Source organism: Agelaius tricolor, unplaced genomic scaffold (assembly GCF_023055355.1).
Source record: "Agelaius tricolor isolate 1412-34295 unplaced genomic scaffold, bAgeTri1.0.p SCAF_15, whole genome shotgun sequence".
Taxonomy (NCBI): domain Eukaryota; kingdom Metazoa; phylum Chordata; class Aves; order Passeriformes; family Icteridae; genus Agelaius; species Agelaius tricolor.
This window is the reverse complement of record NW_027269275.1, coordinates 19,712,997-19,817,797: the sequence shown is the minus strand read 5'-3', so window position 1 is coordinate 19,817,797 and position 104,801 is coordinate 19,712,997. Positions and strand designations below refer to the sequence as shown.

The 104,801-nt window shown below is 48.6% G+C and overlaps 3 protein-coding genes, 2 long non-coding RNA genes and 1 other non-coding gene across 7 annotated transcripts; 5 read left to right on the top strand and 1 right to left on the bottom strand.

The window, feature by feature from the left end:
• Window positions 1–8,561: 8,561 nt before the first annotated feature.
• Window positions 8,562–60,134, top strand: ZCCHC14 (zinc finger CCHC-type containing 14). The gene is made up of 13 exons (XM_071440808.1): window positions 8,562–9,537; window positions 22,396–22,519; window positions 44,065–44,138; window positions 47,416–47,487; window positions 47,692–47,801; window positions 49,766–49,860; window positions 49,949–50,003; window positions 50,488–50,764; window positions 52,015–52,106; window positions 53,064–53,191; window positions 53,486–53,626; window positions 53,696–55,162; window positions 56,075–60,134. The coding sequence occupies exons 1-13, from the start codon at window positions 8,974–8,976 to the stop codon at window positions 56,128–56,130; spliced, it is 3,255 nt and encodes a 1,084-aa protein (XP_071296909.1). The 5' UTR covers window positions 8,562–8,973; the 3' UTR covers window positions 56,131–60,134.
• Window positions 60,135–60,276: 142 nt separating this feature from the next.
• On the bottom strand, window positions 60,277–68,766 carry MAP1LC3B (microtubule associated protein 1 light chain 3 beta). The gene is made up of 4 exons (XM_071440809.1): window positions 68,609–68,766; window positions 66,073–66,128; window positions 63,667–63,773; window positions 60,277–61,793 (listed from the first exon to the last, which is right to left on the bottom strand). Exons 1-4 carry the CDS (start codon window positions 68,646–68,648, stop codon window positions 61,619–61,621), a joined length of 378 nt encoding a protein of 125 aa, XP_071296910.1. The 5' UTR covers window positions 68,649–68,766; the 3' UTR covers window positions 60,277–61,618.
• Window positions 68,767–75,680: 6,914 nt separating this feature from the next.
• Window positions 75,681–76,948, top strand: LOC139596153 (uncharacterized). Its single transcript, XR_011681261.1, has 2 exons — window positions 75,681–75,955; window positions 76,549–76,948. It is a non-coding gene; the product is annotated as an uncharacterized lncRNA (long non-coding RNA).
• Window positions 76,949–77,226: 278 nt separating this feature from the next.
• On the top strand, window positions 77,227–77,299 carry TRNAM-CAU (transfer RNA methionine (anticodon CAU)). Its single transcript has one exon. It is a non-coding gene; the product is annotated as a tRNA-Met (tRNA).
• A 364-nt stretch (window positions 77,300–77,663) lies between these two features.
• On the top strand, window positions 77,664–102,739 carry FBXO31 (F-box protein 31). 2 transcript variants are annotated; one of them, XM_071440806.1, is made up of 10 exons: window positions 77,664–78,111; window positions 85,896–85,967; window positions 87,739–87,825; window positions 91,274–91,350; window positions 92,714–92,881; window positions 93,520–93,594; window positions 94,924–95,033; window positions 95,704–95,857; window positions 96,397–96,758; window positions 98,015–102,739. In XM_071440806.1, exons 1-10 carry the CDS (start codon window positions 77,733–77,735, stop codon window positions 98,235–98,237), a joined length of 1,707 nt encoding a protein of 568 aa, XP_071296907.1. In that variant the 5' UTR covers window positions 77,664–77,732; the 3' UTR covers window positions 98,238–102,739. The 2 variants fall into 2 exon arrangements, with proteins under 2 accessions (XP_071296907.1, XP_071296908.1); XM_071440807.1 differs by lacking the exon at window positions 87,739–87,825.
• LOC139596480 (uncharacterized) lies at window positions 78,129–82,572 on the top strand. Its single transcript, XR_011681330.1, has 2 exons — window positions 78,129–81,642; window positions 82,072–82,572. It is a non-coding gene; the product is annotated as an uncharacterized lncRNA (long non-coding RNA).
• Window positions 102,740–104,801: the final 2,062 nt, after the last annotated feature.

Genomic DNA, 104,801 nt, shown 5'->3' with positions numbered 1-104,801 from the left:
ACGGCTTCAAAATGAGAGAGATCAGGGTTAGATGGGATTCCTAAGGGAAGGAATTCCTCCCTGTGAGGGTGCTGAGGTCCTGGCACAGGTGCCCAGAGCAGCTGGGGCTGCCCCTGGATCCCTGGCAGTGCCCAAGGCCGGGTTGGAGCAGCCTGGGATAGTGGAAGCTGTCCCTGCCATGGCAGGGATGAGAATGGGATGAATTTTCAAGGTCCTTTCCAACCCAAACCACTCCATGATTCAATGATTGGCTGCAGTGGGCAGGAGGTTCCAGTGGCATTTCCCTTGGGAAAAGGCTGCCAAAACCCAACAAAAGCTAAAGAAGAAAGCAACCTGCCCAGAGCCTGGCAAATGTGCCACTGGTGACACCGAGAGTTTGACACTCCCATGGCCACCTGTGCATCCTTTGTCTCACAACAGAGAGCACAAACCAGGCTGTGATGTGCCAGACCAGAAAAAACACAGGCCCAGAACTCCCCAGTGTCCCCTGAGGGTTACCTGAGCCCCTCAGGTGAATTTTACCTGTGAGTTTAAGGCACGGTGGAACACAGACCCCTGGAAGTGAAAGCCAGTCCCGAAATTCAGCAGGTCCCTTCTCAAATCCCTTCAAAACCCTTTTTACTTTTAGAATCCCAGTTTCCACAGCAACAAGACACACAGCTCTCTGCGGAGTTTAGGGCTATAAATAACCCCAAGATCTATAGTTGTGATATTAGCTATGAGGGCTTTAAAAAAAAAAAAAAAAAAATGCATGTGGTAATGAAGGGAAAGGCTCAGCGCTGAAAGGAAACAAATTTAATGAGGAAAAGATGGTTCCTAACTCGGTTTAGAGAGCAGCTTTGAACAAAGGAAAGCTGCTCCTGGTAAGATCCTGCCTTTTCTGAGAGTCAGATTGATTTCAGTCAGATTTTTGGGAGTGGTGCTTTACAGTCTCCCTTTTACCTGTGTTGAAACGCTGCGCTGTTTTCAAAAAAAGAAGGGAAAAAAGGAAATTTGGTGTTGTTTTCCCAGCCCTGCTCGCTGTGGGGAGGCAATCAGAAGGTAACACTGAGCTGGGCTTTAGCACAGCCCGACCCCTGGCTGCCACAGCAGCCACTCCACCCCTCTTTGGGAAAAGGATGTCTCCATGTGCTAACTTTGAACACATCTTTTAATCCTAATTGCTGCTCTGATCCGGGAGGGAAGCTGCTATTCCTCGGGATGCAGTCAGAGGGCAGGAATTCGGTCTGCTGGCCCCAGAGAAGCGCTGGCCTTCCCCCCTGACATCAGCGTGCAAACAAAGGCACAGTCCCACGAGGCAAGATAAATATTGGCCCCGTTGGAAGCAAAAGAGGAAATTAAATAACCATCACATGGCATAAAAAGCAGCTCATCAGGGGAGGGGGGACTGGTGGCTCGGAGCTGGCAGAACAGATTTGTATACAGTAGTGAGGAGGAGGAGATGAGGAAGGAGAAGAAAGGAAACACAAATCAAAGAGTTATTTGGAGTTTCCTCTCTCACAAACAGAAGGTCCATGTTATTCAAACAGATGCACTGCATGTCACCAGTTTGCTGGTGTTTGTTATTTTAAGGATGGTCTCAGGAAGAAAATAAATTCCACGCCGAGGCTCCTTTATACCCATTTTAGGCAGTCTGTGGAGAGGAGCCCAAAGAGTGGGGTTGTGGAGATTCCTCCAGGCTGAGCTGCTGGTACATCCTCTGCTCTCTCTCTCCAGGAGGGAATTTTAGTGAATTGAGTGCTGGGAAGGAATCCCACAGCAGCTCCACCTTGGGGCAGGCTGGGGCAGGAACCCACCAGCAGCACTGTGGGGCTGCACTGCTGCTGCTCCTTGCCAGGGGAAGGGAAAGGTGGCTGGTACAAGATGGACAGGCAAAACCCAGCAAAACATGGCACTGCTGCTGCTCCTTGCCAGGGGACACAAAATCTGGGAGGGAAAAGGTGGCTGGGACAAGGCAAAACCCAGCAAAACATGGAAAATGGGAAGTTCTTCTCTGGCCAGACATTCCCTACACAGTCCTGACTGGAGACACCTCTGCCTTGGGCTGGGGGGACAGAGGACTCTGCAGCAAAAGGAGAATAGTTCATTGAAATGTGATCCCTTCAAGTCCAGCTGGGATGTGAGCATCCATTGGGATCCTCTCAGGCCTCTGTGGATGGTGATCTGCTGTGGTGCCTCTCCAAAGGAATTGGTTTTGCAACCCAGGATACAGCAGGGAGGAGAACAATGTTCTGAGCCACACCAAAATCAGGATTTGTTTCTCCTGAAGGTGTTGGTTTGTCCATGGGGAGAAAAGTGAGATATAAACCACACTATTCTGGCCCCCAGCAAGTGGTCTGGTGGAGATCTGCTGCTGATGTGACACAGACACAATGAGACAGCTTGGTGGCTTTTTCTAACATTGCCACACTCAGAGCTGTAGGATTTTTTGGTGGGAAAGAACCAGGACAAATATTATCCATATACAGGGGAAAAAAAATTAAAATAAAATTAAATGCCCAACTGCAATTTCTGAGCTCAGAGTGCAAACATTTAATTCAGCACCTCCTGCCCTGGTGACATTTCTGGATGGATTATGTTTTCTAAAAGGTTTTCAAGCCTCTCTCCTCCTCTGGATAAAAGCAAAGCAAGAGGAGACATGAAAAACCTTTCCCTTCAGAGAACACATCAGGCACAGGACACGCTGTGGGACTGAGGGAACATTTCTGTCCCTGTGATTAACTGATCACCACGCAGGACACCTCAGAAGCTTTGTTATTAAAGACACAAAAGATTGGAATCAGTAAGAAATAGTAAAAGGAAAAGAAAACATGAGGCATTGCAGAGGGAGCAGGCACCAGGCCCATTCTCTGAGGGCTCAGTCCTGCTCCCACTGAAATCAAAAGGAGTTTCAGAGTTGGCTGCAGTGGGAACAGGAACAGTCCTTAAGGCACTAATTAGTACAGCTGCCTGAATAATGCATAATGAACAGTTCATTCAGCTAATTTCATCTCTTTTTCTATTCATGACTTGCCTGTGAACCAATCCCAATTTTCTCATTCTGGTTGTCATTCAGGAGCTATTTGTGGGTTTCTTCAGGAAATCATCCCCAGTGTGTGATTCCAGCGTGCATCCCAACGTGTAAATATTGGGAATTTGCACAGAAGGGTTCAAGTGTGGGACCTGCAGGTGGCACAGGTGATCTCAGCTCTCCCAAGGTGGGCTGGGACAGCTGGGGCTGCTCTGTCTGGAGGGGAGAAGGATCCAGGGAGACCTCAGAGCCCCCTCCAGGGCCTAAAGGGGCTCCAGGAGGGACTTTGGACAGGGACATGGGATGGGGGAATGGCTCCCGCTGCCAGGGGGCAGGGATGGATGGATATGGGAAGGAATTGTTCCCTGTGAGGGTGGGCAGGCCCTGGCACAGGTGCCCAGAGCAGCTGTGGCTGCCCCTGGATCCCTGGCAGTGCCCAAGGCCAGGCTGGAGCACCCTGGGATAGTGGAAGCTGTCCCTGCCCTGGAATGGATTTTAAGGTCCTTTCCAACCCAAACCATTGTTTCATTTCTACCCAAGCGGATTTTCTGTAACCAACCACAGCAAGAATTTCAAATGTTGCAAAGAAACACTGAACTTCACACCCACATTCAGCACATACTTGGGCACTTTCCCTTTCTTCCTCATCCTTTCTCCTCCAGCACTTTAAAAGGATCTAGCTGGTTATTGGAGTACTGACCCAAGGCAGGGAGAGAAGGGATAGGATGTGAAAACACCCCAAGGAATGTCACTGGAATAATCAAGTAAATACTTCCAGATTTTTTCCTTTCCAGCTCTGAAGTGTTTTGGCCTTAGCAAGGACTAAATTAACATTGTGTAATGGACAAGGGCTGGAATCAGCCTGTGGATCACAGAGGACAACTCTGGGCTGTGCCCATCCCTAATTTGGTAAAGTCACCCAAAAGGTGAGTTTGGTGGGGTAAGATTTAAGTGAGGGAATATTCCAAACGGGAATGCAAAGGAAATTGCTGCCTGTGATGGGGCAGGGCTGGGGCACCCCTGTCCTTGCAGGCAGGAGGGGCAGGCACAGGGAACCCAGGGAAACCCAGGAGTGCTTCTTGGGCAGCAGATCCCCAGACAGATGAGGAGCAAGGGAAGGGAGCTGGGCAGAGGATTTGGCAGCCAGGCTCTGTGGATTTCCACTCTGAAGGAAATCCCACAGGGATTTTGCTCTGGAGGAAGTCCCCCAGGGAACCACACAAAGCCAGAAGGGCATCCTGGCTTCTGGGACCAGGGAGGGACGTGCCAGCACTGCTGGAAGGGACACAGGGGACACGCGGGGCAAGGGATGCTCAGGGATGCTCACGCTTTGAATTTTGAAAGGTGGCAGATAAAGCAGAGCGTGATTGAGGGGGATCTTCTCTGAGGGAGAGGTGAGCCTCTCTTTTATGCCTCCAGCTGGGAAAAAACCCCTGGAAAATCCGTATTTCCAGGCAGCTGTGTGCGTGCCGGAGCCATCGGCAGAGGGCAGTGACACTCGCAGGCACAGCTCAGCCCCGGCAGCCTTCAACCCATCCCCTGTCACAGCAAGGACACCTTCCCCACCCCGCCCAAAGCAAACCCGGCTCAATCCTTCAAAATCAGACTCCAAGGGATGCTGCAGACCCGACAGCTGGCCGCTTTTTGGTTTGGGTTTTTTTTGGGTTTTTTTTCCCCTCCTCTTCCCAAAGCCCACGTGATATTTTTCTCCGCGCTTCAAAGCTGGGGTTTGTTTGTTTTTTCAAGCCCGAGAGCTCCAATTCCAGCATCTGCGTGAAAGCCGACAGGAAATAACCCGTGGGCTCAGAAGTAGTTGAGAGAACATGCAAGGGCAATATTTATCTTCCCCTTCCGTGGGTCGGAGCGCACACACGCAAGGCTCCCGCTCCTGCCTCTCACCGCATCCCGCCTGGAAAGGACGGGGAGGAGCCGCAGGATTTTGGGGCGGCTTGGGAGAGCTGCCAGGGCAGAACGGCCACGAGGAGCGAGGTTTGGAACAAAACAGCCAGGGGAGAGGGGATCGGCATTTCCCGATGATCAGCGTCGGGAAATTTGGGAGAGGTGTGATAGGATGAGGAGTGTCTCCAAAGGAGGCGGCAGCTCTGGGGTGAAAGGCACAGAGATCCCACCTTGAAATATAAAATAAAACATAAAACCTTTGTCAGGTTTTCTGTTCATCCATGCACAGAGTGGGCTTTCAGATTGGATCTTCCTGGGAAGGCAATTCAGTCCCAAAAAGAGGGAAAGCTGTTTTGGCACCTGAGGAAAGGCTGCCCGTCCCAGCTGACTCATACCCCACACAGCAGTGGGTCCATCTCGGGCTTTGAGACTCATCTGGGTGGAAGGTTTGGGATTTCCAGGCTGAATTTCTGGCAGAAGTGCTAAGATTTAAGCCACATTTAGGAGGTTTAAAATGTCAAACCTGTCATTAAATGGGCAGAGGATTTTGCAAGTGTTGAACAGCCTCCAAAAGTCTCCAAAATGTGATGGGGGAAAGCTCTGAGAAGGTCCCTGTGGAGGAGCTCTGTGGGCTGGGAGCACTGGGCACTTGATGGATCTGGGTAACTCAACTGGTCTGTTATCCAGCAGCCTCCCAAATAAATCTCCTCCTTTTCTATGGTAGAGATTCTCATTCCCATTGTCTCTGTGGATGGACACAGAAGTGAATAATCTCCTTTCACACTGGACTCAGCCACCTGCCTCACATTGAATTATTTCAGTTAGTTTTTATAGGCTTTTGGACATTCTGTGTTTCATGGAGTCAAACTCACAGGAAGGAATAATGTGTGATAATTAGGATATGATAAATCCATCCTGTGATAAAGGATTTGGCTACAATGGCTCTGAGGTGGTGCTTGGAGGGAAAGAAGTACTTAAGCCAAGTCCAAGTTTAACAGGATTGAGGAAATCCAAACAGGAGAATTCAGATCTTAAAACAGCAGGGAAAACTGAGATGTTGAAGGGCTGGGCCCTCTCTCAGTCCTCAGCTGACTGCAACATCCAACAACAGCCTCTGCGTGCTCTGAGAACACAAAAAGAAGAAAATTAGTTACTGCTTACTGATCACTCCAGCAAGGAATCTTCCCCAGCTGTGCCAAGCATGCACAAAGAGAATTTTCAGGGAGAGCAGGCAGGGAATGGGATGATCTGGGGATGAAATGAGGAGCCAGTTTGGTTTCCTGTGCTCACAGGAGAGCAGGGCAGCACAGGCACCCCAGAACGCCCTTCACTCCCAACCCACTGCCTGGACAAGTGGTAACTCCAGCTCTTACTCAGTTGATTTATCTCCCTCAAAGCAGTTCCTGGTTCTTCCCCTGGACAGCCAGGAATTCTTGGTGACAGAATTATGTCACGCCCCTTTTGGTTTGCCTAGGCTTCACCCAAAGCCACTTCTAATCAGAGAAAAGGTTCCCAGTTTATCTATTACACATCAGGTTAGGCTTTTTTTTTTGCTGTCTGGCATCAAAGACAAAAGTTTTCTGTCTGTAAACAACACAATCACTCTTTTGCAACAAAATTCTCATTAAAACATTTATTTAGACTCAGTCTTAGATGTGGTTCCCAAGCAGAAAGTTTCAACCTTCTTCACCTTGCTACAGAAACCTGACTTTGAGCACAGTGTGGTGTTTTCAGGATGGATTAGTGGATAGAGAAGGTGCTTTCAGGATGGATAAAAACATCGATATAAGCAGAAAGGCCACCAAAGAGCTCATCATGCCCATGCCAACGGCCTGGCCCGGGGTAGAACTCCAGGCAGACCTTTCCTGAGGGAGTGAGAGCACTTCCTGTGTTTTCCACACATCCCTTCCTCCCACGGACAATGCCGGGCACGGCAGGAAAAGGAAGCACATATGGTGTGCACTCCATGAGGGATCTCTGCAAGGAAAGGACACAGAGAGGCTCTGGGGCTGTCAAGGACCCTCTCACAGCAGGAGCCTGCAACAGAAGCAGGGCTGTGTCTCTTTACAATGTTTGACATTATGCAGCCCCTGCCAGTGTTCCCTGCCTGCTGACTCCCGCATTTCACTGGGGCTCCAATAAAGGCGGTCGATGGCCCGCGATATTCCACAGGGAAATAAAAAAGGGTAAACTACCAGTGTTTGGAGTGCTTGTGGTGCAGCAGCTCATCTTAGCAAGGTGCATAATGAGATTTTCCAATAAACCATCACCCAGAGGAACCAGACTTTTTCTTGTCTGTGATACCAGCACAAGTGGTCACACAGCTCATGTGAGAGCCCACATTTGGGCATCTGCACATCCCATAAAGATCAACTCGAGACAAAATGCAGTTTTTCCTTTAAAAGGATCAATGTTGGGTCTTTTGTTTATCTGTAGTGCAGCAACGTTCCACTTGTGAAAACAAAACCCACGGTCCATCTTCCAAGATTACCATCACATGAAAACCAAGCCTGGATTCATTCGCTGCCTGCCTGGGGCTGCATTTAAAAATGTTATTCCTGGCTTGTCCCACTTGAAGATCTTCACCCATGTCATTTATCCAGCTGATGCACAGTCTGGCTAGTGGGCTACCACAGCCAAACAGCCGAGTCCCATGGAAAAACACCACGAAAAACAGAAATTGTGTCCGCCCAATGCCGTCCGTGCAAACCTGCAGCCACAACCCTGGTAGAAAACGTGCATTGCTACGTTTCTGTCAGCTAGAATCACGGTTTAGAATGGAGAATGGGAACGTGGGGGCCAAAAAAACGATCCTTTTGAGAGGTCTTTGGTGTCTCTTTTGTTTCCACACTGTATTTAAAGACAATCTGGAGTCAGGTGCCAAACTGGCTGCGGGTCGGGCTGGTGGCGGCTCAGGCAAGCGCCGCTGCCAAAAGCTTGATCGGGGTTTTGGCATCACCAGGCAGTGGCAGCAGCTCCGGCTGCATCCCCGGGGCTCTTTGTCAGCCTAAAAACAACCCTGAGGAAGGAGAGCATCGCAGCCATTCCCACTCCTGCTCCAGGGGTTCCTCGTGGTTGGAATGAGGCGCTCGGACAGAAAAGGCAGGGAAATCTGCCCACATTGTGAGCAGCAAACAGCACGGGCAGCACTCGGGGACGGGGGGCAGACTCAAAAAGCGCCGGCCATGAAGGACACAATGAAGGAAGGAAGGTGCAAACACGATTTGGGCTGTCAGGCTGCACGCCGAGGCTCCTCTCCAGCCTGCGGGGAGGACAGGAGGCCCAGGCCCAAACCCTTTAGCTCTGCGGGGTCAGCGGGAGCAGGGCGAGGCACAGCTGCGCCCGGAGCGGGGTCAGCGCCCCTCAGAGCCCCCCGGGGCAGCGCCGGCCGCAGCCGCAGCCCCTCCGCACCCACGGGCGGCCACACACAAAAGGCACTTCTTCCCGCCCCTCTCCTATTTAAGGACTCCTCCACCAATCAGCGATGGGGGCGGGGCTAAACTGGGAGGATTGACAAGCCCCCGAGACCCCGCTCCGGAGAGCGCGAAAGGGGGCGGGGAGAAGCGGCCGCAGCCAATCGGCACGGGCGAGCTGGCGGCTCGGCCAATCAGCGTTGCGGGGGGCGTGTCCCGCCGCGGGGTCAGGCCGGGAGCGAAGGCGCCCGTCGCTCCCTGTTCCTCCCGCTCCGCTCGCGGCCGAGCCTCCTCACCGCGGGATCCCTCCGCCTGCGCGCAGCGGCCGGCGGGGTGTGCGCGCCGCTCCGTGCCCCTCCGCCCGGGAGGGATTATTTCCCGCGGTCGCGGCGGCGGGGCGGCCCCGGCGGGGCCGGGGGATGGAGGCACCGGGCGCCCGCCGGAGGGACGGAGGAGCCGCCCCGTGAGGGAGGAACGGGAGCGCAGCGGCCTCCTCGGGGCCGCCGGCGGGCGGGGACCCCGCGGCCAGGCCGCGCCTCAGCGCTCGGGCCTGCGCCGCCCTCAGCGGGGCCCGGCCCGGCCCTGCCCGCCCGGGGCTGCCCCAGGCCGGGTGTGCGAGCCCCGGCCGGGGCGTGCTCGGCGCGGGGCACCATGGTGGAGAAGCGGTGCCCGCGGCTGCAGCGGGACGGCGTGTACCGCTGGTTCTCCGAGCTGCCCTCCCCGCAGCGCGTGGAGTTCCTGTGCGGCCTCCTGGACCTGTGCATCCCGCTGGAGCTGCGCTTCCTGGGCGCCTGCCTGGAGGACCTGGCCCGCAAGGATTATCACTCCCTGCGCGACTCCGAGATCAAGGCCAACAACCCCGCCGACCTGGGCAGCCTCACCAACCTGACGGACGAGGTGGTGCGCAGCAAACTCCTGGTGTCCCTCGCCCTGCTGGGCTCTGCCCACCGCGAGGCCGCCGGGGTCCTGTTCCGCACCCTCACCCACATCGACTCGGTCATCAACAACTACGGGCTGCAGCTCAACGAGGGCCGCACGGGGGATGAGTTCCTGTTGCTCTTCACCATGGCATCCAACCACCCGGCGTTCAGCTTCCACCAGAAGCAGGTGCTGAGGCAGGAGCTCACCCAGATCCAGAGTCTCATGGCCAGCACCAGCAAGAATCCCAGCACCTCTACCCTCAACACCATGGCAACCTATCCTGGCTGCCATAAGGTGGGTATCCTGCTTTTTGCGCGCTGGAATGGCACCGGGCTGTGCCTCCGGCTCTCATTTTAAACCGTGCTGTAGCACAGTGCTAAATGGCAGCTACAGAGGCATTGGTTGATGGTGGGGATGGTCAGCTGAGGGCACGGGGAGAGGATGGATGGAGTTTTTACGAGCTTGTGACATTTAAATGAGAAGGGGTTGACGAGCAGATCACCAGCAGCAATATAAGCCCTCCGTGATTGCTTCTCAGAGCATCTGCTGGGGGAACAGTCCTGCCAGCTGCGTGGAAAACCGGTGATTTAGGAAGGGGAATAAAAGCATCTCTAGATAAAAGCATCTGTTTGAAAGTTCCCCCTGGAAAAAGTTGGAAAGGAGGAGTAGCTGTCCAGTGTCCAAAGCAGCTTGGTGAGACTGGGTTTTGTTTAGACGGATGTGATGGCAAACGTTTGGAGTTGCTGGTGTTAAGCTCAAAGAAACGTTGTCGTTTTCTGTCACTCTGCATCCCTCGGGTATTGATCCTGGTGTCGGGGTTCACCGTCATTAACTTGCTGTTCTTTCATTCAGTTGCCAGCAGTTAGGCCAGACAGGAGCGTTTTAGGATGTGCTGTAAGTCATTAGATATGTGACTGCTTAATTGCTCTCAGCCCGCTACAAATGAGGGAGTCAAAGTGTCTGTGCCTGATTTTAACCCGCTTGAAAGTTCAACCTAAGCCCCAGCTTAGAGGGTGCTTGTGAGAAGTTAACAGGCTGCAGCCTTTGAGGGCGAGTGGATGATGTGTTACCCTGCTCTTGGGAAAGGTGAGGAATACCTAAAAGCTGTGAAAACCCCTGGATTGGAGTAATATCCTAAATAAAGCTGTTTCTCAGGGCTCAGTGGAGATTTCACTAAGTTGAGTGTTGAATTCCAGACTGAGACAGAAATCTGTGCACAGTCTTCCCCTGAATAGAAATTCCCTTCCAATTTCATGTTTCTTTAAACACCTCTGCTTTGTAAAATTGAGATGTGTTCAGCTTCATATTTTTCTTCTTCTTCCCCTTCCTATCTTGTTCCTGATCCCCTGTAGTAAGGGGGAAAGGAACAAGGCATGGGAGAGCCTCTTCATTCAGCTGAGACCTTGTGGATAAAATATAGCTGGAAAGAATATTTCACACAGGATGTAGAAGGATATAATTCAAACCAGAAAAAAGCTTCTTTTCAGGTACTTCACTACTTCCAGCTTTCCTTATTCAAATGATGCAGCGACCCTGGGTTGGAAAGGAAACACTGTAAATCATATCCAAGATAAGACAAGCAAAAAACCAAGATAAAATCAGGCAGGCAGGAAGGTTTTTGAGAGTCTTCTTTCTGAGCTGCAGGATTTATGGAGCTGAGGAACTCCAGCACTATTTATGTCAATCTAAGATGGACGGAGAATCCATCCTGCCATTTTTCCTGCCAGGAATAAGGCAGCCAGGATCGTTTGGTTTTCCTTTTCTTCTGAGCTCACTGAAGGGTTGTCTCTTTGAAAAGCACATTTTTATAGATTCTGTGTTGAAGAATCTTGGTTGCTAAGTACAGAGTAGTGAGAGGGAACACAAAGGTGACTTTGCCTTCACAGTCTCTGAATGTGCATTTTGTTTGAAGCGATGCAGATTTCCTTAAGATTATTTTTTGTTGTTGTTCTTAGCTGGGTAATTCTTTTACTTTTAGAGTAAGCAGTTGGCTTAAACCAGGAGTTGGATGAAGCAAGTGGAAAAAACAATCTCTCTCTCCATTCAGCCCTGTTTAAATATCCACAAATAAATTCCAGCAGGGAGTCCTTGAGGTGTTACCAAGCGATGTTGTGACAATCCTTGTGCTGTAACATCACCTCGATAAAAACAATGTGGCTGTGCAGAGAAACTGAGTACCCTGGGCTGCTCTTCCTCCTTGGAATTGGAGGAGAATTCCCTCCCTGGTGCCAGCACTTTCTCCTGGCTCCTGTTGCTTTACTCCAGGGTTAGCCATGCTGAGCTGGTGCTGGAGTGTTCAGTGGGGGAGTTCTGCTCCTCTCTGAGCTCATCCTTAACTGGAGAACCACACCTCACCATCTGAGGTCCTGAAAAACTTGAGGAAGCTGGGATGGTGTGGATGTGAGGTGGGTTGCAAAGAGGGAGTGTTTGTGAACTGGCTGAGTTCTCCTCAGCTTCCCCCTTGGGAGAGTGGGGATTGGGTGTAACTCTTGTGTAACTGTACCTGCCCTGCTGCTACAATTTCTGATTTATGGTTATCTTGTTTAGTCAGGGAGATGCAACAGAAATCTGAGCAGTGTTCTTTGTTCTCCTTGCAGAACCCAATGGGAATGTGCTGCTTCTGCCTAGCCAGCCCTATTAAAATATGCCCCAGCCTGATATTAGTTATAACTTTTTCCAGAGGGTTGGACCTTGCATTCCTTTTTCCATCTCCTCTTTCACATTTAACAGTGAAATACCTCAAAATCAAATTGTGCTTAACAGTGAAGAGACTGAACAGTTGATACAAGTTTACTGTAAATATTTCATGATTCCTCTGGTAGCTTTGCGGGAGGTGAACACAGCTGAAGATGGTCACTGATGCAAAAACTGCTTTTTGCTCTTTCCTTTTACTGCCTGCAGGTGCTGACTATAAGGAGGCTTAAAACAGCTGCCCATGTATTTTTTGTGCTTTTTCTTGTCTTATCTGAACCTTAACTTTGCAGGAAAAGGTGGCTGTGGCTGGCTTTAAGTAGGTCAGTAATTATTAGATTGATGGTTTCTACCTGATGGTATAAAATGAACATTTTATGAGCAGGAGGGAAAATGCTACCCTCTCTACATTGCCTTGGACTCACTGAGGATGGAATCATGGAATATCCTGAGTCCAGCTCTTGGTGCTGCCCAGGGCATCCCAGCAAATCCCTCCTGGCTCTGCACAGCTCCTGCCAGGAGGGGACAGGGAACAGGGACAGGAGCAGAGGGAACGGCCTCAGGCTGGGCCAGGGCAGGCTCAGGTCGGACATCAGCAGGAATTTCCCCATGGAAAGGGGGGTCAGGGATTGGAGCTGCCCAGGGAGGGTTGCAGTGCCCATCCCTGCAGGTGTCCCAGCAATTCCTGAGGTGCTCTGGGCTGGGGGCCAATCTGGGAATTGGTCACAGGTTGGACTTGATCACCTTGGGGGTCTTTTCCAAGCTCAGTGATTTTGTGATTCTCTGCTGGAGTGCATAGCAGATGCAAACACAAATCTGAACTTGAATTCTGTGATCTGCATGGATGCTGGACATGTTAATATGAATCTCTGCATGGACTTTTCCTCTCAAGAACTCCACTGTCAGTACCTCTAAGGACAGAACTTCAGAGCTAGGGAGGTCATTCATGAATCTGTCACTCTGTTTCCTGGAGTTCTTTCATCTCCTCATTGAGATGGTGCTGTAAAACCAGGGAAATAAGAGAATGCTTTGGGTGCTCAGCACCTGCTCTGCTGGGACAAGAGCTCTCAGTGCAGCCAGGGTGATGAGCTGTAGGTTTAGATCAGATCTTAGGAAGGAATTCCTGGCTCTGAGGGTGGGCAGGCCCTGGCACAGGTGCCCAGAGCAGCCGTGGCTGCCCCTGGATCCCTGCCAGTGCCCAAGGCCAGGCTGGACAGGGCTTGGAGCAACCATGGCAGAGGCTGGAATGAGATGAGCTTTAAGGTCCCTTCCCACCCAACCCATTCCCTGGTTTTGTGATGATGATTCTGATCTGGTTGTGGCTTCAGCTGCAGAGCCAGGCTCAGAAATAGCCACCCTGAGTGCAGTTTGTTTGCAGCTGAAGAGAAATAAAGGGCAGTGACCCCAGAGTTATGTGCTTGTTTCAGGCTGGTATCTTGTGAATGGGAAGGAGGGTTCAGCTTCCAAATACTGCACCAATGGCTATTTCAAGTTTATAGCATAAGGGACTATTTTTCACTCATGCTAATTCCATAGGCTCCTCTAAAACTTCCAAAGAGCACAAGGCTGTGTATGGGGAGCTATGGAGTTGCTCTGAGGGATCCATTTCAAACACTTTCACCTGTCTGCACTGTTGGCTTCAGGAGCATGAATGGACATAACTCCATTGAGAAATATTCTGATATTTTTATTTCACCAATGGAGCGATGAGTTATAAAAAACCATCACTTGCTGGGTTGGAGCTGAGTTGTCAAGCCCTCACAGAGACAGCAGTGCAGCTATTAAGTGATCTATGTCAGCTGCCTTTATGGCTGCTTTTTGAGCTTTGTAGGAATAGAATAAATAATGCCCAAGTTAATTTTTAGCCTCTTTGAGGGTATTTCATGGATTCAGCAGATGACCATGTTGAGAGCAGTTGCTGGCTGGGGTTTGAGTGTTTACTCCCTGCTATCAGGAGTTGCTATCTCAGGATGATCTCACTTTCCAAACCACATCAATCCACCCTCAGGAGCTGTAGGGACAGGTCTTGTAGCTTCCAGCTGGTGACATTGCCAAGCCCTGCATGTCTTTTGCATATCCTTTGAGAATTTTTGGGTACTCCAGGCAACGTGGATTGCACACAGCTCTTGATATTCCACTCTAGAAATGTGAGGCTTCCCCTTCTGGCTCTTTTTTTACTCATGGTTTCATTTGAAATGTGATTAAATAGTTCAGTCTTAAACCTGCAATATCTTCAGAAATGAGCTTTATATATAAAGGAATCCTTGGGCAGTAACAAAGCCAGTTAGCACCAAATTCACTTTGCCTAATCATATGATACATGATGAACTTGAATTTAGGAACCTAGAGGCGTTTGCCTGGGAGATGCACTATGCACCCAAACATCAGGAACAGAGCAGCCAAAAAAATGTGTGTTGAGCTAATAATGATGATGTTTTTTCCATGAACTGTTTTCCCATTTATTTTTGCACAGGCTGAATGAAGTTTTTGTTTTAAGAGTGCATTCCACTTCACTTTTTAAATTGACTCTTTTTTCTACCAATTACCTCAGAACTGTTATTTGTCAGTGAAGCAACACTGAAGTGGGCCTCATTCTTGTGGGATAAAGATAAAGGTGTTGGATGTTCTGGAGTGCACCAGATCCAAAGTGTTGTAATGGAATCAGTGCCTGAGCTGGAGGAGATCCTGCAGCAGATCCTGAGTGGAGAGGCAGAGGCAGCAGAAGTTAACCACACCTCACAGGCATTCCAGGGCTGGCTTCAAAGGTGCTGAACAGCAGCCTTGTTTGGCAGTGTTTAACCATTTGGTTTAGTGGCTTTGTAAATGTTTGAGTTGCTAAAAAGGAGGTGCTGTCCCCTTCAGTGACAGTGGGCACAGCCCTGCCCCTTCCTGGCAGGGCAGAGCTCGGCTGCTCCTGGCATCTTTCACATTCAAATACTGCACTCTCCATTGACTTGCTCTGGAGTGCTTTTTATCCCTAAGAAAAGCAAATATAGTTCCAAGAGCATAGATAAGATTTCTTAGAGCCAACAGAATTTTATTATAGAAATGTTGGATCTCATTTGTCTGTGGAAACAAGAGCCACTGTCATACTTCCACTTGAATTTGCCTTCACTCTTGGAGCCAGTTGAATTGAAGCTGTTTCTTCCTGAGGTTTTGAAGTGGGTATTAACTCAAGCAAAAGGATGTTGGTATGGCTCAGATCTGTGTTGCTTTGAATGAGCAAACTTTTAATTCCTTGCTCTTGCCTCATGCTGAACCAAATTTTTTCCATTGATTCCATTGGGATAATTATCCAATAATCAGCATTGGGAGGGATAAACCTTTTAACAGGTGTTCAGGCCATAAAGAGTTTCAGGGGTTTTGTGAATAGCTGAAGTGATCCAGAAATAATCAGATCAGTTACTTAAGAGCAAGGTCTTAATTACAGACCTGCCAAGTCCTGATGATAAATAGTGAAAGTGGACACTTTTCATGTGCATTATGAATTATTCTCCAATGCTGCCTTCTTTTATCAGCATAAGAGCAAGAAAGGAGGACATTGAGAGGCTGGAGGGTGTCCAGGGAAGGGAATGGAGCTGGGAAGGGGCTGGAGCCCAGGAGAGGCTGAGGGAGCTGGGCAGGGGCTCAGCCTGGAGCCAAGGAGGCTCAGGGGGCCCTTGTGGCTCTGCCCAGCTCCTGCCAGGAGGGGACAGGCTCTGCTCCCAGGGAGCAGGGACAGGAGGAGAGGGAACAGCCTCAAGCTGCTCCTGGGGAGGTTTAGCCTGGATATTAGGAGAAATTGCTTCATTGAAAGGGTGTTCAGGCACTGGAATGGGCTGCCCAGGGAAGTGCTGGAATCACCATTCGAGGAAGTGCTGAAAAACCCTGTGCATGTGGCACTGGGGATATGGTTTGGTGGTGATCATGGCTGGACTTGGTGTCTCAGAGTCCTTTCCAGCCTGAATGACTCTGTGCTTCCATGATTCCGTGGAGTTTTATTACACTCAAGCCATTACTTCAGTGAATATTGAGGAGGGGAAGGAGGGGGAAGCAGAATTCAGGGGATTTGTGACCTGTCAGATGATTTCTTTGTGAGTTGTTGCAAGAGAGACAGGGCTGGTTGGCTTTAGGTGGCATCAGGTGAAGAAACAGGATCAGGTTTGTGCATTAGTGCTGGGGTGTAGAGCAGCAGTGTCTGTTCCAAGGTCTGCTTAGGAGCAGGGATTTGTTCTGATTTTGAGGTGGTTTGGATGATTGGTTTGTAAAATTCAGATTGGATGAGTCCAGTAGCTCTCTGGGAGATTTCTGTTCCTATCATTAACAGTGTTGCCCATTCTTTAAGCAAAGGGCTTTTAGTGGAAATGAGTCTATAAAATCCAGCCCAGACTTATTTTGGTCCATCTGTTCTGCTGAATTCACGAGCAGCCTCGGAGCAGGTGTGGGATTGTCCTGTGGTGTTTAAGTACCACATGCCTCATTTCATTGCAGAGATCTCCCAGGACAAAACCATCTGATCAATTATCCATTATCCCCTTTCCCTGGGAATTGCCTCTTCACCCTTTGTGTTCCTCCTCTAGGAGAAAAGGTGGATTTTGGAGCTGCTGAAACATGGAGGCACCTGGCTCTTACAGCTTATTTGGACTGTTGGTACCACTTGAATTTTAACACAAACCAAACACTTCCAGCTGCATCCACATCCCAGCCCAACAAAGCAGCTAAATATGTGTAAATTCAAGTGGTGAGCACTTCCCTGGGTATGTGGAGAGTGGGGGGTGTTTGTGAGGCCTTCTTAACCATCCTCATGGAAGAGCCTGAATCTTCCAAAGGAGAAGGTTGGAATTTCCTTCTTCTGGTGGGAGAGCACTCAGGAGTTTGGAAATGTGAGTAAATGCAGGAGTGCTGCCTGGGGCTGTGGTTTCACAAGACTGCCTTGTTACTACCCAGAGGAAGGTGTTGGCTCAGCCTTGCCCCTTCTGGGCTCGTCTCAGTGCATTTGGAATTCCACATCCCTGCATTAGTTGCCCTCATCTCCCACTTGGATTTAGCCTGGTGAGCACTCATGTGGTGTCAGCCTGACAGCTGAGTGTCAGCAATGCATTTTTATTGAGATTACTTCAAACCCCGAGTTTGTGCCTTTGGTGGGGATCAGCCTGAGCCTGCAGGGGCTCTGTCCTTGCCATCAAACCTCTCCTGGAGCATTGCTGCCAACAGGATTGCACCATGTTAAAGGCCTTGGTGTTAACCTCAAATAAGCTGCTGTTAATACTCAGTAATATGAACCTGGCAGGACAGGAGCTGAGTGGTTTTTACCCCCTGGAGTCACTGTTCCAGTTCCTGGACTCACTCACACATGTTACCTGCTGCTGGAGGGCAGTTTATGGCTATAAAACTTTTGTTTTTAAAGAGAATTCAAAAGCCAGTATGGACAGAAGCATTTCTCTGTGGGACTCTCAGTTTATCACTGGCCATTGTTGGGAACATGGGAAAGTTTTCCTGTGTGATCAGTGGGAGAATGTTTGTGTGGCTTGGAGCTCCAGGACCTCACTTAACTCACTCATTGCTCCTTCATATTCTTTGCTTTTCCTGTGTAATACATGACCTAAATTTCTTACCTAACCAGGTATAGAAATCCATATTTTGTTCCCTCAGATCCTGTATCATTGTTCCATGTGTCCATGGTGCTTTGGGTAGTGGCTCTGTTGATTTTTTTTATATATATATTTTTGGCTCTGCTTCAAACTAAGTCAGCAAATACTTTGCTATTAAACCATGTATTTTCTGTGCTCTGTTTATTTTTCAAAGGAACAGATAATTGCTGTTTTGGTAAAACTCTGACCACATTAAGTTTGACTCCTATCAGTCCTGTTATTTTTATGAAAGGCTTTGCTGTATTCAGTGTTAGCAAAGCCAACAGTTACCCAGCTTCCCAGATTTCCCCTTTTCCACACTGCCTGGGACAGAGCCACTTCAGGCAGAGCAGCACCACCTGTGGGAAGCACCTGGCTTTATTTTCCTGTGTAATTTTAATGGATTGAGAGCTTCTAGAGCTGCTTTTGCTGTCCCAGGAAGATCTGAACCTGTTAAAACCTCTCTGGTGCTGGGAAGGAAATCACAGAATTAACAAGGCTGGAAAAGACCTTGGAGATCATCAAGGCCAACCTATCACTGCACTCTGGGGGAAAAAAGGCTGGGTTTGGATGATGACAGGTGAAAATGGGAAAAATGGGACAATGGCAAAATCCTAGCAAGGAATTCTGCTCCCTTGGCACATTTGTCATCAATCTCTGTGTCACAGCAATTGTTTCTCTTCCTGGTCAGTCCTGGGGGTTGAGGACTCCAGGGCAGCTTTGAGTGATCCTTCTGAATCATCTGTGTTGGGAAGGATCCACTTTTCAGTAGCTGATACCAATTTTGATCCTGTCATCATTCAATGGGGAGTGAGGCAGAGAAGTCCCTCTGAGCCTCACTCACTAAGCAGGGATCAATTTTCTTTGTTCTTTTCTATTCTGCCTTTAACTCGAAATGCAGGAAACAGCAGGGTTTGCATCTGGAAAATCAGAAATCCATCTGTGAGCCAGATGCTTTGCTGTGGAGGGAGCACATCAAAGGGTCCCAGGATGATCCAGGTTAGGAGAGACCTTAAAGCTCATCTCAGTCCAAGCCCCAGCCCTGGGCAGGAGCACCTTCCTCTAGACCAGTGTGCTCCACTCAAACATGCAACATTAGAGTGCAGGGAAAAATAGTTTTAAGGATCTTTTCTGCAGCCACTTTCAGCTTTTAGAGGTGTTGAAGGAGCCTTCAGGCCACTGTGGTGTGGAAGGAATTGCTGAACAGTTCAGGAATTGCTGAAGCTGTGGAGAGGTGCATCAGAGGGTTTTCCTTCTCCCTGGAAATGCTGGGCTAAAATCAGGCAGGATATTTAACTCTGGGCTTGCTGCTAGTTCTGATTGCTCTTTATGGACTGTTTCTGCTGATGTTCTCAAGTCATTTCTGTAGAAAAATCCAGTCTTTTATTCAAAGGTCTAATGCTGTTTTTTTCTTAGACATTGAATGATTCATGGGGTTTTTTCCTGCATTTATAAAATGCCACCCCTGTGGTTTGTTATGATGTATGGCCTGAACATTCCTGGTTCCTGTGATGCCAGCTTATCCATCTTCACTGTGGCCTGTTAGTGCCTCAGAAAACAAGCCTTGAACAGTTCTGGAGCTGCAGATGTTTATTTCTAAATGGCATCTTGGCTTTCTCAGAGATGTTACAGCTCCTAAAAGGTCCAAAGCAATTTGCTCCCTGCTTTTCCAAACCCTTATTTCCCTGGAATGCCTCGTTCTTTATTCCAAATCCAGTTTGTCCTGAGTAGCTGTGTGTGCTGAGCCTAAACCAGGGATTTCAGGAGCATTCAGATGTGGAGAACTCTCCTTCCTGAATTTACTTGATGTTGAATTTCTGCAGCTGAATTTGGACAGGTCCTTCCTGTAAAGCTTTTCCCAGTGTTTCTCCCAACCCTCCCAGGACAATATCTCCTGCAGCTCTGAGCTGATGGGTTATTGTTCCTCTTGTTTGGCTTGGCCTCAAGTTGGGGAAAAAAAAAAAAAGGAAAGAAGGAGAAAAAAAAATGCTGTTACTATTTTGGAACTTTGATTTGCAAACCACTTTTCATTATTTCACTTTCCCTAAACAAATCCAAACCGTTGCAGTATCGTGATGTTTAAGTCAGTGGAAAAAATGATTTCAGGATTTGGAATGGGAGCTTTAAGCAGTGGGATTCAGTGGTTCTAACACCATTCAGCTCCCTAACAAAGTGCTCCATTTGGAACTAATCAGAGCTTTGTGATTTTTCTAGGCCAATTTGGAACCGCTTTGATGTGAGATGGGATCAGATAGTATGAGCTCAGGCAGACAAGACATATGGGCTAAATTAATCCTCAGCAAGTCTAGGAAAATTAAATCTTTATGGAAAAAAAATGGAGGTTATGTATAAACAAAATGCAAATTATAAGCTGCACGCGATGCTTGTTGTAAGGAGAGTGGAGAGGAGGGAATACAAGATAAGAGGCAATAAATTGTAACAAACTGCTTGTTCAGAGCTTTTCTGGAGCTGTGTGCCTGCTCTTCCCCAGCTTCAATCATTCTGAGTGTTTATATTTCTGATTCTTCCCAGTATTTGGAACCTGGTTGTCCAGGATAACACAGCCCTGCCTGAGCTCCTTGCCCAGGCTGCTCCTCTGGGCTGTCCCTGTGCCAGGAGAATGGGGTTCAGCCCTCTGGAACTTCCTCCCAGCAGCCCTGGGCTGGAGGGGGAGTTTCATGAGCTCCAGGAGAGAGAGGCTGTGTGAGATAAGCTCAGCTAAGGACTGACTTTGGCAAAGGAAATTTAAACTCTTCCCCACCCTCCTGCCAAGCTGGGAGTTTAATGGTTGCTCTAAGGGAAAGCTTGGTGGTAAGTTTTGTTAGTGGTGGGAAGCTGTGCTGAAGAAACAGTGTATAATTAGATAAATAGAACATTTTTGCAATTATATATATAAAATAAACTTTATTTTTTTGTCAAGAAGTGCTGAAAAGGAAAGCAGCTCCCTGTAACCCTCTTTTCCTGACACTCATCTGCCATCCTGGATTGATTTCTTTACACATAGAAGCTTTTTTTATGGATGTCAAGTATACAGAGCCTTTCACTTGTTCTACTGCCTTAAAGTGTGTATAAATCTATAAATGTCAGTCTTAAAATGGAGCTTACAATAGGTAATTGTATGGAGTGGGGCTGTGCTATTTCTGACTTGCATTGTGTGTGCTGACTGACGGCAGCATGGAACAGGAGGCTGTGCAAAGTATTGTTTTTGCAAAATTGTCCCAGCTCAGGGCACTGTGTCAAGTTAGCAGGGTCTGAGGGAGTCTTTTCCCTTCCAGGGACCTGGAGCTGCTGGTTTTGAGTTACCCTGAGTGAAGGAGAACTCATTTTGTTATGGCAAGATGCACATTTTCTCCTGTGATTTGTGCCAGGCTAAAAATCCATGTGGAATTCTAATTACAGCTCTACCTACCAGCAGCTCAGGTTGATTCCAGATGTAACAATTGAATTTCAAGTCACACAGTTCCTCTGAGTAGGTACTGGGAGTGTTTTTGTTGGTCTGAACTCCCTCTTTAAAGCATCTTTTCCTCTTCAAGGTTCTTAAAGCCTTTTTTTGTTTTGATGCTTCAACCTTCTGCTTGGGCATTGCTAGTGTAGGAGTTTCCATTGAAATATGATCATGACAGCTTTTTCAATGGCAAAGACAAGAAAATCAGGGTTTTGCTGAGAATTTTTCATTGCAATTTATTGTGGAAGTGCCTTGAGTCTCATCTCTGGAGAAGTAATGGAGCCCCATGGAGCCACTTGTGCTCCCCTGGCCTCAGGATGGGAAAGAGTGGCAAGAGTGAAACAGAGGGAACTCCTGGCTTAGGATAAAGATAATTTAATAGGAAAAGCTGAAGCCTCACATGCAAGCCAAGCAAAGGAATCAATTCCCTATGGATGGGCAGGGTTTGGCCATCCCAGGGAACCACACAGGTCATGGTGACTGGGGAAGAATATTGGGGTCACTGAACATCCCCTGCTTCCTCCTTCCCCCAGCTTTCCCCCATCCTGAGCGTGATGCCACAGGCCCTGGGAGCAGCTGAGCTCAGCTGGCTGCCCATGCCCCGTCCCGAACCCCGGTGTCCCCGTCCCAAACCCTTGTGTCCCCGTCCCAAACCCTTGTGTCCCGTCCCAAACCCTTGTGTCCCGTCCCAGACCCTTGTGTCCCGTCCCAGACCCTTGTGTCCCGTCCCAGACCCTTGTGTCCCGTCCCAGACCCTTGTGTCCCGTCCCAGACCCTTGTGTCCCGTCCCAAACCCTTGTTTCCTGTCCCAAACCCTTGTGTCCCCGTCCCAAACCCTGGTGTCCCCCCAGCCTCTGTGCTGGTGGGGTAGAATGAGGACCCAAAAAGGCCTCATCTGTGTCAGCCCTGCTCAGCAGTGACCAAAACATCCCTGAGTTCTCCACAGCTTCCAGCACAAATCCAAACCAGCCTCACAGCAGCTACTGTGAAGAAAATTAACTCTACCCCACCCAAAACCAGCACAGGGTCATAATAGAAAAGTGACATTTTCCAAGAGCCCTTTTTTTCCTCAGTTTTCTTGTGGAAAAGTTAAAATCTGTGGTGTGCAGAGGTTAAAGGTCTTGCAGTCCCTCTGCCATTGACTGCTGGCTGACTATTGTTTAAAAAAGAATTATGCTGTAAGTAGCTTTTTAGATTAGCCAAGATAATCTCAGTGTGTGAATAGCTGCTGACTGAAAGCACTTCCCTGAACTGTTACTTGGGGAATATCAGGAGTAACACCCTCAGTTCTGAGAGGAACCAACTTCTCCTGAGTGCCTTCCCAGGGGATCCCTCACTCCAGAGAAGCTGTGATGTTTGTGTCTTCCCTCTGCTTATTTTAATGGAGTTTTGTTCTTTTCCTTCCAGGTGGCTCCAAGGTCGGAGACCCCCATCAACAGTGTCAGTAACAGTTTGGAAAATGTGCTCCACACATCCACACATTCCATGGAGGAATCACTACCCAAGAGGCCTTCAGGGAAACACTCCAAAGGTGTGTCCTTCTCCTTGTGCTGCTGCCTCAGATCCTTGCTGCTGCTCAGCTTCATTTTCAGTGGGGTTGGGGGCTGGAATTTTGCTGCTTTACTTCACACTTGGGCAAAGTCACACAGGAGTTTGTAGGCAGTGTGAGGGTCAGGGAGGAATGGCCAGTGAGAGAGGAGTATCCTGATTTTTCCATTAGGAAATAAACAAGAAGGTTTTTGAGAAACCTCCTTCTGAAATACCAGCTTTGCTTTCAAGAAATATTCTCCAAGAGCAGTGGGTATCTTGGACATTGCACCTCTCAGCAGCTTATTTCTTGGATAAAGCAAGAAAGATTTCTTCCTTTATCAAAGGGAAAAGGCATTTAAACAGTTTGATTGCCACTTCCACCTTTCTCTTGCTTTCCCAAGTGGGAACTGAGTGAAGAGAAGTGGAAGATAGGTGCAAGATCTCTCTCCTATCTCTGTTCCAAAATAAATCTGGTTTTTCTAATTAGCTGACCTGGCTAAAAACTGGCCTTAGCAAATCAGGGTTAATTATTCCATTTCCACACTCCAGGCTCTCTCTGCAAGTATGAAAATGTCCAGGCTAAAATGTGACTAACAGTATTTTTATGTAATGCATTTTAAAGATCACTGGTAATGAGGAAAGTCTTTGAACTGGGAGCTGCTCTTTGTGCAGAACAGCTTTTGTGAGCCCTGTAGGGCAGAATTAATCAGGGGAAATATCTGCCCTCATATGTTGCCTTCCAATTTCATTAAAAATATTGTCAGGCACCATCTAAATTTTTTAATTTGGAATTTGTTTTTTTTTTCTTCCACTGGCTTCCTACAGAACTTTGCAAATCCAGTTTGATACCACAGAAATTCCAGAATTTCAAAGCACATCTTCACTCAGAGGATCTGATACAGCTCAGGCAGGGTTAAATGTCCCAGGAAATGTTGACTTGCCTCCACCAGCCCTCCTTTTCAGTGACACACTCCCCTGTAATCCCAGAAGTGGAAGGAGCAGTCATTTTTTACAGCCCAGTCATGCTGGAAGGAACCATTTCTCCAGCTGTAAAAACCATCAGGGTAGAAGAAAACGCAGCACTAAGCAGAAGCATGGCTGGGTTTGTGGCTTTCATCTGATTAAAAATAGGACAGGGTTCAACACTGTTTTCATTTGTACTCAGTGATTGCTATTCCAGTACCATATATGCTAAGATTAGTCATGGTACGCTGTGAAAATTAATTAGGTTTTGCTCTGATCTGTTTTTCTCTTATAGAATACCTGCCTCGTGTTCAGTTTAATTTACAGACTGCCTCAGTGAGGGTTGGGAAAAGGGGGTGTGGAACAAATGCTGATATTCTGCTTTCTGCTTCACCAGCAGTGTTGAATTCTCCTTGATGTCTTGGGGTTCTGTTTCTTCAGCTTGGAGTGCAATTTGGGATTATTTGCCACCTGAATCCACTGTTCCTGACTTGCATTCCTCATTTTCATAGCAAACACAGCTCTTAATTTGGCAGGACCCAGCAATTTTTTAACCTGGAGCACATAAAATTGTCATGAAAGCACGGGATGCTTGATTTCCATGTTGTTATTTTGTAGTGAGCCTGGTTTCAGGCAGCTTGACAGGCCAGGATTTCTCCCCAGAAGTAATGAGCTGCCCAAGGTCATCATTCCTCTCCTGGCAAAGCCCTGGAGCTGGAAGTGTCTCAGTTAAAAAGGCTGGAGCTGAAACATGAGAAAGAAAAGAAAAATGAGAAAGGTGCAGTATTTGTTGTGCTTAGCTGGATTAGAGACAGTTTGTATTAACCCAGGCAATGTTTTAATCCCGATTTGGAGACATGTCAGTAATTTAATTTACTCTCCACAGCTGAACAGTGGCTGGGGTTGTAGTAGCTTGGACCTGGAAGCTCTCAGTGACTGTGTTTTCCTTAATCCACCACTTTTGGCATCAAATGTTGCAGTTCCTACAAGGGAGGGAGGCAGGGAGGGAGAGAGGAGCATTCTGCTGGATCTCTCAGGGCAGTGTGTGTGCTGCTGCATGTGGGAGCTGCAGTGTTTGTGCAGAGACTTGTCAGGTACCTGGGAGTCATTTCACCAGACCTGTGCTGCCTCAGGAAATGAATTTGTCCCAGGAGTGTCAGCCTGAGAAGTGCCCCAACCTTGGCTTTTACCTCAGAGGCCCAGCTCGCCGTGGGAGCACTGTCAGGCATTCAGTCATAAACTGTGGAATGGTTTGGATTGGAAAGTGTGACCATGGTCACAGGGGTTTTCAGGATGGAGAAGAAACGAGAATGTTGACTCCATGATCAGTAGGCTTGATTTATTATTTTATTATATATGTTACATTAAGACTATACTAAAAAGCAATAGAAAGGAAAAGGTTTCTTCAGCAGCTAGCTAAGCTATAATAGAAAAGAATGAAGAGCAAAGATCTGTGTCTCAGCCAGAGAGCAAGAGCCAGCTCTGCCATGAGTGCTCAGGAAATCCAAACATCCACAGGAGACCAATCCCAGGTCTGCCTGTTGCATTCCACAGCAGCAGATAACACCATTGGTTACTTTTGGTTGCTGAAACTGCAGCTTCTCACAAGGGAAAATCCTAAGAAAGGATTTTTCATGAAAGATGTCTGTGACAGGAAAGGACCTTAAAGATTGTCAAATTCTGTGGGCAGGGACACCTTCCACTAGCCCAGGTGCTGGATCTGTGCTGCAATACTCAAGTTATTGAGAGTGGTGAGCAGAAAACTCTTTGTTTTTTTATCAAAATTCCTCAAATTTTTTTCCTGCTGTTTCTCTAGGCTAAACCCCTTTGTCCCTGTGTATATATCTGTGGTAAAATGGGATAAAGCAGGTGGACATTGCTTCCAAGTGGAAGTTGTGGCACTGGGAAGTTCTGTGCCTGCTGACAGAAAGGTTTTGGTGATCTGTGCTCTATCTGGGCTTCTCTTTTATAAAATAAAGTTTAAAAATTTGCCTTGTGCAAGTTGAGAAAAAAAAAATACAGGTGGGTTCTGACAGAAGGATGTGGAGCCCTTGTGAAATCCAGCAAGAGTAACATGCTCTGGGAATTGTGCTTTTTATTCCTATTTTGAATAGGAATTTTGTGCTTTTTATTCCTATTTTGTGCTTTTTATTCCTATTTTGAACAGCTGTTCAAAGCTGTTTCCACAGAGGGGCAGTTGTTTTAACTGGAGGTGCCTTTAGGAATTGGGGGCTTTCCCTGTTCCCAGGCTCTGCTGTTGTGCTGGAAGCTGCAGTCAGGCTGTTCTCAGGTATTGAGGCACTGACAGATCTCACTGGTCAGAGATAAACACAGAGATTCTTGGGTTACATACAATTAAAATTCCAAGAGAGATGTGTTGCTTTCTGTCCCTCTTCCCACTGTTCCTAGAATGCAGTCAGGTTTTAATAATGGTTTTAACACCATTTGAACAAAAGAAATTAAAATAAAGGTTGAGCATTTTTTATCTCCTAAGCCTTTCCCAGTAGAAAGTGGTTAAAAAAAGTCACGAGTTAAAATTGCTTTTCACTGTTTTGTTTTGCTGGCAATCCTCTGCTGGTAGCAAAGGGAAATTCAAGAATTCCATTTTTATTCCAAAGTTCAGGAGGAGCTGTGTGACCCTTGGGAAGCCCTGTGCACAGAGCTAATTTTTAACAAGCCTATGGATGTAGGGTTGGGGTAATTCCCAAAAGAGAGGAGTTATTGGTTATCACAGCTGACTGAAAAAAATCAGCTTATTTTTGTTCAAAAAAGCAGTAGGAATTTTCCATGCTCCAGAGATGTTGTTAATTACTCTTTTGCTGTCAGGTTCCAAGGATTTGGCCATTAGGTGGAGAGCAGTGGAGGCAAGTCCTGCTCTCTGCATGTGACATATTTTAGCAATGTATTAAACATGCTCAGTGACCACAGCATATTTTCCAAAAGCACAGAGGAATTAAATGCATTAGACCAGATGTTGAAATGCAGAACAAAGGCAGCTTTATTATAAAGACAACATAAGTTACAAACATCCCAGGAAGAGACTGTGCAGGCTTCATGCTGCCACTGCTCTCAGTAAAATCAGTAAAAATCTCAGTGAATCAATAGAATCCTGATTTGTCACAGCCTCTGGGTGAAGTGTCCTGCACTGGAGGTTTAGAACTTGCTCATCCCTGTTCATCTTGCAGGTGGCCCTTGCCATGTCCCTCCCCAGAGCAGCCTGGACAGTGATTTCCTCAAGTGAACAAGTCTCATTTTCTGCAAAGTGACAGGAACTCTTCCTATTCTTGTGTTTCCTGTCTATTTTTCTTGCCTTTTCTCTGTTGCCACACAAAACCCTCCAAATTGTCTCCACGCCAGCCTGATTTCAAATGAGGCAACTGTTGAAATCTGATCCTTCTAGAGTGAAGCTGAATCATAATTCTTGCAACACAGGATCTAAGGATAGGCACAAACTGCTTCTGGAGAGTGAGGAGGAAAGCTTTGAGATGGAAAATGGGGGCAGGAGCCTTTATTCTACAATCTCTTCTCCATTTAGCTCTGCTGAGCACAGGAAAGCCAATTGCTTAATTGAAGGGATCTCTGAGTCCACACACAAGGGCCTGAAAGCCTTGGGCAAACACATGGAGCAGCACACGGATAAAAGTCCATGGGCAGGAAGGAAAACAAGCTCTGAATGCATCTCAGGGATATATTGATTGAGTTTTCAGTCAATATTGGGATGTAAATCTGTCCCTGCCTGCAGAATGCTGCTGAGCCCAGGTGGGATCCCTTGGAGGTGCCTGTGGTGGCTGTCACATGCAGGGCTGGGATCTGAATTATTTCATGACAATAGGCAGCAGCAATGGGTGATGTCAGCCTCCCAGAACTTCTCACCACTATTTTTGCTGCTCTGTTTTCCTTGGCAAAATGTGTTTGTACGGTCTTGCACCTTTTTTTTATTCTCCCACTTCCTTGACTCATTCTTTTTCCATAAGAAACCAGGCTGCAGGAGCTCTCCCAGTTTAATGGTGACCAACAGCCTTTTCCTCTTGAAATGTTTGACACCAGCCTGCTGAAGGCAGGCAGAAAATACAGGGGGAGGGAAAAAAAAAAGCTCTGAAATCTATTTTGTTAAGGTCCAGACTTTAGACTGCCTTGTTCTGCATCAGTTGTGGAGCTGGATTATTCTATTTTTAAGTAACTGCATCATCTCCAACAATATTGGGTCAACTACTGGTAGGGTAGGGCTTAAAGAAATATTTAGGCTATGATAATCCTTCAGGAAAAATCTCCCTCTCCCTCCTGTATATAATTTTTCAGCTGTTTGTGTATGTCCTTGTTCAGTTTCCCTCTGAAGGGAGAGCTCTGCTTCTAAACTTGAGCAATGTAGGTTGAGATCACACAGCAGGCAGTGCATTCCTGACCTTCTGTCTCTGCCACACGAGTTGTTTGAGGAATATCAAGTATTGAGAGTGAATTCTAGAAGTCAAACCCAAGGATTAGCGTGCTCCAAAAAAACATGTTTGGCTCTTGCATATTTTCCCCTGTGGTGATACAGGATTATTGTATGTTAAGGAATTTTTTGGTGATGCATCAATCACGTTGCTCAATGTGCAGTTGAGAGTTCAGTTCAGGAGTTTTGATTTTGCAATAAAGACAATACTCAAGTTTAGGGTTTTACAAACCATCAGAAATGTATTTCAGCTCATGTTTTTATTGATGGTTCAGTTGTCCTCTGCTTACAGAAGGCCATTTTATGTCCCCAAGGCCAGGGTGAGTGGTTGTTGTAGAGCTGGGAGTGGAGTTCCTCGTGCTGGGCTGCACTTGGACTCTGGCAAATTGATGTTGTCAGCTGTTAATAAGTTAACTTTTACCTTCTCCCCAGGTTGGAATCAGCATTTCTTTGTCACCCTCACTGCCTCCTTTTCCCTGTAATGAGCCTTGTCAGGAGAGATCTGGGATTGCTGTGATAGGATGGGGAGGAAGAGGAAGAGGAGGCAGCACAGACACTCTGGCTGGGTGGGGAGGTGCCTCCTGTGCACACCTGGAACTGCTCCTGGCTGGGTTTGGGATCCATGGCCCCATTCCTGCCCCTTGTGCTCCACAGGGAGGAATCCCAGCACCCCCAGAGCTGCAGTGAGGGATGCCCTGGGGCTTTTCCTGGGGCTCTTCTGGGGCCCTGGGGCTTTTCCTGGGGCTCTTCTGGAGCCCTGGGGCTTTTCCTGGGGCTCTTCTGGAGCCCTGGGGCTTTTCCTGGGGCTCTTCTGGAGCCCTGGGGCTTTTCCTGGGGCTCTTCTGGAGCCCTGGGGCTTTTCCTGGGGCTCTTCTGGAGCCCTGTGGGCTCTTCTGGGGCTCTTCTGGAGCCCTGGGGCTCTTCTGGGGCCCTGGGGCTTTTCCTGGGGCTCTTCTGGAGCCCTGGGGGTTTTCCTGGGGCTCCTGTGGGGCTCATCTCACAGAGCATTCTTTAGTTTCCTCTGAGCAGTTTTAGTTGTTTCTACACCATCTGCCTTGATCCCATATTCCCCTGAAATAATGGATATCAAGCATTTAACCTGAGGGCCTTATCCTGAAGCTGCTGAGTGATTCTCTGACTTTGGTCTTGTTTGGACTTCCTGCCTGTTTTTCCTCAGTGAGGAGGTGGAATCACTCTGCTTGGTCCCTGCCTAATTAACTGCTGAGCCTGTTGATTCAATTCATTCCAATTTAACAAAGCTATTTAGAGATTTTATTTACAGTGATGTCTGCATAGAAGAGACTCATTCATGCTTCCTCCAGGAGAAGTGAGAACAGCTGAGGTACAGCCTGGGTCTGTGGGAAATCAGGCTTTGTTTTGTTCCATGATACTCCATAAAATCCCAGAATTTGTGTTGGAGGAGACCTTAAAGCTCCTCTCATTCTACCCCTGCTACCTTCCACTAGCCCAGGTTGCTCAGAGCCCCATCACTCATCTTGATTTTATTTATCTTTGTGTTAAAAATAAAGATTTGTGTGCTGGGCAATATAATTTCCTTATTAACAGTAGGAAATGAGCAGTTTTCTGCTACAATAGGATTTTACAAAGAACACTTAATTTGGAGGAGTCCATTCAGTTTGGCTTCAGTGGGAGCTGGATGATACTTTTGTTTATAATTAATTTAGTCAAGCTACTCAGAAAAATTGAAATTCTAAGAATAGGATGCTGGTAAATCCAGCTGTGCCAAGGATTTCACCTCTGTAATGCAATCCTCAGGCACATTCCTGATCTTGGATAAGGACAGTGTAGTCATCAATATCTACTGTGAGATTATAAGTTCATATTTAATATTATTTGCCTTTTTCCATGGCTCTCTGAGGAGGCCACACACAGGATGTGCATTCCTAGAAGGATTCTCCCATTTCCATGTCTGTGGAGTCCTGGAAGTGCCTTCAGTGGCACAGGAGTTGTTAATGAAGGTGAAATTATTGGTCATTACCTCAGCAGCTCTGGAAGCAGCAGCATGACCTTCTTCCCGTAATGGAAACAACAAAGCAACTCCAGCTTTTCATTAAAATCACATTAAATGGTGAAAAACAGTTTTTCTCACATCTTAATGGTAATGGTTTCATCTGAGGCAGAAAAAAGGTGTTGGGAGAGCTTTTCCTGTGGTGGAACTAATGCTTAAACCTGCATTATTACTGATAATCCTTAATTAAAAGCAGGAGATGAAATTTAAAATTTAAGAAATTACTGAGGGATAACAAATATGTAATTCAAGACTGAGGAAAAAAAAAACCAACAAAAAAAAACCCCAAGAAGGTACATTTTAACTGCTGCTTTTGCCTCCTGGCCAATTGCTGCTGGAAGTGGCTCAGTGGGGCTGGATGGACATTGCTGTGTGTGCTGCCTGCAGATGGAGAGAGGGGTGTGAGAAATGCTCAGAAATGCTCAGCTGTTCCTGGTGCCTCCAGAATGCAGCACCCTGAACATCTGGGCATTTCTGAAATTGCCCATTTTGCTGCCATCTTAAACAGGGCCCTGCAAGAATTTAGGAAAGAATTTAAAAGAAATGGTTTGCTTATCCTATCTAGGCCCACATGAACAAAATGGGATAAAAACTGGCACTTGAGAGAAAAAGCCAGGAGTGATTCACATGTATTCCTAGAAATCCAGCACATCCCTGTCCATTTTACATACTGACACCACTGTACTAATGACTAAATGGCAATTTTCTGCTGCATGTCATGCTCAGGAAGCTCTTACAGCTGGTTAGTTGTTAGCTGGTAAATGTTCCTTCCCTTAACAGTTTATTCCTAAATCCCCTCATTTTCCAAAGCACGTTTTTCATTTCCATCTACCTTTCCATTTCGATGAATTCTTGCCTCCATATCTGAGGGTAATAGGCTTAAAGTACAGTAATTTTCTCAATAGGCAGCTGGAGTTTTTAGAGGTATCTGAATATACAAGTTAAAAATGGTGTCATCTCTCACATAGTTTTGGGTCCAGACCTGCAAATTTCTGGGTATTTAAAATAAATCTGAGGTTTCTTGCTTGCCTTTGATGTCAGCATTAGAATTCTCACTGGGGGCTTTTCTCTGCAGCCATGGGAGGCTGTGATTTTGGAAAGAATCAGACTGCAGCAGGGAAAAGGTATCAAATACTGGAGGACTGGAGAAATGGGTGATGTTGGGAATTGGAAAGAAATGAAATTGGGGCTGTTCAGCCTGCCATGAAGCTGGGCAGGGACTCTTCATCAGGAGCTGCAGTGACAGGACCAGGGCAATGGCTTCAAACCAAAGGAGAGTTGCTTTGGGATGGATATTAGGGAGGAATTGTTGGCTCTGAGGGTGGGCAGGCCCTGGCACAGGTGCCCAGAGCTGCTGTGGCTGCCCCTGGATCCCTGCAGTGTCCAAGGCCAGGCTGGACAGGGCTGGGAGCACCTGGGACAGTGGGAGGTGTCCCTGCATGGCAGGGGTGGCACTGGATGGGCTTTGAGGTCCTTTCCCACCCAAACCATTCCAGGATTCCATGATATGAAAGAACAAATGTGGGAAGAGCCCAAGCAGTGGAATTCTGTCCATTTTTCAGTTATTTTGGGGTTGTTTAAAGGAAGTTGTGTTCTCGTGTTTAATGACAGCTTAATGGAGTTTTGATGAACGGCGTCTGTTGGAAAGTGCCAGAGCAGAGCCTGGTCTGGGACCTGCATGCAGAGATTGCTGGGGAAGGGAAGCAGCTGGAGCTGTTCTTGGACTGATTTTAGGGACTAAAATGAGAATGAAATCTCATTTGTGGGTTGCAGACAGTGGGAACTCAAAGTTTGAGGGGTGCCACTGCCCCAAACCCTATGAACACCCTATGAACTCTCCTTATACTCCCTGGAGCCTTCCATGGAGTTGTGCATCTGATCTGGTCCTTTGTGCCACACAAGTAGAGGAGACAAACAGTCAACTTTTGTCATTGTTTAGGTGCTTTGAATTTTCATTTCTAATTTAATTTTCTTTTGTTCTTTTAAGCTGGGGAGTCGCAGGCTGTAATTATGCAAGACAATGCTTTTGATTAAAGTAAATTTTCTTTCTTGGGTGCACAGAAATGCTAAGCTAAAAGGTTAATGTTTCATTTGCTTTCTGGCTTGTTCTTTTATTTCTCCCTGGAAAAAAGAAGGAGAGGGCTTGCTGTGCTGCATGACTTCCCTGCCTGGAGTGGATGCATTTCATCAGTGGAGGGTGTGGGTGCTATTTTTAACCATCACTCAGAGGGGCAGCCCTGCTAAAATTACATCATTAATATCCCCAGCTGAAAGGAAATGGCAGAAAACACCACAGGGCCTTTGGAGTTTCTCTCCCTATTGTGTTTCCCACTCCTGGGGGTGAATTATTCCAGGTGTATCATTCCAGCAGGGTTGTTTACAGTCAGCTCTTGTGAAGAGGCCCGAGGAAAAGTGCAATAAGTGAATTTGTCTGCAAAGCCAGCAGGTATGAAATAGGTCTCAGTGGCTTGGAGAGCTCCTAGTTTGTGTTCCTCCCTGTTCCTGTTATTAAGGAGTTCAGGGATTTGCTGGATCTCCAACTATTGCAAAAGGAGGTGGGGACCTGGAGCTTTAAACATGAATTTTTGCTAGAAGTGGGGTTTGTTTCATTCATAGTAGGCCCTGCTAAAGGATCTGCTGGTGAGTCTGGAGATTCAGAGCCTCAGGGCTTGGAGATTTTTAGTGGATGGGGTCTGGTGTTTTTTGCATTCTTTTGGCTCAGTTTCTGGGCATTCTCATTGCCCTGGCAGTAAAATCTACTTTGGGCTTTTCCCTCCTGTGTTTGCTTCATAGATGTGTTACAGTTATCCAGTAGTTGTGTGGTGTCTCCAAATCAGTTTAACTGCTAAATTAGAACTTCCTTCTGCCTCTTTGAATCACTGGTCAAACCTTGTCTGGGATCCAGAAAGAAGGAACAATGAATTGTACTGAAGTAGAAAAGGGAACAAGAATGTCAAAGCCTGAGAACAGAGACACAAAAATTGCCACAAAAGGGGAACCTCACAGAAGTGAGTGAGCAGGGATATTTGTTCCTCACTGAGCTGAGCACTTGAATGCATTTGTGGCTCTTGGCAAGACTGTCTGTACTCAAGGATTTTCTATTCCACATGGGTCCCTCAGTCTGGTGTTTTTACATAGCGTGCTAAGAGAGTTTTTTTGGTTGTTAACAAGGCTATAATTCCTTAGAAAATAAAAATTGAAGCTGCTATAAAATGACTTTGTCCTTGCTTCTCCTGCCTGTTATTGCAGCCTTAGTCATGAGTTTCCAGTGCCGAGCCTGGTCTCAAAAAATGCAGCAAACAGCACGTGCTTATTTACAGGAGCATGAAACCCTGCTGGCCTGGAGCAGCCCTTCCAAAGCAGGCAAGCTGCTTCCTTCATCTGCCTTGGAGGCTGAAATGCTGCATTTCTCTGCACTTGGAATCCCTCACCTCCTTTGGGTAGGGGCAGGAATCCCTGGAGCCATCTGATCCCGGGGCTGTGGTGTTTGAGCACCAGATGCCCTTCGAGCCAGGGCACGTTGGCTGAGCAGCTGCAGCCTCCTCCCCTCCCTCTGGGCTCCAGCCATGCCGATATATGGTTACAAACGGCACCCTCAGGCTGCAAAACAAGCACCCCTGTGCTGGGAGAAATGTAGATTTATATATGGAGCACTCAGCTCCTGCCTTGGGCACTCCGAGTTCAAACCCTGCTGGGTAAATCTTGATCAGATGCACTCGGGCTGGGTTCATGTCGGGTGTTTTAATAGAACAACAGAGATTAGGATTAGCTGAGTGGTGTTAAAATCTTGATTCAGTCATGAAGTGAGTAAAATCTTGGGTGATTTTAGGGGGGGAAGGTAATGGGTAGTAACAGCTTTAGCTCAGTGTCCATTTTCCTCCCTCCAGCCAAGGTGGTTTATGGTTAGCTCAAACTGCACCCAAAGGTGCTTTGTATTTCACAGGGTGTTGCTGTGAGACTCCATTTGTCCACTGGTATTTAGGACACTGCTGCACACTTCAAAGCAAGCCCCAGCTCATGTCCCCAGCTGTGGTGACCAGCTGAATGTGTCACTTTTTGCCTGTTCTGGTTTCCTTTCTGAGGCTGGAATCCTCTCTCTGAGCTCAGGGTAAGCAGCTGCCCCATGCAGAACTCAAACTTCAAAGCCTTCAGCTCAGCTGGGTTGGGATATTTGGGATTTAGGGAAGTCTGGATTTCTGGGCTTTGCTACACTTTAGCAAAAAAATGAGAGTTTTCTGTCAGTTTTTCCATGGAAAAGTGACTTTGCATGTGTAATTTTGTAGGTGAATACAACTTTCAGATCAGAATTAATCATGAGGCTCACCTTGGGTTTGAGGGGGCTCAGGGACTTTTATGTGCCAGAGTAAATCCTTTCTGGGGAGAAGCAGGAGATTTCTCTGTGATGAGCAAAGCTCCTCTTAAGAATGAGAAACAAAGCCAACATTTTGTTTAAAAGTGCTCTAAGAATAGTAAATAAAATAAGCACTCCATCAGATAAAACCAGACTAAATATACAACTGCAGCTTGCTTACCCAGAAAGTAAAATTATTTATATCCAAAGTTGAACATTTCTCTTGATTTCAGAGATGTTTTTGTTAGATAAATTCAACACAGGCAGCCTGCTTATTTAAATTTTCTGTACAAGGCTGATGTTAATGGTTACTGGAGCTGCCCTTCACCCCAGGCTCTGGGCTTTGCTCACTTTTGCAGGAATTCTTTTCCATGTTTCTGAGCTAACTGGGAGAAGGAAAATGAGCCACTGAGCAAATGAGGTCCAGAGCTACATGCAGAACTCACACTTGGCACTTGTGTGCAGAGAATTGATCAGCTGCAGGTGGGGTCAGGCAGAAAATGCAGGGTGCAAAGGGGATTCCTGCAGCCCTTTAACAATGCAGCCCACAAGGCACAAAACCTGAGCACAATGTTGAACCTCACTGGGGCTGATCTCTCTGAATTTGTTGTAGAATACCTTTAAACCTTCAGTGTTGTACACATTTACCTAAAATCATGATTTTTTAGGAAATTTTAGGACTGCTGTGGTAGGATGGAAGGGAGAGGAGGCAGCACAGGCACTGCTCTGGATGGGGGAGGGAGAGGAGGGCACACACAGGATGTGCATTCCTGGAAGGATTCTCCCATTTCCATGTCTGTGGAGTCCTGGAAGTGCCTTCAGTGGCACAGGGGTTGTTAATGAAGGTGAAATTATTGGTCATTACCTCAGCAGCTCTGGAAGCAGCAGCATGGCCAGGCCCTGGGGCTTTGCTCACTTTTGCAGGAATTCTTTTCCATGTTTCTGAGCTAACTGGGAGAAGGAAAAGGAGTCACTGAGCAAATGAGGTCCAGAGCTACATGCAGAACTCACACTTCTCATTTATGTGCAAATAGTTGATCAGCTGCAGCTGGGATCAGGCAGTAAATGCAGGGTGCAAAGGGGATTCCTGCAGCCCTTTAACAATGCAGCCCACAAGGCACAATGTTGAACCTCACTGGGCCTGATCTCTCTGAATTTGTTGTAGAATACCTTTAAACCTTCAGTGTTGTACATATTTACCTAAAATCATGCTTTAAAATGCCATGGTATCAAATCCCATTCTTCTGGATTCTTTTTTCCCTGCCTTCTGCCTGATACCCCAAAGAGCTGCATCTATCCTTGGTTAAAGCTGTTGGAATTAAGGAATATATTGCTGGGTTGTCCCTGATCTCAAACTCCTGCAGCCTTTTCTGGCTCTCCACACAATTTTTGCACCATTCCAGATCTCACAGCAGATCCTGGGGGATGTTCTCAGGCCCAGCACCTGCCCTGTGCCATGTGTTGCTGCTCAAATTTAGGAGCTGTTTCACAAATCTGGCCAATCCAGCAGTCCTTTCTGGGTACTTTATTCTGCAAAAGCTTTTTCTGGCCTCAGAAAAGAAAAAAAAACCCCAAAAAAAGACAATTCATCAGGCAGTTGTGTGCTCAGTGGCCATGGCAGGAGGGAGCAGGGATGCAAAATGCTCCTGGCCTCAAGGATTTGGGCAGAAACCCCTTCAAAACAGTGCTTGAAGCCTTGTCTCAGTTCTTTTCAGAGCAGCTGAGTGGCTCTTCAGGGTTTTCCATTTCCCTGTTGCAGAATGGAGTTTTCTCCAGCCTCCAGCAGAGGCACTTTGGGGTTTTGGGAAGCTTTGGAATCCAGGGAAGCTGCACAAGCCATCTTTAGGTTGATTGACTTTTGTGGTTGGCTGAAGTGCTGACAGGATCATTCAGGATTACTCCAAAAATGCATGAATTCAGTTAGAAGTGAGGTATATAGGCTTTTTTTAAAATTTTAAATATCTGTTTTGGAGAAACATAAGAAGGTCACTTAGTTGGCAGCTTAAATCAGCCAAAGTGAGGAAATAGCAGGGACATGAGAGCTCCTGGTTTGGTTGGGGTGAGTGATCCAATCCCAGGCTGTTACTGCTGCTCTGGCCTGCCAAAACTCAGCTCATGGCCTTGCTTTTCACAAAAATCTCTGTAATTATTTCCTGTGGAATATTGCACTTCATAGCCTTGCTCTTCAATTAAAGCAGCATTGATTTGTCACCTGAACTGATGGTGCAGGGAAGTGTTGGTTTGGATCTTAAACATTCTGTACATTGGAAGAATCCTTATTTTTCAGGGAAAAAAAAAAAATTATTTACCACAGGAAAATGCCAGATCTGAGAGCTTTTCCTCTGCTGACAGAAATTTTTCATTATGTCCATAAAACTTTAATTTCCAGGGTTTTCCTGTGGAGGAGCAGCCAGCCAGAAGAATTTCTTGCTAAGGAGTGAAACTGTTCTGTTTGCTTACAAGATTTTCCCAGCTGCACTTTCCTTTTCCATGGAAAAACTGTTGTCCACTTTTAGTTTTAAGGGATAGCAGCAGAAAACTGGATGGGGAATGATGTTTTGAGGCTGAACAGGATCCAAATGAGCCCAACTCAAATTGTATCTTCCTTTTTCTGTAGGACTTCAATAATCTTAATTTTTTGTTTTCAATCTAAACATTCAATTTAGGTATTTAACATTTAAGTATTTAACATTTAAGTATTTAACATTCAATTTAAGTATTATTTACTTGCAGAAAGTATTTGAGATCACTTCATTGTACAAATTAGGCCTCTTCACAGGGTGTTTTCTCCACCCAGAACCACTGCAGGATGTGAAAACAGGTTAATATCTTTCTGGAGAGGTGTGAGATGTCATTAATATAATAACAAAAGGTCATTTTCACAGGACAACTCAATGCAATGAACTGCAGAGAGAATTGCTTAATCTATTTCTACTTTTGACTTTTCTAGAAGTAGCAAAATAAGATGATTTTCAAGAAGAACCATTTGGGTTTTTGCCTGTTTTCCTTCAATATTTGAAATACTTCCCCATGCTGTTGAGTGGAAGCATTTTCCCCTCTGCTATCTCCACAGACAAGCTCGTGGCTTGTCAATTAAGTTAATGATGTTTTAATTGTTTGCTGCACTTCCATGTAAGGGGTGTTTTTTTGGTGTTTTTTTGGTGTTTTTTGGTGTTTTTTAGGGGTTTTTTGGTGGTGTTTTTTGGTGGGGGTTTTTTGGTTGTTTTTTGGTGTTTTTTGGTGGTTTTTTTGGTTTTTGGTGATTTTTTTTTTGGTGGGGTTTTTTTTGGTGTTTTTTGGTGTTTTTTGGTGGTTTTTTTGGGTTTTTTTGGTGGTTTTTTTGGGTTTTTTTGGGGTTTTTTTTTGGTGGTTTTTTGGTGGGGTTTTTGGTGGGGTTTTTTTGGTGGTTTTTGGTGGTTGGTTTTTTTGGTGGTTTTTTGGTGTTTTTGCTGGTTTTTTGCTGGTTTTTGCTGGTTTTTTTGCTGGTTTTTTTTGCTGGTTTTTTGCTGGTTTTTTGCTGGTTTTTTGCTGTTTTTTTGCTGGGTTTTGCTGGTTTTTTGCTGTTTTTTGGTGTTTTTTTGCTGGTTTTTTGCTGGGTTTTGCTGGTTTTTTTGCTGGTTTTTTTTGCTGGTTTTTTGGTGTTTTTTTGCTGGTTTTTTGCTGGTTTTTGGTGGTTTTTGGTGGTTTTTGCCTCGCCAGCAGCAGTTTCTGTCCCTGCAGCCCTCCCACAGCAGAGAGCCCCTGGTGCCCTCCTGCTCTGGACTCTGGCCCGTCAGGTGATGCAGATCAGAGATCTCAGGGGGGTTCATGTGCCATGGAGCACACCAAGGTGTGTTGCTGCTGCCTGGGGAGTAGAGCAGGGTTCAGGCTGAATGGTTTCAGTGCCATCCTCTCCACATACTGAGTGTTCAGAGCCTGCTGGGTTCTGCAGGGTTGGGGCTTTGGGATGCTCCCCCAGGGAATTCTCCCTCTGCAATCACCTCAGGGACAGCTCAGCAGGGCCAGCCTTCAGTGGCAGATCAGATAATTAGGGGATAATATTAGAAGGTCTATTAGAATCTTCTAACACCTATTAGAATATCTGTTAGAAGATCATATTGTCATTCTGTGCTTTGCTAAAGGAGTTTTAGTAACTAAACACAATGGTCTGAGCTCCTGGGACAGTCCCCATCCCTGCAGGTGTCCTGGGGGTCACTGGCTGTGGCACTCTGGGCTGGTGACAAGGTGGGGATCTGTCACAGCTTGGCTTGCATGGCCTTGGAGCCCCTTTCCAACCTCAGGGATCCTGGGATGGCATCAACACCAAGTTCTTGGCACCCTAAAGATGCTGCTCGTGTTTCAATCTCAGTTCTCATCCTACAGATTCAGACCCTAACATTTAATTCTGCAGGTTTTCCTCAGGCCTCCATTATTCCAGTACAAGAATAATTGAAGTTTTAAGAAGTGGGAGAAAGGGAAATCAAATTTAGTGATGAGAAAACTCAGTCCTTGTGTGTTTGTGGAGAAGAGGATCAATGTCTGTGCTGGGAACAAGAGGCTATCCTGGATTTTCATCATAGCCTGGATAAAAAGCTTTAGAAAGATTTAAAAAGTGAAAGCAAGAAGTTTTCTACAAAACAGCCCAAAACCCCCTTCTCTTAAGCTGATGTTTATAAGCAGTCAAAAAACCCAAACAAAAAGCCCACAAACCCCTTTAATTTCTGGTCTTTTGTTGCCATGAATGTGCTTTGCATGGAGCAAATAAATTCTTGTCTCTGTTTTCCTTCCCTCCTGCCTGTGGATGTGGGAATATAAATCCTGGAGGGTTTGTGGGGAGCCTCTGTGGGATTTTGTTCCCAGATTTTGGCATCTGCTGGGCAGCAGCAGTTGGGTAATGCTGCTTTGGAAGCATTTCTTCAGCACCAGGACTGATGATGATGCCTTGTGGAAGTGGTGGTGCTGCATTTCTGCCCACTTCTGTGTCAACAGGGATGTGGAAAGGATTTTATGAGGTCCCTTTTGTTCCACTTTTTCAGCACAAACTCAGTTGCTTGTCATGGTGTTTGATGCCTCTTTCCATGAATGAAAATCTAATAAATCTTCTAGTTCAGAGGCCTCATTTATGATTATGGCCTCCTATAGAGAGGATTTTACCTAGGGTTTTTGTTTGTTTGTTAGTTTTTTGTGGTTTTTGTTTGGTTTTTTGTTTGTTTGTTTTGGGGTTTTGTTTTTGTTTTTTTGGGGTGTTTTTTTTGTTGTTGTGGTTTTTTTACCTAGGATTATTGTTATTATTATTATTATTATTATTATTATTATTATTATTATTATTATTATAAAATAACTTGCAGCCTTTCTGCTGTTTTTGGTCAAGTACCACAAACCAAAATGTTCAGCCCAGTTCAGGAGACTCAGATTTTGCCCCTGGAGAGTGGCACTTCCATGGTACATCCCACCCAAACTGACCCTGCACCCAGGGATTTCATCAAAGGAAATCCTCTAGGTGAAATATTGGATTTTATGGAAAAGGGCTGGGCCACAATCAACACTCCTGATTTATCTTTCATTACTTTTACTTTTTCAGGAGGAGCACAAAATTCTCCATTTGCATTGAGGCACTGATCTGTCTAATCCTTTTACTAGGATGGATCCAGAAGCTATAAAGGGGCAATTATAAAAAGATCAATATCTGATTGATGTGGCTTCTCAAAATGGCTCATCTGCCCTTGCCCACACCCAGTGCAGGTTTTACCCTGACCTTTACCAGCCAGGAATGGCAGATCCTGAAGGGTTGGAATTGGCCTTTTGCTTTGTGTAGCTGCTGACATTTTGGGAGGAGGAGGAGGAGATCCAAACTCCTGCTTTTTTGGAGAGGGAGACCAGAAATGCAGAGGATTTAACACCTGGTGTGAGCAGAGGGAGGGAATTGTGTGTCCCTTCACAGGAGCACTCAAGTGAGCAGATGGGAAACGATCCAATATCAGCCAAAAGGGTGAAAATCCCCGGCTGGAAAACAGAAAACAAGAAATATGAAAATAAGAAATGGGGAAAAAAACCAGGGGAAAAGCCCCCAGGAAATAGGAAAAGTAGGAAAGCAGAGCTGAACCAAATGTGTGCAGGCTCCCTGGCTGTTTGCCCTGGCTGTGGGGCAGCAGAGGAGGTGACGTCCCTGGCTCTGCTTCTGGCTGTGCCTCAGTGCTGGAGGGTTCCTCACTCAGCCTTCCATGCTGGACACCATCAAATGGGCTCCAAAACGACATGGAAAACGCTTCTCTTGTGTTCAGAGAAAGCAGAAAATAACAATAATAATAATAATTTAAAGAAAGCCCTTAAGGGATGATGCCAGAAGGTCCTGGCAGGTGGCACCACAGCCTTGCTGGAGCTTCTCCAAGCCCCTTTGTTTTCCTCTGCCCCTCTCCTGGGGATCTCATCCAGCTGTTCCACTCACCTGCTGGAATTGCCCAGATATTTCTGGATAAATCCCCACAGCAAGAGGCCTCCTGTGCCCCTTTGCCAGTGCAAATATACTCAGGGAATCTCCTGAATTAGAAACTTTTCACTTTTTGTGTCCCCTGGGTTGGCAAGTTGGAGTTTTGCTGGATTCAGCATCCTGAAAAGCCATCAGTATCATGTGTCCTTAATTCTGCACAAAGGGTTTTCTGCTCCTGGACTCATTCATTGGGATACTGAGTAGAGTCAGCTCTTTGAGCTTTTGAGAGTAAAAGAAGTAAATAAAAATCCCTTTTTTTTCCTTCCCTTTGTACTTAGTGGATGGCACCTTTTCTTCTGGAGTTCTGTAGCACTGATTGAATAAAGTGAAGCTTCAGGGTAGGTTTGGGAAGGTTATTTCAATAAAACCAACCAGAAGTTAAACAACACACAGAGTAGGTGAGAGGCCACAGAACACAAACACAACTTGATAAATTAAACAAGATTTCTTCAGGCAGGTGATGTTTTTCATTTTTCATGGTATTTTAGCTAGCTGGGAGAAAATTCCTGGAGCTGTTTGTGTGATATGAGGAATTGCCCAGTTGGTGTTCCCTAAAGCCTGCCCTGCAGGACAGGAGCTGCATTTCCTGCTCTAGAACAGAGCTCATCTTACAAGATCAGTAAATCTGATCTTTGCCTACAGGTCCATTTTTCTAATTGCAATCCTTTCCCATGATAAATTCACTGCAGTGCATTTTATTCACTGGGCAAGCTCAGCCCATGCTTTGAGCAGGAAAAGGTTGTGGCACTGTCAGCACCACGAGATCCAGGGGTGATTTAAGGTTTGTTATTAACCCACAGAGTAAAACAGGAATAGCTTGGGTTTGTGTCTCTGAGTAATCCAATTCTGCTGCAATTGCTGGAGATGAAAAATGAATGTCTGGAAGAGATGGGCTTTGAATCCTTTAGAAATGCCAAATGATAAGAACAGTTGCAGAAAAGTGATGCTGGGTTTGCTATAAACAACAAATGTTGCATAACACAGGCTGTGTTTTTCAAAACCAGATGTTGCAGCAGTTGACACCAGGATTTCTGCAAGTTATTTGCTCATCTTTCAGCTGCTTCACCACATTCCCCTTCTCAATACCCATTTTACACATTCTTTCTCATTATAATCCTGTAGTACTCATAATTCCAATCAATATTCAGTTTATTTTAGCTGTGTTCACAACTCAGGGGGCCCTGAATTCTCTTAAAGAAATGTACTGAGGTAGATTTTTTTTTTTTCAATTAACCTTTTCAAATCTTCATGTTCAAACCTTCATACCACTGAATATTGTGTGGATGGCTCAGCAATGTCTGCTGAGCAGATTTATCCCTGTGGTGCTCAGCATGTGGCACAAAATCATTTCAGAAGCGTGAGAGGAACCCAGTGCAATCTTTTGAAAGGAACAAACCTCTCCAAAAAGCAGAATGTGCAGGAGAAAGCAGTAAGTAATGAATTGACATTATTCCTAAGCCCAGGGATTGATGTAATTGCAATTAGGAGTTACATGGAGGAGGAACAGTTGTGAGTATCAGAAGAGGAATGTTCATTTTCTCCATGTAAAGACAGCCACAAACATCTGTGGAGCTCAATTTGGGGGCTTTCAATATTTTCACTGCAAATAAGACTGAAAGGAGAGATTTTCAAGCAGCCAAGACTCAGGTGGTAACATTTGGAAATGAGCAGGACCTGCAGAGCTGTGTCCAGCCCTGGGATTGCCAGAGCCAGGAATGCTGGAACGAGCCCAGAGGAGCCCTTGGAGCTGCTCCAGGGCTGGGACACCTGGGGGTGAGAGGAGAAGAGAGGAGAAGGCTCCAGGGAGAGCTCAGAGCCCCTAAAGGGGCTCCAGGGAGAGCTCAGAGCTCCTAAAGGGGCTGCAGGAGAGGGACTGGGGACAAGGGATGGGGTACAGGACACAGGGAGTGACTCCCACTGCCAGAGAGTGGGTTTAGGTGGGATTTGGGGCAGGAATTGTTCCCTGGAAGGTGCTGAGGCCCTGGCACAGGTGCCCAGAGCAGCTGTGGCTGCCCCTGGATCCCTGGCAGTGCCCAAGGCCGGGCTGGATGGGGTTTGGAACACCCTGGGACAGTGGGAGGTGTCAGGGTTGGAACTGGGTGGGCTTTAAGGTCCTTTCCAACCCAAAGCATTCTGGGATTCTCTGAGAACACAATAAAAACAATTTAAAAGATCTCAATGAAACCTTCAGGCCACAACTGTTGGGAAACAGAGGGAACTCAGGCTCCAGATGGGCTTTGGGTGGAGCCTCCCTGGGGACAGGGACAGGGGAGGTGACACAAGGCAGGTCCCTGTTGCAGTGGTGCTGCTGTCATTTCACTGCAGTGTTTTGCTGGGCACTCAGGAGGAAGTTCCATGTGATAAACGTTGGTTTGAGTCTTACTGATAACCAAAAGTTAATAATAAATAGTCCTGAAAACAGGTAAACAGCTTGTAAATGGGGATTCTCTGGAAATAAAGTGACAGAATTCTGGGCTCTGCTTGTTAGGACTGCTCAGTCCAAACACTCCATGCACAGCACGTGTCCCTTCAGGCACCTGGCATTTACAGGTGAAATTTTACTGACTCTGGGTTGGGATAATTCTGCTTTTGAAGTTTTAAGCCAATGTAAATTGGCTTTTTCTAAGCAAAATCCATGTGTGGATCCCCATGTGTGCAGTCATAAGGCAGGAAGGATTTATAAGAGAATAGAAAGTTGATGAAATAAAGGCTTTTCATGGTGAATTCCTGCTCTGGGTGTCTTGGGGAGTGGGAGTCTCCCAGAACTCAGCACACCAAGTATCTGATGTGTGAATTGACCTGTCCTGGCATCCATCCTTTCTACACTCAGATCCTGGTTTTACTTACACCTTATTCCAAGGGAATTTTTCTGTGAAGCTGCAGGAAGGGAGGAGTCAGGATGTGAACAGAGCCATGAAACCAAAGTGAACTTGTAAAACCAGGCCCTGAAAACATGGAGAGCTCTTCCTCATGCCAGTTGCCCTGGGAGGGATGGTGTTTGTTCCTTGATGTTATTAAGATAATTCCATGTGTGTTATTACAGAGATGAGTGGGGTGATAAGAGCTTTGCTTGGAGTGGATTATTTGGGTTGAAACTGCTTGGAATGAAGCTCTCCCAAGGTTGGAAAACAGCATCAAGTGGTGGTACCAACATTCCTGAGGGAGGAAGTTGGAACTGGGCACCTGGAGCACCTCCACAGGTCATGGGATGCTCTCAAAACAAGGCCTGGCACTTCCCAAAAGTCATCACTTCTGCCTGTTTTTAGGAACATCCTCCTCATTCTTCTCTCTTTGTTTTTCCATAGTGAGTGTTGAAAAAGTGGAATTAAAGGGGCTGGCACACAAGAAGAATGAAAGAAATGTTGAGTATTCCTTTGAGGTAAGTTTGGGTTTCCTTTCCTATGAAAGAAGGGAGGATAATACTTTAGGAGGAGTTGAGGAAATTTTCAAATTTTATTGTTAGATCCCAAAAATCCTTTGTTGAGAGCAGAGCTCCTTTGGGACTGATAGCTTTTAATCCATGATTTGAAAGTCATAAATGGCTGTGGATGATGCAGAGGTTGGTAGGTGGGGATTGGCAAAAAAAAAACCCAAAAAACATTTTGATGGAGGAAATTTTGGCAGTGTTTATTTAGGGGAAATGTGATGCCACACTTACAGGATATTATCCATATCTATATCCAATGTCCATTCTTCTGCTGGAATGCAGAAGCCAGAGAGAATTTAGGTCTTAATCTGGACAGAGAACAGTGTGGGCTCTGAGGGCACAGCTGCTGGAGAGAGGCAGGGAGGAGGGAGCCTGTGGTGGGATATGGTTCCAAAAGGTTGGAGGGAACAGAAAAGCTTTGGGAACTCCTCAGGGCTCTGAGTGCTGGGTTTCTCTTGGGAGCTCTCAGAGGAACCCATCACACCCAAGATAGCCCAGCTACCCTGAAAGGCATAAAATCAGCAGGATGGCTTCTGAGGCAGTGTTGGAAACAGAAAAAATGTTTAATAAAAGGCAAAATAACAAAGCTCTTACAGAGAAAAACCAAGCCAGGGGCAAGAGGTTCTTGCTCCTGCTAGAACACCCCACAAAAGCAAATATTTCCTTTGTTCTTTTCTACTGAACTACATAGGTGGGACCTCATGGCCTCTGTCCAACTGGACAGCCCCAGGTTTGAGGTGAAGTCCCAAAGGTCCTATGAGGTGTCTTTGGGAGAGAAACTTGTGGGCTTTTTGCCTTTTTAAGCAGACAAAGAACAATTGAGTCACTCCATCAACAGGGGGCACATTCCTACACTTGAGGAAAACTCAGCGGAGCAAGAATTGGGGGAGTTGACTGGAAGTGAATTTTCACCGTGAGCTGAAAGTGTTGGCAAAGGGAATCAAACCCTTCCCAGCAGAGAGGTGTTCACCCAGCAGGAGGGGCAGGGCAGGGGCTGCTGGGTGAGCTGCAGGCAGCCTGGCCTGGGTGGCAGTGGCAGCAGTGCTGTGGCACTGACAGTGGCAGTGGCAGTGCTGTGGCACTGAGACTGGCAGTGGCAGTGCTGTGGCACTGAGAGTGGCAGTGGCAGCAGTGCTGTGGCACTGAGACTGGCAGTGGCAGCAGTCCCAGTGGCACTGACAGTGACAGTGGCAGCAGTGCTGTGGCACTGACAGTGGCAGTGGCAGCAGTGTTGTGGCACTGACAGTGACAGTGGCAGTGGCCGCAGTCCCAGTGGCACAGAGAGTGGCAGTGGCAGCAGTGCTGTGGCACTAAGAGTGGCACTGACAGTGACAGTGGCAGCAGTGCTGTGGCACTGACAGTGGCAGTGGCCGCAGTCCCAGTGGCACAGAGAGTGGCTCAGCCCCCAGGCCAGCAGCAGCAGCAGCTTCCCCCTGCTGCAGCCTGGGTTTGCTCCCATCCCCCTGCAGGGTGAGTTCCTTGTTCCTCCCCTGGAGCAATGGCAGCCATGGGAATGGTGCTGCTGGGCAGCTGACAAACTGGAGTCAGGTATTCCAAAGTTTGGGATGCACAGCCCAGAGAGCAGCTTTGGTTTGTTTGATGAGACAAAGTGGGGGCTGAGAAAAGGGGAACTCAGAAGGAATCAGGTGGGAGAATCCCAATTATCCACAACTTTCACCAAGTTATTCCTTAAAACTCCTCAGCATCTGTTGGGATTTTGGCAGCATTAACCTCTGCAGGGCTGGATTCATGGAGAATGTCCCAAATTTCCTGAATCCCCAATTGTTCCAAATGTCATCAATCACAGACAGGATTTTTCCAAGGGCTTTTCAAGCTCTGTATGAAGCCTGCAGTTGTCTCCACTCCAATTAAGATCTCGTGAAACTTCTTTTCCTATTACAAATTTTTCTATAAATAACAGAAATTACTGTACCCAATGTTTGCCTCAACAGCTTGAACTGAAGGAAGAGCAGAGACTTCAGCTGAGTTGATAAATTGCTGTTTGCTGGGTTAAAAACCCAATTATGGAATGGTTTTGTTCAGTTTAGGAGCTTGGGAATAGCAGGTCAATGGATGGAGCAGTTTAGTGTTTGCAGTGCTATTGTTCCCCCCATTTACAGTTCACGTTATTGTTTTATAAGTATTGAAAATTCAAGTTTAAACAGAAGTCATGACAGTTGTTGAGTTATTACAGAACTAGGAAAAAAGAGAATATTTCCTGTACTTTCTGAAATTCCTTGTGCATTAAAAAAAAAAAAAATTATTTACCACAAACTTAAAAACAAAACAACCCACAAACTTGGTAAAACTGCTCAAGTTTCTGTCTTCTTTTTCCCCCCTTTTTTTTGTGTAACAGCTCTGCTGAGAGGAAATTCCTCCCTTATGTAATATATTTTGAAATCCTCTCCTCTCCCCACTCATTTTGGCAGCTCTTGGATGGCTGGAAAAACTTAGTGTATGTTTGGAGTTGTCATTGAAACGAATGTCATGTGAGAGGCTGCTCTGTGATCCCCAGACTCCCACCCAGCTCCTTCCCTCTGGATCCAGCTGCCTCCCAGATGCTCCAATGGATATTTTGGATCCATAGGGATTCACTCCTCGCCTGTCTCATGCTGATTTTCCTCAAGCCAAGAAATCCTGATTTTTGGCTTGATTAAACTTATCTCCCAAGCAATAAATGCTTCAATATCCAAGGGTGTTGTGGCTTGTTTGTGTGGGAAGAAATACTGAATATTCCCTTTTTTTAGAGCATGGACAAGATGGAGTCTGGAGCAGGAGCTGCAGGTTTCACTGGGAAGGTTTTGCCTGGATTTTTGCTGCCATTCTCAATTTTTCTGGCATATGGAGTTGATTAATTAGCAATAGGCAGCCTTGTGTGGGGGGAGCTGTTCCTGTTGGAAAGCAGATCCTACAAACCAGCTGTTTTCTTTAACAATAATGAGGGGAAAAAATTCCATTACTCCGTGGTTGCTTGCTTAACTCTGGATGTCTGCAGGGTGTAAGGGCTGTGTAAACTCTGAGGGGCTTTTCCAAGCATCCAGAGCAGTTGATAAATGTAAAAACAGCAAGAATTGGGCAGCAATTTTGTCCATGTGCACAAAAAAAATGTGTTTCCTTCTTGATGTCACCCATCAGAACATCTGTGAGGGACAGTTGATACCAATTACTGAATTTTGAGGAACCAAATTCAATTAATTACTAAAGCAAACCCTTCTTGCTCCTCCCCAAGGTCCTGTGGTCCGATTCTTCGGTGACGTTGGTAACCAAATCTTCTGCTGAAGTGACTGAATTCATTTCAAAGGTAAAGACAATAAGAAAAACACTTTGAAAAGGAAAAAAATGTTGTGTCACTCTCTCTAATTTTGTTCAATGATACTTCTCAAAATGTGCCAAGAGAATTCAGATTGAATTTCATAAAATATTTCATTTATAATGGGCAGTGGCTTGAACCTCATAGAAATAACAAAACTTTTCAAGTTTAATTTGTCATATCCTCCCCCTTTAGCTGTCTCAGCTGTATCCAGAAGAAAACTTGGAGAAATTCATTCCCTGCTTAGCTGGTCCAGATTCATTTTACCTGGAAAGGAACCACATGGACCTGGAATCAGACCTGAGGTATGCTGGGATTTTGTGGAGTTTTTATCTTGACACTGGGCTTCTTTCACTGAGAAAAAGAAAAAAAAAAACAAAACAGGAAATAGAAATATTATCTCCATATTCTAAATTACTTCAAAGAAATTAGAGCCTGATCCTAAGCTTTTTTTTCCTGGATGTTCCATTAATTCCAGTGCATAACAATTTTTCAGGAATTCTTTCTTGAGAAATACAGATGGTAATAATATTCTGTATTGAGCTTCCTGGAGAATTGATATTTCCTCATTCCTTGTGAAGAACAAATAGAGGATCACTGGTTTTGCAAAAGTTTGGTTTGGACTCAAAAATAACCAGAATTTTTTAAAACAACCACTCAAAACTCAGGAAAAATAGAAGCCTGAATATTCACCCTTCTGTATTGAGGAATGGGTTGTGGGGATTTTTTTCCCCCTTTCACAGAGTTTTTATTTTCTCAGTCATTTTAGGTTGTCATTTTACTTTAATTTTAAAAAGTTAGGTATGTATTTAGGTATTATTAAATTGTTACATCTTTGGAAGTCTTTAACAGCTAAGAAATTTTTGAAGCCTTATCTTGTACCTCCTCAAATTATCACAAATCATCTGGCCATTATTTAATATAAACCATTATTTTAAATATCATCACCTGTAGCAGATCACATCAGGTTTGTCTTTCTAAATATGATTTTCCTAGGAAAATTGGAGTGACTTAAATTCCTTTCAGCTGCTACTGTCTTTATCTACACAAAACGAAATTATTGTAATATTAATATCATTCTGATCCTAATATGTTATTATTATAAAATCAAATGACACTTTAAAATATTAATTCACTTTATTAGAGCTTCTCCTTTCCACTTTTTTTTTTTTTTTTGCCCTAAACTATGGTGGATGTTGGTTTTCCATAGGCAGCAGCCAGCAGGTGCATGCCTGGATTGTTTTTCATGGCAGGCAGCATTCCCAGTGCCTTGCAGTGCTCCAAGGAGACTTTGGGAGGCTGCAGGGAATGTGTGTGTGCCTGCTGCTTGGGAACAACAGCCTCTGCAAATCTGGGTTAATGGAGCAGCAACTGCCCTGCCAGGCCTCAGCTGCAGCTCTGGAGCAGGGCAGAAGCTGCTCCAAGGTGCTGCTCAGCTGTGAAACTCAGCCCTGAACTCTGGGCTTTCCAGCTGGGAAATGCCTCTGGGTGTGTGAGGTGCAAAGCTTTGGGAAATTGGCTTTTTTTGGTGCAATCCCACAGTGGTTTGGGTTGAAGGGAGCTCAAAGCTCATCCCATCCCACCCCTGCCATGGCAGGGACACCTTCCACTGTCCAGGGTGCCCCAAACCCTGTCGAGCCTGGCTCTGGGCACTGCCAGGGATGCAGGGGCAGCCCCAGCTGCTCTGGGCACCTCTGCCAGGGCCTGCCCACCCTGCCAGGGAAGGATTTCTCCCCCAGTATTTTATCTAAATCCATCCTCTTCCAGCTCAAAGCTGTCCCTCCTTGTCCTGCCCCTCCATCCCTTGTCCCACAGCCCCCTGGAGGAGCTGGAATGCTTTTAAAGGGCTTTTTTCCCTTAGAAGAGGCACAGGGAAAATGTGACAGAAGTTTTGCCCTAAACTGCCAGACTCTGCATCTGCTGTTTATCTCTAAGAGGAGGAAATTCAATAACAGATCCATCTCTATTTTATATTCCTCAGGTTCCTGCATTTGAAAGGCAATTTTCAAGTTTACATTTGAACATTTTCTGCCTTAGAAGTGTTCAGGGTTGCTGAATGAGGGGTCTTTGCTGAAACACTCACCAGAGTGAAAACAACCCGGGGGTAACAGGGTTTGGTATTAAGAATATCCATCAATTTCCAGAATTCAGAATTGCATGGTGGGTTTCAGCTTTTCAATTTCCAATCTGATTTCCAAGTGTGTTGTCCAGAGTGCAATCCTGATGGATTTGGGAGGCTCTAACAGAGCAGGGCCTTTGTTTGCTGCAGGTACCTGGCCCCGTTCCCTTCCCATGTGGTGAAAAATGACCACGTCAGGAAGTTCTTCAGCACTTCATCTCCGTCACAGCAACTTCAGAGCTCAAGTGAGTTGAAATAAAGTTTAAAAATATTATTTTTTTTTGTACTGCATTTCATAAACTGATGCCATTTGTGACTGTTCCTTGTTTCCAGATCCTGGCAACCCCTCCCTGTATAAAGTAGGAACTACGCTGGGAACATCTGGAAGGTGAAATATTTATCCTGTTTATAATTCATTCTCTTAAGGGGCAATTTTCATGTCCTCCAACAAAACCCAGACCACCTTCAAGGAGCCAATATTGTGGCTTCTTTTGCCACTTCCATATGGAAAGATTAAAAATTTCCATGGGATTATATTTGGGCTTCTTTACTTCTTTTTAATAATAAAGGCCGCTCTGTCGAAAGCTTTTTTAAATCACAGAGAGGCAGCAGAATATTTCATATCTGTGATTAGTGAAGGAAATTATTGAAGGAAAATTCTGTTGAAGGTGAAGATCAGCTTCCCCCTTTGCCAGAAGAGCCCTGTTTTACTGAGCTGTGGAGCAGGGCAGGTACAAATCCATACCTTGGCTCCAACGGGGTCGTTTCCCCCAGAATTTCTATGAATTTTTCCCGATTTCTGTGGCCACAGCAGCTGATCTCTGGCTGTCACAGCTCATCCCACTAAACCCAGGCCTGTTCCTGTTTTGCAGACCTATCTGTGGGGTGGCTGGAATTCAGTCTTCCCAGAGCCACGTGCAGCACTCGGCCGCTGCCCCGGCGTCTCTGGCGCACTGCTCGCACTCGGGCAGCGCCGGCTCCTCCTCGCTGGGCTATCGCTCCCAGCTGGAGAGCTCCTCCCCTGCCATGCTGATGTCTTCCAGCCCTCAGACCCCTCAGACACAGGAGCAGAACGGCATCCTGGACTGGCTCAGGAAGCTGCGCTTGCACAAGTATTACCCCGTCTTCAAGCAGCTCACCATGGAGAAGGTAGGGCGGGAAAGGGAGGGAAGCAGCTTTTAATTATCCCCACCTTCTCCAGGCTGGGAACATCTGCACCCAGGATCACACAAGTTTCTGGCACTGCTGGGGAGGTTTTCACTTTCTGAAAGCAGTAATGAATTGATGAAAACCTTCTTGCTGTTCTCACTCTGTGTTGTGTCCAGGGCTGTCCAACAGCTGCTGCTTCTCCCAGGCTTCCTCATGGAAGGCTTGGAGATCCAGCTGGGATGCTGCCTCAGCAGCTCTGCTTGGCTCCCTGGGCATCCTTTTGTGTGCAGGAGATACCTAAATATGTTGATTTCTCTGGAATTCTGCTTCTTGGTTGATTTTTCTCCCAAAATATTTGGTTATCCCTGTTTTAAGAACTAGATTTTCAGAGACATGTGGCATGAATATGAACATGAGTGAATGAGGTTTGTTTCCTGCAGAAATTCCTGTGGAAAAATCATCTCTTATGTCTTTGCATTGCAAGAGTCCCTGATCACACCTTGTGTGCTGGATTTTGTCTCAACGAGGTTTTGGAGCATTTTCCCAGCTCCAGTGGGAGATTCCTTGTCCTCTTTCTTTTGGCCTGGAACGCCCTCCAGTGGAGGGAGGGTTGGGCTGAGCTTTGTGCTGCTTTGGAATATTTTATGGATTTAATTTCAATCTCCTACCAGAGGCTTCTGATTTAATTTTCTTCATTATAAGAAGGGAAATATACTGGGGGTTTTTTTTAATCTTTAATAATGTAGTAAAACTCTGTATTCCAGTCTATTTTTAAAAAAGCAAATATTATTATGCATACTTCATTGCCTTTCATTTTAATTACATCATAATATAAATGTCTGTATCTATCTATATTTTATTATTAAATTTACTATTGGTGTATATTTTTGCTCCACTTTTGTGGTAAATGACACACTGAGAAAACTGGAGTGATTTTCTAAGATCCTTAAATTCACTGATAGCACCAAGTTCTATTTTAATTTAATTCTATTTTAATATGTACATGAGTTATTTCATCTTTATTGTGACTGGTTAATTCAAGCACACACCTAATTAAATTAAATCTGCACGTTTCTTCCTTTCATGCCTGTCCCCCACACTTTCCTTTTACACTATAATTGAAAACTGGAGTAGAGAGTTTCTTTGAATTTAAAAATGGTTTTAAAGTTGGCTTTTGGAATTACTCTTCACTAAAAAAGGGAATAAGAATATTTCAGGATATAAAACTAAACATAGTTTTTCTTTCAAAGTTTCTGAGTCTTACTGAGGAAGATCTGAATAAGTTTGAGTCCCTCACCATGGGAGCAAAGAAGAAGCTCAAGACCCAACTGGAGCTGGAGAAGTAAGTGAGGGCTGGGTGAACTTCTTTTATGGCCAAAAAATGCAAATTTTACTTCCCAGAGCACAAACCTGCCATGATTCCCATGGAGATATGGATGATGATTATCTCCATTACTAAACAATAGTTAGCACTTTGTGGTTTACTGCTGCCTCTTCAGGGTTGTGATAAGGATACCAAATCTTTAAATCTACAAAATACACACATTGTGTTTAGGTTTTTTTAAACTTGTATCACATTTATTGCAAAGATTTTGGGTTTCCCATCCACTTGACATGGGTGGGAGCTGTTGGGTTTGCAGTCCCAGGGGATGCACTCCCAAAGTCAGGCCTGTTTTTTCCTAGCAAGTGACAATTTTTTGGGCTCCAATCCACGTGGATGGAGCACAGCTACTTCAGGAGCTGCCTCAGTGTCCCACAGTGCCCCCAAGCAGCCCTGACAGCCCTTTGGGGACACTGATGCAACAGATTGTCCTGGTTTTTGCATCTCACTGACAGGAAAGTGTTTATTCTGCAGCTGCTGCTGTTCCTTACAAAGCAATTAGAAACCCAAATCTGTGCCCATTTTTCAGAGATCCTTGGCAGCATTTATCAGCAATCTTAGTTTCTCCAGAGTTTGGAAAAGGAAAACTTGGGACTGTGTTTGTTCTCTCTTTGGGTTTGGGATGTGCTGACATAATATGTGACAGAATTTTAGAGTTCAGTCAGGGTTTGGTGATGTTTTACCCTGGACAAATAAGAGCATAGTGTTCTAATCAGATGGCAAATAGTCCAAGCCTAACTGCTGGCTGTCCTGGTCAGCACTGCTGTGATTTCCAAGTGTTTCCATTTGAAATGGGCACAGCAGCAGTGCATTGTTCAATGGGCTTTGTCTGCTTTGGGTTCTTTCAGAAATGGATTTATTTATGGTTGTGTTTTAGCCAGTTTCTGTCTCTTCACGCTTCTCTCCATCACCCTGTAGGGAGAAGTCAGAGAAACGGTGCCTAAACCCCTCCACACCTTCCTCAGTGACCAGCAGTGGGGTGGCCAGGGTTCCCCCCACTTCCCACGTGGGGCCTATCCAGAGTATCCGGGGTAACCACGCTGCAGGTAAGGGAGCAGGGGACCCTGCTGTGCTCGGCTGTGCCTGCTCGAGGGTCAGCTCCTTCCTGGGCTGCTGCTTCCCCAAGCTTTATCTTCCAAAAGCCATTGGCTTCACGGGCAGCAAGCAAAAAGTCTGATTTCAGTGATTATTTGGGGCAGTAAAAAGTGATTTTTCCATGGCTCTGGTGGGAATGGGGCAGCTGCTCTGTTCCACTTGTGATGTATCCCTGTAACTGCTGAGCATGGCCGTGTCCTGCTGAGGTGCTGCCAGTGTCACCTGCGTGTCCCCTGTCCCTGCAGAGCTGCGAGTGGACGTGGATCAGGCAGCCCACCCCCTGCCCAGGGAGGGCAGCTCCTCCGAGTACTCCAGCTCCAGCTCCAGCCCCATGGGGATCCAGGCACGCGAGGAGAGCTCGGACAGCGCCGAGGAGAACGAGAGACGTAAGCAGAGCCCCGCGGCCGCGCCCCCTGCCCCGCCCAGGGCTGTCCTCACCACGCCTCTCTCCCCAGGCCTGGAGCTCCACCTGGACGCCTCGGACAAGGAGAAGCCGGTGATGCTGCTGAACCATTTCCCCTCGAGCTCTGCCAGGCCCACGGCCCAGGTGCTGCCCGTGCAGAACGACGGCGGCTCGGGCCCCGCCGGCCACCACGCGCTGCCCATGCAGATGCTGTCCCCGAGCCCCTCGCACATGGCCCCCATCCGCATGCTCGGCTCCATGCACAAACCGGAGCGCGGCTCCGCCGACATGAAGCTGCTCTCGTCCTCCGTGCACTCCCTCTTGTCTTTGGAGGAAAGGAATAAAGTGTCTCCAGGCTCGAGGGGCAGCATAAAGATGGAGAAGGGCTTTGGGAACGCCGTGGTGGATGTCATGTCCGCGTCCTCTCCGCACCAGCCCCTGCAGGTGCTGTCAGGGGGTGCCGAGAGCAGCTCCCCCACGTCCACCATGAACTTTGGGCCTCGCACCAAAGTCGTCCACGCTTCCGCTCTGGACAGAGTGATCAAACCAGCCCAGCAGCCAGGACTCATAGTGGAGACGAGCACCGCTGCCACGGTGACGTCCAGCACAGTCTTCCATGTGGCTCGTCCGCCCATCAAACTCCTGGTGTCGTCGTCTCTTCCCACCGACTCCACCATGGCCGGACAGACTTCCTGCTCCAGTAATATGCAAATAACGGTGTCCCCTGCAATAATCAACCCCCGGACTGCTCTGTACACAGCCAACACCAAAGTTGCCTTTTCTGCCATGAGCAGCGTGCCCGTGGCGCCCATGCAGGGCAGCTTCTGCGCCAACAGCAACGCGGCCTCCTCCAGCAGCCACCCGTCCCCGTCCTTCACCACCATGGCCAACCTGCCCAGCTGCCCCGCGCCCAGCTCCAGCCCCACGCTCTCCTCCGGCGCCGACAACAACTTCTACAGCAGCAGCAGCAGCAGCAGTAGCAGCAGCAGCGGCGGCGGCTCGTCCGGCAGCGTCCCCGTCCCCAACCAGAACCACCATCACCACCACCACCAGCAGCCGCCGCCGCAGCCCCCCGGCTGCATGGTGTGCAGCTCCTGCGGCTGCAGCGGCAACTGCGGCTCCAGCGGCATGACCGTCAGCTACGCCAACTATTTCCAGCACCCCTTTTCAGGACCTTCCATGTTTACTTTCCCTTTCCTGCCCTTCAACCCCCTGTGTAGCAACGGCTACATCAACACGCAGCAGTACAACAGCAGCACCACGTTCCCCGTGGTGCACACGGCCTACAACAGCGGCCTGGCCCCCGACTCCGTCATGGCCGGCCAGTCCACCTTCGCCGTGCCCCCCATGCAGAACTTTATGGCGGGCACGGCCGGGGTGTACCAGGCACAGGGGATGATGGGCAACGGCAACGGGTCAAGCCACAAAAAAAACGGGAACCTCTCCTGTTACAACTGCGGGGCCAGCGGGCACAGAGCTCAGGACTGCAAACAGCCACCCATGGATTTCAATCGGCAAGGTAAAGGCTGGGGGGACACACAGGGTCCTTTCCTGTGTGTAGAGTTCAGGCTGATGTTTCCAGCAAACCAGCTCATTCCTTTCTTTGGGATTGTTTCCTTTGTGCCAAGTTACGGCCGATGTTTCTTCAAGTGGCTCATGGCTGCGTTTGGGTGATGCTTTGGAACGGTTGGCTCTGGGTTTGGAGTAGGATCCAGTCCAGAGTGTGGCCTTGAGACCTGCCCCTGGGGTCTGATGGTGTCTGGAAATCTCTGGCTTGTAAAAATATTTTGTTATTAAAAGTTGATGGTGTGAGCTATTGCCAAATTTCAGGCAGCCCCATGAGGATGACTCAGACGAGGCCCTCAGCTGTGATCTGTGGGGTTGGCGCTGTTTTTTGGGGAGGGAAGAAACCTCAAGGAAGGGAGGGAGCTGCTGTGGACAGGTTGCAGCAGAACCACTGTTGCTGCCTCTGCATTTTCAGCCAGGTCAGCTTCAGTCATTATTGCAAGTTTCCCTGGAATTTTAGAAACTGAAATCTCTGTTCCTCTTCCCTTCCTCCCAACACAATAACCTAAATGAAGAATTGCTTTTCAAACCCTCCCTGAGAGGGTGGGGAGGCCGTGGCACAGGTGCCCAGAGAAGCTCTGGCTGCCCCTGGATCCCTGGAAGTGTCCAAAGCCAGGCTGGACACTGGGGCTTGGAGCACCCTGGGCCCGTGCAAGGTGTCAGGGTTGGAACTGGATGGACTTTAAGGTCCTTTCTCACCTAGACCATTGTGGGATCCTGTGATTCCATGAAACAAAATTGTGCCAGCCCTAAAATTGCGCTCAAACTCCAGTGATTCACACCATGGGTAGGAGGCAGCAGGTTGGTTTGGGAAGCCCTGGGAGGTGACTGATGTGTAACCCCTGTGTCCCTGTCCCTGTCCCAGGTACGTTCAGGCTGAAGTACGCCCCTCCCTCGGAAAGTCTGGACTCCACAGACTGAGCTTCCCCAGCTGGCCCCACGATGCTGTAAAGCCATGGAGAGCGACGGAGATCGAACTGCAGAACTGAGACGTCCAGTTGCTGTTAAGCTTAATGTATTTTTTAATCCAAAGGTGCTTTACTTTATTAGACTAGGTAGAAAATCTAGCTTAGGGGTGCAGCCAACCCAGTTTTGATTGCCAAATTCAAGCTCTGTTGTTGGAACTCCTGACTCCGCGTCCTCGGACCGATGGATGGACAGGTGGATGGATGGATGGATGGATGGTGGAGCTGGCCAGCTGCAGTTCCTGCTGGAAGTACAACATCCCCTGTACTTTTTTGGCTGGAGAATGTTGCCACAAATGGACTTTTCCAAGGTGAAAGGCCTGACTCCAGGGCAGCTCTGTTCTGAGGTGGAAGGTAGGAGTGGCCAGAAGGACTTTGGCACCCCTGGGCTAGGTAAAATGTCTACTTTTTTTCAAAAGTGATCAGGCACTAATCTCTGGGATTTTTAAGGATTGCACTACAGAAGAATGTAAAACTCTTCAAGCTTTCTGCACTTTTAGCAGACAGTGTCACTCTGAGACCAGTGCAAGAGGCAAAGAAGTTCCAACCTTTACAAATTGGCACCAGCAGGCTTACGGGACTTAATTCCACAATAAAAATCCTAAAAAGTCTCTCTTTTCCCTTCCAAAAGAACACACACGGCAGTTTCAGTTCCTTCTGGAAACAAACTCGTGCTTCATTGTCTCACCTATTACTAGCTAGTGCTGGCTTCCCAGCACTGGAATAAACTTAGTTTCCAAGGGTCCAAGTCCCAGAGACTCCAGAGTCATAAAAGCTTCAAGGATATTTTCCTGTAATACACAAAACCTTTACGTCCTGTTACTGTATATAGGTCTCTTTCACAGAAACCTTATTATTCTGCTTTTGTAAATGAATTTTAAACCATCCTAAAAAAAAAAAAAATCAAACTAAGAACTCTGGCAGCAGAGTTGATAAGCTTTTGCTTTACTTTATATGAAATACCCTTTGGCTCCTACCCCAGGATTCAGGAGTGGTGGGAGTCAAACATGTAAAAGGTAGTAAAAACTTCATTATTATCAAGACTTGGAAGGATTTCTTGTCGGCCTCCTTCGTTGCAGTAGGTTGTAGGTGAGTAGCTTTGGTGTTAACTACTTAGTCCATCATTTGTGGGTGACAAATCTAAATTAGGACTCGAGAGGAAGCCAAACCCATCTCGAACTGCTAATTTGAAACACTTTGGTCCTGTCTGGTTGAAAGAAGATCCTAATCCTCATGGCTCTCCCCGCTGGGAATATGACAGCATTAAATGGGTGAGGCCTCCTCTGTAAAAGTGTCTGACAGAGAGGAATTTGCATCCTGTAATGTGGGAGACACCTTGAAAGTCTGAAGCCTTGTTTACACTCGGAGGTATTCCTGACAGCAGGATGAATCTATAGGATTGGCTTGGGAAGTCCTCTGGGAGCAGGAGGGTTTGGAGCTGCCCCAGGAGCTGGGGCTGTGTGAGGGGGCAGCTCAGCCCTTCTGGGCCCTGCTCATAGGAAAGGGACATTCTGGGCCAGCCCTGTGTCCCTGCCTCTCCCAGGGCAGCCTCAGCCTCCTGGGATCACGAGCATCAGGAGAGCCTCGGGAATGTGGGTGGGCAGAACCAAACTGGGCCCAGGGAGGGATCCAAAACCTCAATTTGCAGAACAAACAAACAAACAAGCAAACAAAAGATACCTTTATTGCTATGCAATAAGAACCCCCTGATTTGTGTATCCCCGGCCCAGCTCCCTGTTGGCTCTGCCTGCGTTTGAGGACGTTCCCTGTGTTCCCATGAACAACCTTCAGACCTACAACACTAAAGGGATGAAAACTGACAATGCAATTTACTTTGCCTTAATGAGCTCAAGACAATGGTAGGAACAGTCTGTCCCACTGCATCATGCCCAAGGAAAACGTGCAGTTCCATGTTTACTATTTGCAGCTTTGAGGGTCTCTCCAGTGGCCTGGAACATGTGCTGAAAGCCAAACTTAGTGTTATTATTATTATTGTTGTTATTATTATTTTTTTCACTTTTTTTAAACAGTATTTTAAAATTGTATTTAAAGAAACTGTATTTCAACACACATGTGAGTGTTCAAAAACCCTCTTGAAACAGCAAAAAACAGCAGCAGCAAAAAAAAAAGTCATTTCTGTACCGGTTGTGTTTTGTTTTACTGCCCAGGGCTGGGCACAGTTGTGTCTGATCTTCCTCACAGAAAAAATCATATCAAAAGGACTGTAAAACTGAATGTCTGTCCAGCAAATTGTTTCATTCCTTTCTCCAGAGCTTTCTTTAGGCTCCTTTCATGTGTGTAGAGTTCAGGCTGATGTTTCCAGCAAACTGTTTCATTCCTTTCTTTGGGATTGTTTCCTTTGTGTCGAGTTATGGCTGATGTTTCTTCAAGTGGCTCATGGAACGGTTGGGTCTGGGTTTGGAGTAGGATCCAATCCAGAAGGACCTGGAGGCAACACGAGTGTCCGAGAGGAAAATCTGGTGAGCCAGCAGCAACCTCAGAGCCTTCCCCAAATCCCAGTGAGCTGGGGCTTCAGACCTGCCAGTGAACACCCTCCACTCTGTACCCAGAACAACCAAAGTTGGTAAGTCCGAACAGAGCACCTTAATTCCATAAAATTATCCTTAATCTCTTCTTCAAAGGCACAAATCCATCTTTTTACCCCTAAAAAGCAAGGCAGCTTGGGTGGGAATTGTAGAGTTCCAGTTGCCCTGCCTGAAGGAAGCAGTTCTTAAACCCTATTTTTGTACATTGAAAGATGGAGATTTCAAAGAATGTTATTTAGCCCTATCTTTGTCCTGCGAGTATAAAAGGAATTAGTTCTTCAGATGGATTTCACTGTGGAATGGGAATGATTTTTCAGTGTAGGAGGGAAGGGAATCCCCAGTGATCTCCCTGCAGGGGCAGGAGAATCAGTGAGGAGCCTTTCCCAGGGGAGGGAGCAGTGGGTGGGGCAGTTCCAGCTGCTTTTTCCATTTGATGATGGAAAGACTCAAAATAGGATGGAATTTCCAGTGAACTCCTCCTCACCCTGCAAATTAAGCATTAATAAATATCCTGGGCTCGACCCTAACAGGGAGTGCAGAGAGGGAGGAGAGGGAACTGAGATCCTGATCAGAGGGTTCCACCTGACTTCTATTGAAAACCACATTTGAACCAATACTAAAGTTTATCAGAACTGGTTTTTATCCAAACCAGCTCTGTCACACTCAGCTTTTTGTGAAAATTTTTCATTAAATCTTCATTAAATCTTGGCAAATTAAGCACCAGACTTCCCAGAGTAAGAGTCCAGCAGCAGGCCTTGGCCATGCCCCCACATCCCAGAGATATCCCGGGATGAGCCAGGCTGGGGCAGAGGCAGAGCAAAGCTCCCCCCTCCATCTGTGGGGCAGCAGAGCTGTGCCAGAGGGACCCTGGGAGTGCTGGACTTGGGCTAGTCTGGAACACCTGGAAATGGGATGAATATGGGCAAATCTGGACAAAAATCCATGTATTGGAGTTTGGGAGAGTAGGAATCACTTTGGCTGGTTGAGGCCCCGCAGCTCTTGTAATAAACCCTTGGAATTACCCATTTGTTCCCTGAAATTTTGTGATGTACACAAGAACTGTGTTGGTACTGAAGCAGAAAGCAAATCCCGTGTGTTTTCAAGTGCAGATTAACAGCTTCTCTTGGACATAACTTTCCATTAGGAATGAAGGAAATTCCTGCTCCATTTGAGCCATTTCTTTTACTTCGATCACTTCTAGTATTACAAATTCTGCATGTAACTTTATAAATATTTTAAATAGTTTTGTAAATATTTAATATTCAGCTAATTTGATTTTGAATTGTAAATGTCAAGTATTCTGGTATTGGGATTTTTATGTTTTATTATACTTTGTTAAAAGTTAAATTGTACATTTTTAGAATGTTTTTATCTGAGTAAATTTAATGTATGGAAAATAAAGAGTTAAACAGAATCCCTTGGCATTGGCTTTCCTTTTAAAGGGATTCAGCTGTGTGGGGGCTTCTCTAGCTTGGCAGTAGCAGAGAATTATTTTTAATTCCTTTAATTAATTATTTTGCTGTGAAAACGCCTAGGAATAACCACACGAGCCGGAATTAAGTTGGGATGTAATCCATCCATATCAGCACTGTATTAATTTTAAAAAAGCAACATTTGTACAGGAATATCAGTCGATCACGTCGTAATTACAAGTACAGTTGTCAGTTATGAGTTAAACGAGTTCTTACACGAACAGAACTAAACAGAGAACAAGCTGCATCGAAAAGTTCACGTCGGAGTAAAAACACAAAGGACAATAAAAAACGGGCAGGGGGCCCCGGGAAGAGGAGATGCATGCAAAGAGCGGAGGAGGTACGAGGTGGAGGAGGCACAACGCGCGCACCCCGCGCAGTGCCAGCGCTGTAGTATTGCTTCTGTCCCCGCCAGAGCCGGTGACACCGGGGACACACGGACACCGCGGGGATCCCGCCACGCCTCGCTGACAGCACTAGAGAAACACAGGTTTGTCCCACGGGAGAGCTCCCCTCTCTCCAGAGAGCACAGCCTGCTCCCTGCCCGGCACACGGGAGCCTCCAGCCGTGCCACGAATCGTTTGTTCGTCAACTCTGGGCAGCCGCTCCCGGCCCTGAGCTGCTCCTCCCGACTGCCAGGCACGGGAAGGGCCGACCTCCGGGCTAGGGGCAGGATCCTATGGATCACTGGAAGCCAGCTCAGATGAACACACAGGGATTGGGAATTCGTAACAGACTGGAGTTTATTTCAGTGTTACCTGTTGGGGTGTGCATTTTACAGTTAGACACTTCCTACATCTACGATAAAGCTGTGGTGTTTGGTATGAGTAATCCAGAAAGCGGCGCCGCCCCTGAGCGTGCGGTGCCCAAAAACCGGAGACACAAAGAGTTGTCCTTCCCCAGCTCACCCCGAGCACTTGCCTTCACTCCCTGCAGCACTGACACGAGTCTGATGGAGCTGCAGAAGAAAAAGCTCCCCTTTGGAACATTAAAATGCATTTGCTCTCATGAGAAACCTTCCCATTTAAAACCAAAAAATTTAAGGAATCGTAGGGAGATTTTCCAGCAAACTCACGGGAAACATTTTAGTTCCTCTCTGGTGCCTGTTTGCTCGTTAAAAGTAAATCGAGTGTCCCTTTCTCTGCAAGTGTCACATGCACAATTGGGCTCCTTTCGTCAGGTCCAGACCTGTAAATGTGCCTGTGTGGAATATTATTAGGGCAGGTTTCAAAGCTGGAGGTGCTCGTCTGTACTGTTTAATAGTCACAAACAAGGCAAGGTGAGATGAGACACCTGCTAAAGCAAGACTATGCTAAGGACTGAGAGCGTAGGTGACATCCGGTTCTTTCCCTGGGGGTGTGTGGGGAAGAGTGGGGGTGATGGCCAAGGGTCAACCCAAATCCTGGGCTAGGCCCAGCGGCGTGTCCTAGGCAGAGGCCGGCGCTCCGAAGGTCTCCTGGGAGGCGTAGACCATGTAGAGGAACCCATCCTCGTCCTTCTCGCTCTCGTACACCTCGGAGATGGGCGTGGAGACGCTCACCATGCTGTGCCCGTTCACCAGCAGGAAGAAGGCCTGGTTGGAGTTCAGCTGCAGGCGCCGCCTGGGCAGGGGTGAGGGGAAAGGGGGGACAAAGGACAGATGGCAACGGACAGTCCTCAGCAGCAAGGTCACAGCAGAGAATCAGGGAGTGGTTTGGGGTGGGAGGATTTCAGTAAAGCTCATCTCATTCTGGCCTCTGTCATGGGCACCTTTCCCTGCCTGTCCCCACCCAGCCCTGTCCCTCAAAACTGGCCTGAATTCCTCTGCTAAATCCAGGCAGGTGCATCCCCTGGCAGAGCCCCCTCTCAGGGGCAAAGCTGCACTCCAGAAGGGCATTGAACGGGAGGGACTGGGAAGAAGCACCCCATAACCAGGGACCTCTGCCTTGCAGCTCACTGGAATGAAAACCCAGAGATCCTTAGGAAGACTGGGAAAGACAGGCAGAGCTTCCTTGCAAAACCTGGGCAACTTTTAAACTCACTTTGTCACCAGCTCTGTAATGGCCTGGCTTTAACCTTGGAGCATCTTGCTCCCTTCTCCTCCTCCCTCCCAGGAGAAGCATGGTGGGAAGGGCAGGGAGCTGCAGGAACTGCTGCAGGAACTGCCTGGCACAGGAAACAGCTGATTTCTGGATTTCCCTTGGATCATTCCAGCTCCGGGGAAATGGGTGTTGCTGCTGAACTGCCTCCTGCAGAGCAGGTCTGCAGAGAGCAGCTCTTCCCACTGGATAAACCAAGTGAGCAACAGCAGCTCACGAGTGTGGAGCTGCCACCAAAGCAAGCAAAGAACAGATCAGAGGAGCTTCCTGCTGCTTCCACTCACTGCTGAGGGGCAGCAGCAGCTGGAAACAAGGATTTATTTAGCTCCCAACCACAGCCCTGGACAGGGACCCTTCCAAAGCCAGGCTAATCACTCCAGAGACAGCAGGCTGAGGGAAGGCAGCAGCTCTCCAAGGTTTGGGAAGGATGGGCTTTGCTGTGCATCACTGGAGCTGGCTGAGGACCAAGTCTGGCCGGTACCAAGTTATTTATTAACAGTAAAGGCAGAAAAAAAAGGTGAGAAAATCCTTCAGCCTGCAGTTAACCTCTTTGCCCAGGGGCTTTCATGTTCCTGAGAAACTCTGGAAGACTTGAGCAACCTGGTTCCTGTCTCCAAAGCCCTCTCTGCCTTTCTTCCTCCTGCAGGAGCTGGGATTTGCCTGTGACAGTTTTTGTTTGGACACCCTGGACAACTCCCACAGCCTATGGCCTCCACAAACCAGCTCCTGCTGCAGCCTGACCAGCACAAAACAAGCTCTGGTTTGCTGCTCACTTCTGGAGAACCCCTCCTTATCACACACTGCTGCTGAGCCAGCAGAGTTGCACTTCTAGCAGAATTTCTGACCACACAACTTCCACTCGGGGCTGTTTCCCTCTGCCTTTCCTGTAAGCTGAGCAAGCAGGGGCAGAAACACCCTGGCCTGAGCTGGTGTTTCCCAGGCCTCAGTGCTGTCACTGAGGGAAACCTCAATTCCCAAAGGATGCCAGGAGCATCCCCAAGCAGCAGCCAGAGCAGAGCTCTGGCTCTGAGCCCAAACTCCCCTTCCCAGTGGGTGGGAAGAGGCAGCCACTCCCGAGGGGGACTCCGTGGCAGAAGAGAGGAGGCATCCCAAAATAGCCAAGGCAGAGGGACCCATGGCAGCCAGGGATTCACAGCCCCACACTCCTCCTACAGCTCTGGGAATGTTATTTCTCTTGGAGGCAGACTACCAGCCCAGCTCTCTTCAGAGTGGGGTTTTTCCAGCAAAGCAAAAGGAAAAGCACCTTCTCCTGATTTGTCCTAGTGCTCATTAGATGGATTTTCCATTTAGACCTCCCAAGTGCATCAGGGGGGGAATTAACAGAGCATCACAGTCTGAGGTTGATGAGTTCACACTGGAATCCCAGCAATACTACCTGATAATTTTGATTAGCTCGCTCATGTTGACATGATCTGGCACCAGGAACTTGGTCTTATCCAAAACTGGAAGCTGCTTCTCCCCCTTGTACCTTTCAATGATCACCTGAGAAGAAGCACAAAAAGCAGAAGATGTGAAAGGCAGGAACAGTGTCCGGTGCCCTCATCTCCCCCCTCCCAGCTCCATTTCCCTTCACCTGTGAATGCAGCATCTCCAGTCTGAAAAGCAGCAATTCATGGTTGGGCTCAACTATCTTAAAGGTTTTTTTCCAACCCAAACAATTCTGTGCTTCCATGAGAATTAATTACCTTCACGTGCTCCTCTGTTCTGTTTGCAAGAGCCACTGCTCAGAGGGGTAACACACAGGGATTTTACAGCACACATCCACAGCTTCAAGGCAATTTTAAGAGAGTTCCTTTGCTGCAGTCATTTAACCCAGCAACAAGGAAATCCAAGGAAAGATCGAGCCCACTTCCCTCTAACACACTGCAGTGGCTGACCAGGGGTTTGTGCTGCTATGCAAGTCTGCCAGATCAAGCAGTTGTCTCTGGAATTTCTCCAGTTTCAGGCCATCTCTTTAAGAACCACCACTCCAGATGACTCTGCTGTTTCATTCACCTCCCATGGTTCCTTCCAATACATGAGAAAAAGCTACTTTGGAAGGGTATGAAACCTCCAATTTCCAAATAAAGGAGAAAATTTCCTCAAGCACGCTCAGGAGGCAGTAACTCTGCCAGGACTGCTGTGTAATAACCACTTAATTCACAGAGAAACTGCAGATTTCCCAATTTAAGGAACACCCTGCCCAGCAACTGAGGGTAGCTCCTGCTTTTGAGAAGTGATCTCAGAACTCGTGTGCTCCTGTTTCCAGGGCCATGTGGGGTTTGTTGATTTCCAGTCACCAGGAGCTACGTGACACCAGTCCCTTGGATCCTCTCCATGCTCACGGGGTCTGGCTGTGTTGATCCTAAAAAGCTGCACAGGTGAAGAGATGCTGATTGAATTCTACCACAGAAAGAGCCTTACATCACTTGAAATAAATGCTGGCTCATTCTGGGTAACAAAGCCCCACTATTTTTAAGCAGTAGATATTTCTAACAGCAGAATGGAGGATGTTGACAGCACAGGAGGGATTTATTATCTGGTGTGACATTGCCACCTTATCTCATCCAGAACTGCTAATGACAATAACGAGGCACTGACTGGCCCAGCAAGACTCCAGGGATCCCAGCAGGGATAGCTGGGAGTTTGCATCACCACATCTCCAGCAAGTTCCTTAGGCACCTCTGAATTTTTGGTTGGAACCTGTCCATGGCTGACTTAAAAGTGAGGGTTTTGCCATAAATCCCTGGCTTTCAATCTGTGGTCACAGAGCTTGGGGACTATGGCTAAGTGGTCTCTGAAAGGTGAGGGGAAAAGCAATATTTGTCAGGAAACAGATTTGCAAGGAAAGCACCTTTTTGGAAAATGAAACCTTCCAAAAAAAGTCAGAAAATCCTGCTGTGAAGTATTCCTTGTTCCCCTGCCCATCTGCACAGGGAAGCAGCAGTGGCAGCTCCAAAGTGAAGGAAGGAGTTTAAAGCCCAAGAAAAGCTGAAAACCTTTCAGTTTCTGTTTCTACAGCAGCTTCTGTCAGTGAGCTTGCTCTGGGAGTGGGGCCAGTTTGCAGCAGTTGGTTCACAGCAGAATTTCCACACACTGGGGTCACCAAATCCCATCACAGAGCCAAAGGCTGAGGGTCCCATTCAGTTCCCTCTGCTGAAGAACTCACCCGTGACAGAACACAATCCATGCCTTTTGCTTGTAGGATACTCTCAGCATTTTAACTTTGAGGATGCAGTAAATAAAATAAAACACAAACTTGGGCAGCATTTGGAGCTGAGCAGCTGAGGAGTGACAGGGTGAGGGGTGATATCCAATGTTCACTGGACAGCCCAGCAGCATTCCTGGAGACCTGAGCACTGGCCCATCCCAGCAGAAAAACATTTCTGTCCTTCCCAGCACAGGCTGATGAGCAAATCCATATCTGCCTCTACACTCCTGTCTACTCTTCTTGGTGAGCCTCTGAAGACTCTTAATTCAGAGGAGAAAACCACAGAGAGAGGAGCTGAGTGCTCAGGAGGATCTCAGAGCTCAGCTGGGGTGTGGTTTTCTTCCAAGTTACAAAACACAAGCGCAAATCTCCGGAAATGCCACTTCCTCCAGCCCCTGTGAGCACCTTGCTGCACCACACCAACCGTGAGAACTGCTGCCTGAGAATGCTCCTGAAATCCAGGCTCAGCCACCCTGAACTGCCAGGTTTTCATGTGGTCTCCTCAGGACAGCTCTTTCACAGCTTTCTAGCTGCTAAAAAGACCATCAGGCTGGAAACTGAAGTAAAAAAAATTAGAAGAACTGGACTTACTGGTATTTTAGTGGGATGCTGATCCCGAATCAGTCGTACATCTTCCACTCTTTGTTCTGCAAGGGATTAAAAAAAAAAAAAAAATCTGTTTAAACGTTCACAGTTAATGCTGTTGTTTCCTTATTTCTCCACCACTGAACAGAAGGACCATGTGTCAGGAAAAGCCAGAAGAGGAAATTCAGGCAAAGCAATTTCCAAATGGGCCACCACTATCAGGAGTACAAGCTCTCCTGTGACAGCTGATCCCCTGCTCCTTAACCCAAGGTGACAAGCGCTGTGTGCACCCGCCTGGCACTCCTAGAAAGTGTTAAAGGAGATCCTTTCCTCCCCACACCCCTCACTTTCTGCCCACTGAGGCACACATTTAACCTCACACAGTTAAGGCCTCAAATTACACCACCCAAATGCAAAACTAAATACCCTGTGCTATTTCTGTCAGGTCCCAGAAGAGGAAATGGTCAACAATTATTTGAGCCCCGGGACTGGCCCAAGCCTGGCAGCATCAGCTTTCCTTGTGTGCTCTCCTGTTACCGAATTCCAGGTTTTATTTTGACTCGGCCTCACCCATTGTTGCAGGAGCTGCTGGACCTACACATTTTGCCACTCTCCGTGCCAGTTTTCAGGATAAAGTTCAGCTCTCCTCAGACAGGAATATTAATAGAACAGCTATCATGAACCTGGCTAAAGTACACGAGGCAGAGTAAACAGCCCGGCTGCTTTCAGGGGCCGCCTCGTCTGTCTGTCCCCTGCCTACTTTCAGATTCAGTGAACTCCGTTTCAAGCCCTCTGTTCTGCAGCAGGACGGGGCTTTCCAGGCTGTTTTCCGGTTCCAAACAGCTCGGAGAGAGATGATTTAGTGTTGCATCACGGCTTGAACACACACCTGCCTGGGGAGAGAAGCACTTAGGCCAGCTCCCCGTTGGAATGCTAATGGCAGGACACTCAGCAATACCATCCCTCCGTCCGTGTTTGTGCCCATGGAGCACATCCTCCTCAGGAGCCCGGCAAGGAATGCAGCTCCCTGAATCACCCTTTGGAGCTGCAGGTGAATCAAGCAGAACTCAGGCAAGGAGCATGCAAAGCCTTCACCTGAAAGCCACCTCACATCCCGAGCCACATTCCCACAGCCCAGCAGGAGAGCTTCAAGGGCAGAGAGCTCCACCTCGTTAAAATACTTTTTAAGATTAACCAAAAACACAAAAGATACGTGGAGAGAGTGAGACCAAGCATCCACCTGGCAAGCACTAACTTTTCAGCTGGAACAGGTTTGTTCACAGCAATGTTATTCAGCAGAACTCCCTGGAGTAGAAGGAACATAAACCGGGCAAATCATGGAGATTATTGTGTGTGGTGTGTTCAAAATCAGGCCCCAGTCAGCCACAGATAAACACTGTTCTCTGACGACAGTAGTTGCAGTGGCAACTGCTTGGCTGCCATCCTAGCTGAACTTAATACCTGCAACAGAGGCTGCTGACAGCCGATGGGGTCAACAACAGTTTTGGAAAGCTCTGAGAAAAGGGGTGGCATAAACACAGACTTTTGTCAGACCCACATCCTCTCCTCTTCCCTGCAGGGAACAGCTCACATTTAGCACGACAGCAAAGGCAAGGGTGGGCACATCACAAAGCTCTCTTAAGCAGCTTGACTCTAACCCAAAGGCAGGAAGAAAGGAAAATCTGGATCAATTACTTCCACCAATTCCATCTCACGTACGGGATTTTATAGTTCATGCAGAAATAGGTTACGCTGCCAGTTCGTGTTACCCTCGCAGCGCTTCAGCCTCCCTCCCTGACACACATGGGCAGATCCCGAGCCCTTTGATTGCTCCGGATCCATCCTGAGCGCACACACAGGAGCGTGCCACGGCTCTATCGAGCCTGCTCCTTCTCCGAAGGCACTAATCTCATTTTCCCAGCCATCATTACACAGCTCTTTTCGATGCCCTGCTAGTTTTCAACAGCCAAACAGAGACAGGAGCCACACGCCCCGGTGCAGTCGCGGCTGCCCGGGTGGAGAATTCCCCTCCCCGCGCCAGGCACCGGCTGCCAGCGGAGCTTTAATGCCGCTGCCACTGGCGCAGAGGCCGCCGGACACTGAGCAGACACCGGAGGGAAGGGCAGGCCCAGCTCCTGGCACACGCACCGAGGATGTTTCCAGGCTCCTGGGAGTTTTGCTGTCGATAATAGATGATGCCATGAAGAGATCTCCCCACCCCAAGCACAGATCTCCTCAGCCGGGCACAGCACAGCTCGCCACACCACAAAACCCCCATGTCCCGAAGCGCCCGGGTAAACAATCCCGGAGCACGGGCCGGGTTTGACTCCGCCGCAGCGCCGAGCAGGCCGGGACACCGGGGCAGCCTCGGGCCCGCTCCGCCCGCTGGTCCCCGCTGTCAGCCGGAGCCGCCCGCGGACCCTCGCTGCTCCCACCGCCCTCGGCCCCCTCCCCTCCCCGCCGCGGCGATCCTCCCGCAGCCCGGCGGCACCGGCAGCTCCGGCGGGCCGCACCCCACCGCGTCCCTCCCCGGGCCGCTCACCGAAGGTGCGGCGCTGCTTGAAGCTCTTCTCCGAGGGCATGGCGGCGTTCGCTCGGCCCGGGCCCGGCGGCGGCTCTGCGCGGCGGCAGCGGACACCTCCGAGTGCCGGCGCCCGCCCCCCGCGCCGCCGCGGCCGCTCGGCCGTCAGCTGACAGCGCGTCAGCCGGGCCCCGCCTCGCCCCGCCGGCATCTTGTGTGTGGCACGGGGCACCGCCGGCATGGCCGCTCCGTGACACACAGACGTGGTGCTGGGGGAATGTCACGGTGCCCTGGCGGTGTTCCCGCTCTGCGACACACGGCCATGGCCGCCTCGGTGCCAGGCCGTGTTCTCCTCAGTGACACAGCCATGGCCGCCTCGGTGCCAGGCAGTGTTGTGTTTACTGACACACGGCCATGGCCGCCTTGGTGCCAGGCCGTGTTCTCCTCAGTGACACAGCCATGGCCACCTTGGTGCCAGGCCGTGTTCTCCTCAGTGACACAGCCATGGCCACCTCAGTGTGAGGCCGTGTTCCTCATTCAGTGACACACAGCCATGGGCACCTCGGTGCCAGGCCATGTTCCTCATTCAGTGACACAGCCATGGCCACCTCAGTGTGAGGCCGTGTTCCTCATTCAGTGACACACAGCCATGGGCACCTCGGTGCCAGGCCATGTTCCTCATTCAGTGACACAGCCATGGCCACCTTTGTACCAGGATGTGTTCTCCTGAGTGACACACAGCCATGGCCACCTTGGTGCCAGGCCGTGTTCCTCATTCAGTGACACACAGCCATGGCCACCTTTGTACCAGGATGTGTTCTCCTGAGTGACACACAGCCATGGCCACCTCGGTGCCAGGCCGTGTTCCCCTACAGCAACAAAAAGAACAATCTCCCCAGGAAAGTGGTGGTTTCCCAAATGTGGGGCACTTTTAAGATTCAGCCATCTTGTCTAGAGGGTGCTTTTGGCAAGAAAGGTTGGGCCAGATGATCCTTGAGGTCCCCTCCAACCTGGTATTCTGTTATTCCATTATTCCATGAACTCGCTGTTGGCCACCTTGGAGTGGCCCACAATGTCCCCTTCAACATGACCGCTTAAACACTTTTCTCCATACAAAAGTGCAATTTCAATGATCTGTCACCAGTTTGCCTTCACATTGACATGGATATGGGTAGAGTTTACAGTGGAAGAACAAAATTTCAGGAGCAGGTGCTCCGATTCTCTTGGAAGCCACCCCCCGGTCTCATGCGGTTTGTGAGGAATTGATTAAATCACAACTTCAGTCACAGATACCACGTTGTGAGTAAAACTGCCCAACTGTTTCCTGCTTAGCAGCTTTCTGACACAAGCTGTTGGCTGGAGCCTTTCAGCTGCATCTCTCTCTCTTTCTCTCCTTTTCTCTCACATACGTTCCTGGCACCGTGGTTTGAATTTAAGGATGATTTTGCATCAATAGGGCACAATCTCGCTGTACAATCCAAGGGACAGGGAGCTGTGACCAGGATTGTCCTTAGGGGTACAGGGAGAAGGACAGCTCTCTAACTATCTTAGAGATTGTCAGTGTTTTTGCATTTTTGGGGTGGAGCAATGCATTGGAGTGAATCTCCACTCACACAAAGGAATGAGAGTTCATGACCTAATTTTGGGATTCAGGGTCACGCAGTTCCGGTGGCCTGTCATTATGAGGCCATTAAAGAGATGACTAACAAGGAAATACAGCCCTGAGGTGTGTGTTTGCTCTGTCCATCACATCACAGCACTATCCAGGGATAGCAGGTGAGACATGCATGACCAGCAGAACACTGATACATCTGCAACTTAAAACACCAATCCCAAATTTCTGTGTCAACAGGATTCTTCTTTATTTAAATGCCTGCCTTTAAAAAAAAAACCAACAATTTCCAGGCTGAGGAAATTCCACCATGCTCTGGGAATTGTGTCTGAGGGCTGAAGGCAGGAGGATGAAACCACATAATGTTATTTTTGGGGTGTACAGGTGCATCCTGGTGTCAGGGCTGACAGTCCCGGGCTCTGTGTGCCGTGTGGTTTGCATCCACAAGCCGACTGTTAGCAGGGCTGCAGCTCGGGCTGAAAGCATCCATATGTTGCTTGGGGAGAGCCACAATCAGAGTATCTGCTGACAGGCTGGGCTATCACATGCTCCTCTCATAAATAATCTGCAGAGACTGTGAGAAGGAAACTTAGATCCACACCGAGACTCGCCTGACCTTTCCCTCCTCAGCTCAGCCCTCGCCCGTGTCTGCGTGTCGACAGCACAGACAGTTGGCGAGTCTGGATTTGAGGAAGGTGTTAAGAGCAGTTGGGATGACAGCATGGACATAGCCTTTGGGATCAGCTCTGCCTCAGCACAGCTCCCCAGCCCTGCTGAGAAAACACTGCTTTGGAAAATGCTTTGGCTTCAGACAGCGCTGGAACAGAGCCCTTCAAAAATGGAGCCACAGAGCGTTTTTATCCTGGCCTTAGAACACTTTATAAAGCATTTAGGCTGAGGAAAAGGAGACTTAACCCAAAGGGTACATTACATTGTCTTCAAATATGCAAAAGGTTTCTGCAGAGCGGGAGGGAATTAGCTCTTCCCTGCTTGCTGTAGGACCAGGATGAGAAATAATGAGCTTACAGCTTGGAAAAGGCCATAGAAATTAGGGACTGGGATAAGGGTAAGAACTGTTGAGCACCAGAAGAAATTCCCTAGGAAAGAAATGGAATAATCACCTTTGGATGTTTTTATTTAACGAAAAATTAGTAAAACATCTGCTCTGAAGAGTTCAGGGAGAATCATTCTGATCTCAGGCAAAAGGATGGGGTAAATAATCCCCTGCAATCCCTGTCAGCCCTAGTTTTGCATGAGGCAAAGGAGATGTGATTTCCCAAATTTGCCAAGCAGGTTAGAGCACAGGCTGGGTTTGGATTCCAGCTCAGATCCTCCTGTCTGCACCTAATAAATACTAATACTTAATAAATACACCAGACTAAATACTAAATTAAAAAAAAAAAAAAAGCACCACAGGTTTTCCCAACTGTTCTTTCTTCCACAAGGTTGGGTTGGTGTTTTTTTGTTAAAAATCCAGTATGAACAGTGACTTCAAACCATGGCTGATATTCACAGCATTTCCCTTGGGAAAAACTCCCACTTTTCCTATTTTTTTCCCACATGAGCTGCCTCACAATGAAACGAGTGTATTTCACATTCAGAATAATAAATCATCCCCTCATTTTTCTGGTACAACAGGACTGAAAAGGCTTTTTTTTTTTTTTTTTTTTCCAAGGAACAGACAAAGCTGCTCCTCTGCAGTGCTGCACCCTTCCTGGAAGACAGTGCTGTGTGTGGGGCTGGGAGCTCAGCAGCTGTCAGCAGTATTAAATTCACCAGGAACACAGAGAGAAAAGCCCCATAAAACAAAAGGAAGGACACTGTGCTGATAATAACTTGCATTTCAACCTGAATTAAAATACCTCCCCTCAGTTCTTTGCTCACAAATTGTTCTTATCGATCCAGCTCAGCTCAAGATTAATGTGGGTTTGGTTTCTTTATAAGTGTGCAGCCATTACCCAGCTGCTATTGGAGATTTTCAGGCAGAATCTGACGGTAGAGAATTGTTTGCAGTGCCTTAAAATAACTCTTCTGGGAAGTTTTCATCTGAAATTTGCCTCAAGATGGTGGCTACCCTTAAGAACAAATTCCCACACTTCAAATTTCACCTTCTGAATTAGGAGAACTCAAGGAAGAAGTGGTGAGAATGTCCAAATATCTGTTTTGGGGGTAGAAAAGTGTAATTTGAGAGAATTGAAGCTAGAGAGGAACCCCACATTTTGCCTGGGTGGGTTTTCTCTGAGGTCAGACAACAGCTGAGCCCATCCCTCAGTGGGAGCTCAACACTGTCTTTTGGAATACCACATGTTCTAGACTATTAGACACACTTTTTTTGGATGGTAAATCCAAGCTAACACACAGATGTGTGCGATGTCATCACAAAAACATCACTTCCATAGAATGTTTGGCTAAAAACTCCCTGTACTTCCCCTGCGAGAAGGATTGCCCAAGACATCATTGCTGGGTACCATAACTGTCGTCAGATCCTGCTGTTCCAGCAAACAGCTCTTGGCTCCAGGACCAGGTTTGAAATGGGAGATGTTGCTTGGTGGAACACGGTGAATCAGTTGGTGTAAGCAGCACTGAGCTGTGTTTGTGTACTGATTTCACTCACAAAATCTATAACACCTTGGCAAGCAGCAGCCACAGCGCGGGAGGCGGAGCAGGGAAACCGTGGAATAACCCGGCGTGGAACAAGGTCTTCCCTGGTTTTTGATACTCCTGGGATTAAAGCAATCTCCCACGTGTTCAAATATTAACTGAGCACTGTCATTGCCTGTGGCTCAGGAAACACTGTCCTTGCTGAAGTTGAGAGGTTCTGTGAGCTGCCTGGGGTTGCACAACCACGGAGCAGCAGCCAGGAATGGCACCCCAACACCTGACCCCTCCAGAGCAGGAGAATGCTTCTGCCAGCTGAGCTGCTCCAGGTGTTGAACAGAACTAAATTGTTCAGGCTGCACTGGAGTCAAAGCTGGAGGGACAAGAAGTGCTTGTGGCAGAAGTGTTGTGATGGCTTGGGTGACTCCAGACGCTCACAGCCTTTAGACTGACTGATTCCTCGTGGAAGCAAGGACAGCACGTTGGAGAAAGATCATACCCTCTTCCATAAGTCATAGAATCATGGGATGTTTGGGGTTGGAAGTGATCTTAAAGGTTTGGCTTGGAAGGGACCTTAAAGCTCATTCTGTGCCACCTGCTGCCATGGGCAGGGACACCTTCCACCATCCCAGGTGGCTCCAAGCCCTGTCCAGAGGGCACTTCCAGGCATGAGGCACTCACAGCTTCTCTGGGAACCCATTCCAGGGTCTCACCACCCTCCCAGGGAAGAATTCCTTCCCAATATCCCATCTATCCCTGCCCTCTGGCAGGGGGGAGCCAGTTAAAGAGAGGGCACGGAGCTCTGCTCTAAAGCAGAAGGAGGTGACCACTTCCTGAGCCATCAGAAGCTTTTCTGCAGTGCTCTGGATTTTCCCTGAAGAGCCCAGCCTGTCCAATGCTGTTTATCCTGCAAATCTGGTGAGATCAATGTCCACAAAGCAAGGAAGTGGGAAATCATAGACCCAGGACAAGAAGAGCTGTTTTCCAGATAAAAATACGCACATGACAAAAACCAAAGCAAAACTCTTCAGCCTTTCTATTTGGGATATTCTTTCTTTGATGTGTCCTCCCTCCAAGGATGGGAGCAGTTTGTTAGGAGGCAGGAGCAGTCTTTGTTTTTTATTACAAAGCAGAAATCTCAGTGTAGGCTCCTGCCAAAAAAACATGCTGCAAATACTCTCTGTGGCAAACAGAGCTTGCAGACAGGGTTTGTTCATCTGTCTCGGCCTGCCTTGCCATACTTTTCTGTCCCTCTTGCCAAATGGAAAATAAATCATTCTCCCCTCGCTGTTCTGGTTATAATTGGCTGGATATGCCATCAGCTGGCTCATCCCTGCTCCGAGCCTGGGAAGGCATAAACACTTCCAGGATTACAGAAAATGAGGACACTAACTTTGGGACCCATCCAAAGCCCTTTAGTGAGCGTGAAGACTAATTGACTACAGCGAGAGCTGCATCAGCTCCTTAATTGCTGAGGGGAAATGAAACAATAACATTTCCCCTTTCCCTCCATCCTTTTCCAAGAGCCCTGTGGTAAGGGCTGCGAGCTGCCTGCCTCAGACAGCAGCACTGGAGAGCTCCAGGCCATTACTCGGGAATGTTTTCCAAGGAAGGTGCTCAGACAGTGCCACAGAGGATGGGAGATGATGATAAGGCACTTTTCCTGTTTTCCCTACTGTCACAAACAAAGCTGCTTGATTCAGATAATGGATTTGGTGAGATAGGGGAGAAAGCAGCAATTTTAGGCTTTGATGACTGAAGTTGAAGGTGATACTCAGTTATAACCACCCTGCTGCTCACCAGGTCTCCACCTTCTGGGCCTCAAGGACCTTGGATGTGCCCAGGCTCAAAATCTATTGTGTGTTGCTCCACAAGAACAGCACTGGAAATTGGAGACAGCAATTGTTTCTCCTCTCTGTTGTGATGAAGGGCTCCTCTCTGTCCTGTTAGAAGGGGAAACGTGGTGACTGGGAGCACTGGGAGCTTTGCCTCAGGCTTTGCTGGGCTCTGGCTGACATCAGGGTGGGATGGAGGTGGGCACTGCCTTCTCCCTTTCCCTTCCTGATCTGCAGGAAATCAGCACGGGGCAATGGAGCTCTGTGGGAATTGGCATGGATTTGTGATGGGCTGTCCATCACAGCCCTTTCCAGTCCTGCCTTCTGCTGGCTTGGACTGGAAAGGGGGTCAGTGGGCCAAGGGAAGGCTGATGGATGAGAAATGTGGCTCAGCACCCACAGAGCCAAGACTGTGGTGTCAGGTTATAGGGGTCAGGTGGGTGAGGGAAAGGAGAGAAGGTTGTAGGGTGATGAGGCAGCAGGAGCATTCAGTGGGAAAGGAGAAAAAAAATGAAGTTCAGATAAAAATATAAAAGCAAAAGAGGGGAAAGCATGTGTGTGCTGTAGACTGCTGTGGTTCTGCTGCAGGCAATGTCACCCAGGACATCTTTTGTTTCATTCACACAAAAATCCTTGCCATCAGTACTTTCCCCTGTCCCCTCCATGAACCCATCACTTCCTAAACAAACAGACGTGACAAGGCCTTCAAAAGCTGTGTCAGAACCTTTAAGTACCAGCTGAGCATAATGGAACGTTTAAAAAGCCACGTGATTCCCTACAGGTGGAAAACAGCTCTGGCCGTATTTCCAAAGCTCTGATGTTTGCTTTACATGACTCACTGCCCATGTGCCTTGGTTTAGATGCTTGGAGCAGATTTTGTAATGTAATCAGAGCTGTGGGCACTCCATTTGTCCATCACTGAGGCCCCAAAGGATTAGCACAGCACTAAAAATGACACCTCATCCTGCCTGTGGGAGAGTCAGGGGGTGGAATGCAGCGGTTCAGCCTGGGGAAAGCTGAGCATTTACTCATCCCAGGGCTAGAGCAATGTTGTTTGTACCATGAGCCAGGCAGCCTGGACTCATCATGTCATCATCCCATAATCCCATATCCAGATCCTTGGGAATCAGGGTGTCCTGACCCTGACAAGAAGAGCTGCCCAAAAGACCCTTGGCAAAATCTGTGGGCAGCTCAAGCATCTCATCTGGTCTGGTGAGACTCAGAAGGATTGTGAGCAGTAGGTCAAGGAGGGTGATGCTCCCTTCTTTGTCTGCTCTCATGAAATCCCACTGGAGCTCTGTGTCCAGCCCTGGAGCCCTCAAGGTAAGGAGGATGTGGAGCTGCTGGAGAGAGTCCAGAGGAGTCAGGGAGATGCTCCAAAAGCTGGGAAAATTCTGCTCTGGAGCCAGGCTGGGAGAGCTGGGAGTGCTCACCTGGAGAGGAGAAGGCTCCAGGGAGAGCTCAGAGCCCCTTCCAGGGCCTAAAGGGGCTCCAGAAGAGCTGGAGAGGGACTGGGCACAAGGGATGGGGGGACAGGAGCCAGGGAATGGCTCCCAGTGCCAGAGGGCAGGGATGGATGGGAGATTGGGAATCAGGAATTGTTCCCTGGCAGGGTGGGAGGTGCCCAGAGCAGCTGTGGCTGCCCCTGGGAGTGTCCAAGGCCAGGTTGGACAGGGCTTGGAGCAACCTGGGACAGTGGACAGTGTCCCTGCCATGGCAGGGGTTGGAATGGGATGATTTTAAGGTCCCTTCCAACCCAAACCATTGTGGGATTCTACAGTGTCCAAAGGTGTGTTCCTCCTTCATCCTCTGCTGGCTCCTTGCTCTGCAGAGCAGCCTCCCTGCAGCGATTCTCGTGGGCGATGCTCTCAGACTTCCTGCATCAATTAAATCTCTGTTTTCCCATCTTCTGCCAGTTTGGGGATTTGTTGCTCGATTGTCATGGCGACTGCATCCGTGGGACCCTCGCTGAGGGTGAGGCCCCTGCATTAGGATTCAGGGCAGCACTTCAGCCAGCATCACTGGGGACCCTCTTGTGCTGAGCACTCTCTGAGAGCAGGGAGCTCATTCCACTGCAGAAATCCCAGCTGAACAGCGTCTCTTCACAGCAAACGAGGCTGCCTCTAATTTTTGTTAATTATATGGAAGCAAGTTGATTTCCTCGTGAGCCTGTTGTCAGCACAGCCCTCACAGTCTATTCCTGGCCAGCAGGATGAGGATGCTTAAGAACCCCAAAGGACTCTGCAGCTGTTTTGCAGAACAACATGGAATAAAAAGGAGCCATTTCCAAAATAAATAAAAAATACAAAAAAAAAAGACATAACCTAAGCTGTTTCTTGCAAAACACTGTGGGAAAGAGGAGCCATTTGCAAAAAATCTGAGGCCTGGCTGGTAGAAACGCAGGGAAAAGACGGAATGGGGGGAAAAAAACAACGAAACGATCAAAACAGGTGCACAAAAGGAGATGTTTGTAAGGAAAGATGTTTTTCAGGCAGCACGCCGAGAATGGCGGTGAAGACGCAAACAGGAGGAAGGGCCCGGGGAGGCGGAGGTGCAGGAATAAATCCCATGCGCACGGGCGTAGAATTCGAGGAGCCTCGTTAGCGCAGTAGGTAGCGCGTCAGTCTCATAATCTGAAGGTCGTGAGTTCGATCCTCACACGGGGCAAAGATGGTTTCCTCCTTTTTTTCCTCCCCTCTCCCTCAGCCAGCCTTTCCCAAGGAAAGGGAGTGTCTGTTTTTTTTCATGGAATTGGAGCAGGAGGCGGGACGGAACGCGGCGAACGCGGCCCCAGCCCCGCACCGGCCCGCAGCGCGCCGGTTACCGGGCACCGGCCCCGCCATGCGCACGGTCCCTCCGCCCGCTGGGGGGCGCGCACGCTGGTTGCGTCGGTTATTGACCAAGCGTCCGCTACCTGCGTGGGGCGTGGCGCGGCTAGATGCGGAGGCGCTGATTGGAGGAGCCGCGCGGTAGGCGCGGCCTAGCGGCGAGTTTAGCGGCGCTGATTGGTGGGACTTGGCGGTGGGTGGGGCCAGCGGTGGGCACGGGCAGCGGCCGGCACGGTGGGGTCCCCCGGAGCCGCGTCAGAGCGGCGGCGGCCATGGCCGTGTGTGCCCGGCTGTGCGGCGTGGGGCCCGCCCGCGGCTGCCGCCGGCGCGGCGCCGCCAGGGAACAACGCCGCGGCAACGCCGACAGCGAGCCCGACACCGATACGGACCCCGAGGAAGCGGGAGGTGGGGGCGTCACGGAGGACGATGAAGCCGCAGAACGCATTGAGGGAGGGCGGCCCCTGCCGCCTTCTGTCGAGGCCGGCCCGGCCGGGCGGGCCCCGCTGTCCTTGCTGGAGCTGCCCCCGGAGCTCCTGGTGCAGATCTTCGGCTCCCTGCCCGGTACCGACCTGCCCAGCCTGGCCCGAGTCTGCACCACCTTCCGCCGCATCCTGAGCACCGACACGATCTGGCGGCGGCGCTGCCGCGAAGGTACCGCCCGCCCGAGGGGCCGCTCGGCCCGGGGCCGAGGGGGGAGCGCGGCTGCGGCTGTGAGGGTGCGGGAGCGCACCGGGGGTGCCAGAGGGGATGATGGGCTGCGGGTCCTGAAGGGCTGGGGCCTGGAGGTGCAGGGCATAAATCAGATTTGGGGTGCGGGCTCTGGGGCCGAGGCTCACAGGGCTCCACGTGTGCGGGGAGGAGGCCTGAGCACATCTCGGGTCCCCTGGGACGCGGGCCCTTGGTGGTGGCGCTTGACTTGAGGTAAAGGGCATCGAGCTGGGGGTGTCCCCCGGAGGAATGGGATGGGAGAGGCCCTGGGAAGGTGATGCCGCCTTGTAGCGTGTCCTTGGGGCATCCCGAGGACTGGGAATGCTCAGCACCCGCACCGGGAAGGAAAGGGGAGACCGTGGGGATCCTGGAGCCACGGGGATCCACCGGGAGCTGGGTCCGGAGAGGCCGGGCCTGGCTAGGGGCATCCTTTGTGGGAGTACAGAGCCTTTGGGGAAGCCCACAGTGTGGAGAGGTTCCAGGTTCGGGTGTGCGTTTTCCAGGAATGCTCTGGTGCCAGGATGCTGTGCTGCAGTACTGTGAAGGCCTGGGAGGTGTTTTTTCCTCTGTGGTTACTGCGGTTCTCTCTCCTTACTCCTCATCCTCTTCCTCCCAGCGCTGTGGCTCTGTGTCCTCTGCTTGTTATTTCAGTCGTGTCCCACCTCCCGAGGTCTGCCTGGCTGTGCTCATCCTCTCTCCAAACGCTGCCATCCTGCCTGGCGCTCCTGCTGCCAGCACATGAAGTCATGTGTATTTTCCTGTTTGCTTTCTGTTTTTAATAGCAGCGAGGGCACGGGGATGAGAGATTTGGGATTGTCAGTGGCTGCCTGCAGTGGGATCTGGTGGAACGCCTGAAACCTTGCAGGAATGAATTTGTGCCTTATCAGCACTATCCAACAATCTTTGGACGGCACAAAGGCTGCACCTGGAAAATGTAAACCAAAGCATTGTTCCATAGTTCAGCATTGTCCCAATAATTTAACACTGGTTTTAGGAGACAGGCTAATGAGATTGTGTTAATTCTTTCCTTATACTTCTCTAGTGACACGGAGATTTGTGTGTTTGATGAATGGTTTGCAAAACTTCACTGATTAATTATTTTAATAGGTTATGATCCTGGCAAAACCTGTATATAGAAATTTATGTCACTTCTAACTCTAGGCTAGGTTGGCTTGTAAAAAAGACCCGCTGAATTAGGTCTGATGGGGATTTACATTTATTTATCAAATTCATGTCTGCTCTGTGGATTTTCTTTCCAATGGATAAAGCTCAGCTGAAATTTAAGGAAATTAAGGAAACAGTGGAATTTTTATGGCTAAAACTAACCTGGACAGGAAGGGAAGGTATCAAGACAACACTTTTGTCTATGGCCCCCTTAGCTAACTGCCAGGTGAGGGGTATATAAACCAAATTTTGATTCTCTTTGCATGTAATTTCTCCAGTTTGCCAACATATCCATCCCAAGCAGTGTCAGAGAGTGCTTTGGTGGCTGCTGCTGTGGCTGAGGAGGATCCTGTACCCAAGGCAGGTGCCCAAGCTCAGCTGAACAGATAAGGGGCAGTCCCTGGCCAAAATCTTCCTACCATGGTGAAGCTGATTCTGAACCTTTTAACCAGCTCTGGTTTTCCAAGAGTTCCTCAGCTGGACTTCTCAGGCTGTTTGTGGTGCTTTGCATGCTCTGCTGAGGTAGGACTGTAACTTTGAAAGGTTGTACACACAAGGATAAAATTGGGCATTATCTTATAGGTAAACATCAGGTGTTGGTAAATAAACACACATTTAAAGGTTAAAATGTTCTGTGCTGTGTTTCTGCACAGCCATACACCGTGTGATAGGTAAGCATAAAATGTAAACAAAAAATGTGATTGTTTTTTGTGATGTTTTCCAAAACCAATTTTTATTCCCATCTGAGCTCAGTGTTTAAGTGTGTGTGTGTTTATGTCTGCCTGAGCCTTGTTGTGAGGCTGCATGTCCTAAAAACAGAACAAGAGCACGTGTGCCTTGCTGGTTTATTCACCCTGAAGCCTCCTGATGATCCTGGAATCACAGAATATCCTGAGCTGGAAAGGATCCACGAGGATCATCCAAACCCAGCACGGTGTTCCAGGAGTGACTGGGAAACTTCATCTTGCTGTCAGCTGCCTGTGCAAAACCACTTCTGTTTTTAGGAGTGCACAGCAGTGCAGAGGCAGGGAAGAATCCTGAAATCATCAGAGCAGAGAGGAGCTTCTCTGGGAGAAGCTGTAGTTGCAGTGCTTTGTTTTGGCTGTTTTTTCCCTCCCCCTTGGACAGGAGCAGCCTGGCTGTGCCCCAAGTTGGATGGAGCCCTCAGTCCTTGCAGTGCTGGTGTCTTGCTCTGCCCTGGGCCAGCCCAGCTGTGGATTAGTCTCAAAACATGCTGTGATTACCCCAAGTGTCCTGAGGACTTGTCTGCCTGAAAGTGGAGTGGCTTTTGCTGCTGTGGGGAACTGGGATGACACTGGCAGAGCTGTTGTCCTTTTATCATTGCAACTGTTTGGGGTAAACAATGTCTCTGGATTGCTTCCTTGGCAAGGGGAGGGTTGCAGTCACTTCCATGTTTTCTATAAATAGGAGATTGCTGATCCCTGCAGCAGGAGCAGAATTAAAGCTGGTGTCACCCTGGCTGGTGGCCTGACCTACCTTGATTACCTTATAGTCCATTTTTAATATTTCATTTCTTTCATCTTTGATCAGAGCAGGGCAGGTGCAGCATGAACCCTGGGAACAGACCAGCAATGCAGAATAACCAGTTCTAGAGCTTGGCAGAAAAGGCTTTTGTTTGTGAAAACAGCCTCCAGCAGCTTCTGGGCCTGCTGGAAAATGTCAGCCAAGGTGCTGGAGTTTGTGACCTTCAGGTTGTGTGGAAAGAAGGGTGGGAAATGAGGAGACTTTTTGGGTGGGGTTCAGCTCTTAAAAGACTCCAAGGCATTCATGCAGGAGTTGGATGCACAATTCTGCCACAACAGGAACCAGTTCTTGCAGAGCTGTGCCCTAGTGCTGGTGGCTTTCATAGGTCACAAGGCTCCAGCCTCCCTTGGTGTGGTGTGAAGACATTGTGTGCTGTGTCAGTCTGTGGCTTTTCTTCATCTCTGATGCCCTTTGCTGGCTTTAAACCCCAGCTTGGCCGTGCTTGGCTGTTCCTCAGTGCTCAGGCAGGTGCTCAGCACTCTCAGGCACCCCTCAGGGAGTCTCAGACTTGGCTGCAGCTGAAGCTGCCCCTCCTGTGCTGCAGGGTTTCCACAAATGGGTGCATTTGTTGCAGATCAAATCTCCTGTTCCCTGATGGTAGCCACGAGCCTTCCCCTGGAAGAAGTGTTTGGGGGAGGACTGAGTGTGTTTAAATCTGATTGCTCAACCTTTGGAAACAAGAAGCCAATTCCAAATTTGTCCAGCTGGTGCTTCAGAGCTGCTAACCTGAGAATCTCCCATTTTTGTGGTATCTGGAATAATCCAGTGAGTTTTTCTCCTCTCTGTTCTATGTCCAGCCTTGTGAGCATGCATTTATCCAGGGATAATTGGAAGATTTGATTAGCCAGCACACAGTGGAAGTTCAGTAATGGTGAAGGGAATCAAGCTCTGCCAGACATCCTCATTTCCACACAGCTTGCAGCAGCTCCCTGGGGTTGCCATGCTGGGAAAGGCAGCAGAAAAGCAGGAATTTGGGCTTTGATGTGAGCACAGGGCTGTTCCCAACCTGGGATGGAAGAGCCTTGGTTGTTTTTAAACTCCACACTGGTCCTGGCAGGGTGGTGAAGGGGACCCAGCTTCTTTTGGGGAGGAGCAGGGGATGTGAGGCCTGGGAGGGCTGGAGCAGGGCAGGGGATAAATGGCACTTGCAGAAGTGTTGGTGCAGCTCATAGCAAATGGAGATTGCTTTTCCAGGTCCTTAAAATCCCGTGCATGTGACCATGGAAACAGCAGCATGTCCCTGTGCTTGGGGAATCAGCACTCCTTCTAAAGCAGCAGCCCTTCCAGCTGGCCACTGGGAATCTGAAAAACCAATTTCCATCTTTGCTTGGGAAGCAGGATTAAATAGCCATTTTCCAAGGGTGTGAATTTGGTGACTATTAACTCCTTAAAATAAAAATACTTTACTCAGTGAGCTATTGCACTGAGATACATTTCCTTAAAATAGATTTAATTGCACTGAAGTGGAATTTTCCAGGAAGCTCGAGCCCTTCATATCTTTCTTGGAAAGGGATTTCTGTTCTCTGTAAAGAAAACCTTACCAGCTTTATTTTTCTCTCATTATCCTGAAGCCCTGCTTGCTGTTTATTTATGTCCCTCTTGCCTTCTGGGTTAAAAGGAGATGGCCTTTCTTGCTTATGGTATTTGGAGGGGGGGTTTTTTAGGCACTGTGAGCCAAAAGATTGATTTTTTTCCCATAAAATGGCCATGCTGGTGTGAGCAGCTGGGTCAGAAGAGCTTCAGTAATGCACTTATGGAGCTCAGCCATCACTGTGGCATTTTCACTGTCTGTAGCTGTTTGCTGACCAAAACAGGATAAGAATTAGTTATAAAATGAGTCTTAAAGCACATAAGGATGAGATTATTTTTTTCTTGATAATACTCTTTTGAATATCTAGTGATAAATAATGTGTAGCATTATAGAAATTCTCAATTTTTGTATTATTTGAAGGAGTTTATTTGAATCTTTTCAGGTGAGATTGGAATTACAAGCACTTTAATAACATCTTGGCTTTGATAAAATTTCACTGCAGCTTGTCAGGGGCCCTTGCATGAAGCTGTGACATCAAATCCTTTCCCAGCCTGTTATTTGGAGGAAACTGGTGGATCTCCCATGGCACTCACTTGAGGGATTTATGGATTAGGGAGAAGGCCTTGGGGAACTGTGGGAAGAGGGAATAATGTCACTCTTGGTGCTATTGGAGATTCCATTTGGGGAGGATCCTCCAGGTGTCTCCTCCCTTTGCTCTCCTCTGGGATTTGCAGTCCAAATCCCTTCCCTGCCTGCAGTGCCCAGGGCTCCTCTCACCTGTCCTGCTGATGCCTTGGGAAGGCTGAGCTGGAACAGAGGCTGGGCAGAGTTACAGAATAAAGCAGGGATTTATTGAAAGGATCTCCTCAATGGATGCACCTTGGGCAGCACAAGAGCCCAGCCAGGGCTGCACCCAAGGTGAACCAAAATGGTCCCAAAATGAACCCAAGATGGACCAAAATGGTCCCAAAATGAACCCAAGATGGACCAAAATGGTCCCAAAATGCACCCAAGATGGACCAAAATGGTCCCAAAATGCACCCAAGATGGACCAAAATGGTCCCAAAATGCACCCAAGATGGACCAAAATGGTCCCAAGATGGACCCAAATGGTCCCAAAATGCACCCAAGATGGACCAAAATGGTCCCAAAATGAACCCAAGATGGACCAAAATGGTCCCAAAATGAACCCAGGATGGACCCAAATGGTCCCAAAATGCATCCAAGATGGACCAAAATGGTCCCAAAATGCACCCAAGATGGACCCAAATGGTCCCAAAATGCACCCAAGATGGACCCAAATGGTCCCAAGATGGACCAAAATGGTCCCAAAATGAACCCAAGATGAACCCAAATGGTCCCAAAATGAACCCAGGATGAACCCAAATGGTCCCAAAATGAACCCAAGATGAACCCAAATGGTCCCAAAATGAACCCAGGATGAACCCAAATGGTCCCAAAATGAACCCAAGATGAACCAAAATGATCCCAAAATGAACCCAAGATGAACCAAAATGATCCCAAAATGAACCCAAGATGAACCAAAATGGTCCCAAAATGAACCCAAGATGGACCCAAATGGTCCCAAAATGCCCGAGCGCTCCCGGGGTCTCTCCCTTGGATCAGTTCTGCTCCATTTGCATCTTGCAGTTCATTGTCCCATTCCAGCTTTAGCCCCTGCAGTCCCATCCTTGTTTTTCTCTCTCCAGCCCACGGGGTTTGTGCTCTTGGGCTGAGATTTGGATCATTTGTCCTTGGTACCCAGCTGGAGCAGGAATTGTTTTGTGTCCCTGCTCTGTGCCCAGAGCTCAGCATCCCCTGATGTGAACCCAGACCCACACACTAAAGCAGCACAGAATCTGAAAATCATAAAAGCCAAAACCTGAGGCATCTCTGGGGCCAGGTGAGTTTTGTTCAGGCACACAAGAGCTGCCTGTTCCCAAGCCCTGCTGTTCCTGCCCTTTTCCAAGGACTTTCCAGTCAGCTGGGGACATTCCACACTGTTCCTGCACCCCTTGGGTGTGTTTCCATCCCTTGGATGTGTTTACCCCTCACTCCCTCACATGCAGAGGGGAGCTGGGAGGCCTGGAGGGCTCTGCCAGGGTGGCTCTGCATTGCCAGGCTCTCCATGGCTCTGCAGCACTCAGCTGGCAGAGCCCCAGCACTGAAAGCTTTGTTTGTGCTGGGCTGTTCCTCCTGCCAGCCCAGCCCTCTCATTGTGCTTCCCCAGCCCACCTTGGGGCTCAGAGCCCTCAGAGCTTCCCCTGCCTTTGCCTGCAGAGGTCAGCAGGGATTCTGCCACTGCCCTTGGCGTTTTTTGGTGAAGGGCAGCGTGTTTGTTGTGCCCTGTGCCCCCCTCACCCTTGCTGCTTAGCCAGGGTGTGCAGGATGTGTATTCCCTGGAGACAGGCTGCCAGTAAACCTTTCTCATCCTTTGCTTGCATTTATAGACAGGAGGAGGCTGAATTAATTCAGGGAAACTCCTGCTTTTCTCATATTTGGAAGCAGAGTTCTCTCCTGCAGCAGGTTTCCAGCATTAGGTGGTGCTTCACAGCCACAGTTGTTGATTCAAGGATGCTCAGCTGAGGATAAAATTTGTATTTAATGGCTTGATGAGGGTCTGCAGAGATAGTTTTGTGTCAAATATCTGGCAGGTGTTTGTGCTGCTGAGGAAAGCTGCTGTTTGATCTGTGCTGTTGATGTCTTTGATGTCTCTGTGCTGAGATCTGTCAGGGTCACTGCAGCAGGGTGGCATTGTCACTGCTGATTTTTTGGGATCTCCCTGCTCTCAATTCCGCCCTCTGCTCTTCTGAGAATTCCTGGCATAGAGACATTAGTACTTGCTTTTTTTTTTTGAAGTTTCTTAGAAGTTTGACGTTGACTTCCTGAAAATGAAAGACCAGAATCTCATTTTCTGCTTCAAAGCTGCTCCCAGATCTCCAACTCCCTTTGTTTTCGGGGGATTCTGGAAGCAATCAAAGGCATCTGAGTGCACAGCAGCCCTGTCTCAATCTGATCTGCTTTCAGTGTAACCATATTTGTACATGCTGGGGCCTGTTTTATGTCTGTGTTTCATTCTTTTTTGAGCCTGTGACCTTTCCTTCAGGATCCTAAGAAGCAGTTTTCCCTGTCGGGTACCTCAGCGAGGGAAGATAATTGCTGCACACAGCGGTGATTTGCTGGGAGCAGGCACACAATCCCAGCTGGAATGGGGATGTCTCCCACATTTCACACTCCTCCTGGCTGAGATGTGAGCAGCTGGCACTCTGCTGGCTGTGTTTGTGCCTTATGGTGTTTTTGTGGCAGGCATTGCTTGTGAGATGTCTTGGATTCTGCAACAAAATCTCATCCGGTTTTTCGAGCAAAAATCAGATTCTTGGTCTGCTTTGGCAACTTCAAGAAAGCACAAATCAGATCTCAGTAGTTGATGTCAAGGCTCCAAACCTTTCTGTGCCAGAGCTGACCCTTTTTTGCTGTGTTGTTGCAGAATATGGAGTGTGTGAGAACCTGAGGAAGCTGGAGATCACAGGAGTGTCCTGTCGAGATGTTTACGCCAAACGTAAGTGACAAATCCATTCCAAATCCTGCTTAACACCAATTCTGAGAGCACAGAAGTGATGAATATTTATTAAACTTTGATGGCAGAAGTTGTTCAGACTGACTTGCAGGGGTTTCATTGGAAAATTGACATGTTTGGAGTTTTATTTAATACCAGGAGTTGGTATTAAATAAATATTTATTTATTCTCTGCCTCCCAGTCCTTTGGTGGGAAAAGAGGATGGAATTGAATTTTTAAATGAAATTTATTGCGGGTTTTTCATCATGTTTTTGCTATTTTCAGATCTTGCTAAGGAATGAACAGGTATTTTTCCTAAGCTTTGAGCTCAGTGAAAGGAAAATGGCTGTAGGAGAGTGGGAAAGGGATGAGCATTCCCTGAAGGAAGAGAGCCTGGCAGGAGCTGTGTGTGTGTTTTGGGAATGGCTGTGGCTGTGGCACCCTTTAGAACCCTGAAGAAGCAATGACCTCAAGCATTGATCTTAAAGCTGGGGAGAACAGGTGGAAGGGCTTGAATCCCATCTTTAATGAACTGTGCTGAGCATCCACAGGAAAATTATTTCATCACCTGGCATCTCTCTTTCCCTATCACACTACACTAGGGGTGGAGCTGCCTCGTTTTCCTGGCTGGGAGGGCTGAGTGATGCTGAGCCAGCACACAAATGTGCCCAAAGGAGTCCCATTAACCCTTGAGACCTCCCTAAATTCCCATTTAATCCCACATCTTGGTGTGGTGACGGCCACACAGCACATACCAGGTCAGATCTCAGCTCTTCATTGCCATTTTTAAGTGGCACAACACCTCTTCATGACCTGTAGTCCTTTTCACTACATACCTTCCATGGTTCAGAGATCCTAAAGTGGTATTTAGTGCTTTTTATGCACATGTTGTGGGTGAAAATGGCCTTACTGGCTCAGGACAGTGGTGACTGTCCAGCCCAGTATCTCCCAGCCTTGGCTGTGGGCAGGGAGGCTGGGGAGAGGACAAGCCTGTGGGATATTTTCCTGAACATTCCCACTGTTTCCAGCTTTCCAGAGTGTAATCAGGTTATTTATTCAATAACCTGCAGCAAATCTGTCTCACACATACATTTCCATGAGTAGTTTTCAAATCCATGGCATCCATTAGCAAAGGGTCACGCCTGATGTGTGAGACCACCCCTGAGATGGCCTTTCCTGCCCTTCTGTGGAAGATCTGTGTTTGTAGGCACCCAGCAATCCCAGGCAGGGATGGTTACCCCAAATGGGAATGCTTGGCAGCTCTTCCTGGCTTTCAGGATGCTCAGATTCTGCATTTTGCCCTGTGCCAGGAACAGTTTTGCTGCTGGTGTCACCCCATTTTCTCTACTGTCCCATAAACCTCTTTAATTGCAGAGGAGTTAATTTGGGATTACTGCATTTTCCATTCCTTGAGTGTGTTTCTGTGAGAAATGCTGGGGGAGAATGGGAACTGAGCTCAAGTGCCTGAAAGCAGAACTAATCCAAAGCCCATGGAGTGACTTGGTCTTCTTGAGGCAGCAGTGCAGAGTTTGAGGAAGGACTTTGGTCCCATTTGGAGTTCTCTGGATGCCATTTGGAAATCATGTCTGTGGGAGCCTGGAGCAGCTCCGTGTGAGCAACCCTGCTCCGCGAGGCTGAGGGTGACAGAAACAACTGGAAGCAAAGTCAGGAGAGAGCCTGGGCTTCCCTGTGTGGCTGGTGCAGATCCATGGAGGTGTTTGCTGGTGCCAGTGGAGCACAGTTGGCTGGCACTCACCCTGCTCTGTCTGTTCAGGTATAAACCCCCGGGTGAAGTCGGGGCGGTTCATGCGAATCCTGCCCGACTACGAGCACATGGAGTACAGAGATGTTTACACCTGCCGTACGTACCCTCTGCTGCTGCTGCTGCTGCTGCTGCTGCTGCATGGACTGTGCCCTGCCTGCCTGCCTCCCTGCCTGCCTGGGCAAAGCACTGGGCTGGCCCTGGCACAGCAGGGACCGTGCCACCAGGGCTGGCTGCAGCGTGGCACAGGAGCGCTGGCGTGGCAGCGACAGCAGGGCAGGCACTGAGCGGTGCTGGGGTTTCTGCAGGGGCTTCTTGGAGCATCTCTCACTCACTCTGCTCATTGAGAGTTGCTCCTTTCTTTGAGGAAGGAGTTCAGATAGCCAGGTGAGGCCTCCTTCTGGACTGGCAAAGAGCTTTGTGGTGATTCACAGTGAAATCCACAGCCCTTTCCAGTGGAAAATGCTGAGTGTTCCCATAGTAATTCCCTCCCTGCACACTCAATCCTTTTAAGCACCATCTCTGTCTCTAGGAAACGTTCTGCTAATGTTTTAAACATTGTGATTTGGCTTCCTCACTTAGGATAACCTTTTTTCCCCTCCTTGTGTTGTGTTGAGGGAGGAATAGTTAAACCCTTGGAGTTCAGTGTTCAGCAGGAATTGAGGGGGAAGGACTGATTAGTTTACATCAATTAAGGAAGCCAGGACTATTTGGTGTTTATTTAGAGGGGGTGTTGAGCTGTGTCTGATGCTCCTTTGGGTCTGCAGAGTTTGGCAGACTCCAGTTCCTAACCCACTGCTGCTTGGGAATGGAGTTTTTCACACACATTAATCAGTGAGTGGATGCTGCACAATTCCCTGTGCTGAGGGAAGCAACTGAGCAGGGGCCATGCAGGGGAGGTGGTGCCTTTAATGTGAGTCAGGACAGAGCAGCAGCAGGGCTACAGCAAGAATTGGGACAAAGTTTGAGGTTTGGCAACCTGGGATGCCTGTTCTGGAGCTGGATGGGATGGAGAAGCAAATCCAAGCTGCAAGATGGATTCCTTTGGAGGCTGGATGTTTCCTCCAAACTTAAATGGCATTTAGTGCTGTTCCCTCAGTTGTTATTTCTTTAGCTGCAGCCCCAAATTTCTGATGTGCCCTTTCTGTCTTGGGGAAAAGCTTGGATGGTTGGAATTGGTGATCTTAAAGGTCTTTTCCAGCCTAAATGATTCTGTGATTCTGAGCCCCTGTGGTTTAGGATGCAATGGCCCATTTCCCCTTTTTTCCCTCCTGTGCTGTCAGGATTTTCCATGGGACTCCTCCCTCGTTCCTGTTCACTCAGGGTCAGCCAGGTGAGCTCAGATCACTTTCCCCAGGGCTTTAAGCTCCCCTGGATTACTCTGAGCTCTTGCCACGAGCAGGTCAGGTGTCACCAACCAAGGGCACTGCTTGCATTGCTCCAGCTCATTTTGCTTCTAGAGACCTTCCTGCATCGAGGAGTCTGGGGGAATTGCAGTGGATTGGGTCAGGACATGCCCCAGGCAGCCTTTTGTCAGTGGGAGCTTGGCATTCCCTGCTTTCCCAAGGCCATTCCCAGCTGGATTTCAAGCCCCTTTCCCATCTGAAGGGTGTGCAGAGCTGCTTGTGGAATGTGGGGAATATCCAGCCTCGGTGAAGGCTGTCCTGGAGCATCCAGTGGATGTGGTTTTGCTCCATTTGGCAGGATGTGGACTCAGAAATTCAGATAGGCAAGAGGCTTCCCCAGGACTGAGCACAGGCAGTGGAAAAGCTTGGAGAAAAACCCCAAGTGCTGTTTTCTTTCGAGGAGCAGGAAGGGAAACAACTGCCAGATCCATCCTGTCTCCTACCAGGAGGAGCCAGAGCTGGAACTCATCAGGTTTTCCCTGCAATTAATATTAGCTGCTGTTTTGCTAGAACTCAGAGACAGCCCAGCCTTGAAAACTGAGCTGTGTTTTGAGACTTGTTTGGGCCTTTGGCCAAGCACCAGCATTTTCCCCAGTAAGTTCTGGAAGTGAATGGCATTTATTTTGCCTCCTGTGTTCAGAACTCAGCTCTGTTTCCTGAAATTGCTGCTAACAGGAGCTGGGCTAGGAGGGACATCCTCATCCCCCTGGGACAGCTTAGTTTTCTGTCCTAAAAAATAATAATACATTAAAAATGGCTGGGTTTTATCAGCTCTGTGGCAGACAGGGTAGAAGGCAGAGTGTGGTGGGTGGAGCAGCTCATGCCATTAATTATCATGTAATTACTGAGCTGGGAATGGGGTTTGCCTGCTTGCCTTAGTGTTGTTTGTGCTGCACTTGGTTCCCTGGGTGAAACCAGGCCAGTCTGAAATTGTTTACTGCCCAGGAAAAAGGCTCCTCCAGGCCAATTGGCAGCAGCTCTAGAAATCCCTCCCTGCCATCCTCAACTCCTGTGGAAGTTCTTGCTTTTGGTGGAATAAAACCACTCCTGTAGCTCTTGCTGTCTGAAGTAATTAATGCAGCAAAGCTGCTGGAGCAGCTGCACTGGAACACAATTCTTCTTTTAAATTAATGCAAACCCAACCCTGTTATTCAAGCCAGTCCTGAGTCCTGGAGGTTACAATGAGTTACTGTGGCCTTCTGAGTTGGCCATGGCCATTGAAATATCAGTGAAATATCTTCATGGAAACAATGTGCATGCTGCTGTTCCTGCCCAGAATGCCAGAGTGTGTAATCCCTTCTTGTGAAGGTTGCTGGTTGTGTGAGGAGACCAGATGGACAAAAGGGAATTAGATGGACAGGAGGAATGGCTGTACAAGGACTGGAGGTGGGTCCCATCTCTAAGCTTTCCTCACCACAGGAGGTTTAAGGTCATTCTGTAAAAGCCCTTTTTTCCTGCTTGCTGAAAATATTCCTCTATTTAGGTGGGATTGGAGGGGCAGCTGGCTCTGAGATGAGAAACAGGGAAGCCTCAACTGCTGGAGTAGATTTTGAGTGGGTTTTGGAAGCAGCTTTTGGGCACTGCTGAGGTTTAGCTGCTTCTGTACAATTTTTAAGGCTGTGACTGATGTGGCCACACCACCAGATTCCCAAGCTGGAGTGATCCAAGTGCTTTGCCCATGCTCCCACTGGCTGTTTCTAAGGATGTTTAACTCTGGAGCCAAGTTTGTCTACACAAGGCAGTGAAATGCTTTCAAAATCCTCCGATTTCCCTGTTCCTTCCTGCCCTTCCCTATTTTCTGTTGCTTTGCAGTGTGAAGCATTGAGTGCATTTTTGGTAACTGGAGGTGGCAGATGCTTTTAATTGTTTTCAGCTCTGGTTATATTGTGTGATTTGCATTAATGGCACTGTGTTGCAAAAATTTTTTGGGAATTCCTGAGGTAGGTGGTTCTGCCCTTCCACGGGGCCAGGAATAAAGAACACAAACGTGTGCGAGCTTGGGGGAGGGCTCAGCTTGCCCCCAGTCACTTTTCCTGAGTGAATGCAGCTGTGGGTGCTGTGTGCAGCCTGGCAGCAGGGATTTCAGTCCCAAAATGCCATTCCTGGGCTGGATGTGCTGATGAGTGTCTCCCTTTCCCCAGTGCTGCACCGCTACCGGCACATCCTGGGACTGTGGCAGCCGGACATCGGGCCCTACGGGGGACTGCTCAACGTGGTGGTGAGTCAGGGCCTCATCCTGGCCCTTTTGGGCCTCAGAGCTGCTTTTTTACACTTTCCACACCTGGCAGCCATTCCCAGACCACTAACAAGTCTGAACAGTCAGCCTCAAGTGGGTGATTTGGACACAGAGGGTGTTCCCTGGTTCTTTGCTGGTTTCTCTGAGGTTAGGCATCAGGAGGAATTGCTTCCCAGGAAAGGTTGTTAAATACAGGAGATGGCTGCTCAAGGAGGAATCCCTATCCCTGGAGTGGCTGTGGCACTCATTGCTGTGGGTGGGGATTGCTCACAGGCTGGACTGGATGGTCTTGGAGCTCTTTTCCAGCCTGAATGGTTCTGGCATTCTCATAATCACCAGAAAATTCTTTTATATTTCAGCTCCACTCCAAACTGCCCCAGGAGCAGGTGAAAACATGATCAGTGTTTGAGGGGAAGGCTTGATTTAGAGTTTGACACTGATATTCCAGTGGCTGGCACAGTAATCTGTTCATTTACTTCATTTTCTTTGCCTGCAGCTGAACCTTTTGCAAAGGGCTTTGTGTGGTTGGCAAACCTTTACCCCAGCCCTAAGACTCGTGCATCAGGTGTGGAGTGACACTGGTGCAAGATCTGTGGAGCCTGGCAGCTCTGGGGCTGCTGGGAGAGCAGTTAATGAACAACATTTGATCTGAACTGTGAGAGCTGAGGCAGGAGTGTGCCTGGAGCCCTCATTCTCTGCACCAGGGTTCACCAGCTGCCAGCTGAGGCAGAACAAATCATGAGGCCTTTGGGGTTTGCAAGATCCTGGTGCATGAACTGGTGTAAGGGGGCATCCAGCTGCATCAGGGCTTCCCCTGTGACCTTATAAAGACTTATTCTCCAAACAGAGAGACCTGAGACAATCCTGCCTATATAGGAGAAACTGCCCTATCCTGAGGGAAAGGATTCTGGTAGGTGTGCAGGAAGGGGGCTGCCCCTTGTGCCTCTCAGTAGAGGAGAGTTGCTTCCTGTGTTCTCTGAGTAATAAAATTAAATAATTCCTCATCCAAAAAGCAGGGGTAGTCATGGGAAGCAGAATATCTGCCAGCAGGAGCTCTCAAACCAATTAGAGCCTGACTTGCTGTGTGGTCTTTCCCTCTGGATGCTGCACTCCAGGCAAGTCATTTGCAGCAATAAAGGTCTGAGCTTTTTCCAGTGGTGCAGGAAGCCTTGTAAAGAAACCCTCCTCACCCTGGGAGTGCATATGGTCTGGGTTAATGGCTGGAAAGCTGTTTGGGAATGCAGCAAACTGTTCTGCAGCTCCTGGGCCACAAGAGGCCTCAGAGAGACTCCTAAGGAATCCTGCCAAGCTGATCCCCTGGGCTGTGTGTCCTGTCCCTCTGCAGGTGGATGGTTTGTTCATCATTGGCTGGATGTACCTGCCCCCTCATGACCCTCACGTGGATGATCCCATGAGATTCAAGCCCCTCTTCAGGATCCACCTCATGGAGAGGAAATGTGCCACGGTGGAGTGCATGTATGGCCACAAGGGACCTCATAATGGCCACATCCAGGTGAGCTGCTCTGCCTCCCTCAGCAGGGTGTGTGCACCTTGGAAATGGATCCATCAGGAAGCTGGGAGAATGTTATTTCAGAGATATGGCTTTCACCACCCTGCTGTGTGTGTGGGCAGCAGCTTTACACTCATTATGTGTCTGACAAGTTGTGTGGGCTGTTCCCTGCTCTGAATCTGTTCCCTGGCAGTGGCCCAGCCAGGCTGTTGGGCTGGGAGCACCAGGATGTGCACAGGCTGGGGAAGGGATGTGTAAGCTGGCCTTGGGCAGCTGCTGAGTGTGCCCAGGCAGACCCAGACCTGTTCTGCATCTCCCTCCACGGTGAGACCTTGAGAAGGGGATGCAGCATCCATTGGATGCTTTGAAAAGCTTCCTGACAGATTTGCTTTATAGGAGGAAGCTGAAATAGGGAAGCAGCTTAAAACTATTATTTTCATTAGAGTGCATTGAGGTTTTATTGCTTTTATTTCTCTGTTCTGTAGCTGCTGCACTGGGTAGCAGTGAATGATTTCTCTGTAGTAGTAAATCCAGTAATGTTTGCTTTGTGAAGTGTTTACTGGGAGCAGTCTTAGCTAATCATCCCAAGCATCTCTAGACAGGTGTGTAACCTGTTCAATTCTCCTCCCTGGTAACTACAGATTGTAAAGAAGGACGAGTTCTCCACCAAGTGCAACCAGACCGATCACCACCGGATGTCAGGGGGCAGGCAGGAGGTGAGTGCTCTGCCAGGGCTCTGCACTGAGCCCCTTTGTGTGTCTGTGTCCTGAGATCTGCCCTCAGCTGCTGCCCTTCTGATTTCTGTGTGATTGGGCAGCTATGAACCCCCAGGCTGGGAGTTTTTGGCTCATTCCCTGTTCCAGGCAGTTTTCTGTGTCAAGGTACTCTTTGAGCCTCAGCCTTCCTCCTGTTTTGGTGGCAGACCTGTCCAGGGAGGGTCAGCAGCCCTTCTTGGCCATCAGCAGCACTCCAGGCACTGATCTCAGTGCCATTGCTGTCTGTGTAATTAAGATCCTTCAAACTCAGTGAGCACCAGCTGCACTTGGATACCTGCTGGTCAGTGAGGCACCTTCCCACTGCTTGCCTTGCTCGAGGGATTAAAAGCTTCATTTGGTTGTTTCTCCTGTGTGTGTCAGCTGTAGCCAGCAAGGCAGATTCCTGACTGAAATAGCTGTGTTTAAATGCAGGTATAAATGGCAGGATGAATACCTGTGCCAGGTACTGCTGTTTGCTTCCAGCTGGTTCCACGTGACAAATCTGATACTTCAGCTGCTTTCTGAGGAATGCTGTAAAATGTCTGTCTGCTAATGGGAAACAGCTGGGTGAAAGGTTTAGTTAAGTGTTTTCTGGTGCTGGAGCAGATGAGAAATGCTTTAATACTTTCAAAGCACCACGTTAAGTGTGCGTGGCTTTATGGAAATTGGAGGATCTGGCTTGGGAAGATAAAGGAGGCAGGTTTGGAATATCACTTGGCAGGCTGCTATCTCAGTGTAAGCTGTTATCACACCAACTCATGGCAGGGTATTAACTTGTCAGAGCTGCAGTTGGGGTACTTCAGGAGATGCTTTCAAAGCACCCTTTGGATTTAGATGCATCAGTATTAAATCAGCAGGATTTAACCTCCTAAACCCTCAGTGCTTTTCAAAAGCTTTTTTCTTTTATGTTGAGCATGTCAGGACAGGGCACAGGAGTCAGCTTGTGGGCACACAAATGAGTACTGTGAGAGAAAGAGTAGATGAGCTGCTTTGCAGTGACAGGCCCTGCTCATGCCTTTATTCTGAGGAGGTTTATGCTTCTACCTGGGATTGATTTGAAGGGGAGCCTGTTTATTGTGTGATCACCATAATCACTCTTTGTTCAGCATATTTCCAAGCCAACACGTGCTTGTTCCCAAATCCAGCCACGTTTCCCTGTCCTTGGCAGAGGATGTGCCCTGTCTGTGGCTCTGCCAGTGAAATGTGCTGTCACAGAGCCACACAGTGAAGCCATCCTGGGGCACATCACTGAAGTGACCTCATCCTCCCCCTTTTCTCCTGGTGCTGCAGGAATTCCGGACGTGGCTGAGGGAGGAGTGGGGTCGGACTCTGGAGGACATTTTCCATGAACACATGCAGGAGCTCATCCTGATGAAGTTCATCTACACCAGCCAATATGAGTAAGGGCTGCTGCAGCTTCACACTCTGCACACTCTGAAGCATTTTTCCCCCAAGATGAGGTTTTCCATGGGCTTTCACAGCCAGAGGAATGTTGTGTCTCTGCAGTGCTTCCCAGCTGTACAGGGAGATGAGGTGGAATGACAGCAGTAGGAATAGGATTCCAAGTTCTACACAATAACTATGCACAGTAAGGTGCTTTTGAGTCATTTAACTCTGTTTAATTTGAAGACAGAGCAAATGCCTGTGATCCCAAGGAGTGTCTGGTTATTATCCATATTAGTCAGTGTGCTCTGTAGTGCAGGATTTAGAGAGTCCCTGAGAAACTGGGGATTTTAACCAGCTCTCCAAGCTTCTATTAGCAGCCACCTCACTGTAGCAGATGTTTAAATATGCTTCACTCTCAGGTTCTCTGGGAATCTCAAGGGCTGAGGAAGTTTCCTTGCTGCAGGAATCTCCTGCTGTGCTCACGAGGATGGTGGGGAGAGCAGCACAGGGAGGGAGGGAGGGAGGAAGTGCTCGCAGAGCTCTAAAGCAAATCCTGAGCTTGCTGCAAACACAGACCCTGCCTGTCTTGACAACATCCCCAAGCTGCTGGAGGAGCAGAATGCCAACACAGTGCTGCTGGGAAGGGTTTTTCCTTGACTTGTGTGATGTTTTTCTCTTGCACAGCAACTGCCTGACGTACCGGCGCATCTACCTCCCCCCCAGCAGCCCCGAGGACCTCATCCAGCCAGGCCTCTTCAAAGGCACCTATGGGAGCCACGGGCTGGAGATTGTCATGCTGAGCTTCCATGGCAAGAAGGCCAAGGGCACTAAGATCACTGTGAGTGCATTTTCCTGTCTCTCAGGTGCTTGTGGAAGTGTTCTCAATGGATGTGCAGGAGAGGTTTCTGTCTGGGAGCTGTTCCCTGCGGAGATTGGTGGCACTGGGTGAATCTCAGCACACACACAGTGACCAGGATCTGCTCTGCAAAATTTCTCTTGGCTCCCCCTTCCTTTCCTCTCCCTTCCAGCTGCTTTCTGTGAGCAGCTGGTAGCAGGTCACTGGAGATCCCCTGTGTGTGTGTGAGGAGCAGGTACCAAATGTTGGCAGCTCTTCACTGAAGTCAGGCAGGGGAGCTCCTTTCCTCCCTGCAGGGAGGGATTCTGCAGCTGCAGCTTTGACTTTCTTTCACCCTTGCAAGTATACAGCTTTTGATTTAAAATTCTGCTTCTGGGAAGGGGGAAAGCAGAGATGGCAAAAAAGATCCAAGCAGGGGGTTTTTTTAATGTGATTGTAGAACAGGGTGAACTATTAACAAGTTCAGGTGGTGGCTCTGTAGCACTGGTGTGTGCAGCTGTGCTGTTCCTTCCTGTCCCTAGGGAGATCCCAACATCCCAGCTGGACAGCAGACTGTGGAGATAGACCTGGCACACCCTCTGCAGCTGCCTGACATCGAGACCCTGCGTGACTTCAGCGAGCTGTCCCGCATTGTGCTGGAGGTGCAGGAGCAGGTCCGGCGGGAGGAGCAGCAGCGGGAGCAGAGGCAGGAGGAGCAGGAGCATTCCCTGCAGGCTGCCTCCCAGCCTGCCAGCCCCCTGGCAGGAGAAGGTGCTGAGGGGGAAGAGACTGCAGCTGGGGCGGAGGGGACGACCCAGGACAAGGCCCCAGCTTCCCAGCCCTTCGTGCTGCCCACGGGAGTGATATCGAGGAATGAGGATTATCCCCGGACCTGCCGAGTCTGGTAACTGCTGCTTTTATGGCTGATTCATTTTTGAAAGGGAAGGGGAAATCTTTGAGGTGTGTCCTGTATTTGTGTGCCTTTTACCTGCCTGTGGATCTCCCAGCCCCTTGGGCTCAGATTTCACAGAATCCTGGAATGGTTTGAGTTGAAAAGGACTTAAAATCCCATTTTTTTTCCAGCCCTGCCAGGGGCAGAGACACCTTCCACTAGACCAGGTTGCTCCAAGCCCTGTCCAATCTGGCCTTGAACATTTCCAGGGATGTGGAGTCCACAATCTCTGGTTCCTGCCTCTGCTACCCAATTTCCCAGGCTTTGGTTTGTTCCCTCTCTCACCACGCTGTCATCTGCCATCCCACTTCCTTGCTAGATTTACTTCAGAAGCTGGCACCTCTCCTGAATTCCACACACCCCCTTTCTTTTTCTTTTGGTGTGTTTTATGTCCCAGAGCTGCTCAGTTCATATATTTAGAACTGTTGAAGCTGCTTCCCATTCCCATGTGTGTCATTCATGTTCCTTGGCTGTGGGAACACAGTGCTCTCCCCCACCTTTCCCTGGCCTCTGGTGCCTTGGGGCGGCCCTGGCAGGTGCTGAGCAGCCCAAGCAGGAGGTGCAGGCATGCAGAGAGCTCTGCTGAATGGGAGCTGGAGTTGGTGAAGCAGCACACTAAATGAAGTGTGGAAAAAGAGCCCAAAAGCTGAGGCTTAGACAGGTGACCTTCAGCCAAACATCTGTGCTCATGGAAAAACCTACCCAGAGCTGGTTAATCCCAGAAGGCTCCTGCTGTCACAGCTCAGTTGTGTTTGGATAAAGCCCTGCTCCACCTGCTGCTTGCTCAGAGCTTTGACTGACCTTTATTCCTCCTCAGGTCCTGGTAGATTTTTCTGCTTTTTAGATTTTTCTCTCCCTTGAATTTCACCTCTCTGCTCACGCTCTCAACATTTGAGAAATATTCAAAAGCCTTAGCTTTCCTGGGAGATTGAGCCTGTGCTGATCCTTGAGTTGCACAAGTTAATCTCAGATGGGTTTGGGGGCTGCACTACTGAAAAACCCATCTTTGGTGTGCAGGTGCTAATTGGGATAACCCAAAGCAGGAACCTGCAAATAGCAATGGGGAGTTCCTTGTCTTACTAGAAAAACCGAGTGTGAATCTCGCTGCTCTGTCACGGTGCCTTCACCAGAGTTTTGTGCTGATTTGTAACTGAACACTGGGTGGTGCTGCCTGTTCTCACACCTGTTTTGTCCTCATCCCCTGGCAGTTTTTATGGGACAGGCCTCATTGCTGGCCACGGCTTCACCAGCCCCGAGAGGACGCCGGGGGTGTTCGTCCTGTTCGACGACGACCGCTTCGGCTTCATCTGGCTGGAGCTGAAATCCTTCAGCCTCTACAGCCGCATCAAGGTCTCCTTCCAGAACGCCCAGGCACCCTCCCAGGAGGCCTTTGATGAGATGCTCAAGAACATTCAGTTCCTGGCTACTTGAGGGGTGTTTGTGGTGCAGGACAGGGCTCGGGGTGGCCAAGGCTGCTGCGCTCCCCAGCCGGGCTGGCCGGGGATCCTCGCTCTCGGTACCTCTGGATAGAAGCATGCACTTTGAATAAAGCCTTTTTACCCCAAATGTACACACATCCCACTTCAGCCATCCCTGAGTGCCCTTTCCTCTGTGCCACTCCACGCTGCTTGCCAGCAGTCCTTGTTTGCCAGGCTGTGCTTTGGAGAGCTGAAGGATCCTGCAGAGGAGGGAACAGACCTTCTTTAGTGCAAAAAAAAGAAATGTTTTGGGACAAAACCAACTTCTGGTCAGAGCTGGACAGAGGAACAGGCAGTGGCAAAGCACATCCTCCTCTCCAGAGCCTTTCTGTGGGTGCAGCATTGCCAGGAGGGGTTGGTGTGATAACTTCATCCTTGCTAATTGCAGTGTGTGGTTTCCCCTGGAGAATTCCCTCAGCCAGGGCAGGATCCCCACTGCAGATGAGTGTGTGCAGCATTGGCCTGGCTTCTGGAGCTTGCTGGATGTGCTGTCCCTGGAGCTGCAGGTCTGCATGAGACCAGAGATGATTTTTTCTCCTTGCAGAAGCTGGTTGTGGGACTGGAGATGGGTCTAAACTGCAAAAGCTCTGATGTGTTCAGACTGCTTTGTACCTGAAAGGTTTTCTCTTGTAGAGTGGCTCTGAAAAGGCACAGGAAGGAGCCAAAAGAAGCCCAGCTGTGAGCTGAGCCCAGGAGGCTCCAGCTGGGCAGCAGAAGGTGCCACTGGTCCTGTGTGACCCCAGGGCTGCCATTCCTGCCCAGGTTTGCCCTTCAGAGTGACAAAGGGTTGTCCTTGTGTGGTTTGTTGTGGCTCCTGGAGTGGTGGGTGCTGCTGCCCCACTCCCAGAGCCCTTTTTCCCTTTCTGATCCCAGGTGGTTTTGTGGCAGATCTGAGCTCCAGTGGGAATTGTGTGCTGCAGGCAGGGGAGCAGGTTCCCTGGAGCTGTGCAGGAAAATCCTGCCCAGTGCTCATCCCCAGGCTGGGAGTGGTGCTGGAAACCACCAGCACTAACTCAGCCCTTTGCTGCAGCTGCCCTCTGGCTGTGATGACAAACTCCAGGTCCCTTCTCTTCTCCCCAGATCAGTGTCTAACAAACCCCTGCTGTTCCATCTCTGCAGTTTTAGGTCTGTGAATGTGTCTGGACCTGCTCTGGGAGGTTTCAGGTCCCTTCTGTGGAGAAGCTTCAGTCCCTGCCTGGTTCCAGTGCCTGTGAGCAGCTTTTATTCTCACTCTCACAAGGGCTTTTTGCTTTTTCTGGCTCTCACGTGTTCCCCCAGCTGTGTGAGAAGCCAGGCCCCAGCAGCAGCTCCTGTCACTCACAGGATTCATTCCTGTCCCTCTGGATAGAGTTCTCCAAAGCTCTGGGAATTTCAAGGTGGTTTAGGGCACTCTTTGCTTTGTTTCCTGCAGCTTTGTGAGGAGTGCCCCAGTGTTGGGGGTGAGGAGCAGTTTCAGGCTGGTGAATAAGCTGGGAAGGGCAGGGTGGTGCTGAGGGGTTTCCTGCAGAGGGAAGAACCTGCTGGGATCCCAGAGAGGGAGGGGCTGCTCTGTGTGCCTTGAATGGGCACAGAGGGGGCCTGGAGCTGGAATGGGGCATCTCAGCCTCGTGCTGCAGCTGCTGAGCTCCGTGCACAGCTCCTGCCTGCTCAGGTTTCTGGGACAGCTGGAGATGTTCAGTGCTGGGTTAATGGCTGGACTCAATCTCAGAGGTCTTTTCCAGCCTAAATGATTCTGTGATTAGGATTTGATTTGGTATCTCAGTGGCTTGTTGATCTTGGAATTTGATCTTGGAATTGCTGGAATTAGGCTGCTGCAGTTCTGCCTGGTGTTCTAGCAGCCCAAAGGGATGGGAGATGTCCCCTTGGGCAGCTGTTCCCATTGTCTGGCCCTAAAACCAGCTCTTCTTCAGCTGCATCTGTAGCTCTGATTGCAGATTCCTCCCCACTTCAATATCCCCACCAAAAAAAAAAAAATCCTAAAGTTTCACACAACTGATTTAATAATTTTTGCCTTTAACTTTTAAATTACAATTAATTTTATTTTAATGGAGATTAAAATCTGGATTGCATTGATTGCCCTGCAAGTACCTGAGGCTTGAGTCCCTCTCCCAGGTACTGACCTGTGTGCAGCCTCTGTCCTTTGTCACCTGGGCAAGGTGTCACCTGTTTGTTGCTGGCACAGGTTGTGCATCTGCTCTTCTGCAGGCTGCCTGTCCCTCCTGAACCTTTCCAGTGGCAGTGCCAAGGGTCTCCTGGTGGCCAAACCTGCTTGGCTGGCTGGAGAGAAGGGCTTGGGTGGAGGCTGAAGGGCTTGGGTGGAGGCTGATGCCCTGTGGGAATTTTCCCAGCTCTGCCTTGCCCCTGTAGTGGCATCTTTTTATTTATAACTCACCTGGCTGGCCTCAAAATGTCAGGATAATTCCTGATTAAAGGGAAAACTGCAGGTACCCCCTGGCTCCATTCTGTCTGGAGCAAAGGAAATAGCAAATTTTGTATTAATATTCCTCTGATGCCTTTTCTCACCTTCTGCTGCTCCAAGCCTGGCAGGCTTTTGTGGCATTTCAGAAGAAAATTCCCTGTGCTTTGGCTGAGGGAAGCATCCAGTGCAGCTGGATTTGGGAATGCTGGGATGCTCCTGTGCCTGTTCCTTTGTGCATGGCTCTGCCACTGCTTCCAGAGCAAGGCAGGATGGAGTCAAAGCTCCCAGCTCTGGAACCTTTGGGGAAGGGGAGACACTCAGGAGCAGCAGTGTGGATCTGCTCCCCCATGGAGGGGGGATGCTCCTGCTTTTCCTGTGCTGCCAGGCCAGGGCTGGGCTGGGTGCAGCCTGTGCCAGCCCTGCACTGCTCTGCACTCCCCTCTGCTTCCCCAAATCCCACTTGTGCAGCCCTTGGGATCTCTGAGAGAGCTGTTGACAGGGATAATGTGTGCTGGGGCCCTGCAGATGGTGAGAAATCTCTGCTGCTGACATCTCCTCGTCCTTGTGGCTCTGCAGGAAATCTTGGGGACAATTGGCTGGATTCCTTCAGCCCAGATGGGTGGAAAGCGCTGGCGAGGATGGAAAACAACTTGTCAGGGGTAGGAATACTCTTGGCAGGAGCCTTTTGGATTAAACAAAGCCTTTGCAGGGAGGTGGCAGAGCCCCAGTGGCCACTGCAAGACCTGGGGGCTGAGTTCTGGCTTGGGGACAAGTGTCTGGTTCATGTGGGATGGGTTCTGCTCCTCCATCCTGCTCCCTGTGTTGTCAGAACACGCAGATTTGGTCAGCTGGAAAACAGGAACATCAGAGCTCCACTTTGTTTGCCTTGTTCTGCCTGGTTTGAGGGCTGTGAATGTGCTGTGCTCAGGCTGTGGGGGACTCGCTGCCCTCCACGGGGGTTTGTCAGGCTGGATTTCACTGAGGAGGAGGAAAAAGGATGGAATTGTTGGTGAATTTGGGTGTCAGCTCCGTGGTGGGGCTGCTGCAGCTGCCCTGGGATGGGAGGGCAGCTCCTTAGGAAGTGTGTGCTGGGGAAAAGGGAATTGTGTGCTAATTGTGTGCCTGGAGGTGTCAGCTCCCAGGAAAAGCCCCAACCACAGCTGGCTCCGTGTTCACTTTTCAACAAGGATGACTTTTTCTTGCTTTTTATTCATTTAAACCTAGTGGAACTTGATGGGAGTGTCGGGTGTTGTGTGGAAATGGGTTGTTTAGGCTCACCTTGCTAGTTTAGGGAGTGGTGATGTGTTAACTCTGTCTTGTAGCTGGCTGCTCACGTGGCCACCGATCCCCTGCGCTCCAAAGGCTCCTGCTGCCCTTGCCAGTGGGACAGGGAATTGTTTGGGATGTGCAGGGGGAGAGAGAGGTACCAAACTGGGAGTGCCACTGACCTTGGGGTGCTTTGTGTGCTGAACTGAAATGTGTGGTGCTGGTTTTTGTTTGGATTGCAATCCTTGGAACTTCTGAGGCAAAGAGCACTTGGCTCTGTGTTCATTAGCTTAATTAAAGCAATCTGCACTTTTGTTTTGTCATTGATTACTCCCCCTTCCCCCTTCCCATGTGTATTTTGCACTCACCACTTTAACATGACACTGATGGATTAATCTGGGCATTTCCTGTAGGTTTTGAGTGTGGATAAGTCTCTATAAAAAGTATTAAAAATGAAGGTGAAACTTAAATCCCTGCTTTGTACAGAGGGCAGTGGGGGGAAACCGTTGGACATCCACCACCACAACTATCCATGTGGAACATGATAAATTGCATTTTAACCACCTCACCTGTCCAAGGGCTGGGGTTTTGCCTGTTCTTTTCTTAGTGGCTTTGAGAGAAATGGGATGCATAAAATCAACACCTGGCCTGCTTCACTGCAGGTTCTGGAAAGCTGAGCAAGCCCTGTGTGTTACTTTTACACCTGATCATTGTTACCCAAGGAGCCTTTTCCAGTTTCAAATAATAAAAAGCAAAGTTTTGTGAACTTAGTTCTGTTTGCTTCCTTTTTCCCCCCCCTTTGCCCCACAGGAACATGTTGGGCCAGTGCCACCCTCCTGGCGTGCAGCTGCCCGTGTTCCAGCGTGGGGTAGGAAATCATTCTCCCTTGTGTGGGTCCTGGGGGAGCAGTTCTGATTTCCTGAAGATGTCAGACACACATCCCACTCCTCATGCTGTGAAATCCCAGCTCTTGCCTTATCCCTGTTTTCTGTCCTCTCCTCCTGGGGTTCCTGGGGTTCCTGGCTCCCTCCCCCAGCAGGTTTGGGGTGGCAGAACTGACTCCCAGACCCTGACAAAGCCTCCTGCCCTCCCAGGCCCAGCTTTCTCTGTCTGAAAGGAGCCCTGAGCTAATCCTGGATATTTTTTTCCCCCCATTCTTCCTTCCTTTTGGTCTGAAAGGGCTCAGCTGGCAGCAAACCAGCACGAGGGATGAGGAGGGGGCGGTGATGGTGTCAGCCCCTTCTCTGTGGGATCAGACTGAGCTGTCTGTGTTTCCTACACTTCAAATTCACACCCACTCCAGCTCTGCGCTGCTTTTCCAAGGGATTCTGTGGAAATGGGAGAACTGGTGGCATGAGCTCAGCTGCCACCAAGGAGCTTTTCCTCCTCCTGCTGCTGCAGGTCCTGTGCCAGCCCCATGTTCCCTGTCCTGCCTTTCCTGGAGGGAATGTTGTGCTTTGAGTTTTGCAGCCCAGTTTTGCTGGTCAGTTCCTTGGCAGCTGATTGATTTTTGGGAACAAACCCTGGGCCGTGGAGCTCTGAACTCCCCAGGTTCAGGCATGAGCTCCTAATCCTTGCCCTGTGCCATGACCCCGCTGCCCTGAACCTCTGTGGCTGATGGGCTCTGCTTCTGGCTCCTGGTTTAATGTCAGCTTATCCCTCCAGAGCCCCTGTGGGGTCAGTGCCGAGGGGTTTGATTCCTTGGGATTCAGCCCCGTGGAGTTCGATCCCTTGGGATTCAGTCCCGTGGGGTTTGATCCCTTGGGGGTCAATCCTGTGGGTTTAATCCCTTGGGATTCAGTCCCATGGGATCAATCCTGTGGGATTCAGTCCCGTGGGGTTCGATTCCGTAGAGTTCAGTACCGTGGGATCAATCCCATGGGGTTCAATCCCGTGGGGGTCAATCCTGTGGGTTCAGTCCCTTGGGATTCAGTCCCATGGGATCAGTCCCGTGGAGTTCGATTCCATAGAGTTCAATCCCGTGAGATCAATCCCGTGGGATCAATCCCATGGGGATCAATCCCGTGGGTTCAATCCCGTGGGATTCTCCCCGAGCAGCCGCTGCTGGGTGAGGCTGAGCCGCGCCGTGTCCGCCAGGGGGCGCCTGGAGACCGGACACGGCCACTCGCGGGATTGGGATCGGCACGGACACGGACACCGCCACTCGCGGGATTGGGATTGGGATCGACACGGACATGGACAATCGCGGGATTGGGATTGGGATCGACACGGACACGGCCACTCGTGGGATTGGGATCCAGATGGACACGGACATGGACACTCGTGGGATTGGGAACTGCATGTGGGATCAGGATTCACATGGACGCTCACAGGACCTGGATCCGTACAGACGCTCGTGGGATCGGGATCCACATGAATATGGACACTCACAGGATTGGGATCCACGTGGGTATGACCATGTGTCAGACAGGGTTCACATGGACACTGACACTTGTGGGACTGAGATCCACACGGACACTCGTGGGATCAGGATCAAATGGACTCTGACATTTATGGGGCCAGGATCCATGTGGATGTGGACACTCATAGGGTTAGGATCCATGTGGATGTGGACACTCCTGGGACTGGGAGCCAACGCAGACGTGTGAACTGTTGCACCCTGAGGCTCTTGGATGAGGCCACCTGCTGAAACCAGGACCCCTGGAGGCACCTGTGGCCCTCGGGACCCCTGGGGCACCCCTGTGGGACTTGGCCCCTCCTTCCCTGCTCCCCCACCAATCCACTGTCCCACGCCCCACCCCTCTCCAGCTGATCCCAAGTGAACCAGTTCCCATCATTCCATCTCCAGAACCTGGAGGACAACCCCAAATT

Excerpts from the sequence above, each read along its gene's own strand:
- FBXO31 (XM_071440806.1), top strand. The coding sequence starts at position 77,733 with ATGGCCGTGTGTGCCCGGCTGTGCGGCGTGGGGCCCGCCCGCGGCTGC. Across the intron at positions 78,112-85,895 it reads GCGGCGGCGCTGCCGCGAAG|AATATGGAGTGTGTGAGAAC; the intron begins GTACCGCCCGCC and ends GTGTTGTTGCAG. Across the intron at positions 93,595-94,923 it reads TGTCAGGGGGCAGGCAGGAG|GAATTCCGGACGTGGCTGAG; the intron begins GTGAGTGCTCTG and ends CTGGTGCTGCAG.
- ZCCHC14 (XM_071440808.1), top strand. The coding sequence starts at position 8,974 with ATGGTGGAGAAGCGGTGCCCGCGGCTGCAGCGGGACGGCGTGTACCGC. Across the intron at positions 52,107-53,063 it reads ACCCAACTGGAGCTGGAGAA|GGAGAAGTCAGAGAAACGGT; the intron begins GTAAGTGAGGGC and ends ATCACCCTGTAG. Across the intron at positions 55,163-56,074 it reads CATGGATTTCAATCGGCAAG|GTACGTTCAGGCTGAAGTAC; the intron begins GTAAAGGCTGGG and ends TCCCTGTCCCAG.
- MAP1LC3B (XM_071440809.1), bottom strand. The coding sequence starts at position 68,648 with ATGCCCTCGGAGAAGAGCTTCAAGCAGCGCCGCACCTTCG. Across the intron at positions 66,129-68,608 it reads CAAGCAGCGCCGCACCTTCG|AACAAAGAGTGGAAGATGTA; the intron begins GTGAGCGGCCCG and ends AATCCCTTGCAG. Across the intron at positions 63,774-66,072 it reads AGCATCCCACTAAAATACCA|GTGATCATTGAAAGGTACAA; the intron begins GTAAGTCCAGTT and ends GCTTCTTCTCAG.